General features: G+C 35.9%; 2 protein-coding genes and 1 pseudogene across 5 annotated transcripts; 2 read left to right on the forward strand and 1 right to left on the reverse strand.

Annotated features, from left to right (window-relative positions):
* Nucleotides 1–28,403: 28,403 nt before the first annotated feature.
* On the forward strand, nt 28,404–29,413 carry LOC131145647 (uncharacterized mitochondrial protein AtMg00810-like; annotated as a pseudogene).
* Nucleotides 29,414–47,012: 17,599 nt separating this feature from the next.
* LOC131145656 (homeobox-leucine zipper protein MERISTEM L1-like) lies at nt 47,013–54,253 on the forward strand. Of its 3 annotated transcripts, none has more exons than XM_058094863.1 (11): nt 47,013–47,323; nt 47,599–47,735; nt 47,849–47,945; nt 48,420–48,995; nt 49,118–49,222; nt 51,689–51,889; nt 51,990–52,164; nt 52,286–52,557; nt 53,216–53,311; nt 53,414–53,784; nt 54,048–54,253. In XM_058094863.1, exons 2-10 carry the CDS (start codon nt 47,626–47,628, stop codon nt 53,768–53,770), a joined length of 1,989 nt encoding a protein of 662 aa, XP_057950846.1. In that variant the 5' UTR covers nt 47,013–47,323; nt 47,599–47,625; the 3' UTR covers nt 53,771–53,784; nt 54,048–54,253. The 3 variants fall into 3 exon arrangements, with proteins under 3 accessions (XP_057950846.1, XP_057950850.1, XP_057950839.1); XM_058094867.1 differs by having other exon boundaries at nt 54,051–54,253; XM_058094856.1 differs by having other exon boundaries at nt 47,014–47,323; nt 53,895–54,253.
* Nucleotides 54,254–73,355: 19,102 nt separating this feature from the next.
* LOC131145673 (uncharacterized) lies at nt 73,356–116,811 on the reverse strand. Of its 2 annotated transcripts, XM_058094876.1 has the most exons (16): nt 116,490–116,811; nt 116,062–116,202; nt 113,651–113,742; nt 107,414–107,510; nt 104,161–104,204; nt 94,396–94,484; nt 82,930–83,021; nt 82,694–82,840; nt 82,174–82,321; nt 81,406–81,482; nt 75,497–75,568; nt 74,994–75,041; nt 74,763–74,890; nt 74,497–74,641; nt 74,203–74,413; nt 73,356–73,702 (listed from the first exon to the last, which is right to left on the reverse strand). In XM_058094876.1, the coding sequence occupies exons 1-16, from the start codon at nt 116,598–116,600 to the stop codon at nt 73,653–73,655; spliced, it is 1,692 nt and encodes a 563-aa protein (XP_057950859.1). In that variant the 5' UTR covers nt 116,601–116,811; the 3' UTR covers nt 73,356–73,652. The 2 variants fall into 2 exon arrangements, with proteins under 2 accessions (XP_057950859.1, XP_057950865.1); XM_058094882.1 differs by lacking the exon at nt 75,497–75,568 and having other exon boundaries at nt 116,490–116,754.
* Between the last annotated feature and the right edge of the window lie 23,148 nt (nt 116,812–139,959).

Genomic DNA, 139,959 nt, shown 5'->3' on the forward strand with positions numbered 1-139,959 from the left:
TTGGTTAAGTATCTTGTGATTGATTGGTTGATTGACAAACATTGTTGAAAGTATTTGGTTTGTGTTAATATTGAGGATAGTAGTAGGTATAATTAAGTATTAAAAATCATTCTTGTGTGTTTGCTAAATTTACAAAAGGTTGTGAATCAGTAAAAAGATTTAAAAGAAATTTTTTAGAAACCCAATTCGCCCCCCTCTTGGGACTACACCTTAATTTTCAATTGGTATCAGAGCAGAGTTATAACAAATCTTAATTAGAAGCTATATAAAGATCTAAATGGCACACCTAAGCTTAGCTCCCTTTTGCCGAGGGTCAATCCTCAACTAGGCCTACTATCTTTTGTGGACTTAACTATACTTTTTGGAAACAAAGAATGAGAATCTACCTTCAAACCATGGACTGGAAAGCATGGAGGGTTGTCACACATGGTGATCTTATCCCTACCAAACTTGTAGATGGAAAGAAGTACCTAAAGAAGAAAAAGACATGACCAAAATCGACTATAAGATGTTACAAGTTAACTCAAGTGCTATAAATGTTTTATATTGTGCTCGACATAAATGAATTCAATAGGGTCATAGCGTGCAAAATAGCAAAAGAAATATGGGACAAACTAGAGGTAACCTATGAAGGTACCGTTGATATGAGAGATAATAGAATTGACATGCTTACTAGCGAATATGAAGCTTTTAGGATGAATCCGGATGAATCTATTACAAATATGCACACTAGGTTCACTCATATCATAAACTCTCTTAATGCTTTAGGGAAAACTTACTCTACTTATGAAATGATCCGAAAAATCCTTAAAGGTCTTCCACCCGTTTGGGAACCCAAATCCACAGCTATAACGGAAGGAAGAAACCTTAAAAGTACTTCACTAGATGAACTGATTGGATCCCTTCTCACCTATGAGATAGCAATAAAAGAAAGAAGTGGAAAATCTAAACCCCAGGAATCCATTGCATTTAAAGCCTCAAACGAAAGCTCGAGTGATGAAGATGAAGAAGAGATGGATGCAAATGAAATAACCAAGAAACTTGCAAAAATCCTTAGAAGGAAGAATAAATTTACAAGAAAAATCTGGAACTCAAAATTAGATGAAGATGAAGAAAAGGAAATCAGTAAGAAGAAAACAGAGGCTGAACTTCCAACATGTTATAATTGTAAGAAAGTTAGACACATAAAACAGGATTGTCCACAACTTAAGAAAGATTCTATGAAGAAAAAGAAAAAAGCAATGAAGGCCACTACATGGGATAATATTAGTACAAGTAATTCAGATAGTGAATCAAGTGACAAAGAGGTTGCTTGCTTTATGGCATGGGACGATAATGAAGAACAAAACTCCTCATCCAAATCATTTAATAATTCTTGTAATGATTCAACTGACGAATCAAATGATGAAAGTATGCCATCTTATGAAGAACTACAAGGTGAACTATTCAAAGTTCATAAGATTCTAGTTAATATGACTAAACGATACACATCATTGAAAAATAAGAATAAAACTGTAATGAAAGAATTGGAATCTCGAAAACTTGCTGAAAGAGAAAAAGATTTAACAATCAAGAGATAGAAAGCAAGAATGAAAAGGTGATAAAAGAATTAGAAGATCTAAAATCCAAACTTCCATTGAAAATGACAAAGATCAATATATTTCTTGACTAAAGAACAAAATCAGCAAGATGTCTCAAGACCAAGTAAAGCTGAAAGACAAGAGTAAAATACACAAGACTCAAAAATCTGTGATCTTAAAAGTAAAATTGAGGACCAAGCCAAAATCATCTATAATTTTACTAGAGGAAAGGAGACTTTGATAAAATGATTGGCGCACAAAAAATATCCTTGAATAAAGAAGGCATAGGATTTAATGGAGTTGAGAATACAAGGAAAAAGAACCTCTACATGGGGTACTTTACAAAAACCTCCAAAGATTATACTAGCACCTCCTCAAACGCTTACACACATACCACACGTATTCTACGTAAAAAGGACATATTAAGTTTGAATGTCCATTAAAGAGAAAGGGTGTGAAAACTAGACAAGTTTGGAGAATAAAAGAAACATCGCTTGCTAAACCATCCGGACCCAAGAAAGTATGGATACCTAGATAAAAAGGACTTCGAAGATATTAGGATTAGCTATTCACTTTTTAGAAAATAAGAAAACTACTTAATCCAATTTAATACAAGAATATTGAATTAGTTGAAATGAAGAAAACTTAAAGAAGAGCTCATGAGCTTATTGACAAACTATAATATTAAAACAAATAAATACAAAATATCATTGTTGGCCAAAAATCAAGAAAACTTGGAGTGTTCGAAGCTTATCTTCAAAGACCAAGGAAGCCATATGCCTCAAAAGCCAATTTGAAAAGATATTTGAAGTCTGATAATATGATAAATCAAAAGAAGGAAGAGTTCATGTTAAGAGAAAAGAAAATATTTAGAAGGATTAGGGGGTCAGGCGACTAAGCTTGGAAGCTCAGTCAACTGAACAGAGAAAAATGGGGGATCAGGCGCCTGAGCCTTTAGACCTCAGGCGATTGATGTGTTACTGCCTGCTGAAAAATTAATTTTCTTAATTGTCAGGTGACTGAGCCCAAAACTTCAGGCGCCTAACTTGACGGGTCTTATATATTTAAAGCGCGAAAACCGTAAAATTTTTAAACTCCAGGTTACTGACCTCTATTCCATCACTCACCCAAGCCTCCCTCTCTTGATCTCCCTTAATTCTTAGCTCCAAATCCCTCAAATCAATGCCTCCCAATCACTCTCCTACACCTTTTCCCATGGTTTCTAGGGTTTCACTAGGTTGGTTCGTTTGATCCTTCAATATCATGATGCCTCGCACAAAAACTAAAGCAAACCGAGGTCCTTCTTCAGGGAGAGATGATAACAACATCGAACAATGGCTCGTAACTCCTCAATTGAAGCATCGATATCGATCTCATCTTCGTTCTACGGAACCAATTTTTGGTAAGGTCATAGATACCTCCTTCTTTGATTCAGAATTTCCTGAAATTCTGCCAATGTTTCGAAATATTGGTTGGAAGAATTTTGTAGCTTATCAAGCCAAAGGCCTGTATCCAAACCTAGAGAAGATCTTATATGCAAATATGACACATGGAGAAAATGTACTAACCACTGAGGTTAAGGGAAAGAAAATAGTTTTATCTTCACAAACTATAGCTCCTATTTTGCATATTAGCCCAGGAGAATTTGAGTGTCCAACATTTGCTCAAACATGGATTCTAGAGCAAGGCTTTACTCCCGAGGAATTCTTGCCACTAATTATGGTAGAGGAACTTGTTTACATTGGCCATCCTCTAATCCACAAACAGCAGAATCTTCAAGCTCAAATACTTCAGAAAATTATCACAAACAACATCCTACCAAAAGCTGGTTCATATGATCACCTCTCTTATGTAGATTGTTTTGTGTTATGGTGTCTGCTGAAAGAAAAGAAACTCGATCTATCTAGCTTAATTCTGAAGTGGATGTGGGCAAAATTAGAAGCTAGTCGAGTCAATTTTCCATATGATAGTGTTCTTAACCTTCTCTTTGCTCACCTCAATATTACTACTCCTACTGAATTGTTCATAAAGCGTACACGGTACGACCTTTTCAATTCCACAACCCTGAAACAAATGGGATATGAAAAGCATGAGCAAGGTTGGTTTTTGAAAGGAGGACGACCACAAAGGCCAGCAGTTGTACCTTCTCCACCTCCAGATCATCAATAGGGACCTCCAGCTGACACCCCTTCTTGGTTTATACCTTTTCACCATGAATTCACTACATTCAGCAAAGATATGCATTCAGTTCTCCAATCACTTCAGGAGAATGTATCCTCACTCCACACTACTTGCTTCTCACTTGACCAGCGCCTTACTCGCATAAAGCAGTATAGGGCCAGCTCATCTCGGAGTGTTGATCCCATGGATACCAGCTCTGCCCCTCGTAGTGATGCTTCATCTGATGAAGAATCTGAAGAAGGAAGTGAGGAGGGTGCTGATGATGATAATGATGCTAATGATGATTGATCTTTTTACTTATTGTGTTGCATTGCCGTTATATCTATGGATCTATCCTTTTTGTTGCTTTGTTTATCTTTAAGTATGGCTTGTAACTCTCTTGTTTATGACTTTCTGTATTTTCATTGACTATATGACTACGCTTTTTATGTTCTATCCTACGACTCCTTGTGACTATGCTCATTATTTCTTTTTGCTTGATGACAAAGAGGGAGAGATATTTTAGAGAGCAAACATGAGAACATGAGAGCATGAATGACTTGACACAAGCATAAGCTATAAATATTTGAGATAATACTTTAAATAATGACTTCACACATGATCTTAATACTAAGTATGCTGAAATGAGCTATAATACTATAATACTTGATTATGACTTATTGAGCTTTGAACTTAAATTTGAATTCATCATTTTACATATTGTTAAAAGGTATGCTTATCGTAAGGGGGAGCCTTATCAAGGTTCTCTCATCTTTACTCCTTATTTGTTATCATAAAAGAGGGGAAGATTGTTGGCCTAACATGACTTTCGAATCTTGTTTTTTATGGTAACAAATAAAGGTTAATTTAACAAGTTGTTGGTTAAGTGATGATGTTTTAGAAAACCTAGTATGACAAAGTTCAAAAGGTTCAAAGAAATGAAAATCCAAGATCACAAGTACCATAAAAGCTATACTTCATCAACAAGGTGATAAAAAGTAAAGCTCAAGAGGACCAAGATGCTCAAAACATGTGGAAGCTTAAAGAATACTCAAGCTCAAGGCAAAGATGACTCAAAGCAAAGAAATACATGAAGACTTCAAGATTAGAGAGTTTTTAAAGTCTTTAGGAAGTCTTATGTAAGTACTTCATTATAAATATCATTTTGAATGCTTTGAAAGCTCATTAGGGGTTGATATGGACTTAGAGACCTTACTTTGAAAACTCCGAAAAATGTTTTTTAAATGTATCAAAGCAAGATGGCTAAGGTTTTTGGAAACAAACCTCAAAAACAGTTTTTATAACTGTTCACCTAAAGCTCAGTCGCCTGAAGATTTTCCTAAACTGATTTTGAACAGGCAGTGTAGGTCCAGGCAACTAACCCCTGCATCCTTAGGCACCTGACCCTGTTTTAAACTAAAAATTTTGCAGTGTTCAAAAGGCTCAAGTGACTGACCCCTAAGGGCTCAGGCAACTGACCCTTGAACGGTTAGTTTTTAAACAGCTTTTTAAAATTCAAATTCGAGTTGCTTGTGCGCCAAACTTCGTATAAACTTGGGAAACACTCCAAGTAACTTGGGCAACACGAATTTAACACTTTTTGAGCCTATAAATACGTGGTTTCTCAAATAAAATCAATACCAAGAATTAAAAATTCAGTTTTCAAAGCTATATTGCATACTCTCTCAAAGCCCTCTTGCACACATTCTTGCTAAGAAGTTCTTGAGATAAACTAAGTCTCTGATCACTAATCTGAAAGCAAATCTTCTGAGGTTTGATACAAATCGAAAGAAGAATCCCGGTGACATACTTCCTTGAACTTCAATTCAATTCTCTTTGATATTTTACTTTGAAGTATTAGCTGTGCTATATTTGTACTAACCAGCTTTATCTGAGAGCATCTCTTGTACACAAGAATCTTTTCTTGTTTCCTTGTTTTCTTTGACGGTTCAGGGATTATTGGATCGTTGTACCGAGTGTGGGGTATTGCTTGGAGAGGGGGCTCCACCCTAATTGAAGGAGGGATTGGAACGATTTGTTCCGCTCGTAAAGGAACGCTATAGTGGAATCCTTAGATGGTCTTGCATAAGGCGAGAACGTAGGTTGGGTATAAGTCGAACCTCATAAAAACTCGGTCTCACTCTCTACCCTCACTCTTTAATTTTTCTGCATATATAATTTGTGTGGTTGTGTTTCTAAGTGCAGGTTGCTGAAAGTTTGAGATTGAGAAAACCTTTAATTTAAGAGAGTACGTTGATTAATCTTTTGCGGAAACCTTAAAGGGAGTACGTTGATTAATCGTTTGCGGAAATCTTGGTTAAAAGGAAGTGCATCAATATTCATAAATACAGGGCTATAATCAAACTCTAAACTGAGTTTTGCAAACGCTAAATCAAGGAAGGGTTGCAGCTCATATAATTGGTTAAGGATCTTGTGATTGATTGGTTGATTGATAAACATTGTTGAAAGTATTTGGTTTGTGTTAATATTGAGTGAGGATTGTAGTTGGTATAATTAAGCATTAAAAATCATTTTTGTGTGTTTGCTAAATTTACAAAAAGTTGTGAATCAGTAAAAAGATTTATAAGAAATTTTTATAAATCCAATTCACCCCCCCCCCCTTTACCACAATGTTTGCCTTTAAGAGTCACTCTTTGTCCATTCACGGCGAACTTCATAACTAGTTTAGAGAAATTCCAAGCTATACCACCTAAAATCCTTAAACGTTCAATACCCAAAATCACCTTATAGTCTTCTAGTGGCAGCAAAAAGAAATCAACATACAACCCATGATTTTTCATAGTAACCTTTGAACTTTGCTCTGACATGCCAAGGTCCTTCCATCTGCAACCTCCGCATCAAGCTTTTCACATTGCTCCACAGGATAGGATAGTCATTTAGCAATTTCAGTATCCATGAAATTATTAGTGCTACCTATATCAATTAAGATAGTAATAGGTTGGCGTTTTAGGAAGCCACTAATATTTATGGTTTGAGGTTTAACATAACGAACTAAAGCATGAATTGAAGAAGTGATAGATTCATCATTATCATCTGATTTTATACCTTCCTTATCTGAATAAAAGGGGTCATCCTCAACCTCTTCTAGCTCCACCATTGGTTTAATCATCAAGAGTCGTCCTTTGCAATGATGCCCTCTATGCCACTTTTCATCACAATACCAACACAATTTTTTTGTCATTTACTCTTTAAGTTCCACTTAGTCAATCGTTTGAAAGGAGAATTGCGAGAAGCAAGTGGTGTGATAGTGCTGCTAACATTCTACTTGCATTGTCATGCTAAGTGATGTCGTCCTTTTTTCATATTCTCTTCTTCTAACCGTGCAAAGGAAGTTGCCTCGGCCATAGTCCTTGGTCAACTTACTTTGACCCCACGCTGAATGCTAGGTAGGAGACCTTCAATAAAAGTAGCAATGAGTTAACTTTCATTCCAATCTTTAGTCCTATTTGATAGCTACTCAAATCGTGTAAGATGCTCCAAGATAGTACTAGTTTGGCGTATTTTAGCAAGCTCTCCATTGATATTCTCATATCCACTGGGCTCAAATTGGATAATTAATCCAGAAACAAATTTTACCCATGAAGGCATTCCATAACGAGCTTCAAATAAGTCATACCATTGAATAGCATCACCATCCAAACTAATAGAAGCAATCTCAACTTTAGATATTTCATGAGTGCGGTGAAAGCAAAAGTATTTTTCAGCCCTAGAAATCCAATCAGTAGGGTCATCACTGTCCCTGAGAAAATTCCACCTTCATACGAAAAGGACCATGATCACGCTTCTCCTTGGCACCCTCCTTCACACATGTACGACTACTCCCTACAATTAGCTGATGTAGATACATCATCTTCTCTCTCTTTATGGGAAGATGTAATGAGTAGTTTAGAGAGCGATGCCTGAATCTCTTCAAATTGAGACTTAAACATTGCTAAGTGCCTTTAGCCTAGCTTCCTTGTGGGACTCTGCTAAATTTTCCGAGGTCAACGGGTATGAGTAAAGATCAAGAATTCCAAGATCTTGCTTTTGTCAACGGGTTAACAACATCTACAAGAACACTGACTCTGATACCAAATGATAAGGGTCCTGAGGTTTTATCATCAAGAAATTGGGGAAATTTAAAGAATGGAAAATAGTAAGAGAAATAAGGTTTGATCACTTCGAGGGGATTTTGCCTCCAAATTAACCAAAGGCTAAGAATTATGTTATTGTTTCATTGCTTGAATGGAAAAGCCCCGTAGTGGTTACACAAATATATATAAGGTAAAGAAACTTACTCCTATTAGGAATGCAAAATATACCTTCGAATCCTAATTGATTTGGGAATCCTAACAAAGATCAAATAATCCTACCATTAAATAGAATCCCAATTGATTTGGAAATCATAATACATTAATTAGAAATGTCAATTAATTTGGGAATCCTAACACAATTGTGACTTTTTGATAAATAAGTGACCTTTGTAGTGACCTCAATTGATTTTAGTCTATAGAATTTTTTTGTGAGATCTTGGATTGGGATGGGGCTCTAATGTAAACGTTTTTGTTTTTGCTCTTCTATGGTTTTAGGAGGATATGTCCTCCACGCTCTGTGATTCTCTCTTTTCAATCAATAATTTATTTTTCTATCCAAAAAGAAAAACCTCTCATCTCCATTGTCGAAAGAGACAGTGATCCGGGCCAATAATAACCAATTATCTGTATTGCATTGTGAATGAAGACAAACCCAAATCCTGCAAAACACAATATACAATTGTTCGCTCAAACAAACTAAACAAGTCCCAAACCGTTCGTCACTAAAAAAAACCCAATCATAGTGAGAAAATATTTTCCATAATGAGCACAGACCAAATCAACCAAACCAAAATCTCAATCAAACGAATCAAATCAAAGACAAATGTTCCCAAGTCACCGTGTTCACCAGTGAGTTTGAAACTTCCACCAACAGGCTCCACTCCGTTGGGAGTGATGATTAGCCATAAAAGTTAAAGAAGAGCAAGACGAAGAAGAAGAAGATAACAACGAACACAGGTTTCGAAAAAAAAAAAAAACCACCGAACAGAGAGAGAGAGAAAGAAGCTACCTCCGGGCTCCGCCCAGTCTGAAATGGGTTGCTGTGTGCGCGGGCTTGGAGATTCGAGTACAGACATGCATTTGATACGAAAGAGTCGAGGATGATCCGTAACTACCCAAAAAAAAATTACTGTTGAAGGAGCCGTTTGGAATTAGTGTACAAAACTAGAGAAATGAAAAATAAAATTAAAAATAAAATTAAAAATCAAAACTAAAAATTAGAAATAAGCTTGATTAATATTTATAAAACTAATATAAATTAAAATTTTAATTTTAAATATTTATTATCTTTAAGTCAAAATATTACAAAATTTTGATTAAAATAATAAAATTATAAATAATACACATTAAAAAATTATTATAATAAAAATAAAATTTATTATAATTATTTTACTTAATTTTCTACTTTTAAAATTTAATTTACAATTAAAATTTTATTAGACATGACCATTAAAAAATAGTAAAAGTATTTTATAATTAGTTTTATTATTATTTTTAAAATATATATATTTAATTATATTTAAATTTATATGACCATTTAATTTTGATTTTAATTTAAAAGTGTATTGAAAAAATAATTTAATAAAAAAAATTATTTCTAGATATTAAAATTTCTAACAGTTAATTGTCAAAATAATTGAAAACCAAATTTTAAAAATTTTCAATTGTTTTAATGAACAATTAAAAATCAGCAACAAAAGTAAAATTGGCAATAGAAATAAACGCGTTTTATAAGCTGTTTTTCATTGTGGAGAAACAAAAATAGAAAATAAGAAACAACAACGATAACAAACAGGTCCTTAATCTATTGACAATATGAATATCCCAACAATTGACCATTAGTCAACCATTGAATGCATGTGAAATAAATGAATTTTTACTTTTAATAAAATGATATTGGCTTAAATAAATTAAATTGAAAAAATTAGCCAGTGCAATGTCTTGAAAATTAAATAACCGAATTGGAAACTTAATCGATTCTCTAATTGAACAACTTATTGGTCTAGTCGCTTTGAATCAATCAATTGACATAAGTATGATAAAATAATTTTATTATTATTTTAAATTTTAAAAAATTATAAAAAATAAATATAAAATGATATCAACTTAAATAAATTAAATTAAAAAAATGACTAATATAATATCTTGAAAACTGAATAAATGAATTGGAAATCTAACCAATTTTTTGAATTAAAAAAAAATATAAATTGAATAATTAACCAGTCCTATTGCTTTGGATCAATCAATTGACATAAGTATGAAAAAAAAAATATTATTATTTTAAATATTTTTAAAAATATATTTAAAAATTAAAAGTATTAATAATCATAACAAATGCCTAGTAATTATAGTATTAAACATGTTCGTTAGTTGTAATTTCATAAAAAAAAATTAATAACTAAACACATCATAAAACAAATAAAATATAATTCAATATTTTTTTTTTTTTAAATTCAAGTATCCTATCAAACATATTGCTAAAAAAAACATAAACTAAAATTTAAAAATTAATACTTCATAAATCAAAATTACCTATCAAATATAATGCTAAAAAACACATAAACTAAAATATTAAAATTTATGTTTCATCAAATAAAATTATAAAGTTGAGGGTTAGTTGTTCTTTATGTGAAATTTGAGTACAAAATTGATAAAGAGCACCCAAATTTATATGAGTTGATTGAATTTGATCTAACCAATTCACCAATCTTTTTATATTTTATTCAAGTTGTTATGTTATTAAATATTAGATTCAACTCAATTCAGAAAACAAGTGGCAATTTGACCAATCGGTAGATATGAATTGATTTTTAAATTATAGTTTTGTAGTGACCCGAATTTTATACAGCGGAATACCTCAAATATATTTATACCAGAGTGCTAAAAACCTTAATTTATAATAATATTTTCAATAACAAATATTATCATCCTTAAAATTCTAAAACATTAAAATTACAGGTAATTTAAAATCTATTCTAAATAATTCTTCTATCACACTCACGCTTTCGCTATGCTACTCTGATTTTGGCTTGACTCCTCAAGATATCTGAAATGTATGAAAATAACTTGGTGAGACACTTTTCAATAAGTATGGACTAGATTATTATTAGTGTGTGGTTAAAACGAGTTTTACAATATAAAAATACATTCAATAATTCTATTTTAATTAAACTCACATTTGTACAACAGTGAACCATATATAAACAAATATAAGTAATGTCTTTTAAATCATAATTTAAGCCTATCATATGATCATAATCAAATAAACACACAAATATGTATAAATAACTACTTTTTGATCATGTCATGTTTAATCCTCATGACCAAGTTGTGCGGTCCGAAAACTGGCTTAACTAGTTGGCCACCAACCAACTAGACTAAATCAAAAGTTTATGTCTGTAAGATTAGTTTACCTATCATATCTTCATACTCATTCTCATACTCAGGCCAAACTGATTATCCACCGCTAACACTTCCACAATAGTGTGACTGCACTAATATTCATCTGTAACTACGACCATTAGGGTTCTTAAAACATATAATATAATTTATGCAATTAAACCGTATAATAATTTGAACGTTTTTCCAACATAAAAAATATAATCAAATGGCATAAATATTTTCAATAAATCATATAATAAGCATAACACTGCAAAAATCCCAAATTTACTCAATTATGCAATAATATAAAATAAACTTATGTCACACGATTTATTTAATAATTATAATTTTAATAAATTATAAGAGAAAATGTGTAATAATCCACATATTCAATTTAATACCAATATATTCAGAAAACCCGATATAATTAAATTCTCGCAGTACAATTTAACTCAAACATAAAGATATAATTAAATTAACGTAATCAATTTAATTTAAGCATATTTTGAAATAAAATCTGATATAATTTAGTCCACTTACCTTAACCCTAGAATGATGCCTATGGCGTGTAAAAGACGAAATCTCTCTAGTTAAATCGTTGAAGAGTGGAACTGAGATTCAGGAAGATGTTCGTTCTTCAATTTGGTCGAGAAATGGCAAAGAAATTGAGAGAGAGATTGATGTGTGTGTGTGTGTGTGTGTGTGTGTGAGAGAGAGAGAGAGAGAGAGAGAGAGAGAGAGAGAGAGAGAGAGAGAGAGAAGGGGGGAGATTTGGAATGCTCAGGAAGTCTCTCCTGACTTATATATATATATATATATATATATAAAATATTGTATTATTTAATTAATAATAATTATTAATTAATTATTATTATTTTTTTAATTTTTAATTTTTTACACTTCAATGCATATTATTTTTGGGGTCGTTACAAGTTTAATTTTAAAGATATATTTAGTCATTTAAGTTGCATGTAAATGGTATATAACAAATTTTAGAACAATAAAATTATTTCAGTTTTTTCCTAAATTATTAGATTATTTACTTTGCATATACTTTTAATTCTTTAAAATAATAATTTAATTATATTGTCATGCTTATGTCAACTGGTTGACCCGAACCAATAAGGCTAGTTAACTCAAGAACTAAGTGTCCAATTCATTTACAAATTCAAATCTCAAAACATATTCTACTTAAATGAATAGTTTTTTAACTTAATTTATTAAATTAATGTCATTTTCTTGTCTAATCATAAGTGAATAAAAAAGGATAAAATTATCATTTTATTTATTTTTTCATATATACTTGATGATTGCCTAATGGTTAACTAAGGGAAGGATCATTTTGTCATTAAATTTAAACTTTAGGGGGTTTTTAGTAGTTTTCAAAAACATAGCTAGTGGAGTGTCATTTTCAAAAAATTCAGGCGGTGTTACTGGATTGTTTTCCTTTGAAATTCAAATAAATTATAAGGAAAGTAATAAATAATTAAATAGAATAAGGTCATTTTGGGATAGTGTAGATAATTATAAGGGCATTTTGGGATAATTATGAGTAAATACAAGGATAAAGTTGACTTAAATATAAGGGCATTTTGGAATAATTGTAGTAGTTAAAGGATTATTTGAAATAACTGTTGATAGTTATAGCGATAAATTTGATATTTTTAAAAGAAAACACCAAAAGGTGAATCCCTTTGATAGTGTTAAAGAAATATTAGGTATACATTGTTTTTATTATCTCTAATTCCCTAATTTATAATCTCTAATATTATAAAGGGGATTCTTCCTTTGTTTACATATTTCAAAAATGTCAAATTTATTCTTATAACTACTAATAATTATTCCAAAATATTCATTTACCTACGCACAACTATCTTAAAATACCCTTATAATTATGTCAAATTTATCCCTATAATTACTCATAATTATTCCAAAATATCCCTATAATTATCTACAACTATTCAAAATACCTTTATATTATTTATTTATTATTCTTTTCTTTATATTTTTAAATTTTTTTAAAAAATAGAAAGCATGACTAGTATTTAATAAATCGATAGTCATGTGACACATATATTAATATATCTATCCCCTATAACTACTTATAATTATCTACAACTATCCAAAAATGTCCTTATATTATTTAATTTTTTTTATTTTCTTTATAATTTTTTAAAAGTTTTAAAAAATTGAAAGCCATGGATCACACACATAGTGCGTGCCATGGCTACTATATAATAAATCGATAGTCATGTGACAAATATATTAAATATATTTATTTTTTAAAAAAATATTATTTAATATTTCTTTTTATATATAATTTTGGCCTTTTTATTTGAAAAAAAAAAGCTAGACAAGATTGACGAACAATGCACTTCTTTTGCAAAATCACATAAAAAAGTGAAGAATAAATACCCGCATACATAACATATAAAAATGCTTACATGTAGCCACATTTGTATGGAAATTTGTAGATTCTGCAAAAAAAAAAAATGAAAGCCAGCCCTTAAAATTTTTTTAAAGAAACTTAATTGTTTTTGAACTTAAGTTTCAATAACTAATTTACTCTAAATACAAATAAAAGAGAAAACTCATTTTTATCTGCTAGAGAAACTAAGAAGGAAAAATCAGTCGATTTAGAAACTCATTTGCTTTTGTATAATAAAAATATGGAATAACAAAATTTAGGAGAGAAAGAGGCCCAAATATAAGTGTCAAATAACTATTGATTTATTGAGTTCCAATTATATGCTGATGTGGTACCTAACAATAACCAATATTATCGCTTTAGTATGGGGTCCCCTGCAACATTTTTAAAATTAAAATTTACGTTTTAAAAGTTATTAAAAAAAAAATAGTCTTGCTGTCTTTTAATAACAATTTAAGAAAATTATTTTATTGAAAAGCTAGTTTTAGTAGGGATAAATATGATCTTGTAACTTTTAAGAGGGCTATAAGTGAGTCAAATCTACTAATGCTATTCAAGTTTGACTTGAATTCAAACTATTCTAATAGTAACTATTAAGTTCTAGTTTTATAATCTGTTGGAATTGGTATGATCCCAAAACGGGAGTGAATTGAGATTTAAATTTTTTTTTGGCTAATTTAAACAATTCGTCAATTCTCACCACAAATCCATATTTCTTTCAAAGTATACACGTGTATGTAAAATAATTATACTATGAGTTCAGACATACACGTGTACAGTAAATCTCATTTAATTTAAATTTGTGCATACAAATAATTATAACAGTAAATAAACGAACATATACATACAAGAATTTAGGTACGAAAATGTAAATGAGAGAGAGAGAGAGAGAGAGAGAGAGAGAGAGAGAGTGATACACAGAGTTGTTATCGAGGTTCGGGAAAACCAACCTACGTCCCTGCTTTGGGCATACCCCGCCCCCAAGGTTCCACTAACCCTACTCACTTACGGGTGGAGCATAAATTGTTTACAATGTTCTTCCGAGACGGACATTCCCCAACTCATTTATCGGGTGGAGCCAACACCTTGCACACTTTCCCATGAGGGTGCATCTCTTAGTTCTCATAACTGGGTCTGAACTAGTCCAGTGCTCTCCTAACTGGGTCTAAGCAAATTTGGGACTATTCACAGGGCTAGTCTCCCTCTTCCGACAACCCGTTGAGAATACAACATCAATAATAATAAATTTTTATACAACAGAAAATGCTTCTCAAAAAGCAGATGTGTACAAATTTAAGGCTCAAAATATGCACTCTCTAATGATATGAAATATGATCAGTAGAGTAAGGGTGCTATCAAATAATTTTGTACAAATAGAATATATATGAAAAATAAGTATTATTGTTCTCCTATAAATATTTTTGCAAATAGATAATATTTAGAGAATATAGGAATTTAAGCTCAATAAAATATTTATACTGTAAATAATTTTCTCCCAAAAATATTTATCAAAGAAATAACCGGGAGAAAACCTCAACAATATTCTCAAAAATATTTTTCAAATATTAAGTGTCTAGCGAGAGTATGTGCAAATAAAATGTCCTAAATAAAATACTCTTATCAAAAAATGATTTTAAAATAAATGCATGAAAAAGAGTTGGAGAAATTTTTATAAAATATTTTACCCCAAAAGAATGATTTTGACAATAAAAATGATTTGAGTGAACTTTGATTAACAAGGGGTTTGAGAGAAAATTTAGGCTAATCAAAATTACTAATCAAAGCAAATAAGGGGGTATTTATAAATTTTCAAGAAAATTAATATGACCGTTTGGGACACGCTCAGCATTTTGGAAAATTTTAATTAAAAGATAATGATGTTTTAACTCTTTAAAAAAATTTCCAACATGAGAGGTCTAGTTGACCATATAGAGGGTTTGGTCGACCATGCCGACAAGTTCAATTGACCGTGGAACTTTTGAACTACAGGTTTGGTTGATCGTCTTAGGGCGATTCTAAACCCCTTCGTGGGTTCGGTCGACCAAGACAAGGTCGGTTGACCGTTCCTATAGATTTGGTCTACTAAGCCAAGGTTTGGTTGACTATTCATAGGGTTCGATCGACCGTGGCCAATTTGAACTATAAGGTTCGGTCGACCAAGTAGTTGGGTGTTAGACACGCTTCAAATCGATCAACTATGAACGATATGTTCATTTCAGAACGATCGACCATCCAAAGTCAAAAAGTTGACTTCCGAACAGTTCGATTGACTGTGGCAATTATAACTCCACAAGTTTGGTCGACCATTATAGGTCAAACTTTTGACTTCTGCGCAAACAGTGATTTGGTCAACTAAGGGCATTAACAATGAATATTTTGCTTAGAAAATTTGGCCTAAAGCTATTCTAAAAACTTTGTATGATTTTAATTTTTTAGAAAAAAAAGGTTTTTGATGAAATGTAATGATCTCAAGGGTCTATCTACAGTTGATCTAAGCATTCATCCATATCATGCAAATGCATGCATTATTACAGACCAAAGATAAAAAATTAAATGCAATACAATTACAAAAACAAATGTCTTCTTCTTTTCTCTTCCATCTTTCATGGAAAATGCCAGTTGATGTGAGTTTTCTGGCTTCCATCTTTCTCTTCAATTTGTGCATTCTGAATTGTAAATCTGTTCAAGCACTTAAAACACACATAAGAAATTGGTGCTTTGTTAGCATCAAAATAGAGATCGAACTCAAAAAATTAACATAATCCCACTCATAATTAAGCCTAATTATTTTTTTGTAATTTATAATTTTATATTATATAAGCATAATATATATATATATATATATATTTATATTTACATTATATTATTTTTACAATCAAATTGACCTTTAGTTTTTAAGAACTTGTACATGAGTCGAGTTTGAATTCAACAATTTTTAAATTAATTAAGTTTGAGTATTCGCTTGTCAACTTGAGTATACTATTTTACTAAACAACTAGTCATATTTGAGTTGGAATTCATTTCATTATTATTTTTATTCAACTGAAAACCCATAATGGAACTATGCTGCTACATAATAAGAGATAACACATCTCTCTTCCTATAACACTTCTCATCCCTATTACGATTTCAATTTGACCTTAAATATCAAAGTTTCAAGTTTCAACAGCTAACATGTTACTAAAAACTCATATTCCAAAGATTCAATTCTTTAAAGGTTGAATCACCTATAGCAATGATTTAAGAAATTTATTTGACGAACAAAGTATATAAATTAGTGAAATTAGGATTGAATGATTATCATTTTGTAATGCTTTAACAGTCATTTTGTAATGGTTTAAGGGAATTAACTCACTAAAGCTAGTTACACTATGCTTGAATCACAATAAACTAATAATTTAACAAATTATTTTGATGAAAAGATAATTATGTCCTAGATTGTGTGTTGCTTTATATTAAAGGAGTCATTTCAGCAAATATATTAAATTATTAGGGCTAAATCAGCGTCATTATTTAGTGATTTAAGGAAATCACTTTTCACGAAAACAAGTCATTATAATTGAATTATTGTCATTTTGTAATATTTAAAGGAATGATTTTATTATAAAGTTAATTATATTAGTAGATATCCATTCAACGCATTGGATATCATCAATTTTTTATATGTAAAATAAATTTATTTAAAAATTTATTTTTATAATTTTAAATTAATTTATAGTTATCTTTCAATACGAAATATCTTTTCACTGCTAAATTACTAAAATTAGACAATTCTATTAATTGAATTATGATAACTCTTTTACTATTTTGACATTTAGTCAAGTAATAAAAGCGTTTCAATTCTTTGCCTAATTTAAAAGAGTTATTTCCTTAAGCAATTGAATGATATACATATATTATTTCTGAAACGGTCATTTTTGTAGTTTGTAACTGTTACCTGACATCTGTAATTGTTGATATCATCAATTTTTAATATGTAAAATAAATTTATTTAATTTTTTATAATTTTAAATTTATTTATATTTATCTTTTAATGTGAAATATCTTTTCATTGCTAAATTACTAAAATTAAAAAGTTCTATTAATTGAATTATGATAACTTTTACTATTTTGACATTTAGTCAAGTATTAAAAACGCTTCAATTCTTGCCTAATTTAAAACAGTTATTTTCTCAAGCAATTAATTGAAATGCATATATTATTTCTAAACGGTCTTCTCGTAGTTTGTGGCTGACACCAACAGATCTAAGGGCTTAAACGCCTGACATTTGTAATTGTTGACAAATCTAAGGGTATTTCAGGAAAGGGGGAGGCAGGGGATTGGCATCCATTAATGCGTATTCCATGACTCAGCCTGTGAAGGGAGCGATTATTTAGGCAGACCAAGTCAACCATATCATTCATTGACTAATCCAATAAGATAATAACAATTCAAACGGTGACAACTCATACATTAAATCACATAAACAAAATATTATAAACTTTCTTTTTAAAATAAATCAAAAAAATTTGTGATTAATTTCACTTTACAAAAAATTAAAAGAAAAACATAATTAGTTATTTCTTCCTGAAGCAAATTACAAAGAAATCCATAGCTCATTCATGGTTGAAAATTACAAAAAAACCCATAATTCATATAATTATGTTTGAAGTGTCAATTTAATTATTGATTTTAGTAGATTCATTGTTGTGCGATAGTAATATTATTTTTTATTTTATACAAAATTCTATGAAATTACTAAGCTAATTTTTCATAAAAAAAATTAATGAATTTATTTAATTTTGGATATTCATCAAGTTACTCAATGATATGATTATTTGACATATATACTAAAATTTTCTTTGGCCAACCATAAAATTTTATAAAATATAGATAAATAATAGTGTTGCATTTTTCGTACCGAAGAAGTATATTTCATTCTTAAAAATAATAACATGTTGAACAAAATAATCATTAGATAATATCGTATTTTATTTTTTAATATAAAAATCAATAGACAAAAATATCAATTTATAAATAAAATTAACTATGGTTTTTTAATTATGAGTCTCTCTCTCTCTCTTCAAAATTTGTTGTATAAAAACCCGGTCATGGCTCCGATGGCAAGGGCGGGCTTGGTATAGGCCACTTGTTAGTTTAAGTTCCAGATTCAATTCCTGCTCCAGTGAGCAAATTATGTATTTACCCCTATGCAGTGAGAGGTGCCTTGTTGCGTGGGCATGACAATAGTCTAAGTACCCTATGTCGCCACCAGAGTGTACCCAATCAATGGAAGTGTCAGCTGGAGTGTCAACTGGATGTATCGGAGAAGCCACGACACCCGACATAAAAAAAAAAAAAATTTTAAAATTGTTGTATAAAAATACATACTGATGTTTAAGAATTCTAAACAAAATATTAATTTTGAAACTTGGGACCCAATATATTTAATTAATTCAAATTTAATATTTTGCTTAGTGTGTACGTTTACATAAATTAAAATTATAAAATTAATTTTAATTATAAAAATATAGAAATGTGTATTCCATGACTCATGTTATATTCACATTTACACATATTAATATTATTAAATTTTCTTATTAAAAAATTATTTTAATAATAAAATTATAAAATTTAGATTTTTTTTTTTACTTTTTTCCTTGCCCTTTATTATTTTTTTACTCCTTTCTTTTTTTCCTTTCTTCCTCCTTTTTCTTTTAATTTTATGCACAAAATATTTACTATTCATTTTTACTAATTTCTATTTACATGAACTTTCCTCCTTCCTTATTTTGTTCATATTATTAGTATGATGGTTAAACATACTAATATGACCTTTAAATTATTATAATTTACATTTCATAGCTATTAAAACAATATTTTTAAATATTAGATGTTGCATTTATTTGCCTAATTTATTAAAATAAATTTTATATTATTATAAAATTATATATTCAATTCATTGAAATTTTAGAGATGGATATTGTTTATAAAATAAAAATTTCGCTATGTGCTATTTACATGAACTTTCTTTATATTTTTCTTTCATCAATGTTCTTATTCTTGTTATTAAACATAGTAATACAATCTTTAAATTATTATATTATATATCTTAGAGCTATTAAAAATAATATTTTTGAATATTAAGTGTTCAAATTATTTATCTTATTTATTAAAATATATCCTATATTATGCTAATTATATATTTAATTTTGTTGGCCAAATAAGGCTTAAAATTCTTATTTTGATGATAACAAATCAATGATGTGTTTAATATGTTTCAAGTAAGAATTTTTCAGGAATTTCAAGTGCATAAGGAAGCTTATGGATTACAAAGAATTCTTGAAGAATACAAAGTAAATTTTATGGATTACAAAGAGCATAAGGAATACAGTTATACTGGTGAAAAGCTAAAAGAAAAGATTGAAACAACAGAGATGATGGAAGAACAAAGACTGAAGATCAAAGAATTATATTTTTAAGGATGTTTTAAATGTAAGTATTTTAAAGTTATTTTCAAGTATAAATTGGTTTGAAGCTCTTAGAAATTCAAAAATATATTTTTATATATATACTCTAAAGAATATTTTTATAATCAGTGAAAAAAAAAGTTTTTGAATTTTTTTTTTTTTTTAAGTTTGAAGGGCTAGGCGACTGCCATGATGAGGCAGACGACTGCCAAATTAAATAGCAGGTTTTTCAAAAAGTCAGTAGCTAGACAGGCGACTGCCTAAACTGTTAGGCGCCTATGTGAACAAGCCAGACGACTGCCTTGGTTTTGGCAGGCGACTGCCAGCATTCTGTGTTGAGAGATTGCTCTGTGACAGGCGACTGCCACTCAAACGTTGGCATTAAATATCTCAATGGGAAGATCTTATAAACCACGTTTTTGGACATATTTACTTCAAAATACTTGGAAATCATTTTTAGGAATCTTTGGGAGTAATGAACAGCTTCTAAACATCTATAAATAGCTAAAATCTTCAAAGGTTTTTGTGAGAGAACGATTGAAGCAATATTCAAAGGTTTTTGAAATTAAGCAATCTTCAAGGGCTTTCAAATCTAGTAATCTTCAAAAGTTTTCGGATCCAACAATTGTCAAAGGTTTTTAGATCAAGCAATCTTCAAGCATTCAAATTTCTCAAAGGATCTAAAACTCTCTTTTTAAATTACTAATTTGTTATTGATTTATACTTTGAAGAAAAGCTTTCAAAAATCAGAATCTTTTATTAAAAATCATTTGGTGATTCATACTAAGTATTGAGCTTGAAATTCTTTTATAATTGAATTACCTTTGAGTATCAGTGTGCTAAATTGTTGTACCAATCTACTCTGTTGTGAGAGTTTTTCTTTTGTACACAAAATCTATTCTTCTTCATTCTTAGATGATTCAGAGCTGTTGAATCGTTGGACCAAACAAGGGATTGTTGTTTGGAGAGGCAGGCTCTAGCCTAACAAAAGGAGTGGTTGTAAACAGGTGTTGTTCCACCAGGTAACGGAACTGATATAGTGAAACCCTTTGGTGTTTTTGCCAAGGGCGAGGACGTAGGCTATGTTGAAGCCAAACCTCGTAAAAATTCTTGTCTCTTTCTCTCTGCTTTACTTTATATTCTTTACTTGTTATCATTGTATGGTTTAAAAGTGCAGGTTACAGGATTCTAAGTAAGAAAGAAACAAAGATACTTAAAATTTGGAAAGTACGTTTTGATTAACTGTTTGCAGAAACCCAAAAGGGAGTACGTTGGTTAATTTGCGGAAATTTTGATCAAGAGAGGTGCATTCTAAAAGGCTTTCAGGGAAATTAACTAAAGCTCTAATATTCTTGGTTGAGTGATTGAATTACTTTGATTTCATTAACTGACTTGTGATTTTAAATTTCTTTATTCTTAAGTGTGACTATCACTTATATATTTTGTTTTACTGGATATTAAAATCAGAAACTTAAAAAATCATTAAAATTCAAAAGAATCCAATTCTCCCTCCCTCTTGGGAAGCTATTTCTTATTTCAATTGGTATCAGAGCCTAGTTATAGAAATTCCTAACAAGAAACTAATAAAAAGATCTAATGGCAAACATTGGAGTAGCACCCTTTGGTGAAGGACAATCCTCAACCCGTCCACCAATCTTTTCTGGACACAATTATGCTTTTTGGAAAAAGAGAATGGAAATATATCTCCAACACATGGATTGGAAAGCTTGGGAAGTTGTTATGGATGAAAATCTTATTCCCACTAAGTTAGTTGATGGAAAACATATTCCAAAAGAAAAGAAAGACATGACCGACTTAAATTATAAAATGTTTCAAATAAATGCAAGTGCTATAAATGCGTTATATTATGCATTAGATGCTAATGAGTTTAATTGAGTCATGACCTGCAAAACAGCTAAGGAGATTTGGGATAAACTAGAAGTAACTTATGAAAGAACTGTTGATGTTAGAGATAATAGGATAGACATGCTAATAAGTGAATACAAAGCATTCAAAATGAATTCTGATGAAACGATATCAAACATATACACCAGATCTGGTTTGGATCCACTAGACAGAGCTCTGATTTTAGGATCACTTCTGATCTGGCTTGTCTGCTCCAACCGGGCTCTGATATCACTTGTTAGGAACCTGTGAGCATCTAGATCAAAGTGACACCAAAATTTTAACGCGGTTCGGTCAATAATGACCTACGTCCATGGAGCACACACCAAATATTCACTATCGCCGGAAAAATTACAACTCACACACACACACACACACACTCTCTCTCTCTCTCTCTCTCTCTCTCTTCCTCCCTTCTTCCTCTCTGCTCTCTCTGAGCTTCTCACTCTATCTACACACAATATTACAACTTCCACAGCCCTCTATTTATAAGGCTTTGTTAGCTTTACCATGATCCCAAGAGGGGGGGTGAATTGGTATTTTTAAAATTTGTATCTTAGGTATTCTTCCTAACAATAGTATGTTCACAAGTCTATGGTCAATCTAGTGCAAATAATGTAAATATACCAGAAATTAAATAAAGCAGTTTAAACAATCACATAAGCACCAGAAAGCAGTAAAGAGAGGATGACACGCAGATATGTTATCGAGGTTCGGCCAACTGCCTACGCCCCCGCCTTGGCTAACCAGCACAAGGATTATCGCAATAACTTACTCACTTAAATGGGTGGAGCGGCACCTATACAAACCAGGTCAAATTACCACAGGGCTGACCTCAACCTACACCAATCCTTACCGGGCTGGATTACCGCCCTCTCAGGCCACGCTTGGAATCTCTCAGATATACAATCAAAATATACAATGTATGGGTGCTTTCACGTAAAGCAAATTTGTACCACAAATGCGCACAATATCACATACGCCACAGATGATTTAATAATGTAAGCTCAGTGTGGTCTAAGTAGTTTAACTCTCAAAGATGTTATCTATCAGTGTAGTGAGTACGTGAGAGCATCAATAATAATCTGTGTATTTCAAAATATTCAATAAAACGTGTTCACACAGAATATCGAATAACCCTCAAGAATATCAATCAATAGAATGTCTCAATCACATGAATATGTATATGCTTGGATTGCAAGATATATGTAATCTTTGTATTTCAGAAAATGATATAGACTTGAATGGATATTGCCACAAAGATTAATATAACACACACAAATATCATTTCAAAAATATATCAATATGAATACTACAAGATATTTGAGTACCTTTGAAAATATTTTTGCAAGCCAAAACAAACACAACCTTCCTAAGTAATTGCAATGAGAATGCAACACTTGGAAGTTCAGCAAAGTGTTCTTAGGATAGGCTTATGAGACAAGCCTCCTAAGAATACTTAGGTAATGCTCTCAAGAAAATCGATTCAAACAATCAAAGAATGAGAGAGCAAAACCTCAAACCAATAACACTCAAATACACTTACAAATGATACTAAGATGAAGTAGGTAAGTTTGAGTGGACTTTGAAAGAGTATAAGCAATGGGAAATATTTAGCTTGAGAGAGAAATTTTGATTTTGGTTTTTGCTAATCCACACTTAATTCTCCCAAATGAAGGAGTATATATAGACATACCAAAAATTTTGGCCGTTGGGGACCTATTAGGGATTGTTAGAAAAGTTTAATGACGTTTAAAATATTTTAACCCCGTTTAAAGATTTTAACTGCGGTAAAAAATTAGGGCAACCCGAGAGGTCCGGTCGACCAGGGGGTTTTTGAACTGAGGTCTCGGTCGATCGGAAGTGGGTGATTTCCCAAAATTCTGAGGTTCGGTCGACCGGGCCTTTTTGAACTACTTGGTTCGATCGACCAGACTGCTGAGAATTCTCCCGAGTACCCTCCGGTCGACCAGGTAGTTGGAGTACAAAAGTGATTGGTCGATCGGGAGGTCAAAATGTTGACTCCCAGGTGGTTCGATCGACCGGAGTCAAATGAACTGTAAGGGCTCGGTCGACTGGACTGTGGTCAATATGTTGACCCGGACCGGTTTCGGTCGACCAGGAAGAAATGACCTGTGTGGGTCGGTCGACCGAAAGTACAAGACTTGTACATTTCTATCCTTTTTCAAGCATGCAATTACCCAAGTCAAATATTCAAACATATGTATGCATGAGTGAGTGTCCTAGGGTCATTTGTGTCCAAAATTAAAACACCGAAAAAGTCCGGTGTTGGTCGACCGAAGGGTACACCCTAAGGTCATGCTAAGGTCATTTTGCATTATGATTTGGTTTGAACTTACAAGATAAACCTGTTGAAGATTAAACTTGAGAACAGTGGGACGGTGGCAGCAAAAATTTGACTGCAGAAGCTTCATCAACCGGCAGCCCACCTCCATTGAAGTTAAGCAAGATTTGGCCACCAACCTTACCAAACCAGCCACAATCGTTGAAGTTTAAATTCCCACCATTGTTGATTATTTGGTTTCTGTAATTGCTATAAATAGGTGAGTATGTGTGCATTGTAAGTGTGGTGTGTTGAGAGTTGAAAGCCAGTGAGTGAGCGAGAGATTTTGTTGTTTGAATTCCTCTGTATTATTTTTCAGATTGAAATATACTTGTTTGGTATTTATCCTCACTGAGTTTCAGTCACATCCAGTAACTGAGTGTTCCTCTCCACCCATCAGTGGTATCAGAGAGTTCAGGTACGCCGGAATTCGCCAAACAGAGGTGAATAGAGGAGAAATTCAATTTTCTTCTCAGTTTTGAAGTTGCTCTAAATCCCAAATTTAGCCTGCCATTGTGCAATTAGACTCGAGACGATTCCAACGGTGGAAATTACGTCTCAAAAGGACACTCGGAGAGTCTACACGAGCTCCCACGCGCCTCCCACGAAGACAGCGCTCTTCTCACGCGCTGCATGCGCCGACGAAGACTCCGGCAGACGGCGACACGCGCCTCACGCTCCCGCACGCGTCTTCTTCTCCCGATTGGCGAGATCCGACCCGGACATCGACCCGCAACCCGGCCCAGCGACCAGCAACCCGGATCCGTGCCCGAGGCTTGACCCGCATCCGACCCGCCTCCCAGCAGCGGACACGCGGCATGCGCAGAGAACGCCACATGGTGTAACGGGATCATTAACGCCGTTAAACGGCCGTTAAGTTAAACCGATTAGTTAAAAATTCACCAGAATTGCCTATAGTCGGTTCAGTGATTTTTAGACCGGTTCTTTGCAAACCAAAACCGGTTCCTAAGGTTTTTCAATCTTCTGAATTTATTGGTGGCATTAGATTTACCAAAATCAGCCCCCATTTCTCTATTTTTTATATATTAAATTCGATGGCTAACGGTACTATCCAATCGGTCATTCCAAAATTGACCCGAGAGAATTATGACAACTGGTCGATTCAAATGAGAGCCCTTTTAGGTTCTCAGGATGTCATGGACATCGTTGAAGATGGGTACAGAGAAAGCCCATCAAAAGAAGTCGAAGCAGCTATGCCCGATGATCAAAGAACGACCTTGCGAGCCGATCAAAAGAAAGATTGCAAGGCAAAATCCATAATCTACCAAGGCCTTGATGAGGCCACGTTCGAAATCATTGCCTCCGCGAAGACATCTAAAGAAGTCTGGGACTCTCTCCATCGAACACACAAAGGTGCAGATAAAGTAAAAAAGATTCGTCTTCAGACATTGCGAGGTGAGTTCGAATCTCTCAAAATGAAGTCTACTGAATCCATTTCAGACTACTATACACGAGTAATGGTAGTATCAAATCAATTAAGAAGAAATGGAGAAATTCTCAATAACGAGAGAATTTGTGAAAAAATTTTGCGATCTTTAGATCCAAAATATGATTATATAGCTGTGATCCTGGAAGAAACAAAAGACTTGGAAACAATGTCTGTAGAAGAACTTGTGGGCTCACTCCAAGCCCATGAGCAAAAAGTCAATAGAAGAAGTGATGATAAAGCACTGGAGCAAGCTCTCCAAACGAAGTTGTCTCTCACTACAGATAGATACGACAAAGGGGGGACGTCACAACAAGGAAGAGGACGAGATCGAGGATCTTGTGGAAGAAATTCTGGAAACTTTAACTCCAGAGAAGGTGGCAGAGGCAGAAGAGGTCCCACTAGAGGAGGACGAAAGCAACAGAGCTATGTCCCACAAGGCAGAGGACAAGGAAGAAGAGGAGGATACAATAATCGATCGAATATAGACAAAAGAAACATTCAATGCTACAATTGTCACAAGTATGGACACTATAGCAATGAATGTTGGGGGCGACAACAAGAAAAGGTTAGCGAGGAGGTCAACCTTGCCGAAACTGATCATGCAGATGGAGAGTCGTTGATGCTGATGGCACACAATGCAACTCCTCAGGACCAGAGTGTTTGGTACCTTGATTCTGGAGCCAGCAACCATATGACTGGCAGAAAGAACCTATTCTTTGAACTTGATGAGAAAGTTCAGGGGGAGATATCTTTCGGCGATAATTCTAAAATCCCAGTCCAAGGGAGAGGAGATGTTTTGATCAAACAGAAGTCTGGAGATCATGCTTACATCTCCAACGTCTACTATGTGCCAGCCATGAAGACTAATATACTTAGTCTCGGACAGCTCGTGGAGAGAGGCTATCGAATTAGCCTCAGTGATAAGCAGATGGTGATAATAGATGCTCGAGGAAAGCTTGTTACTCGAGTTCAAATGGCAAAGAATCGAATGTTTCCGCTCGCCATCCAACATGATACGCCAAGGTGTTTGAGCGCTATCATTAAAGACAAAGATTGGCTATGGCATCTAAGATATGGGCATCTAAACTTTGAAAGTTTGAAGCAATTAGGAAGCAAGAAGATGGTGAAGGGCTTACCCAATATTCATCATCCAAATGTGATATGTGAAAGCTGTATTTTGAGCAAGCAACACAGAAACAGCTTTGGAAAGCAAACCGACTGGAGATCAACCATGCCGCTCCAGCTAATACACACAGATGTGTGTGGTCCATTAAGACCATTTTCGAATGGACAGAATCGATACTTCCTCACCTTCATCGACGACTACAGTAGGAAGACCTGGGTCTACTTCTTGAAAAGGAAGTCAGAGGTATTCGATAAGTTCAAAGAGTTCAAAACTCTTGTGGAGAAACAGAGTGGCTTCTGCATCAAGTCACTCCGGTCAGATCAAGGAGAAGAGTACAAAGACGAAGCTTTCCTGGAATTCCTTAGACAACAAGGGATTCAGAAACAGTTCACACCATCATACACTCCCCAGTTGAATGGTGTAGCTGAAAGGAAGAACCGCACAATTCTTAACATGGCTAGAAGCATGTTAAAGGATAAAAATGTGCCCAAGAGTTTTTGGGCAGAAGCAGTGTTCTGTGCAGTCTATCTACTCAATAGGTGTCCGACGAAGAGTCTTGATACAAAGACACCATATGAAGCCTGGAGTACTCACAAGCCCAGCGTGAGTCATCTTAGGGTGTTTGGCTCCATAGCCTACGCCAAGATCCCAGAAGCAAGAAGGACAAAGCTGGATGATAAAGGAGAGAAGTGTATCCTTGTAGGATACGGTGACAGCACCATGGGATATCGACTTTACAATCCCATCAACAAGAAAGTCTTTCATAGTCGGGATATCATCTTTGAAGAAAATGAATCCTAGAAATGGGACCAGACTGAATGTTCCAAAGATGCGGAATTGACACTTGAAGGAGAAGAACCTACACAGACAAGAGAAGTGGCTATCGAGCCACAAATTCCTGAGCTGCAGACACCTCCACATGGTTCACCACAGACAAATGAAGCTCTATCACCAATAGAGCGTGAAATCTCAGACATGAGACCTAGAGGAGCTCGAAATCTAGCCGACATGTATGAAACTACAGAACCAATTGAAGAGTATGTTACTCTTTACTGTCTATTGTTAACCAGCGACCCGGTTAGCTTTGAGGAAGCTAACGAAGAAGACAAATGGAGAAAAGCGATGGATGAGGAGATTCAATCCATCGAGAAGAACAAAACTTGGGAGTTGACAAATCTCCCGAAGGGCCGCAAAACCATTGGTGTGAAATGGGTCTACAAGACCAAAAAGAATGCTCAAGGAGAAGTTCAGAGATATAAAGCAAGACTTGTCGCCAAAGGCTACAAACAAAAAGAAGGGATTGATTATGGAGAAATCTTTGCCCCGGTTGCTAGACTTGAAACCATCAGATTACTTATTTCACTTTCAGCACAAAATGGATGGAAGATTTACCAGCTGGACATGAAATCAGCTTTTCTGAACGGTTTTCTGGAAGAAGAGATTTATATCGATCAACCACCTGGATATGTAAAGAAGGGCAAAGAAGATAGAGTGTACAAGTTGAAGAAAGCACTCTATGGTGCGTGGAACATGAGGATTGACGACTACTTCCAGAAGAATGGATTTGAGAAGTGTCCCTACGAGCATGCGCTATACATAAAGATGGAGACAGATGGAAGCATGCTGATAGCCTGCCTATATGTTGATGATCTGATCTTCACCGGCAACAATCCAGAGATGTTTGCCGCTTTCAATAGGAGCATGGTCAAAGAATTCGAAATGACGGATATTGGCCAGATGGCTCACTTCCTTGGCATAGAAGTCATGCAAAACGAGAAAGGAATTTTCATCTCTCAGAGCCACTATGCAAAAGAAGTATTGAAGAAGTTTGGGATGGACAAATGCAACCCAGTGACAACTCCAGTTGAAACAGGATTGGAGTTGAGAAAGAATGAGCAAGGAGATGTTGACCCCACATATTTTAAGAGTCTGGTTGGAAGCTTGAGGTATTTGACGTGCACCAGACCAGATATACTCTACGGAGTTGGACTTGTCAGCAGGTACATGGAGACTCCTGACCAGTCCCACCTGAATGCAGCGAAAAGGATACTCCGATATGTCCAAGGTACCATCACCGATGGTATGTTTTATTCATCAAGAGGTGATTACAAACTTATCGGCTATTCAGATAGCGATTGGGGAAGAGATCTTGATGAAAGAAAAAGTACGACGGGATTCACATTTTTTATGGGAGATACATCGTTTACATGGTCTTCGAAGAAGCAACCCATTGTAACGCTGCTGCCAGCTCAGCTGTTTGTCATGGTATATGGATTAGGAATGTAATGAAGTATCTGGGATTTCTTCAAGATAACCCCACAGAAGTCTACATCGACAATCGATCAGCGATTGCCCTTGCGAAAAATCCAGTTTATCATGAAAGAAGCAAACATATTGATACTCGGTATCATTTTATCAGGGAACATGTCAAAAATAAAGAAGTGGAATTGATTTCTTGCAGAACGTATGATCAGATTGCTGACATTTTCACAAAGCCACTCAGGCATGATATTTTTGCAAGACTGAAGACAATGCTCGGAATGACAAAGTTAGGAGAGTCAAGTTTAAGGGGGGATGTTGAAGATTAAACTTGAGAACAGTGGGACGGTGGCAGCAAAAATTTGACTGCAGAAGCTTCATCAACCGGCAGCCCACCTCCATTGAAGTTAAGCAAGATTTGGCCACCAACATTACCAAACCAGTCACAATCGTTGAAGTTTAAATTCCCACCATTGTTGATTATTTGGTTTCTGTAATTGCCATAAATAGGTGAGTATGTGTGCATTGTAAGTGTGGTGTGTTGAGAGTTGAAAGCCAGTGAGTGAGCGAGAGATTTTGTTGTTTGAATTCCTCTGTATTATTTTTCAGATTGAAATATACTTGTTTGGTATTTATCCTCACTGAGTTTCAGTCACATCCAGTAACTGAGTGTTCCTCTCCACCCATCAAAACCATGCATGTGTTGTGTGTGCTTATTACAAACCAAAAGTCCTAATTACTATTACAGACCAAATAGACCACTAAATATATTACAACTGAAAATACGAACTGGTCTTCAAGCTTTAAGCTTTTCATATGCCATTAATGATCTTCTAATATGGACCTGCACATGAACTAGATATTAATTAAATACCGGAGTATTTGTCATTATCAAAATCGGGCGAACTCCATAATTTTTCAAAGAAAATTTTCCACACTCTAGGCTATTTGCTGGAAGGCATTAAGTAATATTTTCATGTGGCACATATGACATTCAAATTTTGTTGTAGGTAGGGAAGATTTTGTCTCACATCTATCTTCTTTGCGGTAGCATGTCTTAGTTTCTTTTAAATGCTAGGATTTCCTCTTTGCTAGATTAATTCAGCTTTCAAGCTGCTGTAAGGGCTTGTCCTAGCCCTATTTTTCTGTATTTCTCTTAGGCTACTTCCAAGCTCCTTGCTTGGTTAGCCTTTCTTGATGAATTTATCCTTCCTTTAAAAAAAAAATCTAGGAGAAATTACCTACCTCTTCGCATGTTCACGTGTCTATTATTTATTGCAATATCTAGGTATAGAGACAATATAGTATAAGGAGGGAGCAGGTCCATCCCCTCTATAATTTTTCCAAACCTAGCATACACACGCCATTAATTCTCTCTCTCTCTCTCTCTCTCTCTCTCTCTCTCTCTCTCTCTCTCTCTCTCTCTCTCTCTGTATATATATAGACATACACACACATGCGCGCACGCACGCACACACACACACACATATTTATTAAATGTTTAGATGAATTTACAAGGTTCTTGAAATCATTTAACGCTTTGTAATCATTAAAATGATATACACACGCGCGCAAACACATACATGTATATATATATGTGTGTGTGTGTGTGTGTGTGTGTGTGGGCGCGTGTACTATTTAACATTATAAGGTTTCAAATCATCCCCAAACCCTTTAGGTAAGGGTATTGTTATTGTAATATATGACCCACATCATGCTTAAGGAAAGAGTTAAAATGCTCAGTTAGCCACCAAAAATTTTAAAATATAAATGTAAGTTAATAACCTTACACTTCTATTTTTTAAGTATACATTTTAAATTGTTGCAATTCATGTGCAATCTAGACACAATTGTTCGACTCAAATTACAATGATTTGAAATGTACAATATCTAATTGCATAAGAAAAAAAAAATGTAGTGACCAAACATTGAACATTTAAAAAAATTTAGAGTAGTCAAGCATTAAATCTCACACAAAAGTCAAGTTAATATCTAAAGCCATGTTGTAGTTTCAATCAAAGCAATTGGTTCAAAGGAATATTAGGAATATGGGAGAAACATGAATGAATTATCATACTATTTTAACAACAATAATGAGATTTTTTTTTTAGAAGAATGAAACTAATTAAACTAAGATCTTTAATCCAATTTATTCCTATTTTTCTATTCAATGCCCAAGTGCCCAATATTTCTTTAAAGTAAGTCCATTAGTGTTTCATGAAAAGGAATTATGCATAAAATCAAGGGAATTCTTTTAAAGGTAATATATTATTTATTTCCAATAAATAGAGGGAAAAATAGATGAAACTAGTAAACCAAGCAAGGTGTTGATTACCATAACAAGAATATAGAAGAATTATCCAAACTGAGATAAAATACAAACATAATCCTCCCAAGACAAACCTGAAAAATTTGACCTGGAGTGGGACCATGGGTAGAAAAGATTCAATACTTTGCTCAAAATAAGAGAGACTTATGAAGTTTTTCCTTGGAAGGTTCTCTAGTTTCTCTTTTTTCCAAATTTTCTAAGAGATTGCTACTGGGAGCACTAGCCTCGAAGCTCTTTAGTTACCTTTCAGTGTTGTTTTTGTCTAAGAAATTAGCATATCAACAAAAGAATTTGGTATAACCCAAAGAAAGATTAAGATGTGAGTATATTCAAGCCCAAATTACTTCACTGAAACTACAATGTAATAGTAAGTGGTTGACAACCACTCCTTGTTTACAAAGAATACAAAATGGAGCCAATTTCCATCCACTTAATTGTATAATATCATGAGTAAGATTGAGAGAGTTGTACCATAAAAACATCAAAACTTTAGAAGGGACAAGTAGGTTCTAAATTGATTTATAGTAAGTCCCTATAACCTGTTTTTGAAAGTTTTTGGATTTTTTCGAAGTTTGTAGAAGGATTTTATTGCAAATATATTGTTGCTTGCTAGTTGCCAGATGCAAGAGTCACTTTCTATTAATGGAAAATGGATTAAGTAGATCAAATTGAAAAAGGTTGGCACTAAAGTTTGTAACCGCGTGGATTTTAGAAAATGATACATTCCAAACTAGATTGTTCGGAACACCTTCTAAAACCTTTGATACCTTGCTTCTTTAGAAGTAGCTATAGATTGAAAAGAAGGGGGAACTTATACTTCAAAGGCATATCCACAGACCATCAATCAAGCTAAAAAAGAGTATTTTCCCTTTACCGATTTGTTCATAGCCTCCTCACAAAAAAAGTTATTCACCTGAGAAAGCATTTCCATAATCCACAGCCATGACTAGAACACTTTTAATTAGGGTAAGCCTACCTCCCAAAGAAAGATAGTTAGCCTTCCAAGATGCCAATTTCTTGTTGAATCTTTTAAGGATTGGATCCTAAATAACTTTAGCTTTGACCATCCCATGGGGCCCCCAACAATTTGAAAGAGTGCTCCAAGCTACTAAATTGGAGGGAAGAGCTTTTCCCACTCTCTATCTAGGTCTTTCGTTGGGAATCAAAGATGGTTCCATTAAAATTTGGGATCTTGTGTTAGAAAGGATGGAGATTAATTTTTCCAACTGGAAGGCAAAGTATTTATCTCTTGGAGGTAGGCTTACTTTCATTAAAGCAACCCCAGCCAATTTGCCTATTTATTATTCCTTATTGCTCCCAATTCCTGCTATTGTGGCTAGCAAAATTGAAAGATTGCAAAGAAATTTCTCATGGAGAGGCAATTCTGACTCATTCAAATTCTCATTGATTAAATGGTCAATTTAGAATGGGGGGTTTGGGAATTAAAGATCTGCGAATTATAAATCAGGCTTTGTTGACCAAATGAATTTGGAGGTACAATATTGAATCTACAAGTCTCTAGAAACAACTGATATGCATTAAATATGGTTATAAATTGGGCTATAGGGACCCTCAGGCGCATAAGGTAATAAAAGGTTGGAGTTTTGGAGAAGCATTTGCAAGGCTAGTCAATCTTTCTGGGAGTTTGCTTAATCTAAAATATGTAATGGCCAAAAAACATCCTTTTGGTCAGACAAATGGGCAGGTATTTCTCCTCTTAGGCAGCTTTTCCCGGCCTCTTTTTCATCTCCTCCCGACAATCCTCCAAAATCAATATATGCTTGAGAATCAAGGGAAGAATCAATGCTAGAATGTCATCTTTCATAGATGTATTAGAGGAAAAGGAATTTGACATGGTGATTGACTTGTTGAACTTAATTTATGGCAGACATTTTGGAAGCTCTTCAGAAGATGTGTGCCTTTTGACCTTAAGCAAAGAAGGTATTTTTTTTTTTCAATAAAAAACTTTTATAACCACTTGTGCCTCAGCAACCATGGAAGGTCTCTTGGCTTTAGACGGAAGTTATTTTATAGTTGGTAGCAAGGAACAAAATTCTTAACATAGATAAATCTTTAAAAGAGGGGTTGGAATCTCACTTCATGTTGTGCTCTTTGTAAGAATGATGTCAAGACTGTTGATTGTTGGAGTGTCAAGCTTGTGTTGAACAAATCTGGACCGTCAAATGCAGATGTAATCCAACGACTGCCAGTCTATTTTCATTTAAGGGCATTTGTGTAATTTTTGGTCACTTGTATTTTATTTATAAAATACAACCAGCAGTGCTGGTTCTAGATAGTTCAGCCAAGAGGAAAAAAATAGAGAGTGAATTTCTTGGGGGGGGGGGGGGATTTCAGGAGAATCAAGAGAAACAAGAGGGGGAAGCTGAGAGCTCTTCAGAGAAGAGGGTTAGGGTTCTTGGGATGCTTCTTGGGCTAATTCTTGGAGGAGATCGGTAAGCCCTAAAGGGGATATCTGTATTGTGTAAGTTGTAGTTCCACCATTAATAAAGCATCTTCGAAGGTGAGTTTCTGCCGTGGATGTAAGCCAATTTTTGGGTCGAACCATGTAACCATGTAAATGTGTTCTTGTATTTGATCTTGCATGTTTATGGTTTATTGTTGTATATTTCCTTAAATCATGTAATTGTTTGGTGGAGAGAAATTTTTCTTGATTAGGTTTTGTAAAAGCAGGTTTCAGTTGTGTTGTTTGTGGTTGTTGATCTGATTTTTATAAAGGATTTTTTTTAGAATTTGTAAATAAATAATCTGCAATCATGGTATATCACACAACAAGTGGTATCAGAGCCTGACTTTGTGATGGGGACTGCCAAGTTTGAGTTAGAAAAATTCACCGGGAAAAATGACTTTTGGTTATGGAGGATCAAGATGCGGACCATCTTGGTACAACAGGGGCTTGAGAAGGCCCTTCTTGGAGACAAGAAGGGGGCTTCCACTTCACAAGAGGGGAAACCAAGTTTACCCTCCACCGAAAAAGTGAAGCCCAAAATCCTCCAGAAGGCATACAATGCCATTATATTGTCCCTAGGAGACAAAATACTTAAGGAAGTTGCCAATAAGGATACGGCAGCTGGAGTTTGGCTAAAGCTGGAAAGTTTGTACATGAGAAAGTCCCTAGCAAACAGACTCCATAAGAAGACCAAACTCTATACCTTTAAGATGACCCCTAGAACATCTATTGATGAACATTTAGATGAGTTTAATAAAATTCTTTTGGATCTTGCTAATATTGATATTAATATAGATGAAGAAAACCAGACAATTCTTTTATTGAGTTCTCTTGATTCTACTTATGATAATCTTAAAGAAACTATGATATATGGGAGAGAGAGCCTAACTTCAAAAGAAGTGCAAGTTGTTTTGCACTCTATGGAATTGTACACCAAGTCTAAGTCCAAAACAAAGACAGGGGAAGGGTTAAATATGAGAGGTAGGTCTGAAAAGAGGGACAAGAAAGGAAAAGGCAAGAGGTCTAGATCAAAGGCACTTTAAGAGGGACTGCCCTGAGAGGAAACAAGCTGCCAATGCCACCACCTCTGAATCAAAGGGTAAGGCAGCTGTAGTTTTAAATGGATATGATAGTCCATAAGTGTTGAACATCTCTAAGAAAGATTCTAGAAAAGAATGGATATTAGATTCAGGATGTTCTTTCCTTATGTGTCCATTGAAAAACTGGTTTGAATCCTTTACATGTCTAGAAGGGGGTCATGTTGTCCAAGGAAACAATAAGTTCGGTAAAATATAGGGTATTGGGACAATAAGGCTTCTAATGCATGATGGGATTGAAAAAGTGCTAAGAGATGTGAGGTATATAACTGAGCTGAAGAGAAACTTGATTTCTCTTGGTAGCTCAGATAAGATAGGGTGCACGTTTAAGTCTGAAGGAGGTTGCCTGAAAGTATGTAGAGGATCACTTGTAATGATGAAAGGGGTGCTAAAGAATGGGCTGTACACCTTGGTAGGAAAGACAATGATGGGTGAGGCTTCACCTATCAATCATAGGGTAGAAGATCAGGTTTCCTTGTGGCATAGGAGGTTAGGACATGTTAGCCAACAAGGCCTAAAGAAACTGGAGAAACAAGGGCTGCTTGGGGATAGGAAACTTGAGGAATTGTCATTCTGTGAGGAGTGTGTCTTGGGTAAGTCTATTAGGGTTAGTTTTAAGAAGTGTACTCACACCACAAAACAAACTCTTGATTACATACATTAAGACTTGTGGGGACCTACTAAGGTTAGTTCTCATGGTGGTTCTAGGTATTTTCTATCAATAATAGATGACTTTTCTAGGAAAGTATGAGTTTATGTTTTAAAACATAAAAGTGATACTTCTGAGAAGTTTAAAGAATGGAAAACCTTAATTGAAACTTAGGTTGGTAGAAAAGTTAAAACATTGAGAACAAAAAATGGATTAGAACACTTGTTAAATGAATTTTCTGAATTTTGTAAACCTAAGGGCATTGCAAGACATAGGATTGTTAGGGAAACTTCTTAACAAAATGGATTAGCTAAAAGGATGAATAGGACCATTCTTGAAAGGATAAGATGCATGCTAGCCACTTCAGGTCTGCCCAAGACTTTCTGGGCATAGGTTGTGACCATTGTTGTATACCTTATTAATAGGTGTCCTTCCTCAGCTTTCAACTTTAAAATCCCTTAAGAAATCTGGTCTGGTAAGACAGCTAATTATCAGGGAATAAAACTGTTTTGGTGCATATCCTATGCCCACACTAGAACTAACAAATTAGAGCCTAGGGCTATTAAGTGCATTTTTGTGGGATACCCAGAGGGGGTTAAAGGCTATAAACTCTAGGTTACAAAACTTAGAAAATAAAAATGTATTATTAGCAGGGATGTAGTTTTTAATGAAGCTGTCATGGGAGGGAAACCAGAAATTTTTGATGAATTTGCCAGGAACTCTTATACCAATGACTTGCAGTTTGAGGTGGAGCAACCCTCCACTTCTCATAGTTGTTCAGAAATAGATGCTACAGATCCCGAGGTGCAAAACTCAGAAATAGAAATCTCTAGATCAAGTAAAACCTACCTTCTAGCAAGGAATAGGGATAGGAGGGTCATAAGACCTCCTCAAAGGTATGAGGAAGCTGATATAACAGATTTTGCTCTTTCTATAGCTGAAACAGAAATTAAGATGGAGCCTAAGACTTTTAGAGAGGCCATGGATAGTTAAGAGGCTGAGAAATGGAATCTTGTAATGCAAGAAGAAATGGAGTCTCTAAACAAGAATAAGACATGGGTAATGGTGCTTAGACCAAAAAAACAGAAACTTGTAGGATCCAAGTGGATCTTTTAGAGGAAATAGGGAATCCCTGAAATTGAACCACTTAGGTATAAAGTTAGGTTAGTGGGTAAGGGATTTACACAAAGAGAATGGGTAGATTATAATGAAATATTTTTCCCTATTGTGAGGCATAGTTCAATTAGAATTCTATTATCTTTTGTTACTATAAATGACTTGCATTTGGAATAACTTGATGATAAAACTGCTTTCTTGCAAGATAATTTAGAAGAAACAATTTATATGCAACCTCCCGAAGGCTTTAATACAGAAATGAATAAAAATCATGTATGTTTATTAAAAAAATATTTATATGGGCTGAAACAATCACCTAGACTATGGTATAAAAGATTTGATTCTTATATGATTCAAAATGATTTCTGTAGAAGCAAATATGATAGATGTGTCTATTATAAATCATGTGATAAATGTTATATATATTTGTTATTATATGTTGATGACATGTTGATTGCTTGTAGAGACTTGGATATGTTAAATCAAGTTAAATGCATGCTTAAATCTGAATTTGAAATGAAAGACTTAAGCACTGCTAAAAGAATATTTGGCATGGAAATAACTAGAGAAAGGGATAAAAATCTTCTCTACTTGTCTCAAAAGTCTTATATTTCAAAGGTGTTAAAAAGATTTGGAATGAGTCATGTTAAACCTACTTTTGTTCCTGTTGCACAACATGTTAAATTGTCTAAAAAATAGTGTCCTCAAACTGAAAATGAGTCACTGTTTATGAATAGAATACTTTATGCTAGTATGGTTGGTAGTATAATATATGCTATGGTATGTTCTAGACCTGATCTATCTTATGTTGTAAGTCAAGTAAGCATATTTATGAGCAAACCTAGAAAACCACATTGGTATGCTTTAAAACAAATTTTTCAATACTTGTCTAGAACAAAACAGTAAGGTTTAATATTTGGAAAAAGGGATATGCATTGTGAAATTAGGTTAAAAGGATATGTAGATTCTGACTATACTGGAAATCTAGATAGCAAGAAGTCTTTGTCTGGTATGGTCTTTTCTTTTTTAGGTAGTGTTGTTAGTTAGAAATCACACATGTAGTCGGTGGTAGCTTTGTCTACCATGGAGGCCGAATATATAGCCATGAATGAAGCCTTTAAAAAGGCTATATATATAAAAGGACTGTGTCTAGAATTAGGAATGTATAGTGGAGCCGTCATAGTCTATTGTGATAATCAAAGCACTATTCATTTGGCTAAAAAATATGTTTATCATGATAGGTCCAAACATATAAATGTTAGGTTGCATTTTGTGAGGGATATTATTTCTAATGGTGAAATAGAGTAAGGAAATTTCCAACAGAGGATAATTCCTTTGATATGATGACTAAGGCAGTACCATAATTTAAGTTTGAACATTGTTCAAACTTGATTAACCTAGGTAGTTGCTAGTGTTTGTTTTGCAGGAACAGCCATAGGAGAAGTAGGGAAGAGCAAGGATTACAAGCTTGCCAAGGTGAAGAATTGTTGGAGTATCAAGCTTGTGCTGAACAAATCTGGACCGTCAAATGCAAATGTAATCCAATGGCTACAAGTCTGTTTTCATTTAAGGGCCTTTGTGTAATTTTTAGTCACTTCAACCAGCAGTGTTGGTTCTAGATACTTCAGCCAAGAGGAAAAAAACAGGGAGTGAATTTCTAGGGGGGATTTCGAGAGAATAAGGAGAAACAAGAGGGAGAAGCTAAAAGCTCTTCGGAGAAGAAAGTTAGGGTTCTTGGGATGCTTCTTGGGCTGATTCTTGGAGGAGATTGGTAAGCCCTAAAGGTGAGATTTGTATTGTGTGAGTTGTAGTTCTACCATTAATAAAGCATGTTCGAAGGTGAGTTCCTATCGTGGATGTAGGCCAATTTTTGGGCTGAACCACGTAAATGTGTTCTTGTGTTTGATCTTACATGTTTATGATTTATTGCTGTGTATTTCCTTAAATATTATGATTGTTCGGTGGAGAGAAATTTTTCTTGATCAAGTTTGGCAAAAGCATGTTTCAGTTGATTTGTTTGTGGTTGCTGATCTGATTTCTATAAAGGATTTGTTTAGAATCTGTAAATAAATCATCTGCAATTAGGCTATATCACACAACAGTAGCACGGGACAAAATTCTTACCATAGATAAATCTTCAGAAGAGGGGTTGGAATCTCACTTAATGTTGTGCTCTTTGTAAGAATGACGTCAAGACTGTTGATTATTTGCTCCTTCACTGCATTTTCAACTACAATGTATAAGCCTCCTTTCTACAACTGTTGAGTCTTTATTAGATCACTCCAAGCTCTTTCAAAGAGAACTTGGAATATTGGTGTCTCCCAAAAACCAAAGGTTCTAATCGCTCCATTATAGTGTCTATCCCAACAGCCATCATTTGGAAGCTGTGGAAGGAGAGGAATCAAAGAATTTTTTAGGACAAGATTTTGGCTCAGCACCTGATCTTTAGGAAAGTTCTTTCTAATCTTTATTTTTGGTCTCATTTGTCATCCTTTTTCTCCTCTTTATCTCTTCGGATGAATTTTTGTCTATGTTATCAGCTTTATATGTGTAACCCTTTGGCTCTCAAGTTTCTGGCTTGAAGCCCTCTTTTCTATTTTAAAAATTTCTTTCTTTAAAAAAAAATTACTTTAGCTTTGACTTTTCTCCCCAAAGGCATACTAAGATAAACTGTTGGGTGGTTGCCTATCTTGCAATTTAGGGTCTTTGCCAACTTTTCTAAATCACTTAGTTTTACCCCATTAAACATGGGGAAAATAGAGTTCTTAAACAAGTTAATCTTGAGACATGAAGTTGTGTACCTCAAAACAAATACATGTGGATAATTTTTTTAGGGCACAATTAATAGAGAAACAAAATAAAATAGACTAGATGGCAATGGATGAAACACTTGCCAATTAAACCAATGTGTTCTAATTGGTTTCATCCTTATGGTTTGCGAGTTTTTTTTATGCCATGCCCCTTTTAATAACCACGACATTAGATGAAAAGCAAAATATGCGAGCTAATGAGGTTATATATATACGCATAGACTATTATTAAGGTAGAATAAATTCCTTGTACCAATTGTACTTGTATACTCATGCTACTAAAAACTCAAAATGAACGCATGGAAAAAGAAACTAATAAAACTAGCCATTATGTTCAAGTTCCTCGATTATGGCATTTGGTGTAAGGGATAACATGGATCAAGAACTCGATATATAGCTCAAGAAATAATTTCACTTGAAGGCATACAAATTGGATAAAAAAAAAAAAAAAAAGAAACTAATACACATACGTCGATGTTTTTTTAAAAAAGAAGGGCGACACCTCCATTTATTTATTGAAAAACCCTCACTTTTTGCGGAGGAATACCGTGGTTACAATATAATATACATACTGATGTATTTTAATTAGTAAAATAAAACATGTGAAATTGTCTCATATTGAGTAGTTAAAAAAATAAATTGAGTTTATTCTTTTGCTATGAAACTATTCAAATTAGGCTAGAAAATGCACATATATACCCCTTTCTGCTAGTTCTTTTAGAATGATGTAAGCATCAATTTCATGCACTCTTTGTGTGTGCGAAAGTATGAAGTGTATAGTACGACTGTGCTTTTTTCTTTTTTTTGGTGTAATGTCAGTATATTAATAACCGTGTGAAGGGAGCGAACCCTTTAGAGTACAAGCAACGAACCTGCTAGAAAAATAGAGGTTGGGAGATTCCACAATCTTTGGATCATCCTATTACAGCAATTATCTCTCACATTTCTAAACATAGACATCCTCCCTCTAATGTCTTTTTTTGTCAAGGCTAAAACTGTCCGAATTGAATTACTATTTCTAGCTAATCTTCTATTGTTTCATTCCTTCCAAATGTGATAAATAGCAGCGTTGAATGAGGTCTTTAGCAGTCTGCTGGCAAAGGAATTTGTTTTTGTGGCTAAAATGATCCAATCCAACTCTTGAGTCCATCCACCAGTTAATCTGATAATATTATTATACGCAAGAATGCTTCTCCAAATTTCCATCATCCAACTACAATTGAAGAATAGGTGCTCAACACACTCCTCTTCTATAGACAGAAAGGACAGTAAGAATTAATCTGATCATTCCAATAGCAGATTCTACCTGTAGTAGCTAGTCTATTCTTGGTAGTAAGCCAAGCAATGAAGTTGTGTTTGGTGATCGATCCCCAACAAGCACAGTCTCAAAGACTGTGCTTGTTGTATCCTGATATTGTAATGATTTAGGAGATCATTACTTTACAAAAAACCTAGTCATATTAGGGTTAAATCCCTGTCATCTTATGATTTAATGGGATCTTTTTGGCAAAAAGATTTTGTTAGGGTTGAATCACTGTCATTTAATAATATTGAGTTAAAGGAATCATTAATTTAATGAAAAGCTAGTCATATAGGGTATGTTACCCTTGCCATCTTGCAATAACTTAAAGAACTCGTTTCAACAAATAAATAGCTAGTCATGTTAGGGTCGAATTATTCTCGTTTCTCATAATTTTTTGGAATTATTTATCAAAACGTACACCATGTTAGGGTCAAATATACCAATCATCTTGTAATTAATGATTTAAAGGAATAATTTTAACATTATATTGGGGTTGAATTACTACTATCATTTTGTAGTGATTTGAGGGAATTATTTTGATAAAACATTAATTGTAACGATTTGAGAGAATCATTTGATGAAAATTTACTGTATATATTTACGGTTAAGCTAAGCACAACATCATTTTTGTAACAATTTAATTAAGGAAATTATTTTTCTAAAAAATCAGTTATATTAAGGTTAAATCATTATCGTCATGTAATGATTCAAGCGCATTATTTTTTTTTAATGAATAGCTAGTCACTTTTGGGTTGAATCATTTTCATGCATCTTATAATGATTTAAGGGAATCTATTAAAAAAAATGATTTAAGGAATCATTTTGATGAAAAACTAATTATATAAGGGTTGAATCATTGTCATTTAGGGAATATGTAATTAAGGAAATCATTTTACCTAAAAAAAGTTTATATTGGGGTTGAATCATTGTCACCTTGTTTTGAAGAAATATAGCAATGCATATTCCTTCTCTCCAAAAGATGATTACTTACCATGAAAAAGAAAGGTTCTTGCACCACTCACTTACTGTAAATTTTACATGAATTTAAAAGTATCCTGCATGTAATATGAAAAAATTGTTATGTGAGCATTATCCCCGTTTCAAAGAAATACATGTGCAAGCTGCACACAAATCTAACATGAATTATTAACTAGCAAAGTTTTCTATAATTATTAAATAAATCTACAAGGATTCGCATTACTCACTCTTAAGAATTCATTATATATTTGGGAAGTTAATGACGCACGCTAGATATGTATATGTTGCTATGAGATCACTTTTTTTTTCCATAGAAGTAAAAATGTTGAGTAGCTTCCAAATGGTGATGAGACTCACAATAAGACAACATAAAATTTGCATGAGTGTGAGACCCCACAAACGTAACGTACGGTATTTTCCCCTCTATAAACTATTGCACGTACATAATACGTTTAGAAAAAAAAAATCTAAGCATATCATGTTTCATCACTCATATTTTATTGATGTGACTTGTCAGTATGAATATATATATAATATCCTAATAACATTTAAAATTAATTATCTAGTGATCAAGGTCTCAATCTCCAAATCCTTTAGCAAGGGGTGTTGTCCTTATAATTTGTAGTCGGCAAAAGGCCAAGTGATCAAGAGTTAAAAATGCTCATTTTGACACCAAGAATTTTAAGATGTTATATGCTACATACAATATTGATCAATCTAGTGTTATCGTTATACATTTCAAATTGTTGCAATTCATGTGCAATGAGAATAGGAATGATCAAATTTTTTGAGAAGAGTGAGAATAATAAATTATTATTCTTAATCTGACTTACCTATTCTAAATTTTAAACAACAACTAATATTGATAACTTGTTTGGCAGACAAGAATCGAATGAAAAGAAATGGAATTAGTCTTTATAATTTTATATATTTGTCATGTAATTTTTCATTTCATTTGGCTTTTATGCATTCGATCCTAGCATACCAAGCATTGGGCAAGTGTTTAGTATTTTGGTGTTTCCTTAAATTATTTTGGTCTATTAATGCTTTATGAAATGAATTTTTTTGCATTTATAACATGACGAAATGTGATTAAATTTTTAGGTGCAAGAAACCAAAAATATCGGCTAGCAATGGAAAGGCTAACCAACCAAATAAAATCATTTTAGTTCGAACCGGCCCTATGATTGAGAGTTCGTATGCCTTCATTTTCTCGCCCATTTAACTTCCATCATGTTAAATGAAAAATATGTGAGCTGATCAAGGTCATGTATGTGCACATGTACTGTTAAGGTAAAATTGATTTCTATTTGTTTTTGCAATCATGCTACTAAAATCAAATTCATATATAAAAACTAATAAACTAACCCATTTTGTTCAAGTTCCTTGAGTGGGGAATTTTGGTTAACATGGATGAAGAGCACAAAAGAATAATGCCACATGAATATATAATTTAACAGTGTAAAAAAAATTAATACATATACATGCATAGATAATATATTGGTGTATTTTATTCATTAGATAAAGAATTTGAGGTTGTCGCTGAATAGTTAGAGAAATAAAAATGAATTTATTCTTGCATTCTTGTGCAAAAGTAAGACTAGAATCTTAATTGTCAAGCACGAGGGGGTGCAGAGGGGGGAATGCATGTATGTACAAGCTTTTTTAAATTAAAATTTACAATTTTATATAACTTAAAATCACATTTTAACTTTTTTGAATGCACATAACAATTTGATCGTTATATATTTAATCCACGAATTTACTCCGAAGTTGGGCAGTGCACCTATTTATACATATCCTTTTCTCCGTGTTCTCTAAATATCAATCTAAGCATAGATAATTTCATGCATCCTTTGAGTGCGAGTGTTTTGAAGAAATATATATAAAGTTATAATAATATTTCACTGTACTTGAAGTGTGAAGTACATATGTCGTAAGAATTGAACTAGTTTAGTATATATCGTGGTAGGAGATTGTACAAATTACATATTCTAGTGCAATTGAAAATAATATTGCAGAAGGCATGCATTGTATCAACACAATTAACGATATTATTAAGTTCCCACCTACCTCAAATCCTCTCTTGCTGCGAACCAATTAAAAAAAATTGTTCTGTAGGTTTTAATTTCATTATAATCAAACATCACATATTATTGCAATAATAAATATTTTTTTGGATTGGTCCCCTTTGGTTTAGAGTTTAATTACGTACTTTTTTGCACAATTTCTTTAATAGGTAAAAAGACAATTTATTGAGAATATCAAGCAAGAAGCTTGATATGAGTGGAATACAAAGAGCATATCAATATACAACCTTTTTATTCATTGTGAGTTTAGTAATTAAATCTTGAACGTCATTTTTTAAAGCATCAATTTGCAAAGGGTTATGACAAAAACATTCTTAGATCCCTTTATAAAAGCAAAGGAAATGCTAGAAAACTCATATTCTCAATTTCGACAGGCTTATCATGGGAAATTATGGAGGGAGGGAAACTCAAGAATTTTTCACATCAAATACAACACTACTTTCTCTATCCACAGAAACATTTTTGGGGAATTTATTCCATTAGAGCTGCTCGAGATTTTTTTTTTTAAAAGGTAATATCATTATATCAAAGGAGAAAACAAGTAAGATGCTTGGAAACTCCAAACATAATTACAGAAAAAGGCAAGAATAAAATTAAGGTTAAATTATGGATTTTTTGAGATTAAAAAAGTACAGACAAAAGCTAGGAGAAAGCCGCAGAATTCAGAAAAGAAGATGGGGATAGATAAGAAGACTGCATTGAACTTTTGCCGACAAATTACAGAAATTGAGAACGTACTGAGTCCACGGATGGAACTGCGGAAATCCCATGAAAGCCAAAAATATCTCAAGGAATGATAGGGGATTAAACGAAACAGCCAACAAAGAAGAAAAAAAAGTAAAAGATGGAAGATTGAAAACCGGTCGAGTTTTTGTCTTTAGGTTGTGGACTGGAATTGAGTTGTGAGCTTGTAAAGTTTCCTAGCTCCCAAGCCCCTTGCTTGGGAGTTGCTTTTTCTTAAATAAAATTCTCTTTGCCTTTTTTTTTTTTATTGTCATGTGTGTATATATACATATGTTAGCAAGAAAGAAAAATAGCAAACCATTAATGATGTTCACACTTCATATAGTACTTCTACATCAAAATTCATATGGCACAATACTTTAAGGCCATCTTTTCAAAATTGAATTTTATTTTTCAATTAAATTTTATGGAAGGATCAATATAACATTTGAGACCACAACTGGACATTTTTGTTTGGAACTGTTGGATGATCTGAGCTACTAGACAATTTCTCGGGCATGATGAAGCTCTCGACTCTATTCTTGCCACTGCCTCGCTGATGCCTTGGGTTGGTTTCCTTGGCTTGTGTTTTAGTTTCATTCTTATCTGCTGCAGAAGGGTTTGCTGATGGTTGTAAAAGGGAGTAGTACTGCTGTAGAAGGGTGTTTTTTTTTTTTTTTTTTTTTTTTTTATGCTTTGGTTGCTTGGAAGTAGGAGATTGCTTCATCAAGTCTTTGGTAATTGCCTGGCCTTGATCGCCTCAATTCCAGGCTCACTTTTTAGGTCTTTTGAAGACTAAGCTTGTCCTCCCCACGACTTTCTAGCAGCTGCATTATCCTGGGGCTCTTTCTACCTTTTGGAGATGAGAGTTTTGTCTCTTATCTTCAGTTGATATGTTTTTATGTACTATTGTTATGGTAATCGTTTTCTTAAGCTTCTAGCTTGAGGTTTCACTATTTAACGAAAGCTCATATTATTCTCTTTAAAAAAAAAAAAAACGTTTGAGACCGTAACTATCTATCTATTTTTTATTTTATTTTTTAAAAAGGAAGTCCACTAATTTTTATGGTTTAATTAGTTTAGACATGCATAAATACAAACATGTGTGTGTGTGTGTGTAAATTATATTTGATTAATTTACTATATTATGAATAGGATCACCTTTGTGAATATTATTCATATATGTGCTCAGTCGTTTAAAATTCACTCTCACATGGTATCGGTCTATTCAATCTATTCATACATAGTTTTTAAATTTTTTTCAAGGGAAATAAACAAACTAATATACATATACATACATACATACATACATATATATATATATATATATATATAACAATATCTAATTTCCTTATATATAAAACTCAGCAATTTAAGTAACAAATCCCAAAATTAAGAATGGTACATTTTTAAAGACCAAATTTCATTAGATGCAATAAAGTAACCATTAATTCACAACAAAAAAAATTAAAAATAATATTACAGTTAGCTGATGAACCATTTAACTTCAATTATGGTAAGATCTAAGACGTTGAAAGGCTTTTTTAAAAAATGAAGCAATAATCAATTAAAATCACATGGCTGACCCGCTAGATTAGACTTCTAATTAAGCTAATCTCCATAGTATGTACATACACATAATCCGGAAAATTAAAATTACAGTGATGGATTAATTTAGGGGAAAAAAAAAAAACCTAGAGGCAGCTAAACCCTTAATTTGTAGGCACACCATGCTGCAGCTGCAGTTGTAATTCCCTCTTCATAATTACTCAAATTAATTAAAACAAGGAAATGACTTAAATTCACCAATAAAATTAACTATTAATTAATGAAATTACTTTACACTAGAGAATTAAAGACTTTCCACAAGCAATTAAGATTAGGGTTTTCCACAACAACCCTGCTGCGTTGGCTGCTGCACCACCTGAACCAAGTTGCACGAAAATTCCATGCCTCCCGCAGTCAAACTACTACCCTAGCTCAATCTCCATAGGAATCACACAAAATCATATCAATAAACATGAAGCTCGCACTCTGATGAGCCGCCAACGAGACATCGGAGCAGGTTTAAGGTCACCGGGGATTTGAGGGTCGAAGGAAACCCACCAATGAGCGGGGAGAAGAGGCCACGTCAGCCCGCGCCAGGGCCCCAACAGCGCAGTGTCACCTGGCAGCCAGTTCGTAGAACAGCTGCCCTGTGAAGTGCTCTCTAGCTCACACAGCGTCATAACGCTTCACAGAAAAATTATTATAAAATGCTGAATGGAGCTCAACATCTCCCTCACTCCTTCTCCATTCATCAATACACACGAGGAGATATGATGCAAGAGAGAGAGTGAGAGTTGAGGAAGAGTGAGATCAGAGCTAGGGTTTCATATCTATATATATACATATCTTCTCTTGAGTGTTCGCGTGTGTTTCAGCTATCTAGGGTTTTGCTTTGTGTAGACGACCCATTTCTCAGCTTGATCTAGCTCGTTTTTCATTTCTGCTTTTTTTCTGTTGATGCTTTCCGGTCGATCTTGCCTGCTGTGGTTTTTGTTTGGGGTTTTATTGGTGTCTGATACCCTCATAACGTACCAGGGTGTGTTCTTCTTCTTCTTCTTCTTCTTTAAGCTTTTTTATCTTCTACTAAGCTAGCTAATTCGTTGATTCTGGGAGGAACCCAGAAAGAGATTTTTTTTTTATAATGAATTTCAGTTTGAACTGTCTTAGATTTGTGCTCTTGTTCTTGTTCTCTTTTTATAAGTGTTTACTTTTTTTTGCTAAGCTAGCTGATTTGTTGGTTCTGGGAGATACCCAGAAAGAGTTTTGAAAAAGTAGCGTTTCTAATATATGTCAGTGGATGTTCTCCTGCAGGAAAACGTTCAGAAAGGGTGTAACAAGATGGTAAGAGGCATGGAAAACGTGGGAGACGACAGTGAGCTTGAAAGTACTGCTTCGGGTGCAAGGACTGGTTATTATGATGCTGAGTTCGATTTCAGAGAAACGGAATGGTACGAGTAGGGCTTTTCCAAAACCTAGGCTAAATATATATTTGTTTTCTATGTGAAGGTTAATAGTGATTCTGAGATGGGTTATGCTTTTGGATTTTGGTTTTGATTAACAGTTCTTCCACGGAACTTGATTCTTCCTCAAGTACAGATGATGAAGACGATGATGATGACGATAGTTCGGGATTTAGTTCCACTGATGAAGAGTCCACGGTAATTAAATTTGGTTCATGCCTGACTATAATTAGCATAAGATGCAGCCGATCCAGATCTTTGTGATTACACTACTAAAAAGCCTTTAGCCAATCTCAAAATCAAGAAATTCAAGGCCTCAATCCCATACAAAAAAAAAAATCCCATTACACTCATGGCATGGTCATATGACAAAAGCCCTAGCTAAAAGTCCTTTTAAATATGAATAAAGGTTTTCTCACTCACACACACACACACACACATATATATATGCCTAGTATCTCTCTTGGATATATATTTTCTCTGATCAGTAGTATCTCTTGGATATTCCAAGTCACTGCATGCATCTAATTAAGGCCAAGGGTTTTATTTTTCCAGTTCCCTTTCATTTATGTGTGCTTTGTTTAAAAGTCATGATTGTGAATTTCTGATTTAGATTTATATTTGAAATGTTCTTAATCTTTAGATTTTTTTTTCAAATGATATGATCTGTAGATGGATAGTAGTTCAGTGAGTGATGACAATATGGATTCAGAGCAGGGATCCATCTCACAAGACCTTCCACATCCTCCTCAGCATTCTCCAAATCGAGTTTCGAATTTCGAGTCCTACGCACCCAGTGATGATGAGGACAACGAAGTTTATCATCGAGCCAGTGATCTTCTTATGTCAGTCATAGTGTGTGCGGATGTTAATCATGGAAAAATCATTGATCATGCTATTGCCGCAATGGACGAATTTATTACTAGGGCTGCTGAGTGGGAATATTCTTTAGACAAGAGGCCCCAAGTAGATAGAAATTCCTGGATCTTGCAAGGTGAATGCTCACAGGAATTTAGGCCTCTTAAGGCCGCGTTAGAGGAGATCACGAAAATGGTTGAGGTGGGAGAACCTCGATCGTTGCCGAGTTTGGATAATTCTACAGATTACATTGGTGAAACTGAATATAATTTAACGGATACAGTGTCATCTACGCAAATTCTACAAGACCCCTTTCAAACTGAGTTCTCGCAAGAAACTGCAATTGTCCCTATCAATCCAATCGCCTTGGTTGAAATACTCACGAATTCGGTGGGTTAATTTCTCTTGCTATACAATTAATTAAATAATTAACATGCAGATAGATTGAAAAGCATGCATTACATGAACAGTATATTTTAATTTCCTTTAATTAATTAATTTATTGAAACCAGAACCAATGGTCTTTCGTGTTTGCTGATATTGTGTCGAGAGCCGTGACACTGGGAGTTCTTTCAAGGGGAGCAGCTGGGAATAATCTAAATGGAGCAATCCAAGTGGTAATGTAGATTTTTGTTTTTTTGTTTTTTCTTTTCTATCTCAAGCTGCAATGTTGCTTGTTGTCTTCTAGACATAAAAGGCATTGGCACTTGAATTATGAACTGCAACTTAATGCGCTTGTGAAGTTCCCAACTTATTGTTCTAGCGCAATTACATATATATATATATATATATATATATATTCTTTTACATATAGAAAGTAACAATGAATATCAAACTAAACATTCCTATGAATATTGCATCTATTTACAGATCATTTTCATTTTTTATTTGGTTGGAAGATTTGGAGGGTTTATTCCAAAATGATTATCATATGCTTATACAATAATGTTTTACTGCATGATTATTCATACTTTTTTTGCTAACACCAATATTTGCCACTTCTTTTTTTTTTTTTTCCTACTCATTGACACATAAGAACTCTTTTCAAAAGGTATCAACATGTTTTATCATGCTAAAACATGCTCAAATTAATATTCATGGATATTGGAGAAATGTAAGGAAATAGTCATGATTTCTTTTTCATAAAAAAACTATTTTAGATCTCTTACTGTACTGATAGATAATAAGAGGAGATCAAAGAGTAGCTCGCTAAAATCCTAAACAAAATATTAAATCCAAATATTTAGTTACATCCTTAATAATTAAGGAAAATTTGATTAATAATTTGATAATCGGGCCAATGTATAAATGTTAAAAGAGTATCTTTGCATACAACTTATATTAGCCTATGTTATTTGCAATTTCGTAAGATATCCCTTAATGTCTAGTTACTTGCTTTAGACAACCTAGCTTGTCACTTTAATTCATGCATTGAATTCTTTTGTCGGTATCGATATGTTAACATGCATATTTAATAACTAATTAATTATTCCCTATAAAATATATACTCTTATCAACTCACGAGAGGCGTTTGTGCACGCGTGCATGTATGTGTGCGCCCCAGCTTACACATGTAAATAAAATTTTACTTTTGGTAACGTAGTTAAATAAGCTCAAGCAATGTTGCAAGTCTTCTAGACTTGAAATACATTGGCACTTGAATTATAAACTACAGATTCTCTTGTGAATTTCTCATTCCACTAAACCCTAAACCTTGGCACCATTATGATTTTGATTTATTAAAGAACAACTTATTCTTATTTGTACAAAATAATAATAGCAAACTACATTACTATGGACATTACATATATATATATATATATATATATATATATATATATATAGATCATTTAGATCTTTTATGTGGTAGGAAGATTTGAATATTTTGTTTGTGAATGTTTATTTTATGTACACAATATAATGCTTTCACCCTTTCATTGCGTGAGCATTCAAGTTTTCTTACATAGTTTGTCACCTCATTTTTTAATACTTGTTTGACGCATATAATTAAGACTTATTTTTCCAATCCTATCTCATTCATACCCAAAACCTTAAGTCATGGATATTTGGTGACATATTAAAAAAGAAATATTCATGATTTTTTTATTAAAAAATTATTCTAGTTATCTTATTATTATTATTATTATTATTATTTAGTTGTAAAATGACTTTGGTTGATAACAACCACTTTGATAGACAAGCAAGTTGCTTGTATACTAGGTAGCTAGTGTCAAGAGAGAGGAACAAAGGTTAGGATGAGGAAGTTACATTTCCAAATTTGAAAGTAAAGAATCGAAGTCCTCCCTATTTTAGTCTTGCAACATAGATGAAGTTCTTAACCAAAACAACATATCCTGCAAAACATTTTTAAGAACCTAGTCTGCTTCCTTTGATGAGTTTTGAAATGTTCTTGAATTTCTCTCTTTCCATATCCCCCACAAAATCGCTACTAGAAGGAGAGAGAGTGAGATCCTCAAAAACCCTAAACAAATTGTTACATCCAAATATTTAAGTACGTACTTTGGATCCCTAATAAGGTATTTAACTACGTGGTCAAGAAATCATGAAGAAATTAAGAATTACTTATTAGAGAACAATGTAATCATTTTAGTTATCTTATTATTGAATTAGTACATAATAAGGAGAGAGAGAGAGAGAGAGTAAGTCCTCATAAATCCTAAATAAGACGTTACATCCAAATATCTTACTACGTACTTTGAGCCCCTGATAATTAGGTATTTAACTACATGCATGGATCTCTAACAAGTAATTTTAATTTATGAATTTGATACAGACAAATGAAATCTCTAACAAGTAATTTTAATTTATGAATTTGATACAGACAAATGAATTTTGTCGCTTTGTTGTCGAATCAACACATAAATGTTGCCTTTTTCATACAATTATATTAATTGAGCAACATTCCTAAGATACCCTCAAATCTCCAGTTACTAGCTACTTGCTTTGACAACTTAGCTTGTCGCTTAGCTCATGCACTAAATTCTTTTGTCGATATCGATCAATGCAATAATATGCATGTTTATAATTAGTTTTTCAATAACATTCTCAATTGTTATCTACAGATGATGGCAGAGTTTCATGTCCCTTCACCACTTGTTCCAACTCGCGAGTGTCACTTTGTACGTTATAGTAAACAATTGAACTATGTGACATGGGCAGTGGCTGATGTGTCATTGGAAAGTCTATTTCCCTCTCCGGTGGTGCAATATCGAAGAAAGCCATCGGGTTGTTTAATTCAAGCAATGCAAAATGGATGCTCAAAGGTGAATAAATTTGTAAACTCAAAGCAACTACTTTATTAATGTATGTGTATATATTTCAGTTTAGTATTTACATTTTGACTTATTTTTGCCGTGTTTTCAGATTATTTGGATCGAGCACGGAGAAGCAGATAACACTTATGTTCCCCTTATGTTTAGGCCACTAGTCAGCTCTGGTTTTGCATTTTGCGCAAGGCGTTGGGTTGCAAGTTTAGTTCGACAATGTGAACATCTTGAGGCTGTAGTCGTGGATTCCGATACTCGTTTTCATCATGGCGGTAAAGCAAAAACATCCAATCTTTAATTCATGGATATATATAATTAATCAATTTCAATGTTCTATATCTGAATTTAACTAGTCACTTGGTTCTTTAATTTGTGATAATATTCCACATGCAGGATCAATACCTCATTTGGGGAGGAAAAGCCTGCTGAAACTGGGTGAGAGAATGATAAGAACTTTCTGTGTTAACATTAGTGCTGCTAGAAAAAATCAATGGTTGTTGATGCATGTACCTGGCACTGAAAATATAAGGATTAATATAAAGAAAAACACAAGTGACCCTGGAAGACCTCTTGGAGTTGCATTAATTATTGTAACTTCATTCTCGCTACCAGCCCCACCGAGAACGGTTTTCAATTTTCTTCATGACGCCAGGTTCCGGACGGAGGTATGTATACAGTTCGCGCGCGTGTCTATATATATATATATATATAGGTGCATTAATTTTTATTTTATTTTTTCGTCATTTATAGTTAGATAGAAACCTAAATTGTGCAAAATCTCAAACTTGTGTATGGTTTAATTATGATGGTGGTGATTGGTCTTGGCTATTGATTATCTTCCAAAAGGAGGAAGAAGAAAAATTAATAATAGAGACACACTATTACTTGGATCCATATGCAGTTTATAAGTAATTTTTTCTCTTAAGTAACTTTTTGAAATCTTGCGAGGTTAGGTTAACCAGATGTCATGCATATACTAGTTTACACATCATGTGGAATTTTAGTTTAGAACAGTTGTATCATTTGTATTTTCTACTAGTTCTAATTGATTCCTAACTATACAAAGTGCATGAATTCTTCTATTATATTGAAACCACAAAAATTATATATAGAATTCATATGAACTTTCATAAGAATCATACATTAAAATTCACGGGCAATATTTTAATTAGTATCTCAAGTAAAAAACTTCAATTAATCATAGTATACATAACAAAGTAGAGTTGGTATTCCTCTTAAAAAATTTATTTTTTATCATTCACATTCTTAAGGTGACATAAATTGTTTTCCACTTGCTGTCATATATACCTAAATAAATTGCAGTGGGACATACTCTTGTTCGGCCATTGTGTTCGAGAGGTAATGAATATCCACACGGGTAGTGATCCAGGAACTCACCTTTCAGTACAAGAAGATAATGTAAGTTGTAGATCGACGTCAAATTTTTCTTATTATGCATGCATCGGTCTCTAGCTTTCTATGAATATATAACAATTTATATTAATGCTCCTTGACTTGCAGGCTGGTAATGGGCGGACCCCTATGTTATATCTGCAAGAAGCTTTTATAGACATGACTGGGTCTTACATAGTCTATGCGCCCGTTGAAATGTTTTCTATGGCTACGATCCTAAATGGAGGGAGCTCAGACTCTATGCCTATCTTGCCTTCTGGGTTTGCTGTCCTCCCGGATAGGCCAAACCTCAATGGAGAAAATAGTCAAGGAAGTATTTTGACTGTTGCTTTTGATGTTTTGGATGAGGCATCAACGGAGGATCATATTCCTTCTCGATCAGTAGAAATAATATACAATCTAATCTTTAAAACTGTCCATTTGATCAAAAGCACCTTGGTCTCAGAAGACCAACAAAATGAATGAGAAGAGGCAAGGATGTAAGAATTCACAACTAGCTCTCTCTCTCTCTCTCTCTCTCTCATGTGTGTGTGTGTGTGTTTTCGTGGGTGCATGTGCATTATATGATCTTCCAATGCATGCTTCTTAGGGTCTGCAAGCTTGGACTAATTAAATATTGTCATGGGATTAACGGGTATGGCATGGATAAGACTAGAAGACTACCTCTTGCTAGCTTTAGATTTTGTGATAATTGGATACTTATGTTGAAGATGTAGGCTTATTTAAGATTGTTTGCTATTAGTAGGCCAAGATGAAAGTGGTGGAGAGGGCCGAACTTGAGCATGAATAATATGAAGGTTGCTAGCCATCGTACGTCATCATAATGGGTTGGTATGTCTGTAAAACAATAGTCATGTAAAAAAGAAAAGAATGTATCTAATAAGCAAAGAGATTGTAGTTGTATCAATATGTATGACTATGTTTGTAATGCTAAACTCATCTTTCAAAGTCTACTTGTTTCTATTTTATATATATGCTACTAAACTTTATTTTACATTGTTATTGTTTTTTTTTTTTCTAAAAAAAACAGCAAAGAAGCATTTTATTGCAAAGCTAACAAGCAAGATGCTTGAAAGCCAAGATACAAACAACTACAAAATTACATACCGAATGAAGAGATGAGTTGTAAAAACTCTGCCCATCCCACACCAAGAATTTTTTAGATTAATTAGCCTAGTACAAAAAAATAAGTAACGAAACACTTTCCAACCCACCCACCACTTGAGAGTTAGTAGATTTTCCATGGAATGTTCTACCATTCCTTTCCTTCCAAATTTCCCATGCAATAGTTGCCGACAGAGCAAATTTGAATTTTTTGATGTTCCCTTTAAGACCTGTTGAACTCCAAGCTACTAGTTGACCCGAAATTGTCCTTGGTTCCACCTAAGAAATCTTCCTCAAATAATAGATAGTGGACCAAATTTGATAACTGAACTCGCAATGCAAGAGCAGATGATCCATATATTCGAGGCCTTTTTTGCATAATAGACACATTAAAGTCATTGATCAACCCCTCTTCTACATATTATGTTCGGCCAATATCTTATTTTTGAAAGCAAGCCACAAGAAGATAGAGCATTTAAATGGGACGCCAAAAATAACCCCCCCCCCCCCCCCACACACACACACACACACACACATAATTCTTTCGGGTTGTAAGGACTTGTTCCAAAACAAGCAATGGGGTACCATGATCGGCAATGCCAATAAAGAAGCATAATACATAAGCTGCTTTTTAGTAAGATCATTCTACCTCCCATGGATAAATAGTTGGCCTTCCATCCGGAAATTCCCTGTTATTTTTTCAATCATCGGGACATAAACCTTCATAAAGCCTCCTTTTTTCCCCAGCAGCAAACCTAGGTAGAGAGATGGGAAGGAGGCCAATTTACATTTGAGGATGTCAATGAAAGCATTTGCACATTCAATACCGGACCCACTGGAAAGAGCTTGCTCTTGAGAAGATTAATTTTGAGACCAAATGCTGCCACAAAACAAAGAAGTAAAGCTCTAAGCCATTCAGCCTCTGAAAAATTATCCCTACAGAAAATGAGAGCATCATCAGCAAAGAATAAATGAGAGACGTTCAACATTGCACTATTTCAATTCAAATGAACTCCATTTAGAAGTTCTAATGAGTTAGACTTCACTAGCATGCAGTCTAAGGCTTCCATTACTATTATAGAGAGAAAGGGCGACAAGGAATCTCCTTGTCTAAGGCCTCTTAAGCTATTTAAAAAATCTGTGGCTTCGCCAGTTATGATGATTGAGAATGAAGCTCAAGATATGCACCACCGAATCCAATTCCTCCATTTGTCCCCAAAATCCATACTTTCAAGAATGTTCAAAAGGCACTCTCAATTCAAATGATCAAAAGCCTTTTCCAATTCTGATTTGCACAAGAAACTCCTTACTTTCCTTTTTCTTTAGTATTCAATGCATTCATTTGCAATAAGGGTCAGGTCCAAAATTTGTCTACCCGTAACAAAAGAAAATTGTTTCTCTGAAATGATCATGGGTAGGACCTTCTTTAACCTCATCGACAACATCTTTGAGAGCACTTTGTAAAAAAACCCCAGTTAGACTAATGGGTCTAAAGTCACTGATATCCACTACCCCACCTTTCTTTGGTGTCAAAACCAAGAAAATAGAGTTTAGGCTCCTTTCAATTTTTTTCGTGGAATGGAACTCATTTTATATGGTCTTCAGAAAATAATCCTAGCTTGATGAAACTCCAAGGCTTCTTCAACCAAGCAGCAGTGAATCCATCAGGATCTAACATCTTATCCCCATTTAGCTCTTTGTTAGTGTTCCATACTTCTTCTTCTTAAAAAGGCCGCTTCAACTCACTACTAATGGATAGGGGGATCTTTTTTAAGCTACCACTCCTAAACTTGGATCTCCACCTATGAGGTTCTTTGTATTTGCTGTGGAAAAAATTAATAGCACCCTTTTTTATTTCATTCACAGAGGAGTAGCACTTACCTTCGACTTTAAGGCTAGTTAGGTAGTTTGTTCTCATGTGTAATGACGCCATTTGTGAAAGAACTTTGAATTTTTGTCCCCTTCTTTTAACCAAAGTTCTCTCAACTTTAGCCTCTAAGACGCTTCTTCTTCATCCTATTAGTGAATCAATTCTCTCTTTGCCATGTCCCTCTTCATTATCTTCTCAAAAGTGAGCTCTAATTCTTCCTTTATCTTGTTCCATTCATCTAATTCTGCCAAGACACTAACTTTCTTGGATATTCTATTTTCCAAGTTATCTTTCTTCCAAGCTTTAAGTGAGCCTTTGAGCCCTTTCAACTGGTTCACCAAAGAAAGGAAAGATTACCATTCAGTTGTTGCTTTTCCCACCACTCATTAATCATGTCAGCAAAATCCTTGATTTTGAACCAACTGTTGTCAAATTTAAAGGGAGTTTTACCCCATGTAATACCTTGGCAGTCTACCAAGATGGGATTATGCATAGGAGAGACATCTTGGAAGTGTTGTTTGGCATAGTAAGGGATTCTCTTCCTCTCATTCCATACTAATTAAAAACCTACCCAATTAGGAGGGAGTGGGAGTTTCTTGGTTGCTAGAACATGCGAAATCTGCTCTATTAAAGGCCGAAAGATCAATAAGGTCCCAGCTGGTCACAAATTCAGAGAATTGCTCCATGTATTTGTTGATTTTTGTTGGTTTTGATCTTTCAAATGGGAATCTTATATCATTGAAGTCCCCACAAATACACCATGGAAAAGGTAATCTTATCTTTGCATTTCAAAGTTCAAGCTACATGGCATCTTTTTTCCGTCCCAGTATACGGACCATACACCACTGATAGTAAATAGTCATTTCCTAAAATTCTACCACATAAATGCACAAATAAAGAGTATTTTCCTTTAATTAAATTCTTCTTCACGATAAGCTCATCTTTCCACATAATTAGCATGCTCCCACCCCCACCATTTGATTCAATACCTTTGATGTCTGCTGATTTTCCCTTCCACCATGATTTCAGAAGTTTTTTTCCGAATTTGGTTTTAATTTATTTTAAAATATTTAATAAAAGTTCAGGGGGACTTTATTTCACCATTTGATGCGTCCTAAAAAGCGCTGGACCATTCAGTGTTTTTTAAACAAAAGACGTTGGATGCTCCAGCATCTTTTAATTTGGGAGAGCTCATCACCTATTGATGCGTGACTGATGCGTGATGGTCAAAAAACGTTAGATGGTCTAGTGTTTTTTAAACAATTAAAAACAAAAACACTACATCAAGTAGCATTTTTTTCTCTATTTTTTGTTTTGGTTGCTATCCATACCAACAACAATTGGGGTACGTTCACTTGTAGTAGCTCCTCGAATTCTCGCTTCCCTTCACTTGCTTCTGCCTATAATTTCTCCAATTGTACCCGTCCTCCGACCTCCTCTGTTCCTTCACAAACTGAGATGGCTAGTGCTGACAACTACTTTTGTAATCCGATAGCGATGATGTGAACTCGGGTTTCACCATTTTCTTTCCCTAATTGGGAGGCTCTTGGAAGCTCCACGCTTGCTATTGTCCTAATCTTGAGGATTCTTCCTGAAAATTTGAACATTGTTAGATGAGAATTCTTCAAGAGAAGAAAAATAGGGGAGAACATGCAGACAAATTTTGAAATTAATCATATTGAAAAAAACATGTATATCGTGATGATTCTGGAGGCTAAAGATTGGAAGTCCATAGTTGATGCTAGGGGCGGCTTCGATTGAAGAGAAATCCGGGTAGTATTATTGTATTCTTGCTTCACACCCATCCATGGTTGTCATCTTCACCAGCACCCCCACCACTTGGTCTAGTTGGAAGCTGATGATCAACCGAGATCAAGCTCGTTCAAATGTGAAAGGCCGGAGAGGTCGGCAAGAATGCGAGCCGTTAAATAATTTGACCGTAGATTAAGGATTCTGATATCAGAGCAGTTGCTAAGTTTCGACGGAATGGAGCTTGAAATGAGATTGTAAGACAACAAAAGAATGGCCAATGAACACAAGAACACAAACGTCACTAGAATGTTACCAAAGAAGGCATTAGAAGTGAGGTTCAAATAGCACAAGCTCGGCAAGCTACTGAAACCTTCAGCAACATTGTCGAATAAAGCATTGTCCTGTAGAGCAATAATTTGCAAATTCAGCAATCCCGAAAGCTCAAATGGCAGCTCACTAGAGAGGTTCTATCTGCTGAGATCAAGAGTTGTTAGCTTGTACAAACTCCCTGTTGTTTTTTGTCCCACATTGTTAGAATAGTTTCACATTAATATAAAATGTTGTTTTGAATTTTTTTATGTTATTTGTCCCATATTGGAGAGAAGTGTTTTTTAGACTTGAGGTTGAAACTATATAAAGAGCTCAACTCTTCATTTTTAAAACACACCTCAAAGTTGTACTTTGTCAAGAAGTAGTGGATTGATCATCGATGCTCGAGGACATAGGTAATTCTATACTAAACCTCATAAATTTCTTGTCTTGTTCTTATTATTGTTTTATTATTAGTTTATGCGTTGCTTTAATTTCTTATATATTCAATAGCAATAGTTGTAGTATTGGTGTTTTGCACAAGTGGGGTGCCCAGCACAACAATTGGTATCAGAGTTAGGTTGAATAGTGTTGATACGGAGGTGTTCCTCTGTTAGGATCCTTGATTCCACGTTTGATGCCTAAGAAAGACCTTGTCTAAGCGAGTGCTCAAAGACCATTGCGGGTCAGTCGCTTCCTAAAGGTCGGCTTGGTCAAAGTGAAATTTCATAGGATTAAACAGAGTAGACATAGTTGGTACGTACTATTCATCCTAGGCCTTTTCCTTTGTTGGTTGCTATTGAATATATAGAAGATGGCAGAAACTAGTGCAGCAGTAGAAGAAACTCTGTCCACATGAACTCCAACCCCTTCGGCTTCGACATCATCATCGAAGATGATAGCTAATGCTCGGTTTGAGATGGAGAAATTTGATGGTACCAATAATTTTGGTATGTGGCAATGTGAGGTGATGGACATCTTGTATTAACAAGAACTAGATATTTCTTTGGATGATAAACCAATGGATATGGGTGACAGAGATTAGGAAAAGATCAATCATCAGGCATGTAGTACGATTTGTCTGTGTCTCGCCAAAAATCAGAAATATTGTATTATAGGGGAGACATCAGCAAAGAAATTGTGGAAGACATTGGAAGATACATTTATGACCAAGAGTCTGGAAAATCGGCTCTATTTGAAAAATAAATTGTTTCGCTTCCAGTATCAACCAGGTATTTCGATTAATGATCACATAAATGTTTTCAATAAAATTTTGGCCGATTTGTTAAATTTGGATGAAAAGGTGAAAGATGAGGATAAAGTCATATTGTTACTGAATTCTCTTCCTGATGAGTATGAACATTTGACCACCACTTTATTGTATGGGAAAGATAAAGTTACTTACGATGATGTTTGTACTACATTGATTAGTACTGAATGCAAAAACAAGGATCAGAGGGTCCATAAGGAAACAACAGAAGCACTAACAATAAGGGGATGTTCTCAGAGTCATATGCCTGGAAGGAAGAGTAAATCTCATAGAAGGAGTAAATCTCGTGGGAAACCTGCTAAAGATGAATGTGCCTTTTGTCATGAGAGAGAGCTTTGGAAGAAAGATTGCCCTAAATTACAGCAGAAGAATAAGGGCAAAGCACATTCTAATGCCAATATAGACAATGATGATGGAAGTGAGTCAGATTTTTCTCTTGTTGGAACATCTTCGTCACATTATTTTGGTGAGTGGATTTTGGATTCTGGTTGTTCCTAACACATGTGTCCCAATAGGGAATGGTTTTCTAATTTTTAAGAATTAGATGGTGGGGTTGTTTTTATGGGAAATGATAATACGTGTAAAATAATTAGAATATGATCAATACAATTGAAATGTCAAGATAGAACTATTAAGACCTTGACTAATGTTAGGTATGTTCCAAGCCTAAAGAAGAATTTGATTTCATTGGGTGCCTTAAAATCTAAAGGGTTCATTATCACTTTGAAAGATGGAACCTTAAAGATTAAATCAGGTACGCTGGTGGTGATGAAAGGAATAAGGAAAAAGAACTTGTATTATTTACAAGGTAGTACAGTTATTGGCTCAGCAGCTGTTGTTTCTGAGAAAGATGCAGGTTCAGATACAACCAGGTTATGGCATATGCGATTAGCACATGTAGGAAAAAAATCTTTGCAACAATTAGTTAAGCGAGGTTTGTTAAAGGGTAGAAAGGTGTGCAAACTTGAATTTTGTGAGTATTGCATTATGGGAAAACAAATTAGAGTGAAATTTAGCACAACAATCCATCAGACTGAAGGTATTTTAGACTACATCCATACAGATGTATGGGGGCCCACTAAAACGGTTTCGTTGGGTGGTATGCATTATTTTGTCACTTTTGTTGATGATTTTTTCAGAAGAGTTTGGGTGTATTCTATGAAGCATAAAAATGAAGTGTGTGATATTTTCCTTAAGTGGAAAAAATTGGTTGAAAATCAAACTAACAAAAAGATTAAACGGCTCAGATTAGATAATGGTGGTGAATACACGAGTGACCCGTTTATGAAGGTATATTAGGATGAAGGTATTGCTCAACACTTCACAGTTCGAAATACACCATAGCAGAATGGGGTGGCAGAGCGCATGAATCGGACTTTGTTGGAGAAAGTTCGATGTATGTTGTCTAATGTTGGGTTAGACAAAAGGTTTTGGGCTGAGGCTGTTAGATATGTGTGTCATCTCATCAATCGTCTACCATCATCTGCAATAGGAGAAAAACACTCTATGAGGTATGGTCTGGAAAGTCTGCTAGTGATTATAATTCTTTACATGTATTTGGTACTATGGCTTATTATCATGTTAAAGAATCTAAGTTGGATCCAAAAGCCAAGAAAGCAATATTCTTAGGGATAAGTGCAAGAGTTAAAGGATATCGTCTTTGGTGTTTAGAGACGAAAAAAATGATTTTAAGCAGGGATGTGACTTTTGATGAACTTGTGAGGATGAACAAAACAATACGCAAGGAGTCACGAGTTGAAGAGAAGACCAGTGGTACTCAACAACAGGTGGAGGTTGAGACAATTTTGAGACACCTAGTGAGAAATGAGACTACACAAGGTAACTCTCTAGTTACAGTGGGGAATAGTGTACAAGAAGAGGAGATTTCAATTCGAGAATCTTCACAGCAACAAGAATCAATTGTTTCTCAAAGGCCAAGATGAGAAATTCGAAAACCTGCTCGGTATACTGATATGGTGGCCTATGCACTTCTAGTTGTGGATTAAAAATGTTCCTTACACTTTCAAAGAAGCAATAAGGAACTCTGAATCAAATAAGTGGAAAAGAGCAATGGATGAAAAAATGCAGACTCTTCATCAGAATCAAACTTGGGAGCTAACCCAGCTACCCAAGGGTAAGAAAGCAATTGGTTGCAAATGGGTTTATGTAAAGAAAGAAGGATTTCCAGATGCAAATAATGTTCGCTTCAAAACTAGATTGGTAGCTAAGGGCTACGCATAGAAGGAAGACATTGATTATAATGAGGTATTTTCTCCTGTTGTTAAACATTCTTCCATTCGAATTTTGTTGGCTTTGGTAGCACAATTTGATCTTGAACTAGTTCAGCTCAATGTAACAACGGCATTTTTACATGGTGATTTGGAAGAGGAAATCTATATGACTCAGCCAGATGGATTTTAGGTTGTTGGAAAAGAAAATTAGGTATGTAAACTGGGTAAATCATTGTATGGTTTAAAACAGTCTCCAAAACAGTGGTACAAACGATTTCATCAGTTTATGATGGGTCAAAAGTACATCAGAAATAAACATGATCATTGTGTTTATTTTCATAGACTACAAAATGGATCTTTTATATATTTACTCTTATATGTTGATAATATGTTGATAGCTTCAAAGAATAGAGAAGAAATCAATAAGTTGAAAAGTCAATTAAATCAAGAGTTTGAGATGAAAGATCTTGGTGAAGCAAAGAAGATACTTGGCATGGATATTCACAGAGACTGAATGAGAGGAAAAGTTAGTTTATCTCAGAAACAGTATTTGAAGAAAGTAGTACAGAGTTTTGACATGTTTGAGCAGTCAAAATCAGTAAGCACTCCTCTTGCTCCTCATTTCAAACTTAGTGCGGCTTTATCTCCTAAATCATATGAGGAACGTAAGTACATGTCACAGGTTTCTTATGCAAGTGTTGTTGGTAGTCTGATATATGCAATGGTTGTACTAGACCTAATATTTCACAAGCTGTTAGTATGGTGAGCAGGTATATGCATGATCCGAGTAAAGGACATTGGCAAGTTGTGAAATAGATTTTGAGATATATTATGAATACGATTGATATTGGTATAGTATTTGAGAAAAATAATACTATTAATCAACGTGTTATTGTATATGTGGATTCGGATTTTACAGCTGATTTGGATAAACGTCGATCAACTACTAGATATTTTTTTACATTTGCTAATGGTCCAGTGAGTTGGAGGTCTACCTTACAGTCTACCATTGCCTTGTCTACAACAGAAGCATAGTACATGGCAGCTTCAAAGGTTGTTAAGGAAGCTATTTGGTTGCAGGGTTTACTTGAAAATTTGGGAGTTGTTCAGAAGCACATTGTTGTGTTCTGTGATAGCCAAAGTGCTATTCATTTGGCAAAAAACCAAGTCTACCATGCACGAACGAAGCACATCGATGTTCGGTTTCATTTTTTGCCGGATATTATTGATGGAGGCAAGATACTTCTTCAGAAGATTACTACAATTGAAAATCCTACAGATATGTTGACCAAGATTGTGACAACAATCAAGTTCAAACATTGTTTGAACTTGATCAATATCTTGCAAGTCTGAATATTTTTGGAAGGCGCCAATGATGTGGAACTTCAGAAAATGTTGGTGACTGAAAAATTTGTTGAATTTATCGTCAAGGTGGAGATTTGTTGTTTTTTGTTCCACATTGCTAGAATAGTTCCACATTAGCATAAAAGGTTGTTTTGAATTTTTTATATTATTTATCCCACATTGGAGAGAAGTGTTTTTTAGACTTGAGGTTGAAGTTATATAAAGAGTTCAACTCTTCATTTGTAAAACACACCTCAAAGTTGTACTTTGTCAAGAAGTAGTGGATTGATCATTGGCGCCCGAGGACGTAGGTAATTCTATACCGAACCTCGTAAATTTCTTGTCTTGTTCTTTTTATTGTTTTATTATTAGTTTCTGCATTACTTTAATTTCTTATATATGCAATAGCAATAGTTGTAGTATTGGTGTTTGGCACAAGTGGGGTGCCCGGCATGACACTCCCCACACTGGCAGGAATGTGTCCTGAAAGACCATTTCCACTCATGTTCAGAGCCATTAGCTAAGCCAAATTTCCAATATTTTCCATAATTTCACCAGAAAACTTATTCTCACTGAGGTCCATTGTCATCGGATTGCTCAGCCCCGTTAACTTGTCTAGCAAGCTTCCACTCAAACTATTATGCCTCAAGTTCAATGTTTCTAGCCTCACTAAATCGCTATAACTCTCTAGAATAGAACCAGATTACAAAAGTAGCTATCAGCACCAACTCTCTCAGTTTGTATAAAAGAGGTCAGAGGACGGGTATAACTAGAGAAAGTATGGGCAGAAGCAAGTGAAGGGTAGCGAGAATCCGAGGAGCTACTACAAATGCATGTACCCCAATTGCTGCCAGTACAGACAGCAACCAAAACCAGAAACAAATAAAAAAAATGCTACATCAGTGGGTTGTGAGCTCTCCTAGATTAAAAGATGTCAGACCATCCAACATTTTTGTTTAAAAAACATTGAATGGTCCAACGTTTTTTAGGACGCATCAAATGGGGAAATAAAGTTCCCTGAACTTTTCTTAAATACTTTTAAATAAATTAAAACCAAATCTAGAAAAAAAAAAAACTCGTGATTTCACAACCTTCAACTGTCAATATTTGAAATTTACGTTTGGTTTCCACACTTCCGTGAGAGATTTAATATGGTATCTCTCCCCCCTGCTCATTAATGCCTCTACCATTCCAGGATAAAATTTTAAAATTCATGTGCACCTAATTTGCCTATTCTCCAACCCACTCTAATCTGCTATTGCTAGCATTAGATTGTGCAACTTATCTTTCTTCCTCAAGAAACAGGCCAGCCTTTTCATTGAATTCTAGGGCTTTTTTCACCACATTCTCCTGACTTCCCCTTGAACTCTCCACCATGTTATACATGCTGAAATCCACTACTAGCCCACCCTCACGTGATGCTCCGTTTGAGTGGATCGCAGAGGGAACTACATCAATTCCATACCATGTAATTTGAGTGACTACTGAAGCGAGCTGCTAGGTCATTGAATGGAACGGCCTGTGGTAGCAATATAGGGTTCCTCATTTGGGCTACTGGGCATGCTTTGATTTAATGGACTCCTTTGCTACTGTTGAGCGGATGTTGTGTAATGTACGGGCTTCCCCTTCTTTTGCGTTTACCATGCCGCCCAATACATCCTCGACCAAGCCTCTCCTTTTGAGCCTCCAAATTCTGCTGCTTTCCTTTCGTTTCCTCCTTTTTTTCCTCCCTCGACTGCAGCTTTAAAATTTGAATTCTCATTCTTCTTACTGTTCAGATTTTTTCCCGTTTTATTATTATTTTATAATAAAATATAAAATAATACTTTGTTTGTGAAGAATTTTCCTAGTCTAATGCTTACATAATCTCGCAGACCAACCTGCGAGATTTGCCACACGTCAAACCACGATTGCCCTAGCCATGTAAATCTCGCTAGACCAAGTTGCGAGATTTACACTGCATTAAAATTATGTCTATAATTATAAATATTTTTCATAATTACCTTCTTCCAAAAATCTAAAATATTTAATAATAATTGTTGTTAATTTCTTTGTTACTTTTTTTCCAATTTAGGGTTTGTTAATTGATTTGTGATTTATGCATTTTAGGCTCAATTTCATAAAGATGCTCATAACTTCAGGGCAGTGCAGCGTGTACTCTAATTTCGGATTCACGTTCATTCTATCCAAGTGGGAAAAAAAATGTCCTTTTTAGTTTCTATATTTTCCAACTAAAACCAAATGAGTTTTTGTTTTAGTTTCAAAGCAACTCCTAATTATTGCATTTTAATTTGCTCCATTTTTAAAGTTATTTACTAGCTCAACATTTTTCAACTCGTGTGCTTTGATATATTTTTCGAAGTTATGTTTCTCAATTTTAAAACATATGAAGTGATAATTCATTATAAATTCTATGTTTACCATTTAATTTGTTTTTAATACTATTCTAAAAGAAAATAGAAGTGAATGTTTGATTTTAAGGTTTTCCTCAGTTTATATTTTTTTTATTAGAGTAGAATTGCATGTATGATAGAAGGATTAAAATAGCGACGATAATTTTTTGAGATAATTTGCATCATGATGGCTATTTCTTTGATAATGAATAGATTTCAAATACATTTTTGCATGAATTCGGGTTGTGAAATGCGAAATAAATAATTAAATAAATTATAATATAGAACATTATTATATGCTTAAAAGACACATGCATTATTTTTATATCACTATTAAAAGAATAAATATCACTAATGTAACACATCAGCTTGGGAAAATGAATAAACATATTCATGTTTGGGAAAATGAATAAACATTCCCAATTATACATAAATAATACAACGATGCTATACAAATGAAATGAAAATAATCAATGCTATACAAATGAAATGAAAATAATCAATGTTATACAAATAAAATAAACATAATGTTATACTACTTCGTGCTGCAGCGAGGTTGTCTCCGGGCTCAGGGTGGCTACCATATGCATCTGCCCACTCCTAGCTGCTCATCTACACCTGGTGTCCTGTCTCTTCGTTGTCCTGTTTGTGGGTCATCTTCACTAAGAAATACTGCATAATTAACATCCACACAAAGCGAATAGGGAGATAACTGATATGATGGCTCTAGATGAGAACGAGGTGCATGGCATGGCGGGTGCATCAACCTCCTCCACATCAAAAATATCGTCTAATAAGTATGACATCAATGGGGTGGCAGCAGAGTCAGAAGGGGCATCAATCTATCTGCTAGACGGTCCCGCAATATCAGCTCCTGGCGAAGGCGCATACGGTGCTGATGGGTTGAACACTTACTCTGCCTGGACAAACGGTGGCGAGAACGTGGGACTCAATGGGCGACTGGAAGAAGCATGTCGTGTAACGACCTACTATTTAACTTGGGTTTATATATATAATACTATAACATTTATAATGCTCTGATACCAAACTAAATTAAACCCAAACTACCTAGGCAGTAAGAAGCGGAAATCAAATGAACACAACCATATATACAATACCGGAGTGCTAAAATGTTTCCTAAAATATACATATATGACTATTTCCCAAAATACCCTCAACTGGCTAGGGCTATACAAAAATACTCCCAAAAATACTCACTCTATTGTCAGGGCAATACTGAGGCCCTTCTATCTGTAAGTCTGATCTACTCACCTACCTGGATCACCTGAAAAATGTTAAAGTAATGGGATGAGCCAACCCTCATTAAGACGAAATATGTTATTGCTAGTGTGTGGCAAATGAGTTACAATACTATGAAAATTTATTGTTATATAATCATGTATCACTGAATTTGTAAATACAATACTAGTAATATAAACCATCACCTTTTCCCTGCTGCTTAACATATCTGTACTTCTAGGTTTCTACTCAAAATACTTCTAGTATATATATATATATATATATATATATATATATATATAAGTATATTTCTGTCTCTGTAAATCTGTATATACATAATAATAACTGAAAACTTTCCTGTGAATAACTGTGTGTCATGATTTAACGCCTTATGACAGGTTGTACGGCCCGTAGGCGGGATCTACCCTGGCTGACCAACCAAGATAAACCACTATACTCCATCAGTCTGATCAACCCTCCTCAACCTATATCTGATGGAGAGTCTGTCCACTCGTGGGCTCTATACGATCGACTATTATACCACGTATTATCTGAATAGGTGGTTGCACTCTATACTGTATGTAGCTACGGTACCGTACTCTGTAAACTGTAATGGTCCAATAGGGTCTGATACTTTATAATACATTTCTGTGTATAACTATATATTTTACCATGATTCTGTAATAACTGTATTAACCATGACACTGTGATAAACTGTATTTGTAGCAATTGTATTTCTGAAAAGAACTGTAAAACTGTTTGTCATGGTACTGTAAATTATATCTGTATCAACTATATAATCACGGTATTCTGTAATTACTATATAATATTTCCTTTGTCTATATATTCTGTAAAACATACTCTGAAAAATATTGTAAAGCATGTTTCTGTACTATATCTATATTCTCAAACCACACAGTAATTTTAAAATATATTAATCATACTTGATAAACTATATAAATCTCTACTGTGAATAATAATTTGGTAGAATATATATAATTTTATACTAAAATCATACTCGAATAACCTAACATAGCATATTTCCCTTACTTGTTTCCTACTAAAATCCCCCTACTATGACGGGTCCTAAACCCGCAGGGTTCTCCACTCAACACCCTAACAGCCAGATATCTCAGAATAAAATATTACTATTTCTACGTCTACAGGATTTCCTACAACTGCTGGAAAGCTAAATTTTATTTAAGAGACCTTACCCTGAACGTGGGATGAAATCCAACTCCGTCCCACTGACGATCTGCTCCGGCAGACTTGAAAAGAACTTCCCAGGAGCGTCGTGGTGGCCTCAGATCGTCGATCCAACAGCTAACCGGGCCGAAATCGAAGAAAAATGGGAGAGGAACCGTAAAGAGAGGAGAGAGAGAGTCTTCGCTAAAATTTCTGCTTAAAACTGAGTTTAAGCACTATTTATACTACGGGATTCATCGACAAGCCACGTCACCTCGTCGACGAGTCCTGCAAAAAGTTCGTCAACGAACCTGCACCCTCATTGATGAATTTCAGACTTCCAAAAATCCTTCTCGGTATCTTCTCGTCGACGAGATCCTGAAGAACCCTCATCGACGAAACCCCTATGTTCGTTGACGAGGCCTGAAAAATTTCTTAAAATTATCACCTCCAAAATGCAATGTCTTTAACAAAGTCGGCTGCCTCCTTCTGTTACTGTTTCCATTTTCCTCCCTCTTTATCATTTAAATATCATTATTCTTCGGGTCGTTACATGTCATCCTCCTACTGGGGCTGCTCAACCTCTTCGTACTGGAGCTGGTCGACCTTGTGAAGGCGGGTCAGGTCGAGGTGTAGGGATCCGTAGGCTATCCTTGTGGACAATGTCCAATGTAGCACTCACTAAACGCTGAACTACGGGATCTGGAGAGATCTCATCTACCTCATGTAGTATATCAGCCAGCAGTATATGAAAAAAATTAGTTAGCACATGCAGATCATAATGTACACATAACAAAAGTAGGTGTGGGCTAAAGTTTTCTTATGAGGCTCATATATATAGCAGCGGTCCTGTCAACAAAGTGTCGTGTGATGGACCTATACCGGGTAAAGTATGGGTCATCCGAACGCATCGAACCATCCTCCACCTTCGTCGGTAGAATATACTCTTGCTGATGCTCCCACACAGTCACGTATATCTTGTGTGTAGTCGTCCAATCCATGACCCCTCGACCGCGTCCATCCATGCCATGGAGGTCCTCCCCATGTACATCCACCCCCAACATCAAGAAGCGGTCAGGAATGCCCTGTCGATAGCTGAACTGCCGCATAACTTGGTTAGGGAGATACCACTTGATAATATGAAAGCATATAAGTGGCACTCGGGCTACCCACAGGTCACTCCTAACTGCATAATCAGGAGGTAGGTCAGCTATAATCTCAGCTGTGTAGGGTCTCTATATGAATTGTACTTAAAACATAAGTAAAATGTAAGCAAATTATGCGTATCTTGTAGAAAAAAACTATGATGTGCCACACTTTAATCGGACTATACCTCATGCTCCCGGTGCATGTCCAACTAGAACCTGTACAAAGGCAATGTGTGTTATGCAATCGACGACGATCTCATATTGTCCCTCCATCTGTACAAAATAAAACGTAAGTTTTCGAATGTAATGACTAATAAGTACTACAAATTAGTATTCGTAGTACTTATAGCACGAATGCTATAATAAATAATGTTGGTATTAACTAGCATGCGAGTGGGAGTTGGTCAACCGGACGACCGTCCTCGCCCCTCTCAATCTGTAGGAAATCTTGGCGCTTAGGAGCTAATGACAGAAATCTCTTTGATAGGTGAGCGGCGCAGCATATCTTCCTGTGAAGTCACACCAAAGCCGCGGACCCCCAACTGTACGATGGAATCTTTCCCAGGTCCGCAATGAGTGGAAGCAACATCAAATGCGCGTAAGCCCCCGAAACGTCGCAAAACAGCACCCCACATATCAAGCGCAACAAGTGGGCCCGTGCGTGAAATGCTATAGTATCCGCATCTGCATCTAGCGGGAGCTAACGAAACATCTCCCCCTCCAGGAACCGCATACGAATGCGTGCACCAACCAACTCACTGTCAGGTAGCACGACCCCTAACAAACGCTCGTACATAGTACGCAGTGTGAGTCGTCCCTGACAGTTTGTAGGCCCTCTACTAGTTCGGCAGTACGACCAGTGATGCAGCCTAAACAAAATCGCGACGTCCTGGAGTGTGATGGTTGCCTCCCCATGCAGTAGGTGGAACGTGTGCATCTCTGGTCTTCCTCCACTTTAACCACATGCTCGGCAAACGTCTCCATCTGCTTATCCGTGGGGACACCCACGTGAGGAATGGTTTCAACATATAACTGTATGGTTAAATATGTCGGACCTACACAATGTGCATCTAACACAATGCGCAGACCATAATCATCAGTTACGAGAACAGTCTCATAGAGGACTATATCATTGAACCCTCGCATAGGGTATCTTGCAGTCACCCGCAATGCATATTAATCTAGATCAATATGTAATTATTTGTATATCTTCGCATACATTTATTTAATTTAGTCCTATGGACAATTCAAATTAGTTGAACTAGCTTAGTACTATAACTAACATCTTCTACTCCGGTGATAATTCCCCCCTATATACAACAATACCGTCACCGGAACACTGCTTGAACTTCTGGTCATCTAGATCGACCTTCAGAAAATAATAAAGACCTACAAAAAAAAAAAAATTGTATATATAAGCGCATGACATAATAACTCTTTTCATTCACGGTAAGTTAATCAACTATAATCATGTCTTCATTCATTATGCAGTAATCCTTTAAAATAAAGTTCAGCATGCAGCATTTGTTAATCATTTGGCACATGGTTTACCCTTACCTAATAGTCGAACATTGGAGTTGGTGTCCGTGCAGTAGCTCACCACTCGAGATGCAACTTATCTCTTCTCCTTTACACACGCCTATGGCGCGTGGAAGACGGTCTTCCACCTTCCCTTGTAATTTTTGGTTTCCAGAGCTTCAAGCCCTCCATTTCGCGACTGCAATTGATGCGCTTTGCTGCAAGGCCAATTCTTGTATTTTCTTCCCCGACCAAGACATCCTTACTTATGGATGCGAACATCCACTTCCGATGTGATTTGTATGTTAAACGCTACGCCAAATCTTCATAAGAGATGAGAACACTTTTAGGGATCTCTTTAGCCCTATTCACCTTAGCTGTTATTGTGTCTTCCATCCATGCAACATGCTTCAAGTCGCCTTTCAAACCTCCACAAACATATGCAATTGCTTCAATTATGGCTCTGCTTCTTAAATGCAGCAGAATGCCTCTCACTCTATTCCAGCTTTCCTTTTAGTGGTCCTCATGTCTGTGACATAAAACGTATGGGGTTCCATACACAAAGTCTTGTGAACTCATTGTGGAATTTCCTCCCCTGATATCAACACCCTTGAGGTTCTTTCCTTGCTATCAAATACGAAGAGAATATAGTCATAGGAAAAGCTCTTGATGCAAAACTCTCTTTTTAGATTTCAGACTGTTTTACACCAAGCTTCAAGCTCCAGACTGCATTTCACCCCCTTATCTGTTCTCCCAATCAAGCATTTGCCCATAAACTCCTTTCTTCTAGAAACCTCTTGTGGATCTGGTTCTATAAAAATACCTGAATCTAAGAACTTGATCTTGATGTTCCATGCTTCATGGAATTTCGATTTTTTGACTACTTGCGCAAACGTTAATCTGACCCTCATCATATTTGTATTTCTGCTACCCTTAACCGCTTTGCTGCTTACCATCACCTCTTTGGAGGTCTTGCAAATTTTCCTCACTGCCGAGAGGATCCATGAAGCTTCAAGCCTTGGCTTCCTCGCTTTAAGGTCTGCAAAAAAATGATTTCCCATCTTAGCTCTTCTCCAGAAATCTCAAAAAGTTGGCACCCTTCTTTTTGACCCAGCAGCAAGTATACCTTCTGCCGCACCTGTGCGTGTACTCAGCTCCCTTCCACAGTTCCCCTTCTTGAGTTATTCCCTCTAGACAACTTTGAAGCCAAGTTGTCGCCCATGGTGAATGTATAATGATCTACTGAACTTCAATCTCCTCGCTATTATCTTCAAAAACTCCTTCCCTCTGTGATCTTGTAGTTTCAGTTCTACGCTTGAATTCCCAGTCTGCAAAAGCATTCTCATTCCTTTAGCTAACTATCTTTGTAATTGTTTGTTTGTAGGTAAGTATGATTGTTGGAGCTAGTCACTAAATAACAGTAGCTTTGCTAGAGTTACATTATACACATCCATAAGCTTATATGCTCATATAAAGGCATATATATATTTAGGTTATGTTTGCCTTCTGAATGTTTAATCTTAAAAATAGATTAGTTATGGTTATCTGTATAAAAAAATATATATTACTACTATAAAAGCAAATAAAATATTAAACTTTTTTATAAATTCATCATTAACAAGGAATTGATAAGAAACGCCTATTATGCATTGAACTAAATTATGGATTATAAGTGGGACGAATTGAGGTTGTAACCCTCTAATGCTAAATTTGCACATTTACCTCCCTGCACCTATTAGGTCTATCTCCAAGGGGGAGACGAACACTTTATACACCTTGTGTGGTTTGTCGAAAGCTCTTCAACTCTAGGTAGCATGCATGTAGGGAATGTTGGTAGAGTGTACACAAACCCTAAATTTTATGTTCACGTAGATAAAATTCAAAAAGTAATAACAATATAATTTTTTAGAAAAACAAAATATTTAAGACAAGTAAGATGATAATTAACTGATTTCACCTAATAAGATTTTAAGACTTGTTATTGTTATTATACAAGCAAAATGATTATAAGCATAAGAGAGCTACCACCAATTAGCCTTGATAGCTAATTAGCGGTTGCTATAAATCTATGACTGGTCATGTGGCTCATTAGGTCATTGAAGATTCCTGAAAGTGCGAGCTAAAGATTTCTTTACACTCACCTTTGATTCATTTTATCATCTCACTTGTTAGACATTTAAAATTTCCTGACACTCAAGAAAAACATAGAATTCAGACTTTAAATTTGAATTTATGTCCATTTAAAATATTTTATTTTAAATTATATTAAATTTCTTCTAAATCTACATCAAAAAATCTGCTTATGCCAATGGAACACTCCCATATATCTCTTTGGTCATCCAAGTTCTTGTGGAAATCACATCTTATTTTCAGGCATAAAATTCCAGTCATGTGCTTAACTGAACTAAAAGCCTAATGACACTGCATTCTTAGATGCCAGAAAGACCGAAGGCTTGAAATGCTTGATATTTAAGTGAAACATATTCTTCAAGCTGTCATAGGTGTTCTGGGAAGTTGATTGGAGTATGTTTTACACATTTTCTTTTCAAGGAAGTGCAGCTGTGCGCGGGCGTGTGTGTGTGTGTGTGTGTGAGAGAGAGAGAGAGAGCAAAAGCATCTACACAGCAGAAAGCATGAAGGAGCTTATAAAGATAAAAAAATAAATCCGCAAAATAAAGCAACAGCCATATTTCAAAGTAATAGTTTCTGACATTAATAGTTGATAGTTCCAAGAAAATGTGTGAAAGACAGCTTGCACTAGTCCCCAACCAGCGGGTCCAAAAGATTTGATCGTTTGGGTCTTCAGCAGCCATAACTATTAAAAGTGGAAAAAATCTTATATATGAATTGTTTGTGACACCTGAAGTTTTGATCACGCTATATCTTTATATATAACAAGGATTTCTCGTGATGGGAAAATAATTTGATAAAGGTCGGTATCAGAAACTACAGCGATTCATTGTTTTCTCTTCAATATGCAGCTTTCATCTTCTGGCAATAGTTTCTGAGAATGAAAAATCATGGTAGGGTGGTCCTGCAGCAAGGAGAAATGGTAAATTGCAGAAGGATGAAATACAATTCATGCAAGACATAATCAACTACATAGCGAAATAAAACATGAGTGGAACACTTGTATGATAAGCATAAGCCTGTGGAGAAATTCCTATTCATTGTATAATTGCCGTGAATGTTGGACTGGAGCTGCCTTGACACATTTTGGGGATGAGAACTGGAATTGCAGCATTTTTGCTACAATTTGATGTTGTATGTTCTTATAACCACCAATCAACAGCAGCCTATATTACTCACATCATCCAACACTAAATTACCGAGATTTACTTTCAACTAGCAATGTAATATGAACAATGTTTGATTGACTGAAGAAGAATTCTGATGCTAGTTTGACACCAATGAGCTAAACTGAGCTGAGCATTGATCTTCTAACAGATTCCAGCATGTTAATTTTAAGCACATAATCATACCAAATCCCATACCTTCTTGTTCACCTAAAATGAATCATACCAAATCCCATACCTTCTTGTTCGCCTAAAATGTAAAATGGAATATGAGCAATCATCTTTGTGCTCCCCTCACTCCACTTGATGGTGCCTGGACTCTGACTGTGTTTTTGTGAGGGTTGGGAAGATCCCAAAACAGACAAACAAATTGCAGGCTCATTCATTAAACCCAGATAATCACGAGCACGCCTCCAAACCCTCACATCTGAGTTTCGAGATCTGGCTACCTATTGCAGAGCTCTAAATTTAGAGTAGCTAATATTTTATATATACTTGCAAGCCAGCATACAGTCAAAACTAATAAACTGACCTTTGCCAAGGATACACGTGCTCTAGGTAATAACTCAGTGTGGTAAGTAGCAAGTTTTGCAATAGCTGTCACAACAAAACACAGAAGCCTGGATTGTGCCGACTTTCTGAAGGTTGCACTATCAGAGTTAAGAGCTGATTCTTGTCTTAAATCAAGACAATTCCCAAAAAAAAAATGAAAAAGAAATAAAATAATCAGTTTGTAGATAGCGAAGGAAACAATGCACCTTTGAGAAGTAGAAAATAAGGAGCTTTTGTAACACCAACCTAGACGAAAGGTTCTCATACAGAAGTAATTCCAAACTCTCAAAAAGCTCACGAGCTGCATCTTTGTGAGATCCACCACCCCCACCGTGCTCCCCGATGGCCCAACACAACTGTAATGCCAATTCGGTCTGTAGAGAAAAAAAAAAAGTAAATATTGAATGCCTTATCAGCATAAAATTATGGCAATAACATAACCATATGCCTGAAGGAACAGTGAGGCAAGCAGCTGACCTTTGCAGGGTTGTCATAAGCTTCTCCAAGTCTGTCAATTATAGGCTTCTGCAATGGCTCTGATATTAATTATATCATTCAAATACAATGAGCAAGTTTTCAACAAAATGAAGTTTGTCAAGTATTTCAAGGCAATGGTATATTGCATGGTTATAAGAGAGATGATGAAATTACTTCATTTGACGATAACAACATATAAATAACCTATTTTATACAAAAATGGAGGCATCTAGTCATGCAGCCAAACTGCAACACCCCCCCCCCCCCCACCCCAACAGAGCCTAATTAAAAAGTACAATTAAGTGTGATTGGCTATACAAATTGTTTCCCATCATTGTACATAACTGACAGTAACATTTTCTAAAAGTTGGAGCACCGTCAAATCTATCTTACTACCTCCATCCAAGATATTCTAGGTCTACACCTTCCCCCCAAATGTCTAAAAAACAGTTGGAGATTTGCATTTCACACACGGATTCATGAAATGGTTGTGGGAATAACACCTTCAACAGTGCAATAAAATTTGGAGATCGTTGAAATGCAGCAAGCATGAACTCTAAGAGCCTTTTCCGAACCTGCAAATAAGTGCAATTGCTCAGAAATTTGACTTTATTAAAGTTATGCATTGTGTTGTATCACAAGTTCAAGGAATACTAAAAGTTCATAATCAAAGTTGGAAAAGAAATATGAATTTATGAAAATATAGCTACATAAAATCATACTTCACGATACTTGATAGGCATTATTATTCCCCCACCCCCACCCACTTAAGATCATTACGGTTGACCAGTTTCCTCAAAATCAAATAACATTGTTCGTTTGGCCTTCTTTGAAGGATAGTGCTTTCCACTTGAGTCTATACTTCAAAGAGAGATTTTAATTTGGACAGTGTTTATTATATTCATAATGAAAAAATTAAATGAATACCCATAAACAAATATCTTGTGTCTGTGAGCATTTGTGGCAAGTGTAGGAATGAAAAGCATTCCAAGGATTGAGTTGTATGGATTCACCAGGCACCCATACATTGATGAAGTTCGTGACAATTCCATTCTTGGAAATGGTGACCACCAGTATATATGGAAGAAGGTACCCAGGCTTCTTGGTTTGATATCCAGCACCTCATTTCATGATATCTACATTCAACTATGCCCCTAGAAGAAAGGACAGGAAACAGAAGCAAGACTGATGAAGACTCTCAGATGGGGGTGGGGGGAGGGCGGAAGTAAGGTATTTAATTGGAAGGAAGAAATGGAACATTTTGCTGATAAGAATGAGCTGTCACCAACCATGCTCTCTCTCTCTTTCAATAAAGTTCTAACTTTATTTTTTTTTTCTAAAAGATAACACTAACATAGAGAGTGGACTTGTGCTTCAAATTCATGCCACCATCTTGAGATTTTGGATTCCAACCCATCAAGTAATACCAATATCAACTTTAAGGAACCCAGGACAAATGCCAGTAGAGTGCGAAATCATAAATAGCACATTGTCTCGTTTCCTCCAAACCTTCTTTAGTCGTAAGAAATGCCAAGTTATGAACTACTCTGTCAGGGATTGATTTTGATGACAATTAATGATTTGAGTATTTCAAAGCCTTGAAGTACATGAGATTTATGTGAATTGAAACAAGTATGCAAATTTGAATATAATCGTTTCTAGCATAGCATGAGCTGACCCATGTTGCTTAGAAATTCTAATTGTGTTCCCTGAAAATATAAGACATGTTTTGTTATTTTTTAAAAAATTAAGTTAAAAATAAGGAAACTCCAAGCAAAGGAAGAAGCCATTTGAAGAATCTCAAGAAGCAACGGTTAACCCTTGGCTGAACCCTAGCACTCCTCTTATCTTTATAACCCTAGCATGCTGCTTATAAACATAAGTCACAGTGAACACAAGTAAGAAACACAACTCATGAAAAAGAAAGGAAAAAAGAGAGTGCTCAAACATGAGCATGAGAGATATCGTTGTTTGCCTCTCTACATGAAGAATTATTTGATCGTGTCACTGATCATCACAGGGACTCATTATAAGTTCCATTTGCTGGAACAATGGTTAACATACTGTGAGTGGTGTAAGCGCTTAAAAACTTCCACCCAATTCATGCTCTACAGACTGCTATAAGTTGATTCATGCTGCCACTTACCTGTGTGATGAAACTCTTGAATATCCTAATCTTTGATCTCACACATGGTCTTAAATTTAAACAAAATTAACAAAATTTCCGGTTTCCATCACCCTCAACATCGAGATGGCAGTTGATTTCTAGCTTGCATAATCCATCAAAATCTCAATGAATAATCCTAAATTCATCGAAATCTTGAAATTTTAGCGAAATTTGTCAAAATTTTAGCTATAGAATGAAAAATCCTCAGAATTCAAATGAGATTTAGGAGTGAAGCGAAATTTCTCTCTTAATTTATTTTATTTATTTTTATCAAAACAAAGATTATTATGAGGTCTTTTGAAATTATACAAAAAAATAAACTTACAACAACATTTTATTCAACCATTCATGTTTAAATTATCATTATTTGAATAATAAATAATACTCATATGATTTATGAATTTTCTTTTGTATTAACTTATTATGTTCAACACACATTATCTTGCAAAAATTTCCCACCTCAAACACAAAATAGATGTATTTAACTTGTAATATATTAGTCCTAAAACTTACATTATTATGTCTGCTAACAATTTCTAAAGTAACACAAAATAATTCCATGTTTTACTATTGATTTCCATTATTTTTTTCAAATCAAAATCAAAATTGACATTGAAATCGAAATCTCCATAGAAATTTCTATACTTTTGGGGCTTCAAAATTTCAGTTGAAATCGAAATTTAAGACCTTGATCTCACATATATAACTCTATGATTATTTCTTTTATATTTGCGATATTTAGATTGGTTATTGTTTATTAATTTACTTTAAACTTGGATCATGTATATGTAGGACTGTGTTGTTGTTGGCTTTGATAGTTGAATTGCTATGGAACAAGATTCAGCAAGCCAAAAGCATGAGTTGTACTTGTAATTGTGATGGGGATCAACATGCACCTCGAGTATCTTTCGCGGATATTGTGACACGTGGACGACCACCCAAAGTCCACCATTGGATGTGAACTTTATTTGCAGCGATTGAAGCTTCTCTTAGAAGCTAGCTTGGAAAGAGGATAACAACTTGCAAGTCAAAGAGTCTTGGTTTTTCAAGAAACATGACAACTTGCAAGTCAAAGAGTCTTGTTTTCACAAGAAGCATTTATTTATTTTAAGTTCCTAGACTCCACTATCATTATTATTCTAATTCCTAGGCACCTATTTCCTATGACAAACTATTTCCTAGGAACCTCATTACCTATGTTTTAAACTTTTTATTTTACTTTTGTATTTTCTTTAATCTCTTAAGAAGTCACGTGCAAGTCATGTGCATGCTCATATAAGGCTATAAATATGTCATTATTTGTATTGTAAAGGGTATCTTTGCATTATCAATTGAAAAGAAAGTCTTTGCTTGAACTTGTGAATCTTGTTCCTCTCCTTGTGAGTGAGTAGTTTCAGGCTACGTTTTGTCTCCCCGGAGATTGGGTGGTGAGAGACCACGACAACATCAACGTCATCATCAACACTACACGCCCACTCCACTTTCATAGCTCACAGCCACAACCTTCCTCAAGATTCATTCTTGTCTCAAGATTCCTAAGGATCAACAAGCTTGTTCATGGTGTGATCGAGTATTCATGTGTCTTGGTGTTTATCATTCCGAACCTTTTGGTAAGCTCATTTCAATTCCTTGTTTGTGACCATCTAAAATAGCCCCTAGAGGTACCTTGTAAGCCTTGAAACTCTACCCGAATCCTTGATTGAAAAATCATTCTCTTTGAATCTTCCTAAATTTTTATCATGAACATGCTTGCTAGTACCATGCTTAGGGATATTTGATTTGTACACTAGGATTTGTGATCTAAGGCTTCTAAAATAACATCTTGTAAAGTGAACTTGATTACTTGAATGAAATGATCAACTAAGGGCTTTTACACCAAATCATATATATTTTCAAAACCTCAACAACTTGTGATCATTAGAATATGTTTGTGATGTTCATGTTTGGTTAATTCAATTCTTCCCATAGATTATGATATTGTGTGTGTGCTACAAAGAGGGTCAACCATAGGACTAGGGCTACTTAGAACCTTCCTACATCAAATTGGAATAATGAATACCCAAGTAGAGTTCTTAAGGAGTAGATGTAGATCATGTGTGAGTTAACCACTATAGATCTTGTGTTTGATTTTAGTTGCTTGTTTGGTTGTTTGGTTTGTGATTGCTTCTGTGCCTCGTAAAAATTTGTCTTTGAACACGTTTTTAAAATCACATCCATATCTGAGCCAAGACGTTGGATAATCTAAGTGACATTTAAATGAGCCAAAAGTAGATATGAAGTCCTTGGATGATCTTCATTATCATTAAAAGAATTTTTTATTTATTTAGATATTTGGATTGTGCTCTCAACCATGCTTTTAAGTTGATTCTTTCACTAGGAACAGAGTGCATATTAGGGAAGAACTTTGGGCAACTCAGTTCTTCTTTACAGCATCATCCGTTGGCTTAGATCTTGGATAATTTTGTTAGTTCAGTGTTTTTCATTGTTTTGCTTTTTGAGCACTCTGTGGATCCCTGATGGGGATCAACATGCCTTATGTATCCCTTTTACTGATATGATGACACATGGACAACCTCCCAATGTCCACTCCTTTGCTGACATAGTGACACGTGGAGTGGACGACCTCCAGATGTCCACTATTGTTTATATCTATTTTGCAGGAACACATGGGATCAATTGAATATCCTCTACTTCTTTGGTGGAAGATTTTTTTTATGTGAAGACTTTGTTATTGTGTTAATTTATATTTTTCGTTTATATTTTTCGTGGATACGTCATTTCAAGATTATTAGGTGCTTGAAGACCCAAGTAAAGTATTGAAGCAAAGTCCAACTCAAAACCCATGTGGGCCTCACATGGCTCCAATTGGCCTCACACGGTTTTGACCTTCCTTTTGGAATATGTTTAAATTTCAAATTTGAATTGTAATAATGCAAGACAACTAGGCTTGACTTGTGTGCTTATGATTTGGAGTTCCTTGTTTTTTAGTAAGTATTAATTGTGTTAGGTTAATAGTTGTTGCAAGTTGTTGAAAGTTGTTGAGTGTTTAATGCTGTCTCCCAAGCTATGCCTATAAATAGCCTTCTTATTGTAAGAACAAGATATGAAATTGAAGTTGAATATAGAAGAAACATTTCTTTGCTTAAGCTTGTAAAGCTTGTCCCTCTCCTTGTGAGTGAGTAGTGTGAGGCTACGGCGTTCTCTCCGGAGATCAAGTGGTGAGAGACCACTAAACTATCCAACAACTCCATCAACCCCTCCTCCATCTAATACTCTCACGGCCACCATCAACACCACACAGCCAGCACCTTCATACACCCACACGACGATCATCTACACTTCATTGCAATGTTCATCTTGTGATTCAAAGCTTGTACAAAGGACCTACGGTGTGACCTAACCACGTGTGGAACAACATCAAGTCATCCAAATCAATCCCTTGATAACTTCAGTACTTGTGTTTGAATCTTTTGCTATATCTTGTGAACCCTTGCTAGTAGATTAAAATCACATCTTTGAATAACCCATTTGATGCATAGATTGCAATATTGGTACTTGCTAGTTAAAATCAATTGTATGAATATTAGTTTGCTAACATAGAACTTTTATTCTTGAATATTTGAAATAACAACTTTTCAGCATATAACTTGATTCTTTTGTGAAAGAACCAATTGGGACTTAATTGTTGGACAAGTCATACACCTTTTCAAAATCCTTGAACATGTGAAATAAAGCATGATTTATTGTGTTTATGTTCGGATAATTAAATTCTTAAGTTAAAGTGTTTAAGTGTATGTGCTTGTGTGAGGGTTGAATCGTAGGACATAGGTCGACCATTCCCGTCCTACATCAATCCCTTTCATCTCCTAATGTCTAGTTCAAGTGATTAAAAGAGTAATGGATAATCAATTTAAGCATACGCACCAATGAAAGGAAGATAAGACTCCGATTAAAAGCAACGAGCCTCAAAGGAAAACCAAAGAGGAAGCTAGATGAAATAAAATATATAACAGAAAAACTAGTCAAGCCTACATAAACACCAAAACCACAAACAACTCAACATTCAAGGAACTACCAACTTTTTTTGTCAAATTATTTTGGTTGGTACTGATTTACAGGACCCATAGGACTTGTTTTATATATTTACTACAATCACCCATAACCCACACCCCAAACCCCTGGGAATTAAATTTCCAAAAAGAATATCACAAAAGACAAACTGAAATTAAAAAGTTATTAATGTACCTCATATGAGAAAATTTTGTCAGGAAATATTGTGGCATTTCTTGACATAATCAGAGGGATTAAAGCACAGATCAATGCTGCAGCAGAGATGTATATAAATATTAGAATCTCTATCAAGCTAAAGGAGAAATTGAAGAGGATGTAATGCATAAAGTGAAAGCAAGTTGGGTAAAATGGAGAAGTACTTCAAGTATGCTCTGTCATTGTAGAATATCCTTAAAATTAAAAGCTAAGTTTTATAGGATGGCTATAGGACCAGCTATGCTATATGTATCATAATGTTGCGCAATAAAGAAACAAAATATCCACAAAGTAAAAGTTGCTGAGATGAGAATGCTTACATGGATGAGTGATATAGCACTGAAAGATAAATTAAGAAATGAACATATTCACGATAAGTTAGGTGTAACTCCTATAGAAGATAAATAAGGGAGGGACGACTCATATGGTTTGGACACTTGTAGCGCAGGCCACATAGTGCGCCAGTGAGGAAGAATGAGTTAGTTATTGTAAGGGGCAGTAGAAGGGGTAAGGGTATACCTAAAATAACTTGGAATGAGATACTAAGGATTTAATAGATCTGAATTTGTCAAAAGAAATGGTGTCCATGATCACATAAATTGACAGAAAAGGATTCATATAACCGACCCCACCTAATGGGACTTAAGGCTTGGTTTTGTTGTTGTTGTCAAGCTGGCAGGGTGGTTTGTTACAGAATGAAAATTGATATTCTGTAGATGACAATGTATGAATATTATGTTAACATACAATTGTTGACGTCACGCAGTGCTATTGAAAAATATGTGTCAAGAATCTGAGGGGCCATATTGAGTGTTTGTTTCAGCCTATCAGACTGGGTGTTATTAATAGCAGCCTGTAATGCAGTGACTATCCCTGGAGAAGTCCATTGGCGTTCCTGAAAAATATAAACAATGATCCAACCATTAATCATTAATTTCGGATGTCCAGAAAGAACTATTTCAAACAGAAATCATAACGTTGAAATTTAAATAAAATAAACTATCCATAAGTTCAAAATTCTAATATCTTTGGACCAGTTTGACCAATTGAAACAGAGCTTAGTAGAAAGAATAAAAAAGCATGGGTTGACTAAATAATCAAGGTTGGCAAATCTTTTATGATCACAACGCAGAATCAAGATTCTTAGGTACAACAAACCCAATAGATGCAGTAACAGTACCACTGTGCAATTTTACTATGCACAGTTCATCTGAACATAATAGGATGCACCAAAAGAGCAGTACAAAAGATAAGGATGTGGACATACAGCAAGGCCATCATTCTCATCCTTAAGAAGGTCAAGAAACAAAGGATCAGCTACATCAATAGTATTATTGTCCTCAGATTCAGAGTCTGCCCCTCCACCTCCGATGGTTGAACCAGTGTAAGCTTCATCCATAAATGCGAGTAGCATCTGCATTGAGATTAAAGCAGCATCCTCAATTGAACTATTTCCCAAATTTTGGCTTCTCTCTTTTAAATTTATAAGGTTTCAAAAATAACCTCAGGAGCCGTACTCTTCTGGATTGAAGCTATGCCGCTGCCAATTAGTGATCCTGAGTTACGCTCTACCTTTTCCAATGCCACAACAAGAACTAAACATACAAAAAATGAATTGTCAAAATGGCAGCTAACTTATTTTATTAAGTACAAATTTCATCCATCATGATGCAGATTAACCATAACCCAAGTAAACGCAAAATTATAATGATCAATTTCCCAAATTAGAGGTGTTCATATTTGGGTTTTTTTATTGCTAAAAAAATAAAGGAAAAGACTAATTGTAACTACTCAAACAAACATCTCAACAGGAAAAGAATGAGAGGAAGTTCAGAGGAGGTGCTTTACAGAATTTTAGAAATTATTGTACCAATATCCTTTTTTTTTTTCTTCCCCGTTCATGTGCAACAAAGAGTGACAATGCCAGTTCAAGGAGCAACTCAATTCAAGCTGAAAACACAAGAAAAACGAAAGGGAGCACCACCCAAATTGTGCGGGCAAAGGAAATGAGAGAAGATACAATTGTCCGTGATTATAAGACCAGACATAATTATCCTTGATTTAGTCAGAGACACAGCCCTAGATATGGGCCAAATAGCATATATATATATATATATATATAAGTACAATTGTAAGTAGCTGGGATAATACAATTCTGCTGAGCTCAATTGAATTAAAAAGCTTGGCTTTACTGAACTTGTCAAGCACACTAATTTTGAATCAGTTTCAACTTTCAAGATTAAGACCCACTGCAAAAATAGCCAGACAGGCAAGTCAGTGAATCTGACTGACAAAAGCCAGGAAATCAGTGACTCAAAACAATCAATATTAGCTCCAAAAGCATAAGTTGAACAACCCTGCTTGAGAGAAGAACTCTCTTTTGGCATATATACCTGTGGTACAGAATTACATGTGCACGCACACGCGCACACACACCTCAAGAAATAGGAACCCACATGCACAGTGTACAGTACATGTATAATATGAGCATATTAAGTGATCTATGACAGGATCTCCCCATTAATTCATCATCAATGAAAATTTTATGAATGCTGCTCACCATTTACACACCAAATAGTTGGGCCATGCACTGACCTTTATTTATTTTTTTGGTAAACAAAGAATTGTATTAGAAGAGAGAAGAATGTACAGAAAAAGAAAAAAAGGGGAAAAAAAAGAAAAAAGAAAAAAGAAAAAACAAGGACCATAAGAAATCCTCCCTTTACATCAATAGTAACTAGTTACAAAGATCACTGCATACACCAAGAGACAACTCAATGAAGCAAAGCCAACCAATCCCACTGCTAGTCTTCCAAAGAAACATGATGAAAAAAAGTCATTTGCCAACACCCATAGTGGCGCAAGATAAGCCATTCTACTCTGAAGCAAACTGTTAGCAGTAGCCACACCTTTGAAAATTCGAGTGTTCCTCTCCAGCCGAAAACACCAAATAATAGCCATAACAGTGCATTCCCACAATGCTTTCCTATCCTTTCCCTTGCAAAGCCCCTTAATGTAATAGAACATAAAGCCTTCAATGTGGAGAGGCAAACCCAGTTTTCACCAAATATACCAAATAATTTATTTCAAACAACCAAAGTGAAAGGGTATCAAAGAAACAGATGCCAACAGCCCTCTCCACTCCTCAAAAAAAGGACACAAACATCAGGCTACAGAGCCTTATTAGGCAATCTCTTCTGAAGCAAATTATTTATCATTGGCGTTGATTCTTTCAAGTATGACAATCCAAATAAAAGCTTTTGTTTTCGAGGGAGCTTTAGCTCTCCAAATCAAAGAATGCAAAGCGAAAGATCCACAGTAGTCATGAGTCAAGTAGGAGAAAAAAGATTTAGAAGAGAATTCCCTAGAAGGATCTAAGCTCCGAACCCTTTTATCAGTCCCCAAATGAACATGAAGAGTCAAGCAAACTGGTCAAGAGAGCCTATTTATTAATCTCTCATTAATATTTCACCAAAAATGGAAGTCCCAAGAATGCCCATTCTCTTGCAAAAGAAGACAAGCAACAATAGGGGTATCATGGACATTAGATAACCAAAAAATATGACGAAACATAATAGCCAAAAGCATCTCCACCACCCAATGGTCCCCCCAAAAACGAATCTGCTCACCATTACCCACTGTATGCTAGACTTTAGGAAGGATATAATCATAATCTGAGACAACAAACTTTCAGGACTCAAATAAGTAATATTAACTCCCACTTTAGCATCTCACCTATCTTGTATAAACCAAATTTATTAAGAATTACCTTGTGCCAAAGAGAATTAGGTTCTAAAGGGAAGCTCCATAATAATTTCCCCACCAAAGATTGTTTTTGGATACCAAATTACCAATACCTAAACCTCCCTCCCTATTAGACCTACCCACAGTGATCAATAGAAATCCTTCGTTAATTTCTCAAGCCTCCACCCTAGTTTCACAGGAATGTTAATAAGAGAAATATAATAAAGAGGGATAGAGGACAGACAATCATGGAGAAGAGTAATACGATACCCTAAAGTGAAGAAAGCTCCTGTCTACTCATCTAGTCTCCTATCCACTCTCTCAAAAAACAAGGTCCCAAAAAGACTCAGCATTGGGATTACCACCTAGGTGGGCATTAAATCCGTAATGGGCCAAGTCAAAAACAACAGAACCAGCTAGCATAACAAAAGGGTCCACATTAATACCAAGGCCCACCAAACCACTCTTTAAAGAAATTGATTTCGAGTCCAAATGCTTTCTCGAACACCTATTAGATTAGTTATCAAATTAGAGAAGCAGCCCATGTTTTCTGAAAAGAAGAGAATGTCGTCACCTTCAAACTGAAATGGCATGACACAATCATCATATCCTACCTTAATCCCCTTTACCAACCCTGAGATCAACTATCAACCACAATGGTTAAGAGAAGGAGAAAGAGGACCTCCTGTCTTATACTTTGGACGCATGGAACCAAGACTTCTTCGATTTAATAAAACAAAACACACAACATGAAATACACACCCTCTAATACATTTTGTCCATCTTAAACCAAAAAATTTTCTAGCCATAACCTTGTCCAAGAAATTCCAACTCATTCTATCAAAAGCTTTCCCAAAATCAAATTTCAACACTAGACCCTCTAATTCCTTTGAAATTCAAATTGCATCTTCAATCGCCTTATTTGCTACCAAGGCAGCAACTAGGATTTCTATAAGGCACCTTTGGCTAAGAAACACAGTGACGTCCAAAACTATAGCCAATCTCTTAGATAAAACCTTAGTCAAAATTTTATAAACACTAGTTACCATTCGTCTGAAGTCCTTGACTTTAAGCACGCTATTTTTGTTGGGCATCAAGGTAATAAAAGTAGAATGCGTACTCCTTCATACCACTCCATGTCAAAGAACACGAGGAAAACCTTAAGAAGGTCTCTCTTCAAGATCTCTTAATAGTCTAGAAAGAATGCCATAGTAAAACCATGCAACCCAGGAGCTTTCTTTTTATCCATCTCAAAAACCAAGCTCTTAATCTCCTCTTTCTCAAAAGGTCCCTTTAACCAAGTTGCTTTATCAGCTGATATAGGACACCAACCCAACCCCTCAACCTTAATTCTTCCCTCGCCCTCCTCTGAAGAGAGATTCATGCAACAGTCAGTAATCAAATCTGCAATTCAAGAGCCCAAATAACCTCTCCCCTATCATCCTCAAGTCCATTAATAAAGCTTCTTCTCCTCCTACCAATTGCCACCTCATGGAAAAGTCTAGAGTTACAATCCCCGTTTCTGAACCAATTCATTCTAGATTTCTATCCTTAACTCATCTCTACCCTTGAAACAACTTGGTCAAACTCATTGTACAACTAGACTCATCAACCAACAATGGCCTTAGAAAGAGGTCCCTCTACAGTCAATCCATCAATCGCATCCAAATCCTCAAGAATAACCATCCCTTTTTTATGGACCAAACATCACCAAAAACCTCCATGTTCAAGATTTTCGACTTCTCTTTCAAATGCCTCAAAACTTTTTAATAAAACAAGACCTTCCCAAAATACCACAACACTTCCCCACCAATTCCTAACCAAACTCTGAAAATCAGGATGAGAAGCCACATGTTTTCAAGTCTAAATGGAGTAGGGCCTCATGGTCCTACAATGTGATGTAGGGCAATATGTAGGACCATGAGTAACCCCTTGTTGGAGAGTAATTTTGAAGAAGTGGCATCAATGAACAAATCGAGAATGACAAACTCAACAATGGGAATGTTCAAAAGGCTTTGGATGTCTTCAAACACATGCATTCCTTGCTTGCAGTGTCTCATGCACCACATCCAGAAGTTTCATTGTCATCCGATCACCGGAGAAGTTCTATGTGCCAGAAGAAAACTTTCCAGCCGACAGCCCTTTGAAATCCCTAATTCCGGTGCTTTTCTCATCACACCACCACCACCATTGCAATCTGCATTCCTGATCTACCTCTGCCATAAACCTCTTCACTGGAAAGTTCTCCGACAACTAATGTGCGTCATGTGCAGGCAACGCACGTGAAGAAATTGCCAGAACATCCTGCAACCACCAAACTCAAGATAAATTTGTTCCACCCATGAAAATTTGTTGTTTTCTCCTGAGATTTTGATTTGCAGCGTGAATTTTTGGTTTTCAGGCACAAAACAGCACTTTGGAACCTCGATTTGTCACTGCTAACTGTAAAAATCAGTTCGCATTGCTGCATTTGTCGGTTTTTTATATGAATCTGTTTAATTTCTGCATGTGCTCAGACTACATGTGAATAGCAGGCAGTTCTTGAGAATTTGGGAGTCAGGCTTATGGGCAAATTGTGTTAAGGGCTTTCGGTGTTATATGGTTGCAGTGCATATATATATATATATCCAGAAACATGGTGACATCTTACTGGACAAAGAAATGGATTTTTTATACCCTGTCATAATATCAACCCATTCCATACCTTCTAGTGTCGAGAAAATGTCGCAAATTCATAACTTGTATGCAACTTCATCCGGAACCCCACCCAAAGCCTTATGACATATCTTGGGATAACTTTATTTTGTATATTTGTCAAAGATGTAAAGTTCCTATCCAAATAGGTGTTTTTTTTATAATAAAAGAAAATTTATTAAGGTAGAAAATGTACAATCGAAGCAAGGATACTAAATCCTTAAAAAAGTAAAATAAAAAACAAAATAAAAATCAGGGAAAAAAATAAAGAATAAAAGAAGAACAAAAAAATAAAAAACTACAATAATGAGCCAAGAAATCCCCTCTTCAAACCCTTCCCATCATAATTCACCGAACACTTCAAATCAGCTAATTCCTTCTGAACCTTCCTCACCTTGGATTTGCCACCATCAAGCCTAACTTCGTTACCTCCTTGATGAAATAACCTGAGACCCAAGTCATGCAACAACGTTTGAGTATCGATGTCCTTCCCAAGAAATTCATATTGAATAGGAGCAAGCTGAATTCCATCATTAACCTTTTATCATCACGAGGGACCTCATCTTCGAACACATTAATATCTTCTAAACCTTCTAAAGGAGGAAGCGACACATAAGACAAATCCCTAAGATGATCAATAGAAGAATCGGAAGAATATCCACACTGTTTCTAATGGTCCAAAAATAGAATTTTTTCGCATTCAAAATCACTAGCCCTATGCTGTCCTCATTTGAAACATCTCCGATCTCTCACTTTCCTTGCCCAACTTTACCATCTCAATGTTTGGCACTTCCACTATACTTAATACAACTTTAAAATCCCTCTTTACAACTTTATGCATTTTCTCACTAGATAATTCTAGCTTATCTTTAGTAAATTTCTTCCCTTCAAAACCCATATGCATTTTCTTTCTCCGAGTGTACACCTTACCAATCCTCAAATTATCCGAATAGACTCCCTTTCTAGCTTGATTTCCCACTGAATCAAAGATGAAATCCGGGTTTTCCAACTCACAAGAAATAAAATTCTTAAGAGTCAAACTTCCCCCAAACATTTCTTAAGCTCCCCCTAATGTCATTTTCCTCCAGCCAAGGAGAAGCATTAGACCTATCACACCTTCCCTCCTTCCGTCTCCTGCACTTTGCTTTTATCAGAGCGTCCCTCATCATGACCATCGAAGTTGTTATTCAAAGAAGAGCACAAAATCGGATCACCTTGTACTTCATTCGAAGGACACTGTTTGACATGTTGCTGCTCTGAAGGAAGGTGAACCCCCATATCATCCCAAATCATGGGTGAAAAGGCTCCCCTATGTTAAGGGGCCTGAAACACTCTTGGGCCTTCCCAAATAAGTGGCCCATTTACTCTTCTGTATAAGTTCCCCCACTGCCCAAGCCCATTTTTAAATCAAAAGGCTACTTTTGGGTCTCCTTAACCAAAAAGCCCATCAAAGAGTTCAATAAACTCTTATTTCAAGTAGCTGGCCCAAATCAATGTTAATAGACAATAATCCAAGCCCAACCTACACCAATTCCCTCAGCCTATCTTCCACCAAAGAAACCCTAGTGGCCTCTATCTTCGTCTACCCATCATCCATGTGAGAAACCCTAGACGCCTTAGATTACAACTGCTCATCCGACAACATCACCTTCAACGTTGTTGATTGTACTTGAGAAGCTAACTAAATGAATTCCTCTTACAGCCTTCCCCCGCAGCGAGCACAGACCTTCTCCTATGAATTCTTATAAATCGATCCACATTCACCATCCTCTACGCTTCCAACAATGACCTAACTTCAAGAGCGAAATTTGGAAAACTTCTTGCTATCTGCTCCATTCGAGCCAGACTAACATGAACCCTCCAGAGCAAAGAAAGCATCCCCAAATTGAGACCACCCTTTCCCTTTTAGCCCTTCAGGAACAAAAATGGAATACTTCTTACAGTCTTACCCCTCCATCTATGTCCTAATTCCATGAAATTCCCTACCCTAGTCACATGAATCCCCATCCAATAATCAACATAACCCACTCAAAACCTTCGGGACCCTTTGTCTAACCTACCAGCAAGAGTCAAGAACCTTTGAGAAAAACATGAAGCAACTCCTGAAGAGAGACGAACCCACTAATTGCACTTATGGTTCTTCTAAAGAATGAATAGAGCTTCGACCTTCCCTACCTCATCCAACCTCAGATTGAAGGACTTCCCTTCAATCTAGAAGGAGCAAGAACCCCCACCATTATGCCTAACTAGTTACATGAAAATAGACGAAAGGCAGAATAGCAATGGAAGGGCAAATGGGGGCTATTCTGATAATGTTTGATGTGATATCATACCTTACATTGACCATGTACTCTTTGGTTGGATGATTTGGGTGTGACTCAAGGACGTGAGAATGCAGACGTCTTTCACTATAATGATAAGAGATCATTTTGAAGCCCAATCTAACAACCAACCAAGACAAAAAATTTGACATTATTTATCATGTCAAAGTCACTCAACTTGAAGACACTATAAGCAAGGAAATGCATGTGTTTGAAGACATCCAAAGTCTTTCAAACATTCCTACTGTTGAGTTTGTCAACCCCGATGTGTTCATTGATGCCAATACTCAAGCACTAGATTTTGAAGAGTCCAAGTTTGCTTCTTATTTCTAATCCTCCAAAATCTCAAAATTCGAGGTCTAGCTTTTTCCAACTAGGGGAGATTTGATGTAGGACAAGAAGTCGGACCATGTTAATCCCTTGTTGAGATTAATTCAAATGAATTGGGTCAAGGGATTGCTGGGTTTAGTTAATAGCTTATTGTATGTTTAGTTTAATTAGTATAGGATTATGTGTATTTGGAGGCATGGTTGTAACATTCGTGTATTTTATGGGTGTGTTTGTAATTTCCTATGGTTTTAGGGGTATATGTTCAATTTTAGATGTTACAAGCTTTCTTATAAATAGTGTGTAAAAGCCATGTAGGAGGTTGTTAATGAATTTGAACTGAAAGTGAGCTTGTGGTTCCCTCTTGCATCTCCTCTCTCCTCTCTTCCCATTCCTTCCTATCTTCAATTTCTTCTAATCTCTGTCCTTGGCTGCAGATCCTTGATGCTGCCCTGCATCACAATGGTCAGAAATAGAGGCAAACAAGAACCTATTAATCATACTAGACATTGACCTAATGCCATCAACGAACCATATAAATTGAGCATTCAAGAGTGAAATACCCCTCAAATCACACTCTCTAATAAAAGTATCAAAGGCTTCATGCCTGAGATGATTCTAGAGCCTCCCAAATTCTCATTAATGGATCTAATGACATTAAAATCAACCCCCAAACACTAACAGGTAAAAACCTTGGTTATTGCTACTAGAAGGAAGACCTTGCATGATAAAATGAGTAATATGGCAGTAGCAACCTCTAAAGAAGAGCACAAGACAGATTGTGAAAATATTCAGATCATGTAGCGGTAGAAGACTTGTTTTAGAACAACATGCGTGGTAGTGAGAAAGCTTTGGAAGTTAGTAATTGACAGTGACGGTTGCAAAATCAACTGGCTGAAGTAGTGGAGGAACAATTGACGCTTGAAGTGGTGGAAAACCAAGAGCCACATCACATTCTTCCATCCAATAAAGGGAAAGAAGTATTCGTGACAAGAAGATGCATGATCAATTTTTCAGCAAGAACACATTTTGTGTTATGTAGTACAGAAGGAAACATGCCATATTCTACTCGGTCATCCTTGGCAAAGTGGCTAAAGTGTTATCCATGATGAGCATGCCAGTACCTAATCTTTCTCTGACAAAATGGTGATAAAAAGAAGAGCCAGTTTTAAAACAAACCCACATGTCACTCTAGATGAGAAGGGCTTGATGTAATCTCCAGTGTAACCTTGGAACCAAATTATAGCACAAGAAGCTCTCAATACATTTACTCACTCTAAATATATGAGTGGTCTTACAAAAATAAAGCAAGTTGTGTCACTGATGTTGGCCCTGTTCCCATAAACAGTTGCCACAATAATAAGGCTATTGACGATCAGCATATGCTCCAAGATCTTGATGAAGTAGTTGCTGTTGCCAAAGCCAAATCAAGAGTGAGACAGCAAAAAAAAAATAGAAGTCCAAGAATGCTAGAAATGTGCAGGATGTTCAACAAGTTTAAAGGAAATCTTCACATGCAAGCCAAAAGAAATCTGCTGGTCACCAATTGCAAGTTAAAAAAAAGAAAGTGAGGATTTGGGCTATGAACTGCAATCATAAAGGTGAATTTTGAGTAAAGAAAATTTTAAAAATGGTTACATATAAAGGAGATGTGGCGAAAAGGGCAATAAAGAGCATGAAATCAAAGGAAAAAATGACACTCACTTCTGATTTCTAGTCATGTGAAAAGGAAAGCCTGACCATCAGACGTCCTAGTTAAGCAATAGGGGTTTATTCTGAGGGATGCCAAGATGTGTGAACCAACTGTACAAGGAGGCAGCTAATTGACATTGTGATCTGAGGAGTATCAGGTTGGTGATTAAATGATGGTTCTCTCAGAAAGAGAGATTTCTAGCAGTGCTTACCACAAGTTGGAAAGCGAAAGAAAGGACCACGCAAAGTTTTGAGCAAATTTAGTGGAAATGCCTATGAAGTTGACTCCCTCGTGGCTTGGATATATCACCAATATTTAATGTGACTGACTTGTACCCATTCCATTGTGATCAGAATACTCTAAAACAAAGTGTTAGTGCAAGAAATCAACCAAAGTCCACTCCTGGAAGCAAGAAAGGATTGACAGTGTCATACAAATGCAAGAGGTGAAAAGTAGGGCTGGAATTTATTTGGTATCTCAGCATGGGCTGGCAGACCTGATTATGAGAATTCATGGATTAGTGAGGAGGAATTCATGAAGATTGGCATTGACATGTGCCCGCAGTCAAGATGACAGCTTGCACAAAGGCAAGTCCTTTAAGGGGGGGAATGATGCTAGTCCACAATCTTTATGTCATCTTCTATAGCATTTATATCAACTGTTGTTATTTACGGTGGTGGGGATACTCCAGTAATTTCTGAATTTGGGGCTTTATTTTGGTGGTCCTTTTGTAATATTCAGATACGTTTGTGATGAGACTTGTTTTTGGTGGGGCTTTAGAAAACAAGTGGTTTTTAGAGAGGGTTATGCGCAAAATGGGAGTTGGTTTCTCTTGGAAACAATGGGATTGGTGTAAGTAGGAGCCTTCAGCCACTTTTCCAGGAGCCTTTTTTGCTTTTGACTTCGAGAAGATTTCTTTGCAGACATTATCTCCAAACCAGCTAGGGTTGTGATGATTTGGGGGCTTGGGTTTTGAGGATTCAACCTTGCGGTGCCTATCAGTCCCTCCATCACTGCTAAAAGCATGAGAGGCTAGCATAAAGCCACTGTAACTGCTCTTAGGCATTGCCAAAAAACACGTAGTTGTTCAGATCTAGCGTGGATTTGAGGTGTTTGCATCTGTAACTTAAAATATAGGTTGATTTGGCCTTGGGCTTGATATTTCTTGACTGTTCTCTTAGTTCTCTGCTAAGTCTCACCTTGAATTGGGTACTGATATGAGGATAAATTTTCTGTTGTGCCTGGAATATGCCCTATTTACTGGACTGAAATTCACAGCAGCAATCTATTAACTATTTTATAGATTTTGCAATTATTCGAGTCAAGAAGGTAGTGAAAATACTATTATGAAACCTCAATCTTGATTTTTGAATTTTTCTTCTATTCCTACAGCTATTTGCATCACGAGGAGCAGCTACAAGATAAGAGAGGAGAGAACCACATTGTGGTAGAAATCTCAGAATTTTTTATTTTTTTTCCCCCAAAGGAAATTTAAGATGATTCGATATGCGATTGAGTGTCTCGTGCGAAAACCATAGTTTTGGTTAGCAGTAGAGAGTTAAAATTCAATAGTATGTGCCCAAAAGGAAACAGCAAACAGTGGATTAGACACCGGATGTTGCCAAAAGTGTATATTAAGGGAAGCGAGCAGGTACATAAATTTCAGAGACATTAGAGTTTTTGAAAAATAAAAGCAGTCTCAGGTAATATGTTGAACTTTTTGGAGAAAATTAAAACTAGAACAAATGCTAAACATCAGACTACAATGCATATGCCAATTAATCATAAAATTCACTCCCAAAATTGAGTTCATTAGCTATTTTGACGACCTTAAAAATGAAGGAAGATGAACAATCACAAAGGCGCATAAATTAATAATAAATAAGCATTTAGTGTTTAATAAGCAAGTAAAACGCAATATAACGGGTTGAGAAATTGGCAAACGGTTGCTGACTATAATTTTTTGTCATTCAAATTAAAGAATCCTTGCATCAAAGTGAGATGAGAAATGGATGGAACTCTTAATTATAACTGCCCAAGTTGCAAAGAGATCTAGAAATTGTCAATTATGATTGCCAAAAAGGACAAACACATGCTCAGTCTAGAGTATGTAAAAACTGCTAAAAGATAACGAGATTATCAGATGAAGATGAAAACAGAGGAAAATAGTAGTGAAGTCAAATAACTCACTAGGCAGGTCTACCAGTGATGGGAATAGTGGAAGAAATGACCCAGGAGACATCAAGCCAGGGAAAATCTTCAGAAATGATTTTTTAAATCTGCATTTCAAATTAGATACCTAATAGTCAGTTAATCCTGGATTCAGTAGATGGTGAATCATAGAAACCACTCATGGAGTTCTAGATGGTTCACTGCATGCAATATAACAAATGATAACCTCACAAACTTAAGTTCCAGGATAAAAATTCCGAGCTAAACCAACTTCACACATAAAATTGAAACCAAAAATCTAAAAAAATAGAATGAAATGGAATTAATAGAATTTAATGCAATGCATGAAGGGTTTTAGTTTGATCCCAAACACTGATGGGGCCATACAAGATTGAGTCCGTCATTCCAAGAACACAGGATTGGGTCCCACTGAAGCAGGCGATGAGATGAAGTCCCTCACAGTTCCATCACGCTCTCACCCTAAAAAAACTTATAAGTAGGAGTCAGAGACATAATTATTAGTAGGCATAAAAAATGGCATCCTCCACTCTCATAACCAGACAGCCTCATCAGAGAGGGCAACGGCAAGTTTTTTTTATCCCCCTTCAACCTGTTGCTTGTTGGTGCCTTGAAACCACATACTTGAAAAGTGGAAATAGGATAAGATGTATCTGAGCAAAGACGACAAAGCTAAACACAGACCACCAGAACATTGAAGTTACAAACCAGTAGGAAGAATTTGACAAGTAGGAACTTGGTCACCAACAATGAAAGAAAAAAGTACAGGTATTCCAAGCAATTGTCTCATTTTCCTTTTAAATGTAGCATCTGTAATTAGACTTTGATTGCCTGCCCATTCCCTTATTTTGATAGCAAAAGAAGTTTAAAAAGAGAGAGAGAGAGATACAAACTAGAGAAGGACCAGCAACCAGCCAAGCCCCCTAAGGCAAAAACAAAACAGAAGATGGAGCAAAATATAGAAAATAACAGAAAATAATTAAGGCAGCGTGTTCAAAAGAGCCTGCTTCAAACACCTTCCATCAGAAACACTAAAAAGTATGACACTTTCTTCTCCCCAAGAGTGATTCCTAGAAACCAAAATGTGAAGCTAATGGTTTACATATATATATATTGAAAAGAAGAAGATATACAATAAAAAAAGAGGATGAGAAAAAAGAAACTCAAACTTATCATCACTAGTTCAAAAGACCTTTTTTTTCAAGCTCTTTCCATCATAATTTATAGAATATTTAAAATTAGCTAGTTTACATTGGCCTTTTCCATTTTGCTCTAAGCACCATCAAATCAAATTCATAACCTCCAAGAGCAGACAATCACAAACCCATCTCATACGTCAATAGCTTCAATGTTTATATGCTTTGTTGTTATTACCATTCTAATCAGTCGGAATCCCTAATTTCCCATTCCTAACCCCTAAGAAAATTTCCCCATCTTCCCTTATTTGTCCTACATTAGATACTATGCACCTCAAGATGCTAACTGAATATTGAATACTTTCAAACCAGTTCAAACAAAAAAACTTACTATAGATTTGCAGCCTGCTTTTTAAAAAAAAAAATGGTGGAATAATGATAAAACCAATGCCCACTCATTAAGGGCTCATTTGGTATCACTGTCAAAAATTAGAGAAATGAAAACTAGAAGCGAAAACCAAAAACCAAAAACAAAAACTAAAAACTAGAAACCAACATGTTTGGTTAACACTTATAAAACTAATATAAATTTAAAACTTAATTAAAAAAAAGCTCATTTTCATCTTCAAATCAAAATATTATAAAAATATGATTAAAATAATAAAATTACAAATAATACACGTAAAAAAATTACTAAATAAAATTTATTATAATTATTTTAATTAATTGTTCTACTTTCAAATGAACTTTACAAAAAAAATTTTATTAGGCATGACAATTGAAAAATAGTAAAAATATTTTGTAATTAGCTTTATTATTATATTTTGAAATTTATGTACATTTTTATTTTAATTATATTTAAATTCATATGATCATTTAAATTTTATTTTAATTTAAAAGTGTATAAAATGAATAATTTAATCCAATAATTTCAATTTTTTGGCAAACAGCTGAAAACCAGCAACAAAAAACATAAAATTGAAAAAAGAAACAAACATGTTTTTATAATCTGTTTTTTCACTATAGAAAAATAGAAACAGAAAACAGAAAACAGAAACGATACCAAACAAGCCCTAAGAAAAACCATTCTATAAATTACAAACTCTAAAGCAGTCAGACAAATAAGCATCACCAGTAATTGCATGAATCAAAACTCATTATCTACTCTTAAAAGCCAGGTAATTTTGTTTTTAAAAAAATAAATTTCTTGTTACAAAATGTTGCTTCAGGGAGGGAAAAGAAAATAGGAAATATTTTCTGGAACAATAAATAAACAGAACAACCCAAATGTTATAGCAATGATCCAGAGTCCATAATTCTGTTTCTCAATCCAACACTCTGATTTTAGTGACGCTACCAAGTCGTATTTTTCTTTTCTTTTTTTTTTGTAAATGAAGAAGTTTATTAGAGAAAGAGGAAAATAGTACAAGAAGTAAAAATAAGAAATACAGGGAGGATAAGATATCCTCCCAACAACAAAAAAAAGACCAAAATAAAAACTCTAAAAAACAAATATTACAGAGCTCTACTTAAGCAATGCCACCAGTCCCGCTATCAATCTACCAGAAGAAGATGCCAAAAAAAACCACTCATTGAAACCTATGTGGCGCACTACTCTAAATCAATGAAAGTTAAGAGGGCTATCCAAATTCTCAAAAATTCTGGCATCCCTCTCCAACCAAATACACCAAAAGATAGCCATAGTGGAACACTACCAGAAAGCCTCTCTCCTCCCCTTTTCCAAGACCCTTAAACGTCAAAGAGCTAAAAGCCTCCAATGAGGAAAGGCAAACCCAATTCTCTCCAAAAATACCAAAACATTTGCTCCAAAGGGACCAAGAGAAGTGACAATGTTAGAACAAGTCTCTCCATTTTTCCAAGATCCCTGCCCACAAAAAGGCCTTAATCTTAGAGGATGCTTTAGCATTCCAAATGGAGGAGTAAGGAGCAAAAGGAGTAGCATTAGGGGCATGAATCAAAAGAGAAAATAAAAAATTACAAGAAAAAAGACCCAGAAGAATCTAAACCATAAACTCTTTAGTCATTCCACGATTGGAACTAAAAAGAATGAAGCAGATTGATCAAAAGAACAAGCTCATCGGTCTCTCTTGCTGCCAAGTCGTATTTGACTCCTAAAAGAATCAAGGGAACTAGTCAACCATCTTTCTCCCACAATCTAAGGACTCACTTCTCACACTTCTAATTCTAAAGATAGTGTCCTGGTTAAAGACGAAGATATTAAAGAAAGATGGCGAAATTACTTTAGTAAGTTGTTTAACGAAAATCAAATAGAAGGCTCAAATGAGGAAAAAACTAAAAATATAAGATTTATTCGCAAAATTAGAATTAACGAAGTTAAGTTTACACTAAAAAAGATGAAAAATGGGAAAGCTATAGGACCAGATAACATCCAAATTAAAGTTTGGAAATGCTTGGGTGATAACGAAATTATATGGTTAACTAATTTATTTAATACAATTGAAAAAACTAAGAAAATGCCAGATTAATGGAGGAAAAGCACTTTAATACCTATATACAAAAATAAAGAAGATATTCAAAATTGTAATAACTATCATGGAATTAAACTTATGAGTCATACGATGAAACTATGGAAAAGGGAAGTTGAACAAAAATTAAGGTTAGAAACGAAGATCTCAGAAAATCAATTTGGTTTTATGCCTGGGAGATCTACCACAGAAGCTATTTATCTTTTAAGAAGATTAATGGAAAAGTTTAGGGAAAAGAAGAGGGACTTGCATATTATATTTATTGACCTTGAGAAAGCATATGATAGGATACCTTGGGAAGTTCTATGGTGGATTTTAGAAAAAAAAGGTGTATGTTGTAGGTATACCGATGTCATTAAGGATATGTACAATGGAGTAATGACTAGTGTAAGGACTATAGATAGAGAAACTAGAGAATTTCCAATTACCATAGGTGTACATCAAGGATCTGCTTTGAGTCCTTATCTTTTTGACCAATTGACTAAGAGTATTCAAAAGGAGATTCCATGGTGTATGTTGTTTGCAGATGATATTGTATTAATTGACGAAACTAGGGACGGAGTAGAGGCTGAGTTAGAATTATGGAGAGAAGCTTTGGAATCTAGAGGCTTTAGGATAAGTAGAAATAAAATAGAATATATGAAATGTAATTTTAGTAATGATAGGAGAAATATTGGAGACAAAGTTAAACTTGATGATGAAGAAATAAATAGCACTTGTAGATTTCGATACCTTGGATCTATTATGCAAGCTGAAGGAGAAATTGAAGATGGTGTAATGCATAGAGTTAAAGCAGGTTGGGTAAAATAAAGAAGTACTTCAAGTGTGCTATGTGATCGTAGAATACCCTTAAAATTGAAAGGGAAGTTTTATATGACAGTTATAAGACCAGCTATGCTGTATGAATCGAAATGTTGGGCAACAAAGAAACATAATATCCAAAAAGTAAAAGTTGCCGAGATGAGAATGCTTAGATGGATAAGTGGTATAACATTGAAAGATAAATTAAGGAATGAACATATTCATGGTAAGTTAGGTGCAGCTCCTATAGAAGATAAGGGAGGGACGACTCTAATGGTATGGACACTTACAACGTAGGCCCTATAGTGCACCTGTAAGGAAGAGTGACTTAGTTATTGTGGGAGGTAGTAGAAGGGCTAGGGGTAAACCTAAAATAACTTGGGAGGAGATAGTGAGTAAGGATTTAATATCCTTAAATCTATCAAAAGAAATGGTCCATGATCGCATAAATTGAAAGAAAATGATTCATATAGCCGACCCCACTTAGTGGGACTAAGGCTTAGTTTTGTTGTTGTTGTTGTATATTGGGCCAAAAAGAGACAAAGACACCCATCTAACAATGTCATATATCTAGAGATCCATTCAAGAGTGTCAAGTGTCCATGGCTAATTTCACAGCACATTGGGATATGTCTTTCAGGGATTTCTTCAAATCTTTGTTCGTTTGTTTGTTTGTGAATTTTCTTTCAACTAGAAGATTGGCATTGGCCATCTAACCCAATCACCAACACAAAATAAAAGACAATAGCCTTTACCCTTCTTTATTTTGGTGATGTGAGGAATGATGTCATGAGCCAAGGTTGTCTAGGGCATTATGATTTATACTTGCCTATCACCGCTTATCTTGTGTACATGGGATGGTAACCAACAGATAAATAGTAATGTAGTTGTTATTCTTTGAGTAGAATAACACATTAGTGTAAAAATAGGAGTATCGACTCCTCGGTCATTTTAATGTTTTCTAGTGCTACACTAAAATAGCATAGAAAGCTCTTAGGGGAGGGCGAGTGTTCATCTATCATTGTAAATGTGTTTAGTCTACTTGCCTTACTCGCTAACACACATTGCCTTTGGAGGTGTGGAAAATAACTTGTGTCGCTTTACAGTTTACCATGTGACTCTCATTACCTATCACAATGGCTTTCTTCTTCTGCATACTTGGCATTCGATGATTGTGAATGTGTTTTCTTGTGGTGAAACCGTGGTAACTTTCAGCTGACTAGTTAAGCAAGAGTGCTGTAACTAATGTCGCACAGCCCTTCACAAGGTGTGAAGCGTCTAGCACATGACAAGTGGGCAGGAGGTGACACCATCCTCAAGTTAAGGGTGGGAAATCCAGCCCAAGCATCTTCCTCAGAATTTTAAAGTCAAGAGTCTCAAGACTACTACTTGAAAAGAATCAAACCAACTCTTGCTCCCATATATGGTGTACTGCAGCTTGGACAAGTAGTCAGCAGCACAATTCACTTCTCAGTAAATCATGATTAATTATCCATGAACTAAAAAAGTATATTAGGTTGTTCTTTGCCTTCAATAAAAAGAATAACTGAATCAAATCTATGACTATGGGTTGCTGTTTGGGTCAATTTTATATCTTGGTGCATCACCAACTTCCCTTTGTTAGCCTAAATAGTTCTCTATATTTTAACCATATAACCAAACCATGCCCAATTGTTAAGGGTTTCTCTTGGTTAAATATATCAATGTTACTCCACTTTTAAGATAAACCACCAATTTCCACATCTATGTTCTAAATTTACCATTTTTTAACATTTTCAAACAATCGTTTCTCATATATAAGCACTATACTATTTCCCCCCTTTTATGCTTCAAAGAATCTTACAGTTCACAATTTGATCCCAATGATTCCACAACTATTTTTTTTACAGAAAAAAGAAATTTCATTTACGGAGAAAAGGGAGACACAAACACAGAGGATAGGATATCCTCCTAAATCAACAAGGCGAAAAAAATACAAAAGAAAAGACAAGCTAGAAGAAGGAATAAAACAGAAAAAAGGTGCATAAGAAATCCTCCTTAAAAAAAGAACTAAAGAAAATAAAAATCAAAATAGGACTGCAGGGCAGTCATGCTGTAGCACTGAGAAGAGCAGTCCTCTGAAGCAACTAGCAGCAAAAGTCCACAATGAGGCCAACTACTGGATCCTAACCAAAGCATAGAAGAAGACATCTTTTCTGTGAACATATGTGTGTACCACTCCAACCAAATCCCCACAAAACATAAAAAAAATCCTGCACATCTACAACACTGAACCATCTCTACTCCCCCCAAGTCCAGAAAAAGAGTCAAAATATCCTTCAACAACTCTGAACACACCCAATTCTCTCCACAAAAAAAAATAAATAAATAAATAAATTATTCCACACCCTCCATGAAAAATAGCAAGAAAGGAACAAGTGAGAAACAGATACTGAACTGTAAAAACATAAACAACATACATTCCAACACAAAGCTTTAAAAGGCCTCCTACACTGCAACTGCAATAGATAGTCAGGGTTAACTCTATTAAGTACTAACCAAATAAAAGCCTTAATTGTAAAGGGAACCTTGGCCTTCCAAATAATAGGATAATGCAGGGAAGATATGTTGTGTCAAATGCTCAAAAAAGGTTTGCAAGAATACTCCCCTGAAGAATCAAGGACCCACGATTGATTGACCATCCAGAATAAGGACAACTACACTCCAATAAACATATCAAGGATGTAAAGCTCCAACACCTCCCTCTCATTAAGAAACCCATGAAAATGGAAGTCCCAAGAGAAATGATCCCCAATTAAATAGGAGGAAATAGGTTCATTGTGCAATGAGGAGAGCCCTTACAAATGACGAAATGAAGTGCAAAGAGATGGATCACCCACCCGAATGTCTTCCCAAAACCAAACATGGAACCTATTACACACAATAAATTTAGTATGAGGGGTAAAAAGAGGATCTATCTGCGAAATATACTTCCAAGGACTCTCCAGAGAACATCTCAACCACGTATAAGCATCCTCAAATTTCCCTGCAAGCCAAATTTACTTTTAGTAAGTTTGTGCCAAGGGAAGACTCCTCTAAAGGAAAATGCCAAGTCATTTACCCATTCAAACACATATCACAAGCATCTAGGGATAAAGCCTTATAGGGCCAACTACTCTGCAACAAATTGTTGATGCTAAACTCTATTCAGGATTACCAACCAAATAAAAGCTTTGAGTCTTTGACCTTCCGAGAAATCTTTTTGGCTCTCCAAAATATGATTAGCGAGAGGAAAAGACGTGAACCACAGAGTCAAACAATTAAAAAACAATTAACAATAAAACATCCCAGGCCCAAAACCTATGACCCCTCTTGACTGAAGACCGAAAAGCACGCAATAGATTCAGTGAAAAAGAATGCTCAACCACCTCCTGATCATTAGACCCCATTTGCTTAGCCATATAAAAAACATGTTTTGATTAATATCTTTGGACAAGAAAGGAGAAAATTGTATTATACATATTTTACACAAGAAAATGTGTTTGGATAGCTAGATCTAAATTTAGTTACTAAAAGTAAAAACAAAAAATGCATTTGAATAATCAAATTCATATTTAGAACAAAATGAAAGAAAGTTAAAAGAAAAATTGCACACTAGCTACAATTTCACCAGGTTCAACATCTTCCAAGACTACAGCTGAAGAAAAAAGCAAGAAAGCAACTGGTCAATTTCAGTTGCAATCAGCCTGCAACCATGGTGCACCTCTTCCTCTCCTCCACCTCCACCTCCACCTCCTCATCCTCATTTTCTTCTTTCTTCCCATTGTTCAGCTTTTTATTTTCAACTATTCTTTTCCGTTCTTCTTCTGCAGTTCTTTGAGAAATCAATGTTTAGACTAGGATCAGAAGTCAACTACTGCCAACCTCCATGGGTATCTTCATGCTGCAACTTGCCACAGGCCTTCATGGGAACCTTCTTGCTGCAAATTGCTGCCAGCACCAACATTTGTCCTTCTTCCTCTTATTGTTCTTTTGCTGCTGCAATTTTGAGGCGCTAGATCCACCAATGCTAGTTTTCCAGTCAGCAGTGAAATCCTAGGATCTACCATTCTTCTGTGGATTTCACCCTGCTCCAGCAATTTACCAGTAGCTTTGATGGTCGGTGATGGTTTAATGGGTGTAATCGACCACCAGTGTGAGGGAACAGGAAGGAGCAACATGTTTCATGTAAGAGGAAAATAGGTGGGAGCTTGGGTTTTGATCTTGGACTTCAGACACAATATCCAAATCAATAGAAAACATCTTTTTTTTTCATAATGAAAGAATTACATCAAGAGAGAAAATAGAATTTTAAAAAAGGTAGCCAACCAGAAATCCTCACAAACTTGATTCTTGCCTCCATCAGATCCATCATAATTAATCCAGCACAAATTAGATAGCTCCCACAGACCTTTATTCACCTTACTCTTCTCTTCATCCAAACAGACTTGCTGGATATGACAGCTACAATCTTATCTGATCGATCATTTTTTTTTAGCTTCAATATCCTTTCCGTCGATCTCTGCCATAGACACAGAGCTAGGCAAAATACCGCAGCTGGTTTGATCAAGATCTTGCTGTTCAGCTTGTTCTTTACCCGTGACATCTTTCATAAAAATAATATTACCTTCAGTCCTTTGAGTGCACTGATAGCACATGGGAAACATCACCAACTAAATCAGATGAATATGGAGACATTGTTTCCAGACCTCATCAAGTAATAAGTCGGCATCACAAACAAACTCACTAATAACATCACTCTCACTCTCATAATCATCACTCCATTCTCCTTTTCCTTAAAGTAACCTCGCTCACATCGCTTCCCACCCCTCATAATTTCTTCTTAAACACTTGGACATCATCGGATCAAAGCTGACTCATTTCTCCTCAAAAGGTTATCTCATTCCAATACCTGCCTTAGTACACTCAGCCTTAACGGATCCCTTCCTATTACTAACCTCATACATTGGTATTCTCGTGGCCATCTTTCATGCGAACCTCCTATCAACTCATTACCAAGGCATCTTTTGCTAAGCAAAACATAAAATAATTAATATTAGATGGTCTTTTTATTTAGGAAAAGAAAAATATTAGGCAAGAAAAAAGAAAAATTGCATGAAATCAACAATTAGTTTAAACCCTCCATACTATATTTAATTAGCCATGATTGAACGATAAAACACAACCCAATCAGAAAAATGAACTTAATCAAAACTTAATGAGGTTTTTTCTTTTTGGTGTTTGGAAGAAAGGTGGGAGGGGTTCAGCTAGGCAATTAAATTGAGACAAAATAGAATAACTTACTTTTCTCCATTCCAAGCAATCAGCTTTAGCAGCAATGGAAAAAACTGCAAATATATGAATGAAGATTAGACAAATAAGAAGTTGTAAAGCAAGAATAAAAATCAATTATCCAATCAGTAACACTGATGCTCCCTTACTCTCCCACCGCCCACTCCCCAAATCTCTTTCTCTCTGTGTGTCTGCCTGCGTTTGTTCTGCCAGGCATAGCAGAGGTAACACACGCAGACACAGCAAAGATAATCACAACTGGTATAATTAAAACAAGAAATACTCAATCACAATGGCCCAATTTGAGCATCAATGCCCAGAACTGCTTAGTTATGACCAGAGTCACCAGACCCATGGTGAAGTGTTGCAATAGATGCCAAATATCTCTCTAGAAAATTTCAACCTTTTGCCTGAGTTTGCATCATTCAAGCCAGATATATATATATATATATATATATATAGAGAGAGAGAGAGAGAGAGAATGCCAAGGAGGATGAGGGGTATAACATTAAAAATTTAAGGTATGAATGAACGAAGTAAGTTAAACATAGCACCAAAGATAAGACAAAGGAAGGACAATTAAGATGGTTTGGGCATTTGCAATGTAGGACAAATAACGAACCAATGAGGAGGTGTGGACTAGTTAATAATAGTGGCAGTAGGGGGGAAGGGTAGACCTAGAATAACTAGGCTGAGATAGCAAGTATTTGACAGCCCTCTATTTGCAAGAGGGTATTGCCCCCAGCACCTAAGCTTCCCAAAAACAATTAACTAGACAAAAGGAACAAGAGAGGTGAATCAAGTGAGACTAATAAGATTCTAGGAAGCACCGACACTGACACGAGCCACAAATACGACATGATAATAGCACAGTGATATGACAACGTTGAAAAAAATGAGGATAGAACACATCAGGGATATGTAAATTAATTGATATAAAAATATATACATATTGAAGTATGTTTTTCAATATTATGGTAATTTTGATTTAAAATGAAATATAAGCATCATTTATGCAAAATTATCATACACGTTCCACAAACTATACCTAAACAATCATCAGCTTCATACATATTATAAAGTACTGGTCCAACAACAAAAAAGCAACTCAAGGGCATGACTGATGGTGGCCAATGGGCATGGTTCATTAAGAATTATAAAAATAAAATAAATAAACAGATTTAAAGAGTGGCAAACAGGTGATGGCTTTAGAGAGAGGGGAAGAGGGGGTGAATTCTAGTGGGAGGTCTGACGCTGCTCTTCAGGGCTTAGCATAGTGGCACTGGGGCTCCAAGGTCCAACCACTCCAATATCAAACAACCTCTAGACTCTTAAGTCTCTCGACTTTCCCTTTTTTTTGGGAGGTTTTATGAACAGAATTAAAGGGAGCAATGAAACGCAGCATTTCGATGCAAGAAGTGTCTTGGAGGTATCCTAGTCATATCAGGAAGTGTAGTAGAGTGTCTCAGTAGTGCCCAAAAATTTAAAAATAAAATAAAATAAAAATAACTAATTTCCAACACATGTTGATATGCGTCAGGGAGTGCCAGGCACGTGTTGGCCTCTGATACATGTCGGACATTGACACTTCAGGCTTCCCTTCCATAAGTGTTGATGTTTCCTAGATAAGATTTCAAAAGAACACAACAAAGATATCCAACATCCAAATCCTAACATACCCTTTATAAGAAGGTGTGAAACTAAGTAGTACAGAAAGCTCCTCAGCCTCCTTATCATTAAGATCCCTGCAAAAGTGAAAATCCTAGGAAACACATTCTGCATTAAGAATAGAGGAGGAAATAGGCACATTATGATGTGTGGTAAGACTAAAAAGAGAAAGGAAAGCAACAGAAAGGCAATGATTTCCTAACAAAAGATCCTCCCAAAAAAAGAACCTGAAACCCATCCCCTGCTTCATATTTAATACAGGGAAAGAAGGGGTTGAAATCTGCGAAATGAATTTCTATGGATTTTTATGAGAAACTACAGTTCCAATCTAGCACCCCACTCATCTTGCTGAATTTACTCTTGATTACTTTAAGCCAAATAGAATTATTTTCCAAAAGGAAACGCCAAAACCATACTCCCACAAGGGCAACAGATTCCTGAGACCCTTCCACTCTCTCCCCCCCACCCCAGCCCTAGACCACAAATAACCTCCCAAAGAAAGAGAAGTCTGGAACTCCGAGTAAATGTAATGTGAACCCCAAGGAAAAGAGAGGCCCCTTATAACTATCAAGATGCTTAGAAATCTTAGCAACTGCTGATCCCAAAACAGCAAATACCGAGGATTACCACCTAACAAGACTCCTAGATAAGTCACATCTAGGCCCAGATTACTAGTACCTAGACCACACTAAACTACATTAATCTTTAGTCTGGACACTAACTAAAAATCATGTACTATGTTAAAAACATTGCAAAAAGAGGACCTATCATCAGGCACCAAAAATGGTGTCATCAGTGAACTGCAATGCAAAACTACCACATCATCCCCCACTGAAAAACCCCATCTAATCCTCCTATTCAAAACACCAGCAAGCAAAATTAAGAGAAAAGGAGACAAAAGAGCCCCTTGCCTTGATTCCCTAGAGGCCAAAAACCAAGAGTTGGTTCTCCATAGAACTCAAAAATAATAATAATAAATAAAAAAGGCAGAATAAAGAAAGACAACCTCTCCATCTCAAATGAAACCCCTTCCTATCCAAAACACCATCCAAAAATCTTCAATTGACCCTATCATAAACTACCTCAAAATCTCACTTAAACACCAGATCATTTCTCTTATTACTCCTAACATCTTCGAATATGTCAAGTTGGGCAAGGAAAAGCGTGGGCATAAATCACGCTTTAAGGGCCAGCCTAAGCTTGTCTTTGCATAATTATATAACTTAAGGAAGGCATGTGTGAGCATGCATGCATGCGAGTAGTTTAGAATCAGTTATACTACACATGCATACACACATGCGCACACACAAACTCATGGTTAAGCTTGCCAACACATATTAGTTAGATTTGTTGGCAATAAAATTAACATCAAACACCAGATATGCTGACAGTAATATTAAGAAATCCTCCCACTTGCTGTCCAGAAAATATCATGTTCTAGTATTAACAGTTCAAACATAATAATTAGAACAATTTATGCCTTTCGAAACAAATTTCCCCCTCATCAGGTTTGCAGATTTTCTACAGATTAGACATCTTTAATAATGGCCTCCTTCATTCATATTAGCAGACAGGCATTGAGAATTTCAGTGCATACCTGGGGCAGTAGGGTAGGGAAAGCACTCAAAAGTTTTTGCTTGTTTGCATTCAGAAAATTAAGTGTTGCTTCTGCAACAAGAGGATCTGCAAACTCACTGCAATCGGCATTAGAAACAGGTTGGAATGCGCTGATCATCAAATTACTAGATGTAAAATTTCAACTTTGGACGGAATCAAGAATATTAACAATAGAATAAATGCTAAAACAAAAAAAAAAAACAATCTATATGGAGAGAGAGAGAGAGAGAGAGAGAGAGAGAGAGAGAGAAAGATAACAATATAACATTGATGGCAAAAGAAAAACCTATTAAACTGTCCAATAAAGCTGCAACAAAAAGGTGTCCGTTACATACCTTGACCAAAGAAATATAATGGAAAAATTGTACTTAAAGTTCTACTAGGCCTTTTTTTGCAACAAATCATTGGTATTAATTCTATTGAAAATTGCAGGTCAAACATAAGCTTTGACTCTGGAAAGAACCTTTGGGCCCATTTGTTGCGAAAAATAATTCTCATCTTCCATTATAGTTTTCCAAAAAATTACAAAAAAATGCAGTTAATTTTGAAGCTTTACAACATTGTATTAAAAACTAAAAAATAAAAAAGTTTTGGCATTATTTGCTTGTGAAAATAGTTTTATTTTCCTGTTAATGGTCATTTTAGTCATCTAGCATTATTCGTTTTTTTTTTTAACTAAAACAACAAAAATCAGAAATTAAACCAACCAGTTCTTCCAATCCCTATTTAAATCCTGAAAGCAAGCTAGCTTCCCTGAAAATTCCAAACCCGATGCACAATAAAGAAGTCAAAAACTGAATCTTTTCCAACACCAAATATGAATTCAACTTCTTCCCAGAAAAAAATCCGTGCATTACATTCCAACCATAAACCCCATATACTTGCAACACTTTCATAGAGCTGCCCCGTCCTTCTTTCTTCCAAAGCCAGCAAAAGAAGTGATTAACAAGTGTTCCACCGAACAGGGGCATACCCAACTCTCTTCCATAAAACTGAACAAATTACTCCAAATCCTCCATGCAAAATCACAATGCAAAAGGAGAAGAGAGGCTGTTTTGGAATTTCTATAACAGAACAGGCAAACATCTGGAGAGAAAGCCTTCAAAGGTCTCCTAATCTGCAGCAAGTTATTGGTATTAATTTTGTTAAGCACAACCAAACAAGTAAACGCTTTAATTTTTGGGGGAACTTTAACCTTCCAAATAACAGGGAAAAGAGGAAAGGGAGAATTTGAATAGGACAAAATTCAAAGAATGGTTTATAAGAAACACCCCCAAATGATCCAGACAACCAAGAAGGAACATCCCTGCCCAAGGATAATCTGCAATCATTCAATACGGGCAACAAGGAAGACAACTCCACCATCTCCCTATCATTTGGAGGTCTATATAGGATTATTGTGTTAGTGTTATGTTAATGAATGAGAGTTAGTGAGGGTATTATGGTCATTGACATGTAATTGACATAATGTTACAAATAGAGGGAGAGACCTATCATTGTGTTAGATCTTCCATTTTGCCCAATTATTCAACATGCATCAAAGCAAGATCTGACCTAAATCCTAAGCTCAAACAAAAACAACCAAACCCTACACCAAATCCTAAACTTCAAACCTGCTGCTGTAGAAGGATTATCCACACCACCAAAAGACCAGAAGCAAATTCCAGGAGCTGCCACAAAATGCTGTAGTTACTGGAAAAGTCCTGGGCGCTGCTTTCCTTTCAGAAACTCAAAAAACACCTTATATTTCGCAAAAAAAAAATAACCACATAGCCACCCTAAGAACCTGCCAGTCTGCTGCTCTGTGAAATTTCACAGCTGAAGAGTGTCCCAAGCATCGCAACGCGGAGACCAGAAGCTGACAGCTCTGACTCCAGGCGCCATCGCATGAGTGTTTTGAGCAAGATTTCTGCTCCATTTTTTCCAGAATGTTCTAAATACCTCCAAACATCATAATATCAAGTTGTTCGCCATGCATTTCCTTCAAAAAATTCAACTTTTTTTATTGTTCACTCGGAGCACTCTGTTAATGGTTTTTTGGTACTGTTAGCACTGTGCTAGTTTGGGGCTCTGTGTAAGCCTTTTGGTGTCATGGAAGCCTTGTGCTATTTTATTTGTGGCTCATACATGGTGGGTTTACCTTGTTCACGGTTGCTTCAGTTGTTCTGGTGTTGTGAGTTTGATTCTTGGGGCTGTATCTAAATTTCTTGGTGCTGTGGCAGCCGTGTGCTAGTTTATTCGTGACTTATTCATTGTGTATCACCTTATTCATGGTTGTTCTGATTGTTCCAACAATTAATCTTGTTATCATTGGTCTAAGTTTGTGAGTGTTGGAATGGAATTGGCAAATCCCAAAAAGTACGGCTCCCCCCGTCAGTCACTTGTTTGAGTGAACCATGTACTTTGACTATCTTAGAGGAACATTCAAGGTTTTTGCAATATCAATCGTCTTAACAAGAATCTTATCACATTGCATATTTTGCCTAGAAAGGTAATCCTATAATCTTTATGTCATCTGGCATCTCTCCCCGTCCCACTAGTCCTTGGGTTATCAACTCTGTTTTCACTAACCATACGACAAATGCAACCAACTTTTTTCCACCCTCTAGTATCCTAAAGATATCCCTCAAGTTACCCTTGTTGATGGGTCCACTACTGCAATTAAGGGGATAGGAACAATGAATCCTACTCCCTCCATTTTTCTTTCCTCTATTTTGTACATTCCTAAATCCCCTTTCAATCTCATGTCAGTTAGTAAGATTAGAAAGTTACTAAAATGTTCTATAATCTTCATTCCTGATTATGTGATTATTCAGGATCTGAAGATGAGGAAGACAATTGGCACAGGATGTGAGGCTCATGGGCTTTACTACTTTGAGTTTATCTCTCCTCTCATTGCCTGCACTGCCGCTGCTACACCCCTTTCAAATACATTGTCGCCTTGGTCATCCGTCCTTGGACAAGTTGAACAGCTAGTTCCTACCTTGAGTTCTGTGTCTAATCTTGAGTGTGAGTCTTGTCATCTGGGAAAACAACATTGTCCTGGGTCAACAAACAGGCAGTTAGTCCATGCTAATCCATTCCAATGTTTGGGCTCCTAGTCATGTCACAGCGAACTTTGGGCTTCGGTATTTTGATACATTTGTCAGTGACTACTACAGGATGATGTGGTTGTATTTAATGAAAGATCGTTCTAAGTTGTTTAATATTTTTGTGCCTTCTGCTCTCAAATAAAGACTCAGTTTGATATGCCAACTAGGATGTTTCGTAGTTATAAACTTATAATGCTAAGGAGTACTCAAGTTACTACCTATATGACTAATTTTGGTATGATCCATCAATCATCTTTATGCCCACGCTCTACAACAAAATGGAGTTGCAGAGCAGAAAATAAATATTCTCGAAGTCACTCGTACCCCATTGTATCAAATGAATGTCCCTAGAGTTTTTTGGAGTGATGTCATGCTCACAGCTTGCTCCCCAATCAATAAAATGCCATCATCTGTCCTTGATAGTAAAATCCCATATTCAATTATCTTCCCTAAAGTTCCTTTGTTCTCCCTTCCTCCTCGTATATTTGGCCATGCGTCCTTTTCCATCAGTTAACTCCAGGAACGGATAAGTTGAATCCACACACCATCAAATGTATTTTTCTTGGTTATTCCCATACTCAAAAAGGAATATTGATGTTATAGCCCTGTTTTACATCGATTCTTTGTCTCAGTTAATGTCACCTTTTTTGAGTCTACACCATACTACTCCAATTTCTTGAGTTCTGTTGATCTAGATGAGTCTCATCCTCTGCCTTGGCTTCCATATCCCAAACTATTATCTATGCCCTATCCTCCAACATCTTAATCAAGTATGAAAATTTATCATCGCTGGGATTATATTTTACATATTTTACAAACTACACTTATACAATCATCAACTACAGCAGTACATCCATATTAAAGGGCATTGGTCCAACCAAAAAAAATAAAAAACAACTCAAGGGCATGGCGACTAGTGAACAATTTGCATGGCTCATCAAGAAATTGTTTTTAAAAAAGAAAAGATTAAGAGAGAGTGGCAAACTAGTGAGGGTTTAGAGAGAGGGGGAATTGTGGGGGTTGAGAGGTTCAACAATGCTCTACAGGGCTGACACAGTGGTGCTAGGCCTCCAAAGCCCAACCACTCCAATGTCAAAGAACCTCTCAACTCTAAGTCTCTCGACTCCTCGTCATTTTTTTTGGGATTTTTTTAATAAAATCAAATAGGCCAACAAAATGCAGCATTTCGGTGCAGGAAGTGACCCACAGGTGTCCTTGTTATGTCAAAGGTGTCTTAGCTATGTCAAAAAATAAAAATTAATTATTAGTTTCCGACACACGTCGGATACATGTTGGGCAGTGTCAGATATGTGTCAATATCTGACACATGTCAAACACCAACACTTCAAACTTCTACAAGTGTTCGTTCCTAGGTTTGAAAAAGAGTAGTAGTGGTGTTCGGTGAGATAAGTCAACCAAACAATTGGGTGAAGGAGTACAAGCTAGCATCCTCTGTAAGGCTACTGAGTGTTCCAAAACAAGTTCTTAGACCCAGCCATCAATTTGCTTCAAACGTCAAGGTTTTGGACAACGATCTATAGAATTTCCTAAACAAGTAATGACTATTACAAAAAGAAAAATAAGATGATGATGATGATGATGTCATCCAAGTATTTTAAGTTGAAACATAAGTCCCAAGTGACTTAGATGATGATGGCAACATGAAAAATGTTTAGCTCTTCAATTTTTCCTCTCTTCCGTCTTCCGACAAGTTTGAAGATAAAGAAGATTGGAGACAAACAAGCGCCTTTAGACTCAAGTTATTTGTCGAAAGCAGCTTTGTACTTTGGTTGCTAATCTTGTAGTTGTAGAAATTAGTTTCTAAGAAGCTATGAAGAAGTTAAATGTGGAAGTTGAACCTCATTCCAATCCCATACGAAATTGATTGAGTAAATAATACCAATTTGAATGTCCATTATCATTCCTTGTTTACACTCAAAATTGGTTCAATTGTGGAGACAATGCAGTGTGATATCCTTCCTCTCAAGATATGCCACATCCTTCTGGGTCATCCATGATTGTTTTACAGGAGGGTTAAGCATGATGCCTAGGAAAACTCTTATGTCCTCTCCATCGACAAGAACAAGTATAAATTGATGTCATCTCGAACTCCTCCACTCACCAAATTAAAGTGCACTGCCCATTCCTTTCCTATGAAGCAAGATGATTCTATTCATGATGATGAACTCCTTTGTGTTTTCCCCAACTCAACGAAGACAAGCTCCTTTCGGAAGGAAGGGCTTGATGCAGGACAAGAAATGAGTACTTGAAGGATCATTTTGACTTAATTTGGGGACAAATTTGAAAAATAGGATCAAGGCAATGTTGGGTCTCAAACCCAAATGTGTTTAGTTTACCTATAGTAGGACTATGTGTATTTGGGGGCTTGTTTGTAATATATGTTCGGGGTTCTCTTATAATTTCATGTATTTTAGGGGTTTGTGTGATTTGCGTTATTTAGGCTTTCTTATAAATAGGGGTATGAAAGCCATGTGGAAGTTAGCTTCTATAAATTTGAATTGAGGATTGAACATGAGTTCTTCCTCCCCCAATTGTATCTCCTTCTTCCTCCTTTCTTCTTCTTCCTTTTTCCTTCTTCTTCTTCTTCCCCTTCACTCTCCTCTATTTATCTCCATATTTTCCCATGGTAGTACTTGTACTGTTCTATTAAATCAAAGATTTTAGGAAAGAAAGAAAATGAGAAAGAAAATAATAAGGTAAATAGTTCACATACTTTCTTCTGTCCTACATAAGATTATAAATAAGAATTTATCCAAATTTAATAAAGATTGAGTAAAACTGTAAAATGAGGGTTTAGGGACATGCAAAGCCAAAAAGTTGTAATTATTTTATGATATACTTTATTTATCGTGATAATCAAACAAAGAATAAGGAGTTCCTTCACATTTTTTTCTTTAGTGTTACAAACTTCTTGATCCCAACAGTGCATAAAAAGATAGTGGTTTTAAAAGTGTTTACTATTACCAAACAACTATAAAAATGATTTTGAGGTCTTTATTCTATCAAACACATTCAACTAAAAGAGAAGATCAGAAAATATTCTCACAATGTAGTAACCAAAAGATAATATCAAAAAATATTATGACAATGTAATGCACCATTACCGGCTCAAATATGAACGGAAAAACATCCTTAGACTAGGATCAGCATCATGCAGAACCTCCTCTCCAAAATCAAGAAAAAATTGAAGAATAGCCTGATGGACGGGGGAAAATTAAAGCATGAGCAACATGGCTACATTTTCACATGGCCGTGCAAACAATCACAAAAATACTCACAGAGGCAGAAGAAGAAAGAAAACAATAAATATATCATCCACAGAAGAAACTTAAATAGTAACTAAATAATTTAGGTTATAGTTCTACACTAGAAACCATAGGCATTTCATGGACAAACTTAGGACACAAAATCACTTTCTCATTTAACATCATACTTTTAAGGCATCTGTTACCTTTCAGAAAACAGAAGGTCAAAAACAAAATTTACATATGTGATTAACAGTGAAAAGCAGTTCTGATTACCCCCTTAACTAGAAATCTAATATTCTACTATCATCCAATACAGAAACTGTTAGCACTTCTTAGACCATTGAATTTCCCAAGCCTGATTTTTCTTACCTTTCTTCCACTCTTCAACCTTAACCATTACAGAATCCAAAACAATTCCCAGATAAATTGGAATGAAAAAAAAAATAGAAGCCCCCTTTTGAAAAAAAAAAATAGATAAGGCGATGTTCATGAAGCTCTAGAAAACAGCTCCACCAACAAAATTCAATGGCAAAACGAGTTCCCCTCCCAAATGGTCAATGATGAAGAATAACAGCAGTCTTGCCAGAAGGGATAGCAATAAATTCTTTTCAGAAAGAATCCAGCAAATTAAGGGAGCAAGAGAACATGAGAGTTCGCAAGACATTGCTTCAATGTTGCAATGCTTCCCGTGCAATGAAAACAGACACAAGGGAAAAAACCAAGTTCCTTTTAGTTGCACAAAGCCAACAGCACCCAACACATACAAACATGAGAAGAAGCCAAATTCCTTCAACTTAAACAAAGGCACCAGATTACAATGCACTAAAACAATCATTTACCATGAACTATTTCAAAATATATAGCTTCCTCCTTAAATAGATTAGGAGCATCACACATTGCACCAGCTTCAGTTCCTTTCTTATTCAATGTAGAATGAAGTAATAAGGAATAAACAAATAAGAATAGCTATTACCTTTATTCAAAATTTCTACTTCCACTTTACTTCATAACCAAGCATAAGGCTTTACAAAAGGTAAGGTTACACTTGGTTAGCGGAATAACTATTTCTTGGAATAAGATGGAATACAGTAAAAATTTTGAATACAGGTAATAGCTATTCTTCTTTGTTTATTCCTTATTACTTCATTCAACATTGAATAAGAAAGGAACTGACATTCCTATGGTGAAATTTGGGAATAGTTATTCATTGTCTATTCCTTGTTATAGATTCATAAAAAGTTTCACATAATTATTTGTTTTATGGTAACAATGTTTTTTATATAACTAATTATAACTAATCTATTTTTAGGAATAGGCATTCTGCGAATCAAGCATATCCTAAAGATATTAGGCTGGCAAATCCATTATTTTACTGCACAAGAACTTAAGCTGTTAACAATGCAATTATTGTTTCACATGTGAATATTGGTCAAAATATCCTAGGTGGTGATCCTCAAGCCCTAAATATAATTCAATACCATCTGAACATTAGGTCGCAAAGAAAGAAATGAAAATAGAAGATGATGTGCTATGCTGTATGGATACTATCATTTATATAATCATATCCAAATCCATCACCATAAAATATGTATGTGCATGGGTATTTGTGTATTAGATCAACCATTTTGATTGTAATGATCATTGCAATTTTATATATATATATATATATATATATATATATATATTAATTTCATGCATTTATATATATGTATCATTGCAAGGGTTGAGAATAATAAAAATTATTAGAAAAATGCATGAAATTAAATATACATATATATATATATATATGTGTGTGTGTGTGTGTGTATTAACAAAATCTACTACAAGTATTTTATTTTATTTTTTAAAATTAGTACAAGGTGAGCTTAGTGCCTTCTTGAGATCCAATTTCACAAAAAATTTGTGGTTTGTGTTTTGAAAAATGGGAATGTCTCTGAGCTTCAATCTATGTTGGTGGGCTTTACAGTGTTTTTGGATTCTTATCTTGATTGTTTTGGTTTTTGTTTTTGTTTTTTGGGTAACTGTTCAAGGAGAGGATATTTAATGAATAACAGGTTGCTCAATTTTGTGGCTTTGCAACGCAGAGCTCAATCAGGACAGTACCATAGACAAGGTACAAATAGAAATCCAATATTCAGACCACATAACACAAGTGAAATGGTAAGTCGAATTACAATTGATGGTTCAACGCTGGCGGTGAGTTAGAATAAAGTTCCAATTAAGTACAGCAAAGCAAATAAACAGAAATTAGAGAAATGATCCCAGACCAATAAGAGAAGGCCATTAGTGGTCCGAGATTGTGAAATGGAAGCCACCGAACGTTGAAAAAGCTTGTTTAATGACGGATAAACCCTAGCAACCAAATCCTCAGATTTCTCAGCTTTACACACTTCGTACAGCTTTTTCACCTGTTCAACAAAATAAACTATTCAATTGGGATGACGACTCCGAGAGAAAGACGAGGGAGAGAATCAGATCGAAAGAGATATGCATCAAATGAATAATAATAATAAACGAGAACAGCACAGATTCACATTACATAAATTTCTTTTCTTGATTTGAAAACGAACATACTACAATTATTTATTCCAAAAGCAATAAAATAAAATAAAAAAGATTAGAATCTCAAACTCAACGACGCCTACAGAAAGAAATTCACGCACGCGCACTCATAGAAAGAGAGAGAGAAGCTAACGGAATAAAGGAGAGAAGGATCAGAAGCCGGATCATTGGCGAAATTGGAGTCTCTGGCACTAGCAGACAACGATCTCAGATGGAAGTCCCAGTCTCTGTCTCCAGCGGCCATTTCCGAATGAAAGGCGAAGGGAAGAGGAAAGAAGGTTCACACAGCTCTTGCTACGGTGCAACCTCAACGGCTGGCCGTATGCCTCCCAACCCCGAAAGCACGAGGGCGAAGAACTGAGAAGCCGGGGCGCGAAGAGCAGGGTTTCGTATTGCGCCCGAACAGCATTCTAGACTTCGCAGAATGGCTCAGCGGGTTTTTTTTAAAACTATGCGTTTCGAAAACACGATTTCAGCTATTTTATACTCAAAACTACCATAACCCTAAAGTTGATCACATTTTTTAAATTCCCAATCAATTTAAGATATTGAAAAACTTCACTCTTATGAAATTTAATAATACCTTGAACTTGCAAATATATATATATATATATATATACACATATAATGTAATAGTTAAATATGGATGTCAATTGTCCTGACATTATTAATTAGGGCCCATGACTTGAAGATCAATAAATTTAGTAATCTCGTATTTTTGTATACGATTAACTTATGAAGGGATGGAAAATATAACTTATTTTGGTGTTACCTTAATTTTCACAAAAACATAATCCCTTTTTATTCATTTCCTATATTATAACTATATTTTGTCACATGACTTAATGAAAGATATAGGAAATAAAAAATCATATGTTATTGAAAACCTTGCAATTTTTTTGCTAGGTTAAAAAGTTCAAAATCATGATTTAAAATTTAGGGAATAGTCCACAAATTAGTAAAATTTAAAAAAAAAATTAGTGTTTAATTGACTCTAGAGTAATGTTTGGGAGTATACATTTTTATGAATGTAGAAAAAGTGAAATGTAATTTTATACTTTTTTTAAGATAAAGGTAAGATTATGATGAATCATAGTAACACCCGTCTTTACCTGCGTTCAAAATTCCCTTTTCTTCTTTAATACTTTGGAGCGGTTGGCGAGTCGGGTTCGGATCCTGAATCATCCGAGTTGAGTTGAGCTGAGCAATAATTTTGAGTAATTTTGACTTCGTCGATGATTTTGACTTTCTTGATGATACTGTGGACATGGTATCATCGTTTTCAAGGAAAATCTTCTTTTCTTTCTGAACAAGGGGAGCTTCTGGACAATGAGATTTTGCAAGCCATGCACGAACATTACCTTCAGGCATGGTGAATTTATCCCACCAACGAATCTTGAAGATTCTTCGTAAAGTTTTGGATTGACCAAATGAACTATCAGATGGGGAAACAAGAACATAATCCCAGCAAAAGATCCAAGTGATCATGAAGAATGAGCAAAAGAAAAGGAGACTAGCAGACTCCTCAAGACGTCCTTTTGAGTAATCTAAAGGGAGCTTAAAATTATTTCTAAAAATATCAAAATCATTTTGAATATCTTTTGGGAAAATCCCTGCTTTAGGACCAAAGTAAGAAAACCATGTGAAAAACCATTTTGGAAAATGTTTTCCAAAAGGGATGGAAAATATAACTTATTTTGGTGTTACCTTAATTTTCACAAAAACAGAATCTCTTTTTATTTTTATACGTATAAAAAGTCATTTCTTATATTATAATTGTAACGTCCCTCAATTTCTTCACAGAAAATGTCACATAATAGATCAAATGGTCAACTCGTACCCGTGGGTAGCGGGGACTCCTGTCAAACACAACGGAAAACCTAGCAGCAGTAAACATAAAATCTCAAACATCCAATCATAAAACATAATACCAGAGCTTTCTATAACATTATAAAACTGTATTTCTATACATCCCCATATATATCAAAATATCTCTAGAGTCAAACACAAAATAACTTTGACCCTATTACAAAATCTTACCCTTCTCACAGGGTAATCTCACTAGCTCAACGGCGGCCCTGACCCTCCGGTCTCTCAGGGGCTCCTGAAAAATTAATTAATGTTGGGGGTGAGACACTTCTTAGTAAGGAAAAATAAACTAAATACAGTTGTGTGGCAACATGAATATTTAAGGTACATATACAATACATTTCATAATTCTGTAAACATCCATCATATCGTACTAGATAAACATATATTTTCACATGTGTTAATAAATCACAACATACATAAAATCATCTGTTATAACTGTAGTACTGAAAACAAACCCAGGATGAATAGCTAGCTGGTGTCATGTATTACCCCCCATGACGGGTTGTGCAGCCCAAAGGCGAGACCCGACAATGGTTGGCTGACCACTACCGAATCAAATATGACTGTAAGTACAATGAGCCCGCCACACCCTGGTCCGGATTGCCAGGTGGACGTCCACACTCTACTGAAAGCCACATCGACTATCCATCTCTCATCCCTTCGTGGGATGGTTAGCACTAATCTAACGTAGATATCTGATCTACACATATAGCTACGGTACCGAGCCACTGAACTAAACTAAACTAACATCCTAGTGGTGATAACATATAATACATGATCATATATATAACATCATTATGGCCTCGTGCCGAAAATATAGTAATTACGGCCTCGTGCCGAAAACATAAATACATGGCCTCGCGCCAATAACATAAATACGGCCTCGTGCCGATAACATAAATACATCCTCGTGCTGATAACATAAATACATGGCCTCGCACCCATAACATAAATACGGCCTCATGCCGATAACATAAATATATGGCCTCGCGCCAATAACATAAATACGGTCTCGTGCTGATAACATAAATATATGGCCTAGCGTCAAAATTGTTTCAGGTATATATATTATGAAAATACATCATTTATCATATAATCGTCAAAACCATTACAACATAACTCATCTTTTCACAATACCTGAAAACATGTTTCGTTCGTAAAATTTTTCAAATCATAATACATTCCACGTAAAACAATATTCATGCCACACATGTGCTGTAAAAAAAAACCATACTTCATATTCTAAAATCGTGAATTCCTTACATCTCATACATACATATATATTTTAATCATCATAGCAGTATTTTCTCAATCGTACATTTCATTCGTAATACACAATATAACATATGCTTTTCTGAAAATAAATTTACTCATAATCAATAATAATTTGCATTAAAAATTACTGCTTTAGTTTATTTTCCTTACCTGACTATTGAGAAATTCGTTAGGACCCAAAATTTCACGCCCTTGGCGCCCGAAATTTAACTCTTGCAATTTACATTTTCCCTAGATTAATTAATCTATTTCTCCAAAATAATACTCATCTAGCATTCCCTATGTTCCATATACCTCAAATTAATATTTAAACTATTATTTAACATCCCCACTTAATTTTCTAAATTTTGCCTGCTGGTCCCAAATTACACCCACGGCGCTCACCCGGGCCCTAAATTCCAGAAATCCTACTTCAGTCCCAGATGCTTAATATTTTAGCATTTCTAAATTAATGCTAATTAATTAAAAATAAGCCCCTTAATAACCCCTGTACCCTAAATTTGGGATTCGGTCCGACACCCCCCACGAGAATTCCATCCCACTAGACTTGTAGAGAATCATCCCTAGATTCTCGTGGTGGTGTTCGTTCGTCAATTAGACTTATATTTTGCAAGAAATTAAAGAAAAAGGAGAAAATGGCTTACCCTAAGGAATACGCCTACGCCGCTCCTACCACCGATCCGCTCCGGTAGAAATGACGGCAGCGGCGAATGGAGTCCAGTGGTATCTTCGGAGAAAATTCGTCATAAAATCGAGGAGAGAGGGAGAGAGAACGTGAGGAGAGAGAGAGAGTTCAGAGAGTTGCAGAGAATAAAATAAAGAAAAGAAAAAGTAAAGAAGAAGAAGAAGTAATCCTAAAGCTGGAAGCTTCAAGATGTAATAATAATAATAATAATAATAATATATATTTAATTAATATTAATAATAATATATTTTATTAAAAAAAATAAATTTTAATTAAATTTTTTTATTTTTCTTTTAAATCCGATTAATTAATTAGTTAATTAAAATTTTAATTAATTAATTAATTTATTTATTTTATTTTTTTTGAAATCAATCCACTAATTTTTTATATCTCTTTTTGGGGTTTTCACACTCTCCCCTCCTTATAAAAATTTCGTCCTAGAAATTTGTCATTCCCCTGTTTCCCTTCCTTAGCAAAACACTTCCAATTTTTTTTATTAATTACCCTCACTTATGGCGGAAGAATACCGTAGTTACAACGAAGGCTCTGGGAGATCATAACTATTCAAAATTCTTCCAAGACCATTCACATTTTAAAACTAAAAACTTTGTCTATCTTACGTTACACTATACAAATAAAAACTACAATACTATTCTATTCACTTGACTAACTCAGCTCTAAACTCCACTGAATAAGTGCGGATATCTCTGGCACATTTGATCCTCTAGTTCCCAAGAAGCCTCCTCAATGGCATGGTTGCGCCACAGAACTTTTATCAGTGGAATCTTCTTCGTGCGTAGCTCCTGTTCCTTCTAGTCAAGAATCTGCACTGACACTTCCTCATAAGCTAAAGTATCGCCCAACTCCAGTGCTTCATATCTAATCACATGGGAGGGGTCTGGAACGTATTTCCTCAGCATAGAAACATGGAATACGTTATGGATCCTAGATAGGACCGGTGGTAATGCAAAATGATAGGCAACTGGACCCACTCTCTCAAGAATCTCGAATGGTCCAATATACCTAGGGCTCAGCTTACCCTTCCTCCCGAACCTCATAACACCCTTCAGCGGTGCCACCTTCAAGAATACGTGATCTCCTATGTCAAACTCCAATTCTCACTGACGAGTATTAACATAACTCTTCTATCGACTCTGCGTTGTCCTGATCCTGTCTCTGATGAGTCTGACTTTATCCTGAGTCTGCTGTATCAGCTCTGGCCCCAATACCTGTCTCTCACCAACCTCATCCTAGTACAAAGGGGATCGACACCTCCTGTCATACAGTGCCTCATACAGTGTCATCCCAATGCTGGCCTGGTAGCTGTTATTATAAGCAAACTCAACCAGTGGCAAATACTGCATCCAACGACCTCCAAAGTCAAGCACACATGCTCGCAGCATATCCTCCAGAATCTGTATCGTCCTCTCTATCTATCCATCTGTTTGAGGATGAAAAGTTATGCTGAACGACAACTGAGAACCCATGGCCCCTTGCAGACTCTTCCAAAAACGAGATGTGAACCGTGGGTCTCTATCTGAAACTATGGACACTGGGACGCCGTGGAGTCTAATTATCTCCTGGATGTATAACTCAGCCAATCTGTCTATGGAGTAGCTAACTCTGATCGGAAAAAAGTGGGCAGTCTTCGTCAATCTATCCACCATTACCCAAATAGCGTCATGTCCATGCAATGCTGGCGGTAATCCTGAGACAAAATTCATCGCTATATGCTCCAATTTCCACTCAGGAATGTGAAGTGGCTGCAACGATCCCGTCGGTCTCTGGTGCTCAGCCTTCACTTGCTGGCACGTCAAACACTGATCTACATACTGGGATATCTCCCTCTTCATGTTGCTCCACCAGAAGGACTTTCGAAGATCCCTGTACATTTTAGTGCTACCTGGATGTACAGTATATAGGGATCGATGTGCTTCCTCCAGGATGACTTTCTTGATCTCAGGATCAACAAGAACGCATAACCTGGTACGGAACCTCAAGGCTCCATCATCTGAGATTCTGAACTCTGGTTCCTGACCATCCTGTACCTATCTCATAAGCTCTACTAGTTCTGCATCATTCCTCTGAGCTGCTTTAATCCTCTCCTATAGAGCTGGCTGCAAAACCAAGTCAGCAATGAACGTCTGGTGATTGCCCTCTACCAGCTCCACACTGAGCCTCTCTAGATCCATCTGAATTAGATGTTGAATCTCCACTACAGATATAGATGATTCCACTGTTTTTTGACTCATAGCATCAGCAACCACATTAGCCTTTCCCAGGTGGTAGCTAATAGTGCAGTCGTAATCCTTTATTAGCTCCATCCATCTCCTCTGCCTCATGTTCAATTCCTTCTACGTGAAGAAATACTTTAAACTCTTATGGTCAGTAAATATCTCACACCTACCCCCATATAGATAGTGCCTCTAAACCTTCAGCGCGTAAACAACCGCCGCCAACTCTAGATCATGGGTAGGGTAGTTCTTCTCATATTCTTTCAATTGTCGTGAGGCATAGGCTATTACTCTCCCCCGCTGCATCAATACACATCTGAGCCCTTTATGATACGCATCACTATAAATTACGAACCCCTCTTCTCCTGAAGGAATCGTCAACACAGGTGTAGTGATGAGTCGCTGCTTCAATTCCTGGAAGCTCTATTCACATTCATCAGACCACTCAAACTTCACTCTCTTCCTGGTCAATCAAGTAAGTGGGTCTGACAATCTAGAGAAACCCTCAACAAACCTACGGTAGTACCTAGCCAATCCTAGGAAACTCCTGATCTCGTGCACGTTCTTTGGTCGTACCCAGTCTACTACCGCCTCAATCTTACTTAGATCAACAGAAATACCACCCTTGGATGTAACGTGTCCAAGGAAGGTAACCTGTTCCAGCCAGAACTCACACTTCTTGAGCTTCGCATATAGCTTCTTCTCTCACAACACCTGCAACACTATACTCAGATACTCCTTATGCTCCTCTGGACTCTTTGAATACACCAGTATATCATCAATAAATGCTACCACAAACTGATCCAAGTACTAGTGAAAAACCCTATTCATAAGATCCATAAACACTGCAGGAGCATTCGTCAATCCAAACGGCATAATAAGAATTCATAATGACCATACCGTGTTCTGAATGCTGTCTTCGGAACATCTTTCGCCCCGACTTTCATCTGATGGAACCCGGAGCGTAAATCTATCTTCGAAAAGATCTGTGTCCCCTGTAACTAGTCAAACAAATCATCAATATGGGGGAACGGGTATTAATTCTTGATAGTTACTTTATTTATTTCTAGATAGTCGATGCACAACCTCATCGAGCCATCCTTCTTCCTCACAAACAAAATCGGTGCTCCCCAGGGTGACACACTGGGCCGAATGAACCCCTTATCTAACAGCTTCTGCAACTGCTCTTTCAATTCTTTCAGCTCTGCCGGTGCCATTCTATACGGTGCCTTCGAAATCGGCACTATCCCCGGAACCAAATCAATAACAAACTCTACTTCATGATCAGGAGGTAATCCTGGCAAATCCTCGGGGAATACATCAGGAAAATCTCTCACCACATGGATATCCTCCACCCTCAGCTCCCCTTCTGATACAGCTTTCACACAGGCTAAATATCCCTAACAGCCTTCTGATAGTCATCTATGCGTCTGAATAGCAGATAATAACTGAGGTGGGGTGTGCACACGTGATCCCACGAATCTGTACTCCTGTCCCTCTAGAGGTCTAAACACTACCACTCTCTGATGGCAATCAATGCTAGCATAGTGGGCAGTTAGCCAATCCATGCCCAAGATTACCTTAAACCCATGCATGTCTAAAACCACCAGATTAGCTAACAAAGACCTTCCCTGAATATCCACTGGACAGTCCCTAAGTACCTTTCTACATACCCCTACGGTCCCAGTCGGCGTAGCAACAGACAAATTAATTTCTAACTACTGAGGCTCAAACCCACATAATTTAACATAATCCCGAGCGATAAATGTATGCGTCGCCCCAGAATCAAACAAAACAGTAGCTTTAAATGACAGTATTGAAATAGTACTTGTCATCACATCTCCTGCCGCCTCAACATCACCTGACTTCAAAGCAAAAACTCTGGCTGGGGCCATATTCCTCTGCTGGCCTCCTCGTGGCGCCTGATAACTTCCTCGAGCAGGTATAGGAGCAGTACCAGTCTATGTCGGACACTCCCTCATCATATCTCCTGGCTCCCCGCACCTATAGCAGACACCTCTCCCAGCACGACACTCTCCCAAGTGTCTCTTCCCGCAAGATGGGCAAGCTGGAGATGGCTGCATACCCTGGAAACTGAGATTCCCGGTCTCCTGTTTCCGGTCCCTATAATAGTCACCTCTCTTCCACGCAACACGGCCGACTCCCTGCTAGGAACCAGAAGGTGTAGACCTCTTCTTTTGCCTCTGCTCCTCAGCCTCCAACCGATCACCAATTTCTGCTACAGTGGCTCGGTCAACCAGCTCGGCAAAGTTTTGCAACTTCAAAATCGATACCTGCTTATGAATTTCTCTCCTCAAGCCTCTTTCAAACTGTCATACCTTTTTCGCCTCATCTGGAATAATGTACGGGGCGAAACGAGATAGCTCGATGAACCTCACCGCGTACTGTTGCACTGATAGCTGTCCCTGTTTCAGATTTAAGAACTCTGCAATCTTAGCCTCTCTGGACGAGGTTGGAAAATATCTATCGAATAATATCTCTTTAAACCGTTCCCATATCATCTCTACATGTACAATCCTCTGCTGCTCTAATACTCTCACCGCCGACCACCACCTCTCGGCCTCTCCAGTCAATTTATATGTGGCAAATAGTACCCTCTGTTCCTCAGAACACTGCAGCACTGCAAACATTTTCTTTATCTCCTGCACCCAATTCTCAGTGACTGCAAGATCTTTTCCCCCTGAGAAAGCTGGAGGATTCATCTTTATGAACTTCTCTATCGAGCTACTGTGGCCTCCAGACGGACCACCTTGTCCCTTTGAACTTCTAACAATCTCTGCCATCACTTGCTGTGCTACGCAGCGTAAAACAGCATTTGACTCACTACCCATAGCGCCCGAGGGTCCAGCACCCTCACTCCCACTGGCATGGGCACTATTGCCACCAAGGTCCATCTTGAAAAACATGTAACTTAACTCAAAACCTCATTCTCTATACATATCACTCAGCTCATATGGTATATTTTCCTAATTGACACATCACTTTTGATCTTAATTCAAGGTTCAATCCTGCAACCTAGATACCCAACCCGACGATAGTTTACAATGAATTTCCTGAAGTCGTCACCCTAAGAAAATCACACAAACTACCACAGAAGTCTTGCATCTAGACTACAAAATTAGACCTCAAATCCCCTTATCCTATACTCTAGTATTATTACTGCTGCACTTTAGAGTCTACAGAACCTAGTATCCTCGGCTCTGATACCAAATGTAACGTCCCTCAATTTCTTAATATAAAATGTCACATAATAGATCAAATGGTCAACCCGAACCCGTGGGTAGCGGGGAAACCTGTCAAACACAGCGGAAAACCTAGCAGCAGTAAACATAAAATCTCAAACATCCAATCATAAAATATAATACCAGAGCTTTCTATAACATTATAAAATTGTACTTCTATACATCCTCATATATATCAAAATATCTCTAGGGTCAAACACAAAATAACTCTGACCCTGTTACAAAATCTTACCCTTCTCACAGGGTAATTTCACTAGCTCAACGGCGGCCCTGACCCGCCGGTCTCTCAGGGGCTCCTGAAAAATTAATTAATGTTGGGGGTGAGACACTTCTCAGTAAGGAAAAATAAACTAAATACAGCTGTGTGGCAACATGAATATTTAAGGTACATATACAATACATTTCATAAATCTGTAAACATCCATCATATCGTACTGGATAAACATATATTTTCACATGTGTTAATAAATCACAACATACATAAAATCATCTATTATAACTGTAGTACTGAAAACAAACCCAAGATGAATAGTTAGCTGGTGTCATGTATTACGCCCCATGACAGGTTGTGCAGCCCAAAGGCAGGACCCGACAATGGCTGGCCGACCACTACCGAATCAAATATGTCTGTAAGTGCACCACACCCTGGTCCGGACTACCAGGTGGACGTCCACACTCTACTGAAAGCCACATCGACTATCCATCTCTCATCCCCTCGTGGGATGGTTAGCACTAATCTAACGTAGATATCTGATCTACACATATAGCTACGGTACCGAGCCCCTGAACTAAACTAAATTAACATCCTGGGGGTGATAACATATAATACATGACCATATATAAAACATCATTATGGCCTCGTGCCGAAAATATAGTAATTACGGCCTCGTGCCGAAAACATAAATACATGGCCTCGCGCCAATAACATAAATACGGCCTCGTGCCGATAACATAAATACGTCCTCGTGCCGATAACATAAATACATGGCCTCGCGCCCATAACATAAATACGGCCTCGTGCCGATAACATAAATATATGGCCTCGCGCCAATAATATAAATACGGTCTCGTGTCGATAACATAAATATATGGTCTAGCGTCAAAATTGTTTTAGGTATATATATTATGAAAATACATCATTTATCATATAATCGTCAAAACCATTACAACATAACTCATTTTTCATAATACCTGAAAACATGTTTCGTTCGTAAAATTTTTCAAATCATAATACATTTCAGGTAAAACAATATTCATGTCACACATGTGCTGTAAAAAAAAATCATACTTCATATTCTAAAATCGTGAATTCCTTACATCTCATACATACATATATATTTTAATCATCATAGCAGTATTTTCTCAATCGTACATTTCATTCGTAATACACAATATAACATATGCTTTTCTGAAAATAAATTTACTCATAATCAATAATAATTTGTATTAAAAATTACTGCTTTAATTTATTCCCTTACCTGGCTACTGAGAAATTCGTTAGGACCCAAAATTTCACGCCCTTGGCGCCCGAAATTTAACTCCTGCAATTTACATTTTTCCCAAATTAATTAATCTATTTCTCCAAAATAATACTCATCTAGCATTCCCTAGGCTCCATATACCTCAAATTAATATTTAAACTATTATTTAACATCCCCACTTAATTTTCTAAATTTTGCCTGCTGGTCCCAAAATTACACCCACGGCGCTCACCCGGGCCCTAAATTCTAGAAATCCTACTTCAATCCTAGATGTTTAATATTTTAGCATTTCTAAATTAATGCTAATTAATTAAAAATAAGCCCCTTAATAACGTACCCTAAATTTGGGGTTTCAATCCGACACCCCCCACGAGAATTTCGTTCCACTAGACTTGTAGATAATCATCCCTAAATTCTCGTGGTGGTATTCGTTCGTTAATTGAGCTTATATTTTGCAAGAAATTAAAGAAAAAGGAAAAAATGGCTTATCCTAGGGAATATGCCTACGCCGCTCCTACCACTAATCCGCTCTGGTAAAAATGACGGCAGCGGCGAATGGAGTCCAATGGTATCTTCGGATTTTTGATCGGGCGAAAAGCCGTCACGAAATCGAGGAAAGAGGGAGAGAGAACGTGAGGAGAGAGAGAGAGTTCAAAGAGTTGCTGAGAATAAAATAAAGAAAAGAAAAAGTAAAGAAGAAGAAGAAGAAGAAGTAATCTTGAAGTTGGAAGCTTCAGGATGTAATAATAATAATAATAATAATAATAATAATAAATATATATTTAATTAATATTAATAATAATATATTTTATTAGAAAAATAAAAATAAATTTTAATTAATTTTTTTTCTTTTTCTTTTAAATTCGATTAATTAATTAATTAATTATTATTATTTATTTTTTTGAAAATCAATCCACTAATTTTTTATATCTCTTTTTGGGGTTTTTACAATAACTATATTTTGTCACATGACTTAATGAAAGATATAGCAAATAAGAAATCATATGTTATTGAAAACCTTGCAATTTTTTTGCTAGGTTAAAAAGTTCAAAATCATGATTTAAAATTTAGGGAATAGTCCACAAATTAGTAAAATTTAAAAAAAAATTAGTGTTTAATTGACTCTAGAGTAATGTTTGGGAGTATACATTTTTATGAATGTAGAAAAAGTGAAATGTAATTTTATACTTTTTTTAAGATAAAGGTAAGATTATGATGAATCATAGTAACACCCTTCTTTACCTGCGTTCAAAATTCCATTTTCTTCTTTAATACTTTGTTTCGTACTCAGAAAATATTAAAAAAAATAAAAGGAAAATGTTAAGGAATCCACGTTGTCGTGTTTGGTTATAGAGAAAAGTATGAGAGAAAATAAAAAATATACCAAATCCATGAACAAAATTTTGATTTTACATGTCATTAATATTTAATTTTAAAAAATTTTATTTTTAATCTAATATAATACAAAATAAAAATATAATGAAAAATGAATTTTCTCCTTATTTTCCTTTCATTTTCATTTATCAACTAAAGTTTTTGTTGGCCTAACAAGACTTAAAATCTTATTTTGATGATAACAAATCAATGGTACTTAACATATTTGGTTAAGTAAAGTTTCAAGGTTAAAATGTTTTGATAAATGATCAAGATCTCAAGTGTTTGAAGAGTTTATTAAAAGCTTTGACTTAAAGACAAAAGATCTGATGAAACTAAAGTCTATTGAAGAACGAAGTCAAAATAGACACAAATAATGGAAGCAAAATACATGAAAATTTAGTGCTTAGAAAGTGTTAACTTATAAGAAGTCTGATGTAAGTACTTCACGATTTCAATACAAATATTAGAAGCTCTTAGGACCTATATTTTGACTTAGAGACCTATTTTTGAAAACCATAGAAAATATTTTTAAAAATTCTCATTTAAGTTTTCCAAGATCAAAGGTTAAAGTGTTGAAATCAAAGTTTTTGAAAATTCATAAAAGGTGTAAGCTCAGATGACTGATGTAGTTTGATCAGGCGACTAACCTTTTTATGCTAACAAAGTTAAGCAAATAGAACTGAAACATGTGACTGACTCAATACTATGTTTTAAAAATTCATTGAACTGTAAAGGCTTAGGCGACTGACCCTCAGGTCACAATCAACTGACCTTCGTATTTTAAAATTTAAACAGTGAGGGAAAGTTTCCAAAATTAATTTCTTGGACTCCAAACTTGGAGAAAACTTGGGAAACACTGCAAGCAACTTGGAGAACACAAATGAATGCTTTATTACTTTATAAATACATGTTATTTTTACAAATCAAATACAACAATCATAACAATCACAACAATCAAGCATACACATCTTGAGAATTCGAAATTCCCTGCTGAAATATTTTTTGAAGTTCTTGTTGTGCTTATGTTGATTCAACTCACGGTTTATGATAGTTTTTGCTGAGATTTTCAAATTAAATAAGAACCATGGTGATATTTATCTGAGCTTCATTCATTTATATTGTTTATCGTTGAAGTATCTTGTATTTTAATTGACAAATATGCTATAACTAAGAGTTTCTCTTGTATGAACCAAAGTTATTCTTGTTTCTTGTTTTCTTGACGATTCAGGTTTGTTAGATCGTTGCCTAGCAAGAAGGGGTATTCTTGTTAGAGAGAAAACTCCACCTCATAAGGAGAGAGGTTGTAATTTTGCTTGCTAAGAAAGTTGGAAAGGAAATCCTCATAGCAGTTGCTTGGGGCAATGACGTAGGCTGCTGGTCGAACCTTGTAAAAATCTGGTCTACAACTCTTCCTCCCTATTCTTTTTAATTTGCTGCAAGTATATATGCCATGCCCCGAACCCACAAATGGGCCCCAGGTATGAATTTAGTAACCTAACATGTTTCTGTATTATTTAAAACATACATGATACTGCACTAAATGAGGGTCCAACCCTATAGGGTACACGTAAACCCTATACACAATCACGTACATATCCATACACATCAAATACGCAGCGGAATTGTTCTTTCTATACATACACCATACCATACCAGAGTCTATACATAATTAGAATCTACGTTCCCAAAATACAGTATGTACTCCGGGTGTCTACAAAACCTAACAATGACAACCCAGTTACCAAACTCGTACTTACACAGGTACTAAACGCAGCTAACCGACAACCACGCTCCCGAACACTAGGATGCTAATTTTGGCTACTCGAAGGACCTGAAAAATATTTGTATATTTAGGGTGAGACACCTCTCAGTAAGGAAGAAAATAGGTCATATCAGTGTGTGACATACAAGTGTTATTTCGACATAAAACATAACACAATACAGTTCTAGTATTTTCACAATCTAGTTCCAGTACATACGATATCAAACATACGGTCAGTGTCGTCACACTCAAGCACCCAATATCCTACAACAATCGAAGCCTCACAGCGATATCGTTGCCAATTCGGTGTCCACTCACACCCATCGATGACCAGCTGGAACAAACAGGCGATATTTCACACCCTCGGATATAGAGTCGGGCACTCTCGCCCACGGTATTTAGTTGAGACATGACATTTTCCCACGGTAATTAGCCGATATGTGACAAAATTTCACAAAACCTGGAACAATTTTGGAACTCATGTTCTTGTACCCCATCAGCGTACGGTAATTAGCCGCCCCTAACTATTTTACAAAACTTGGAACATTTTACATACAACAGTTCATTCCACACTTATTTCAGTATACAACAATCATATCATTTTCAAATCGAGAATACAGTTTATTATAAACATAGGTACAGTCATCCCATTACTACAGTTTTATACAATATATGATTTTCCAACAAAAATAGAGATGATACCCGAAACTTCCAATTTTCCCAAAAACTGTAACCCGAAAATCCCATATTTTCACCTGATAGATTTTCCTAAATAAGTAACCAAAACATACATACAATCGTAAACTACATGTTTACCGATTCCAATTTAAAAAATAACTGATATAAATAGAATCCCCTTACCTTTTCCCGAATACCAAAACACAAACTCTACGACTCCAAAACTACGAATCGAGTTTCCAAAACCTAAACATCAAAGAACTATACTTCACTATAATTCTTACTACTACATATATACCGAAACGAAACTAAAATCGGACCCTTACCTTGGTTTTGGGTCAAAACCCAAAAATCCTCGAAACGAATTTTCGATCCGCTATAAATGTAAAATTTCTCCTCCTGATCCACGTGGTAATGTTGGATCGTTGATTCCGGCAACTGATGGCCTAAAATCCTAGAGAGAGAGAGAGAGTTTGGTTTCTTAACCATTAAGCAAGTGAAATAAGATATTTATATAACCCTTTTACCTGGCCAGCCTCGTCAATAAGACGACGTCCTCATCGATGAGCCGCAGAAGGAAGTTTATCGACACCAAGGTGGCCTCGTCGATGAGCTTAAGATTTCAGAATTTCCCAAAATCTCTCGACATCTCCTCGTCGACAAGCTACTGAATCTCGTTGCCGAGCTAAACAAGAGACTTCGTCGACGAGCAAGGAAGCCTCGTCAACGAGTCCTGCAGATTTTTCCCTTTTAAATTTTCCTTCTCTTTTCCCCATTTATTTAATACACTTATCTCGGGTCGGGTTATTACAACCACCCCTCCTTACAAAAATTTCATCCTCGAAATTTGTAATCTCTCATTTACCAACTCAACTACATACCCAAACATATACCCGACTTTAGAAAGAGTCAGCGGCCACCCACATAGTAGCCCTGTAATGACCCAAAGAATAATAGTATTTAAATAATGATTAAGAGGGTGGACAATGGAAACAAGAAGAGAAGGAGGCAATAGGCCTCGTCGATGAGGTGACATGTCTCGTCGACGAGGAAATACCGAGAGAGGTTTTGAGCAGTCTAAATTTTGTTGATGAGGAGTGGGTTTCATCGACGAAATTATTAAAGGACTCGTCGACGAGATGACGTGGCTCGTCGACGAATCCAGCCCTATAAATAGTGAAAAACTCTGATTTTTTTATGAAATTCAGCGCAGAAACTCCTTCTCTCTCCTCCCTTCGGCTCCCTCTCCTTCTCTCTTCGATTTCGAGTCGAATTTCCACCGATTCGACGATCTGAAGTCACTACGATGCTCTTGGAGAAGTTCTCTCCATATCTGTCGAAGCGGATCGTCAGTGGAGCTGAGTTGAAATTCGTCCCTAAGTTGAGGTAAGACTTTTTATACCAAATTTGGTCTTACCATAGTTGTAGGAAATGATATTTACGAAGAAATACTGATGTTTAATTCTGAGGGTTGTCGTTTTTAAGGCATTGATCAGGAAACCCTACGGGTGTTAGACCGAGATTTTTAGGGACTTTCTCAGTAGTCAAGTAAAGGAATAAACTAAAACAATTATTTTTCACGCAAATTATTATTATTTATGAGCAAATTGATTTTTTTAAAAAATATGTACGATATTTTAATATTATGGAATAAATGCATATTTGGGAAAATACTGCTGTTGTATGGGAATTATAATTTTAGAATGAAATGTATGATTTACCCAACTTTGTGTGGCATGAATGTTATTTTTCATGAAAAGAATTATGATATGGAAGATTTTAGGAGTAAAACATGTTTTTAGGAATTATGAAATAATGCAGTACATTATTGTTTTCATGAATTATGAAATAATGAGTACATTATAGTTTTGAAAATACATGATAATTGATTTATTTTCAAAATGATATGTATGAGATATTCGGCGCAAGGTCGTATTTTACGTATGATTTCGGCATGAGGCCGTATTTATGAAATGTTTGAGGTGAGGCCATATTTATGAAATGTTCGGCGCGAAACCGTATTTATGAAATGTTCAGCGCAAGACTGTATTTATGAAATGTTCGGCGCGAGGTTGTATTTATGAAATGTTCGGCGTGAGGCCGTATTTATGAAATGTTCGGCGCGAGGCCGTATTTATGAAATGATTTCGGCACGAGGCCGTATTTATGAAATTATGAAAGATGCTATATTATCATGTATTACATGTTATCAGAACCCGGATATTAGTTTAGTTTAGTTCAGGAGCACGGTACCGTAACTTATAGATCAAATATTTATGATCAAATTGGTGCTAACCACCCCACGAGGGGGTGGGAGATGGGTAGTCGATGTGGCTTTCAATAGAGTGTGGACGTCCACCTAGCAGTCCGAACCAGGGTGTGGTGGGCCTATCGTACTTACATACATTTTTGACTCGACAGTGGTCAGCTAGCCATTATCGGGTCCCGCCTTCGGGCTGCACAACCCGTCATGGGGGGTAATACATGACACCAGTTAGCTATTCATCCTAGGTATGTTTTCAGTATTATCAGATATAATAGACAATTTATGAATGATATGATTTACTAGAAAATATGAAAGTATATGATGATTTAGTATGTTATGATGAATGTTTTACGGATATATGAAATGTATTGTATATGTATAATTGCATTAAATATTCATATTGCCACACAACTGCATTTAGTTTATTTTCCCTTATTGAGATGTATCTCACCCCGAACATTAATTAAATTTTCAGGAAACCCAGAGAGACCAGTGGGTCGAGGCCGCCGTTGAGTCAGTGTTATTACCCCGCTAGAAGGGTAAGTTTTTGTACTAAGATCAGGATTATTTTGTTGTGAGATCCTAGTTGTATTGGGATGTTATGGGAGATTGAATATATATATATATATATATATATATATATATGTTATTTTGGTGTAAGTAGACTTTGGTATTATGTTTTATGGTTTGATGGTTGTAATTTTATACTTACTACTGCTTAGGTTTCCGCTGTTTATGACTGGTTTATCCCTATTACCGACGAGTTTAGATTGATCATATATTTAAATATGTTTATTATTTGATAAGTTAAGTAGGTCGTTTCAAGCCCCATCCCAAATACATACATACCCTCACTTATGACGGAAGAATATTGTGGTTACATACATACCATCTCAGGAGCTCACAATATTGCAAAACTCTTTTAGAGACTAACCACACAACGTTACTACAATAGCAAAATATTGCATACATACATACACATACCAATCCTGCTACCCCAAAACTACTACTTAGAACAACTATGGATATTTTCGATGTATTTCCGTTTCCAATTCCCAAGAAGCTTCATCAACAGCGTGATTCTGCCACAGTACCTTCTCTAACGATATTTCCTTGATACATAGCTTCTGAACTTTATGGTCCAGAATCTGAACGGATATCTCCTCATACGCCAAAGCATCCCCTATCTCTCAAGATTCATAACTAATCATATGCGACAGATTCGACACGTACCTCCTCAACATGAATACGTGGAACACATCATGGATCCTCGAGAGCACTGGGGGTAGTGCAATCCCGTAGGCCACCGGACCCACTCGTTCCAATACCTCGAATGGTTTGATATACCTCAAGCTCAGTTTGCCCTTTTTTCCCGAATCTCATCACCCATTTCATCGAAGCAATTCTCAGAAATATCTTACCCCTAACCTCAAATTCCAACTCACGACGGCGATCATCCGCGTAACTCTTCTGCCGACTCTGAGTTGATTTAATCCTATCCCTGATCAACCTGACCTTCTCTGAAGCCTGTTGTACGAGTTGGGGACCCAATATCTACCGTTCACCAAACTCATCTCAATATAGAGGAGACCGACACCTTCAACCATACAATGCCTCAAACGGTGCCATCTCGATACTAACCTGGAAGCTGCTGTTATAGGCAAACTCCACTAATGGTAGAAACTGAACCCAACTACCACCAAAGTCTAATACATAAGCCCGTAGCATATCTTCCCAGATCTGTATCATCCTCTCTAACTGTCCATCAGCCTGGGGATGGAACGATATACTAAATGTAAGCTTTGTCCCCAATACTTCCTGTAAACTCTTCCGGAATCGAGAAGTGAATCTCGGGTCTCGATATGAAACAATGGATACCGGTACCCTGTGCATTCTAACTATTTTCTACACATATAAACCTACTAGCCTACTCAAAGAGTAGCTAACCTTCATCGGTATAAAGTGAGCAGATTTAGTTAACCTGACCATGATTACCCAGATGACATTATACCCATGTAGTGCTGGTGGTAACTAGGTGACAAAGTCCATGGAAATATGCTCTCATTTCCACTCCGGAATACTCAATGGCTAAACTGCCCTGCCAGCCTTTGATGTTCATCCTTTACCTACTGACACGTAAGACATTGTTCCACAAATTGAGCAATCTCCCATTTCATGCCACTTCACTAAAAGAACTCGCGCAAATCTTGATACATCTTTGTACTACCCGGATATACCCTATACAAAGAACGATGTGCCTTTTCCAGAATCGTCCTTTTTATCCCCTCATCATTTAGAACACACAGCCGGGTCCCAAACCTCAACACACCTCCCTCGGAGATGTCAAAATCTGCAGCCAACACTTGTTGCACTTTTTGTACAACCTCGACTAACTTCGCATCATTAGCCTGTGCGGCTTTAATCCTCTCAAATAATATTGGCTGGATCACCAAGCTAACAATGAAAGCCTGATGATTACCACCCACCAACTCCACGCCAAGACTTTCTAGATCCTGTTTGATATGATGCTGACCCACTACTACAGATACTGACGTGTGCTCTGACTTCCGATTCAACGCATCAGCTACCATGTTAACTTTCCCCGAGTGATAGCTAATAGTGAAATTGTAGTCCTTGATAAGTTATAACCACCTTATTTGCCTCATATTCAACTCCTTCTGTGTGAAAAAGTATATGAGGCTCTTGTGGTCTGTGAAGATCTCACACTGTTCACCGTACAAGTAGTGTCTCCTGATCTTCAACGCATATACTACCGCCGCCAACTCCAGATCATGCGTGGGGTAATTCTTCTCGTACTCCTTGAATTTCCGAGAAGCATAAGCAATTACTTTCCCCTATTGCATCAACACACATCTCAAACCCTTCAGCGATGCGTCACTATAAATCACAAAACCACCATCCCTAGATGGTATGGTTAAAACCGGAGCAATGACCAGTCGGTGTTTCAACTCTTGGAAACTCTGCTCGCACTCGTCGTTCCAATCAAATCTCATACCCTTTCTCATCAACCGTGTTAGAGGGCTAGATAACTTAGAGAATCCCTCCACGAATCGCCAGGAGTACCCAGCCAGTCCTAAGAAACTCTGAACATCCTGCACGCTTTTCGATTTTACCCAATCAACCACTTCTTCTATCTTACCAAGATCAACTGTGATACCACCCTTCGACATGACATGGCCTAGAAACGTGACCTGATTTAGCCAGAACTCGCATTTCTTCAGCTTAGCATATGACTTCTTCTCCTATAAAACCTGAAGTACCAACCTTAGATGGTTTTAATGCTCTTTTGAACTCTTAGAATATACTAGAATATTGTCGATGAACACTACTAAAAACTGATCCAAGTATTCATGGAAAACCCTATTCATTAGGTCCATAAATACTGCTAGGGAGTTAGTCAATCCGAAAGGCATAACTAAGAACTCGTAGTGACCGTATTTGGTTCGAAAAGCAGTCTTCGCAACATCCTCAGTCCTAACTTTCACCTGATGATACCCTAACCATAGATCGATCTTCGAAAAGACCTGCGTTCCCTACAATTGATCAAACATATCATCTATAGGAGGCAACGTGTATCGGTTCTTTATTGTTACTTTGTTGGTCTCGCGGTAATCAATGCACATTCACATCAACCCATCCTTCTTCCTCATGAACAATATTAGAGCTCCCTAGGGCAAAACACTAGATCTGATAAAGCTCTTATCCAGTAGTTCCTGCAACTGCTCCTTTAATTCTCTAAGTTCAGTTGGAGACATCCAGTATGGAGCTTTAGAAATTGATGCCTTACCTGGCAGCAGATTAATAGCAAACTCCACCTCACAATTAGAAGGTGAACCGGGTAAGTCTTCTGGGAATACATCCGAAAATTCATTAACCACTCGGATATCTTCGATTTTCAGATAATCTCGAGGTGGTTCCTTCATGCAAGCTAGGTACCCCTGAAAACTATCCAAAAGTAACCTTCTCGCCTGTATAGCTAATAGAATTTGTGGCGTCAAATGCACACACGATCCCACGAACTCATACTCCTGTTCCCCAGGAGGTCTGAACACTACTACCTTCCTACGACAATCAATCACCGCATAACTAGAGAATAGCCAATCCATCGCCAGTATGACGTCAAATCTGCATATATCATACACTACTAGATTCCCCGGTAGCAACCTTCCCTGAATAACCACTGGGCAGTTTCCTAACGTCTTACTACAAATCGTTACACTCCCAGTCGGTGTAGCCACAAACAACCACACGTCCATTACTTGGGTTTCAACTCCACACAGTTTCACAACACTAGCAGATATAAATGAATGGGTTGCTCTTGAATCAAATAAAACAACAACTATATTCGAAAGCAATAACATGGTACTTGTCACCACGTTTCCCGTATGTTCTGCATCTGCTGGAGTAAGAGAGTACACCCTCGCCGGAAGGCATCTGATTACTTCCACGTATATGCCTGACAGTTTTAGGATATGTGACCCAGTTTACCACAGTTGTAGCAGTTACCCCAAAACGGCTGGCATTCACCATCGTGCCATTTATGGCACCTGGTGCATTGCATGGAAGATGGACCCTTGAGGATCCTGTCGTTCGGTATTCTGGCAATAACCCAAACCATAGTTCTTCTTCTTTTTCTACTGTCCCTATCAAGGACCAGTCTGAGAACCAGAAGATACCAGCCTCTTCTTCTGTTCTTGTATCTCCTCATCCCCCTGGAGGCCAGTCTCGACTATGGTGGATTTATCCATTAGAACAGAAAACTCTCGAATTTGCAACATACCCACAAGCCTGCTGATGTCCTTCCTCAGACCCTTCTTGATCCTCTGAGTCTTCTGATACTCATTCGAGATCAAACACGGCACGAAACTAGATAGCACAATATATCTGGCTGCATATCTCTGCATTGTCAGGGTTCCCTAAGTCAGGCTCAAGAACTCATCAACCTTCGCATCACGAGTGAAAGCCGGAAAGTATCTCTCGAAAAATACCTCCTTGAAGCGACTCCAAGTCATACCAGATGGACCAGCTCTCTGCTTCTCAAGCAGATTCACAGTCGTCCATCATTTTTTAGCCTCTTCTACCAACTGAAAAGTATAATAAAGAACTTTCTGCTGATCAGTGCAATGCAGAACTTCCAATATCTTCTCGGTCTTCTGCACCCAATTCTCTACCACTATCGAATTGGGCCCTCCTGTAAACGTCAAAGGGTGCATGCAGGTGAACCTCTCTATGGTACAACCCATGGAAGTAGGAGAGTGCTCACGTCTCCTAACACTATGTCCGATCTCCTGCATAACCTGCCTCGTCAAACCCCGAGCACAGAAGGAGACTCATCACTCAAAGTCCCCTCGGAACCACTTTCCAAGTTGTTATCCTTGGGCTCCATTTTGAAAATAGGATAGGAATCAGTTAGAATTCCTATATCATACACAATTAACACAATCATTGAAAGCTAATCATGTTAACTACAACTCTCACGGGTCCAGGTCTGTCCTACCACACCGACACAAAACCATCAATGGTTTGCCATGATTTTACTGAAATCGTCATTCCAGGAAAAACACAGAACACCATCAATGAGTCCCCGTCTAGCAACAAGACAACCTTCAACCTACTTTACTCATTTCCTACACTTACACTCTGGTATGTACACATCGCTACGCCTAAGCAAGTCTACAAGACCTAACAACCTGGTTTTACTCTAATACCAAGCTGTTACGCCTTGAACCCTCATATGGCTCCAGGTGTGAATTTAGTAACCTAACTTGTATCTGTATCATTTAAAACATATATGATACTACACTGAATAAGGGTCCGACCTCGTGGGGTACAGATAAACCCTATACACAATCATATACATATCCGTACACATCAAATATGTAGCGGAATTGTTCTTTCTATACATACATCATACCATACCAGAGTCTATATATAACCAGAATCTATGTTCCCAAAATACAGTACGTACTTCAGGTGGCTACAAAACCCAACAATGACAACCCGGTTACCAAACCCGTACTTACACAGGTACTAAACGCAGCTAACCGACAACCACGCTCTCGGACGCTAGGATGCTAGTTTCGGCTATTCGAAGGACTTGAAAAATATTTGTATATTCGGGGTGAGACACCTCTCAGTAAGGAAGAAAGGAGGTTATATCAGTGTGTCGCATACAAGTGTTATTTTGACATAAAACATAACACAATACAGTTCCAATATTTTCACAATCCAGTTCTAGTACATACAATACCAAACATACGGTTAGTGTCATCACACTCAAGCACCCAATATCCTGCAATAACTAAAGCCTCACTGCGATATCGTTGGCAGTATGGTATCCACTCACACCCATTGGTGACCAGCCGAAACAAACAGGCGATATTTCACACCCTCGGATATAAAGTTGAACACTCTCGCCCACGGTATTTAGCCGAGACATGGCGTTTGCCCACGATAATTAGTCGAGATGTGGCAAAATTTCACAAAACCTGGAACAATTTTGGAACTCATGTTTCTATACCCATTAGTATACAGTAATTAACCGCCCCTAACTGTTTCACAAAACCTGGAACATTTTACATATAACAGTTCATTCCACACTTATTTGAATATACAACAATCATATAATTTTCAAATCGAGAATACAGTTTAATACATATACAAGTACGGTCATCCCAGTATTAAAGTTT

Source organism: Malania oleifera, chromosome 1 (assembly GCF_029873635.1).
Source record: "Malania oleifera isolate guangnan ecotype guangnan chromosome 1, ASM2987363v1, whole genome shotgun sequence".
Lineage (NCBI taxonomy): Eukaryota > Viridiplantae > Streptophyta > Magnoliopsida > Santalales > Ximeniaceae > Malania > Malania oleifera.

What these genes read in the sequence shown, in the direction of transcription:
- LOC131145656 (XM_058094863.1), top strand. Translation starts at nt 47,626, where the DNA reads ATGGTAAGAGGCATGGAAAACGTGGGAGACGACAGTGAGCTTGAAAGT. An exon ending in GATTTCAGAGAAACGGAATG is followed by an intron (nt 47,736 to 47,848) that starts GTACGAGTAGGG and finishes TTTGATTAACAG; the next exon opens with TTCTTCCACGGAACTTGATT. An exon ending in TGCAAAATGGATGCTCAAAG is followed by an intron (nt 51,890 to 51,989) that starts GTGAATAAATTT and finishes CCGTGTTTTCAG; the next exon opens with ATTATTTGGATCGAGCACGG.
- LOC131145673 (XM_058094876.1), bottom strand. Translation starts at nt 116,600, where the DNA reads ATGGCCGCTGGAGACAGAGACTGGGACTTCCATCTGAGATCGTTGTCT. An exon ending in ATTTTATTGCACTGTTGAAG is followed by an intron (nt 75,042 to 75,496) that starts GTGTTATTCCCA and finishes GAGCCATTGCAG; the next exon opens with AAGCCTATAATTGACAGACT. An exon ending in TATGAGAACCTTTCGTCTAG is followed by an intron (nt 74,642 to 74,762) that starts GTTGGTGTTACA and finishes TCTTGATTTAAG; the next exon opens with ACAAGAATCAGCTCTTAACT.